Here is a 140,532-nt window from a genome sequence, read left to right on the forward strand (position 1 = left end):
GATGGCTGCGGTGCTCGTCGGCCAGCCCTGCCCGCGCGGCGGTGGTGCTCGCAGGTCCCACCGGTCCAGCTGCGGCGGAGATTGGCAGCCCCCAACTGCACGACCGAGCTCGCGGCTGTCACTTGGGGACGGCGGTGGTGCTTGAGTAAAGCACTCGAGGTTGCAGGCCATAGTACATCGTTTAAGTTTTTGGGTATTCATTGGGTCTACTGGTTTATTTAGCATGTTTGGTTGGGCCAACCCAGAACCCATAAATATAACAATGGGTTGTGTGGGTCTGCCACTGGTTGACCCAATTTCAACCCATTTGCATCATGAAGTATACCAGTATTTATTTCCTGGTCGGGAACTCGGGATAGTATAGATCAGTCGCGAAGCTAGTGCTGAGTGACAATTGAGAGGTTGTAGTCTGGACACCCCCGGCTAGGCAAAATTGTTGCCACGTGGCCACGCCCGGCGGTCTCGGGGCGGCTGGAGGAGAGGCCGTCGCGCGCGATGGTGGATACACCACACAGCCACAGCCACAACTCTACCAGCACTACTCCAATTCTCCAAAGCGTGTTCTGCGCGCGGCCAGCGGGCAAGTTGTTGCGTGCACACACGCGGCAGGTCCCGGCGCGGAGAGGCGCGCGACACGCTCTTTCCCCATCTGTACTCTCTGGAGCGGTTCCGTCTGCGCGGCACCGCACCGCACGTGTCGGTATCCGGCGGTTCAATGCGGTGATGAAAAATAGCCGTACCATTGGTTGATATGGAGTTAACGGTAGCAATAAATATGAAAACAACCCTCCTCCACGAACAGTCTAACGCGGCGTGCATAACCGGTTGCTTGCCAGCTCCATCAAATTTTGCCACCAAGCCTGCTACAGTACAGAGAGCGGCGGAAGGGCGAACTTCTTGGTCCGCCATCGATTCCGCCGGCTCCCTGCCACCGACGGCCGCTCCGGCGCCGGTGGAGGTGGGGATCCGGCGAATCAACGCGCGGATCCACCTGTATAGCTAGTTCCTAGGTTTAGGTTCTTAGTTCTTGCTCCACGGCGGCTTCATGGTGTCGGGTGGATCTTTTGGCCCTCAGCTTCATCTCCGGCGAGCTCGCCGTCGTTGGCGCGTTGGGCGGGGTTGCGAAGCTGAGGCGGTGTCAGGTTGTGCTTCCCCTCCTTTGTTCCGGTGAAACTACTATCTTCGCCGGCGATAGGTGGGTGAGCCCCTTTTCCCCCCAAATAATTTCTGGTGCATGTGTGCTTGTCGGAGTTGGTTCGGTGGGGTTTTCATGCTTCGTCTCTGCGAAGGGATGTGAGCTTCCACTTATACCCCTACTGGGAGGTGGATTACGGCCGTCGAGGTTGTTCCCGGCGGCGGCGGATGGTCCCGGCGAGTTCTTGGCGAGGAAGATGCCGATGCTCTTTCAGTGTTATACATGCGGCTCGACGGTGGCTTTGGGTCGTTGGCTTTTGCGGCTTTACATGTGATGGTCTTCTTCGTCGGCCTCGGCTGGGCACGGCGGCGGGCGGCAAGCGGCAGCTGCGGCGTGTCGTCGCGAGGATGGAAGATGAAGCTGGAAGAAGAGTTTTTTTACAGACAAGTCCTTCTGGTACCTTGTTGTAATTTTCTTTTCTTCCCAGGGGTTGGATGTAATTCGGGGATGTAATTTCACACTTCAATGAATCCATTGTTAAGAAACCTTGATTAAGGTTAATGGGCTTAATACCGAAGGTGCCCTCGAAGGGCCCAAGTCCATAAATAATACCCTATTGTACTCTATTGATAACTAATGAAAACATCTTTCATCTACCTACCTGTCTCTCGTGTGCTTGCCATTGTGATTTGGGGATGGGAGACTAAAAGTGCATCTAGGCCCCTAATGGGTTTTGGTGAATTGAATGACAACATGATTAAAGGACTAATGTTTTATTTGAGATATCATGAGTAGGGTTTCATTTGTATATCATTATGTGTATTGTCTCATGTATCAAGGAATCAAATAAAAGAGAGCCTATTATTGAAAGTCAAGCATGTTGTGATGAGAAATGAGAAACAAGTATTCATGCAATGACAATATATGCTTTCTATTCATAGCTTGACATATTTGAAGAATATGTGAGATAAAAAAATTAGTTGAAAGTATTATTGCAAGGTTTCATGGAGTTAAACAAAAAGAGAAGACATACACTTATGTGCTACATATTGGTCTTATATTTTGAAGCTTGCAATGCTTGGAATATTGTTATCAAATCATGGTTACAAAGCAAGACAAGCACATTATGAAGCAAAGATGGAAACAAGTGCTCATGCGTTATGTGATGGTTTCTAAATATGGCTTGTCCAAATAAAGTATGCTTTGTCTCAAAGGATCAAAAGTTCTTTATTACAATGCAGGACAAAGAAATGAACATACAAGAATGAATTATGTAATTCATTGTTGATGTGCAAAGTTTAGCTCAACATGGCAAGGGTAAGTGATGAAGAAACCAACCGAGATGACTAGTGTGAGGGACTAAGCAAGCTTTGGTGAAGCGACGGCTTACCATGTGTGCAAGTGCTAAGGTGAAGTGCTAGTATCCGTGGGGTGTTCGAAGTATCATATCCAAACCTTATTAGGAGAGGCAATGCAATGCATCAAATATTTTGTATTGGAGTGACTTGAGTATTCAAGGATAGTTTTGCAAGATGATTTGGAACTCTAAGTCACTAGCTAATGTATGGATTTGCTCAAAAGGATGTTATGCAATGTTGGAATCCCAAAGTTGAAGAAAATCAAAGTATGGCAAAGCTAAAGCAATTCAAGGCTCAAGTGGTTGAAATTTGGTTCATACTTAACCTTGAGTGTAGGTACGCCGTACTATTAAGAGGGATGCAGCATTGATTGATTGACACGGTCAAAAGTGCTCATAGGTCACCCCAAGTGAGAATCCTGAGAGAAAACCCCTGTGAACTAACTTTGTGCTACATGGATGATCAAGTGTTGACTTGGTGGACCAAGTGGAGCACTTAAACCTAAGTTTGGGCTTCACTATCCAGACTAGTCTGACCGGTCTGGGGAACTGGTCTGACCGGTCTGGGGTCTAACGACTAGTTGTACAAACAGACTGGTCTGCACTGACAGTTACAACGGCTAGTTTTTAGAAGTGGGGTATTTATACCCCCTCAGCCCCCTCTTGCGTGGGCTGCTGGTTCCCTGACCTTTTTTGAGCTCTTAGAAGCATTTTCTTGACCAGCTAGCTCTTCGCAACACTTTTTGTGAGTTAAACCATCTAGATTGCATATCTTTGGATTGGGTTGAGAAATTGAGCAAGTGTGAGATTGATGAGCATTGTGAGAGCTGCAATTTGAGCAACAAGTGAGCAACCATAGCTTGAGCACTCGAGATTTGTCAAAACTTTCAAAGTTCGTATTTGTTACTCTTGGAGGTTTGCCTCCTAGACGGCTAGGCGTCGCCGGCTAGCTCCCAACATTGTGGTGGGCAGCGGCAAGTCTGTGCGGGCGTGATCTTGCCCCCTCGGTGGAAAGGATCAAGATAGTGGAATCGGGAAAGTAGTTGAAAGAGACACAACTTAAGGGATCGAGTTGAAAGAGACTCACACCCAACGAGTTCTTCAACGGAGACGTAGGATTCACAGTGGTGAATCTGAACTTCGGGAAACAAATCCTTGTGTCTCCTTTGTGGTTTGTCTCACTACTTTGAGTTCTAGCATTTGTTTTATAATTCCGCATCGATCTACTTTGGTATGTTATTTCTGTGTATGCAGAGACTTGCAATACATTCATAATAACCTGCAGGAACACTACATCAAGTTGTATTAGTGCTAGAGCTCGAGGAGGAGAGAAACTCTGATATTTGTGCAGGTTCTGCGTAGGACCGGTCTGACCGGTCACTCCAACCGGTCTGACCGGTTGCCTGTTCTGCTCAGCATATAAGTGTTAGACCGGTTTAAGTGTTGTAATTTGCAGAATTTGTTGAAACGCCTATTTACCCCCTCTAGGCGACATCCAAGGTCCTTTCAATTGGTATCAGAGCTTTGGTCTCCAGATTGAAGCTTTACCGCTTGGAGAATCACGATGTCGACTACTTGTTAGGTACCGTTTGAGCCTCTATCTTTAGATGGCTCAAACTACTCTTCTTGGTCAGCTCATATACTTAATGTCTTAAGTGCCATGTGTCCTTCCTTTGAGCAGATTGTTGAGTCGAGCATTCTTCCCGATGACTTTGACAATTTGCTCGAATTGTCAATTGAGGAGTTGAAGCGCTCGATTTGCAATCGTCGTGTCGTTAACCTCTTGTTTAGGAATATTGACAGAGAGCTCTCAGATCTCATAAATAAGGAGGATAAGTTGAAAGAGACACGAATTGATGCTCATCGTCTTTGGAAGTTCATTGAATCAATATGTGAAGAAGATAGCGACGATGAGGATCAAGAAGAAGATGAGGAATCATTGGAGGAGTGCTCTACGACAACATCTACACACACTCATCCTCTTGTGACTCCTCCCGAAGATCAAGGAGCAGAATCGATTGAGTCTGCTGGTTCTCTGGTGGAACCGGTCAGACCGGTCACCCTAACTGGTCAGACCGGTCTGACCAAGAACTAGAGGAAAAAGAGCAAGAAGTGCTCCCGAAGGCGATCAAGACAAGCAAGAGCTTCCGCAAAGTCAACATCTTCCAGTGATGTTGATCACAAGTGCTTGATGGCCAGAACAGATGAAAAGACCAAGGAAGATGAAGTTCAAATTGAAGCTATCAAAGCTCTAACTCAAGAGCTTGAAAAGATCAAACAAGAACAAACTTCTTTGACACAAAGGTATCATGAATTGTCCAATGAGTATGCTAATGTCACTAACTCAGTTATTCATGTAGCATCATTGGAGAAAGAGAATCAAATGCTCAAGGCTCAGTTGAGAGTCTCACTAGTAAGTGTGTGACTCTGCAAGGAACTCATGAGGAACTTGAATGTTCCTATGAGAAGCTTGCGGATTCACATGCTATGCTAGAAGTTGCTCATGAGATTGTAATAACATCGGTAAAATCCTATCAACCTTTCTCACACACATGCACATGTTCACAAGCTTCAATTATGTTATCTTGTGATAAATTGTGTTGCTCCCAAGCAACAAATACTTGTGTTGAGCATGTGGTTGCAGAATCTTGTGATGACCTTATCGCGGAAGAAAATGATCAACTCAAGCGAGATGTTGAAGAGCTAAAAATGGAAATGACTAAGTTGAAGAGCAAGAGTCAAGTGCAACCTTCTCATGATAACCGTGATGACATGGTGAAGAAGCTCGAGAAGGGTTCAAATCTCACTACCTCTACTCCTCAATAAGGTCAATCAAAAAGAAAAAATCTTGTACAAGTCAAGAAGCCAAATATGGGACAAAAGGAGTTTACATGTCCCATGCAACCCAAGAACAAGACAAAGCCTTCAAGAAAGGAAAAGCAACGTGCAAGAACTAGGGCATGCTTCAAATGCAAAGGAAAAGGTCATCTCATTGTAGCATGTCCCATTTTAGAAAGTGAGGTCAGATCTGACCTGACTGGTCAGACCGGTCACTGTAGACCAGTCAGACCGGTTGGCGCCTAGACAGCTCAACCTCAACCCTCTAAGAGCAAGCAAGTCAAGAACACAAATGTGATGCCAAAAATGAAACAAGTGCTGAGCAATGGAGATAATGTTGAGTTAAAAAAAAAAGCAAAATATCGCACTTGCTACACATGTAGAGAAAAAAGGCATCTATGTAAGGATTGTCCAAAAGGTAACCCACAAACCTCAAATCTTGTCCAATATGATTTCACTAAGCTTAGGAATGACAAAGCAGGTACTTGTGCTATTATAGTGATTAAATCTCCTCGAACTAGCATAAGAGCTATTTGGGTTCCTAAGCATCTCTTAACTAACTTGGACGGACCCAACAAGATTTGGGTACCAAAAGGTACTTGCTGAGCTTGTAGGGCAATGGAGATGCATTGGAGACTTGGTTAAGGAAAGAAATGACTTGACTCAAGATACAACCAAGTGCAAAGCAAAATTGATAAAATCCTTCTCCAATGATATCTCGGTATCATGTGCTAACTGTCACACCTTTGTCACTATCTCCTTGGTAAACAAGTGTGTTTCACAATTTTAATAGTTGTGAGACATTTGAAAGTGAGTTAGGTTCATTTCCATGAGTGTTAAATCCCTATGTGCCATATGATGCTTTTAATGTCTCTCTAGTAGAGAATTTGTCTTGAATGTGCAGGAAATAAAGATCATATCATGAAATTCACCAAGACAAAACATTTGGAACAACACATTTTTGGAGATGATATTGTACAGGGTCGGATGATCTGATTCTAGGTCAGATGATCCGGTCCATGTGCCAGTTTGTCTCTGGAACATGTCGGATGATCTGGTCTCATGTCGAATAATCCGGCCTTGGGGACTTTGTATCTATCTATGACAGTCCGGTCTGACCAGTCTGGTCCAGGGCAGAGCTGTGGTGTTGCGGATGCGATGAAAATGCTTATCAAGAATCTATTCAAGTATATTTTCATCCTTGGCATATTTTTGGGTATATTAAAAGTGACAGTAAGCATCTCAAGCACAATTTTCATTGAATATTATTTGTGTGGGTGCTTTGACCAAAATTGTGAATAAGTCTTCTCATGTCCCTAATTGGATAAAAGTGCTTTGCATCTAAGATATTCAAAATTTTAAGCACTAATTAAGGGGGAGCTTGTTCTCAATTTGTGTCATTTTGGGACTAACAATTTCTTCTAGTGAATTTGAAGTCTCATGCAAGAGAGTCAAAAGCTCTCAACGTGGAGTATGCTATGATGTGCTCAAAAGAGAAAATGGTAACTTGTTCACATCAATTCAATTTATATGTTACTAACTCTTACATAGTTACTCTCCATAATATAGTTTAAATTCCTTGAGTTGGATTTAATTGACCAAATTGGTGCGTATGAACTTGCCTACCATATATTCATACATGTGCACTAAGAATTGAGGAATTTAGCCTATATTGTGAGGTTTCATCTTTTGTGACCCTAATTCTTCCTACATCAAAGGATCCCTAAAGTGAAATTAGGGTCTCGTGCAATTAATCTCGTTTGCTTTCTTGTGTTATGATAAACTTGAAAATTTATGAAAAAAAGTTGGATTTAATATTTAAAATTGCACATGACTCTTGGCTAAATGGTAAAGGTACGTTTTCTTGGACACATGTTTTACCTTTGTGCATCTAGGCCATACTATTTTGCTAGTGTGTGCATTTTCATGCTTTGGGTGGCATAGGATAGTTTCTTTCAAAATTCCACTAGCATGATAGGAAGTGTGAGTGTATAGGATAGAATTTGGATTTTGGTCTTTGTGACCCAATTGAGCCATTTGTGACTATTGTTATACTTGATTGTTTGTTGGCTAGTCACAATTGGTGCAATTTTCTCAAGTTCATAAAACTTCAAAATCTATTTCTCTCATTCGCATGGAAGTATCAAGAAAAGCCTAGAACAATAAAATTAAGATCAATATCTATCTAGTTTCCTAGCCTATATCTCATATCCAAATTCTTCTAAGAGAAACAACTTTTGGACCTCAACTCTTTGCTGCCAGGGGGGCGACCGGTCTGACCGGTCTGGCCCTCGCAGTTACCTTTTTACCCCCCCCCCTCTCACGGGTAAAACAGTAGAAACTCATCATTTCACTCCCCACCGACACCTCTTCACCGTGCCCTTCTCTCCTCCGCGCATAAGGCGTTCCTTTGGTGATTTCAAGTTTCAACCAAGAAAGAAGGTGTTCCTTTGGGGGATTTGGTGCACTTCACCGGCCTGACCGCTTTGCCAAACCGGTTTTTCATTTTCTCCATCAAAATCTTGGCCTAAAGGTACTCTACACCATGTTCTTCATCAATCTACTTATCTAGGCCGTAGATTTGAAATCCCTCTGGTAGAACAACTCCTGCTACATCCTAGAACCTGCTCCTAGAAGATTTTTCATTTTTTATTGGATATTTTGGAAGATTTCACAACTTAGGGTTAACTGGCCCGACCGGTCGATCCGACCGGTTTGACCGGTTTGACTAGTGAAACCCTATGTCGTGATTTTTGGACATTGTGTTCAACACATCCATGCTAGAATTGATCTAGATCTCCAGAGAAATTATTCACGATCAAATTCTGGCTCAGGGACTACCTTTGGAGCCATTGGCTCTGTTCTGGGTGAGGCCGGTCTGACCAGAACAGACCCAATTGCTGCAAATTGGTTCCTAAACTTTCGTCAATCTAATGCCAATCTATTCCTGTGGTCTCATATCGTTTTAATCCATCTTTTGGACCCAGGATCTGCAGCAAAATGGCAGGGGGACATGAGAGGAGAACAAAGCGCAAATTTGACAGTGGCGGTGCAAATCAAGATGAAAGTGACTCTAGTCATCCTAACGTGATCAGTGGCAGGGAGCTAAGGCCCAGGGAGAGAAAGAGAGTAGCAACAGCAAACACAATGGAAGAAAGTGAAAGTGGATTCTCCAGTGATGAGGATGATGTGGAGGACTCCCCTTATAGGGTTGAGCAAAGGAGTGGGAAGGCTCCAGCAGATGAGAACAACAGTGAGGAAGAAGAAGAAGCTGCTGGAGATGATGAGGAAGAAGAAGAAGATGAGGAAAGGGAAGAAAATCTCACTTATCCTATTTTACAGAGGCCTGTCAGACTTGGCTCAAGAAAATGTGTCAATTATTATGGTAAGGGAATGATAAGAGAAGTCAAAAGATGGAGAGCAATTGATCCCTATCATGAACCAAAAACATCAACTGATCCCAGATTTCACACTTTGTACCAGCAGGACTTTTATGAGTCTGTGATTCTGAGGGACAGGAAAATTGCTTTTGAGGTATAGTGTGTTGATTGGAGGGGTGTGAAAAAGACTAATAATCCTCTGTTCCAGAAAATTATAGATGCATGTGAGAGGAAACATGTCAAGGATCTTATGGAATTTCAGAAGGATTGGAATAATGAGCTCATTGCCCAATTTTATGCCGCTGTGCACTTTGGGTATTTAAAAGATGAAAGGGCTATATTCTGGATGACTGAGGAAAACTACTATAGAGCTACATTTGCTCAGTTCATTCGTGTGCTTGGACTTGACAGACATGATGCAAACAGGACCAAGATTCATAATAAGGTGGTTCTCCCAAATGAGGACATGAAATTCATGTATCCTAGGAGTGAGACAGGAAATGCCGGGAAGGTGACCGGGCTATACACCTATTATTCCATCATAAACCGGTTGCTTAGAAACACCATATCTCAGAGAGGTGGCAACCCATCGGATATATCACTTCATGCAAAGAACTTGCTGGCATGCTTTGGGCCAAATGAAGAGGATTTCAATGTGGCCGACTATATTTGGGAGGAAATCAAGTACATCTCAGAAAACCCATTGAAGATCTGTGCCTATGCGCCATACTTGATGGAATTAATTGAAAAGGCGACAAAGACTAAATATCAACCCGATGTAAAACATGAGTCTTTTCGTCCTACGATGCCCAAGCATAGGAGAGAGCCCTCACCTCACAGATATTTAGATATTGAGGATGAGGAGAAAGTTGAGGAAGAAGAGGATGGGCAGCAGCACCATCAACAACAGTCACCAGGTGCTCAGGCTGGGACCGGTCTGACCGGTTCCCAGGACCGGTCTGACCGGTCCAGGCAGGTAGGGCCGGGTATCTCGTCCTCTCAGCGTGAGAAGCCCACCTCTCCCATTAAGAAATTGTTTAACTTATTTGTGGGGATGTGCAAGAGCCAAAGAGATATTGAGGTAGAGCAGCAGAGGCAATGGAGGGCAAGCAAGAAAGAAAGGGATTCAGTGAAAATGATGCACAATGCAATGAATCTGCAGCCACCTTGCTCTCCTATCTCTCCTACACCACCAGAGCCAGTGATTCCTTCTGTGGAAGAAAGGATGCAGGGATATGCTGATTCCGGGTACTTTGAGCAGTATGGTCATATTTTTTGAAAATATGCCATAGAGGCAATCATATTTCTTTGTATTCATGGTTAATAAAGTGTACCTTGAATATTCATGGATGACAACTTGTATTGATTAATGCTTATGTGAAGTATTTGTGAAACTCTATACTTGTATGAATATTCTAAAATGTTTCTAGTCGGAGTTCATGTGAGGACACACATGAATATTAGACTAGCACATGTATTAGTTGATTGCCTACGTTTCACAAGTCATGGACATGAGGATGTCAAACTAATAATGTGGGCTCATGTGAGACATGAGACTGAACTGACCCAACACGAGATGATGACTTCTCATTACACAATATGTACGCTATGTCCTAAGACCTGAGATCGTCGTATGTACTCAAGATGTGAACCGACTTACTTAGGAGCCATCAAACGCTGCACCGTAACAGGGTAGTCATAAAGGTGGCTTTCGGGTCTGTCAAGAAGCATGTTATGAGACATAGTCGGTCAAGAAGAGATTTGCCCCTCTCTACAAGAGAGAGATATCTCTGGGCCCATCGAGTGATTCGGATCAGAAAATGCATGGCCATGCTGGGGTTAAGAGTTAACCAAGTATTCCGAATCACAGGATCGAGAAAGAGTGGTCGGCTTTAAACTAGACCAAATATCGTGAGGCAAAGGGAACAGCATGTATATGATATTGTGGCGGCTCGTCTGATATGATCTTTATGTGCGTATAGGAGTTGACATATCTTGCTAGAGGCCACTGTTTACTATTGGGCCGAGTAAGAGTACTCGGGCCATGTCTATTCGCATATGAGCCCATAGGGTCACACACTTATGGGAAAGAAGCCTGATAAGGATGAGATCCGAATTAGACTGGGCTTAGGTGCACTAATGGGCCTTTTCGGCCCAAAAGGGGGCGCCCAAGGTGGGGCCCAAGGCAGCCCACCTAAGGGGCTATATAAACAGAGGGAGGAGGGCGCCTAGACATTTTACTATTCATGGTACTGTAGCCACGGCGCGCTACATTGCCGCCCCTCTTCGCGCCCAAGCCCTAGGTCGCCTTCGCGGACCTAGCAGTCCAGATCGCGATGCTTCTTCCCGTACGTGTGGATACCTTGGAGGTGCCACATCTGCTGCACAAGGACGAGCCGCACGAGAGGAGGTTCTCGCAACTGCACTGCCGGCTTCCATCTGTACTACACCGACGCGCTACAGAAGTTCCGCAACCGCGCGTCTAGTGGTAATCCCGTTATCTATAACTGCAATAATCCTGGTTTATGCGGTAGAAAATTTTTATTTTTGCTACCCCATATTCCTACAATATTTTCTATCCAGATGCTGGTGGCTCTTCATATGATCCTCCGCCTCCACCGCCAAATTCTTATGGACCAGGAGCATCATCAGCAGTTGCACCATTCTATGCTCCACCTTCTCCACCATTATTTGGCAGTAGTAGCTTTGGATCAGCCTCCTCCTCGATGATGGCACCATTGCACAGTACTCAGGCTGCGCCTCATGGTCTTTCTGCAGGAGAGTTAACCGCTACACGTCTATGTGATGCACTATTTGCGCCACATTTTGGTCTGTCTAGTTCTATATCATCTCTCTCTAATCCTTCGCTAGACATAAGTTCAAATTCTCTTGAAGCCACTACTCTGCCTGAAAATGCTTATCTGGTTTCAAATCTTTGGTTAGACACTCATGTTTGGAACGGACAATCTCCTTTGGGTGGAAATAGAAATGGAGATGGACAGTAGAAGTCAAGGTGAAGCACTTCTCCCTGGCCCTTTCTGGTGATAGATGGCAAAGGGGGAGAAGAACATGGATTAAAGCTTCAAAGTGAGTGAAGAGGAGCAGATTTCAGAGTTGGAGCTTCACTTTTTAGCCTGACCGGTCTGACCAGTATATTAGACCGGTCTGACCGTTCTTCTTTTTGTAAACTCTGCAAGTCTGTAATAAATTGCTTTATCTATTGTTTGTGGACTTGAGAACTTGTAATGTGTGCTACTGTGTGTAATAGACTTATTTGTGCTATTTAAAGTGAACTCGTGTTAGTGTGATGCATATTTGGATGATGAAATGTGTTTTTGGCTAGCTGTCTGGAACAGACCGGTCTGACCGGTCGGCCCCAGACAGAGCCAATTTCTTTTCAGTTGTGATTAATTTGATCTATCTTGTCATATGCATCACGTGTGGTATTTTTGCAGGCATGCATACACTTTTTGCACCCTATGAATTCTGAGATAAAGGGGGAGCTCCTATTTGTTTTAAATATGTGCAAATGGCATTTGAGACCTTGTGTTATGAATTCAATTCAAAGCACATATTTAGGAGGAGCTCATGATTATATCTGAGAAATCGAAACCTTTATTTGATTCATTTGTAAGCTTTAATCAGGGTTGTCATCAATCACCAAAAAGAGGGAGATTGAAAGTGCATCTAGGCCCCTAATGGGTTTTGATGAATTGAATGACAACATGATTAAAGGACTAATGTTTTATTTGAGATATCATGAGCAGGGATTCATTTGTATATCATTATGTGTATTGTCTCATGTATCAAGGAATCAAATAAAAGAGAGCCTATTATTGAAAGTCAAGCATGTTGTGATGAGAAATGAGAAACAAGTATTCATGCAATGATAATATACAGTTTCTATTCATAGCTTGACATATTTGAAGAATATGTGAGATAAAAAAATTAGTTGAAAGTATTATTGCAAGGCTTCATGGAGTTAAACAAAAAGAGAAGACATGCACTTATGTGCTACATATTGGTCTTATATTTTGAAGCTTGCAATGCTTGGAATATTGTTATCAAATCATAATTACAAAGCAATACAAGCACATTATGAAGCAAAGATAGAAACAAGTGCTCATGCATTATGTGATGGTTTCTAAATATGGCTTGTCCAAATGAAGTATGCTTTGTCTCAAAGGATCAAAAGTTCTTTATTACAATGCAAGATAAAGAAATGAAGATACAAGAATGAATTATGGAATTCATTATTAATGTGTAAAGTTTATCTCAACATGGCAAGAGTAAGTGATGAAGAAACCAACCGAGATGACTAGTGCGAGGGACTAAGCAAGCTTTGGTGAAACGACGGCTTACCATGTGTGCAAGTGCTAAGGTGAAGTGCTAGTGTCCATGGGGTGTTCGAAGTATCATATCCAAACCTTGTTGGGAGAGGCAATGCAATGCATCAAATATTTTTTATTGGAGTGACTTGAGTATTCAAGGACAGTTTTGCAAGATGATTTTGAACTCTAAGTCACTAGCTCAAGTATGGATTTGTTCAAAAAGATGTTATGCAATGTTGGAATCCCAAAGTTGAAGAAAATCAAAGTATGACAAAGTTGAAGCAATTCAAGGCTCAAGTGGTTGAAATTTGCTTCATACTTAATCTTAAGTGTAGGTACGTCGTAGTATCAAAAGGGATACAACATTGATTGATTGACACCGTCAAAAGTGCTCATAGGTCACCCCAAGTGAGAATCCTGAGAGAAAACCCCTGTGAACTAACTTTGTGCTACATGGATGATCAAGTGTTGACTTGGTGGACCAAGTGGAGCACTTAAACCTGGGTTTGGGCTTCTCTGGCCAGACCGGTCTGACCAGTCTGGGGTCTAACGGCTAGTTGTTCAAACAGACCAGTCTGATTGGTCTGGGGGACCGGTCTGACTGGTCTGCACTGATAGTTACAACGGCTAGTTTTTAGAGTGGGGTATTTATACCCCTCAGCCTCCTCTTGCATGGGATGTTGGTTCCCTGACCTTTCTTGAGCTCTTAGAAGCATTTTTTTGACCAGCTAGCTCTCTCCAACACTCTTTGTGAGTTAAGCCATCTAGATATCATACCTTTGGATTGGGTTGAGAGATTGAGCAAGTGTGAGATTGATGAGCATTGTGAGAGCTGCAATTTGAGCAGCAAGTGAGCAACCATAGCTTGAGCATTCGAGATTTGTCAAAGCTTTCAAAGTTCGCATTTGTTACTCTTGGAGGTTTGCCTCCTAAACGGCTAGGCGTCGCCGGCTAGCTCCCAACGTTGTGGTGGGCAGTGGCAAGTCTGTGCGGGCATGATCTTGCCCCCTTGGTGGAAAGGATCAAGATAGTGGAATCGGGGAAGTGGTTGAAAGAGATCCAACTCAAGAGATCGAGTTGAAAGAGACTCACACCCAACGAGTTCCTCAACGGAGACGTAGGATTCATGGTGGTGAATCTGAACTTCAGAAAATAAATTCTTGTGTCTCCTTTGTGGTTTGCCTCACTACTTTGAGTTCTAGCATTTGTTTTATAATTCCGCATCGATTTACTTTGGTGTGTTATTTCTGTGTGTGCAGGGACTTGCAATATATTCATAATAACCTGCAGGAACACTACATCAAGTTGTATTAGTGCTAGAGTTCGAGGAGAGGAGAAACTCTGATATTGATGCAAGTTCTGCGTATGACCGGTCTGACCGGTCACTCCAACCGGTCTGACCGGTTGCCTGTTCTGCTCAGCATCTAAGTGTTAGACCGGTCTTACCGGTCTGCCTGACCGGTCTGATCTGTCAGTGTGCTGACAGTTTGGTTTAAGTGTTGTAATTTGCAGAATTTGTTGAAATGCCTATTCACCCTCCCTCTAGGCGACATCCAATGTCTTTGCAGAGATGAGATCCAATCTACAATTTCTCGACGCCTCTTCCTGGGATTGGGAATAGGGAAAACGGATCAGGCGATTACTCAACACGTTATCAGCAGCTCTGCCGCTGGGTGAGTAGTTTCAATTTGCTTGTAGATCAATCTGTTTTTAGTTTTTTGATACTAATGCAGAATTTTTTCTTCGTGGATGCGTCGGCGCCGCCATCGGTACGAGCACGCACGCCTCAACGCAAGGGCATGATAGCTCCTGGCGTGTGTCGCCGCCGGCCTCCTGCATGTCGATCGGCGCACGCATATCACAAATCCCATCGATGATCATCTTGCTGCCGCCGACCTTGGCGTCATCGTCGGGTCATCTCCAAGCCGCTGAATTCATGCACAACCTGGGATTGTGGTATGTCATGCTCATGCGCAAACTAATTGATCTTTTGTTTATCTTTGCTAGAATATTAGTAGATCGATGGCACGTGAACAAGTTTAGTTGTGTTTTGTCTTCCTATCTTGTTCCCGCTGGTTAATGGAGGGAGGCAAACATCTACACATGGGTGCAGTTCTCTCGAATTCAGAGAATGGACGCCGCGTTCAGGCCATTGCATGCAATCGTACGGCCTGATGCCGTGGGCAAATCGCACCCGCAGTCGCTAGCGCTAACACTCGCCACGGCCCACGCTTGTTGCGCCGCCTTGGCTCTCGCCAGTCACGCGATCGAGCAGTCGTGGGCTACAGTCGTTTGCCGTGACTGCCCGCGGCCGGCCATGCGCTCGTGTGTGCCGTCGCGGCTTTATCGATCCGTCTCGCACTTACCGCCCGTAGCGGCTGCATGCCCCTTATTAACATGTTCTGCAGATGTGACGGTTGCCCACACGCAATGCATATCCGCCGTCACTATCGATGCCCGACTGCCTCGCGCACCCGAAGTGCCACTCGAGGTTGCGCGCCTTAGCACGTAGTCAGCACCTCCGGGCTTCGGCCACCAGCCGCCACGAGTGTCACATGCGCGCCCGCTGTTTAGCTAGCGCTGCCTACCTGACTCATGCACGCACGCGCAACCAGCCCTGATAGCTGCTTGCACTCACACGTGTTGTCGCTGCCTCGTCGGCAGCCTCGCGCTAGCTGCTCGTGCAATCGCCCCGCTGGCCTGCCTCATGCTGTTCGGCCCCGAGTGTCCGCCTCAGGCCAGCCGCTTGCGTGTGCTGCTCGCGTTCGCAACGCTGACAGCTCGTGTCCCGCCATGGCCCCGTCGGCCACCTTGCACGCTACGCAAGCACTCCAACAACTACATGCGTTGTTAGGGCCTACACGACGTTTTCGCTCTGAGGCGGGCTTCAAATTGTGCAGTCCATTAGCTATCTATCCATTCTAACCCCTAAATACTAGGATTTTATGCATCTTTTTATTGTTCTGTTATGTATTTCACATTTTACCCTGAAGGTTTTTGTGGATTGGTCCTGTAGCACCACATAACACCTCTTTTTTTTATGGTTTTTATGCTTTTAGCATAATTAATGCAACTTTCATGATATAATTTAGGATCCGATTTTCTAAATTATGTGCTTCCATAAAATGTTATAATCTAGTCTTAGGTTCCCTTTGGAAGCTTCTTTTTATAGGGTTATTTATTTTCCTTGCATGTTTGTGTGTGATATGTTTTTCTAAGGGTTTATTCATCCTGAAGTATTGCCCAAAGACCATAGAAACATTAGAAAATCATACAAATGCTCGGAAAACTCTGGGAAAACAATAAATATCTATGGATATAGATAAGACCATCTCTTTTTTGCTCTTTGCGCTCTCCTTCATGCTTTAGGTTTATTTACCCGAATTAAAACCAGAAGTAAGAATAATGCATGAAATTTCTTTGGCCCATTAGACATCACATATCAGGATTCTTTGCAACCGCCCTGAGCGGCAAATATTATACCACCTTCCCTAGGGCATTACTGCACGACCCGAAATCGGCATATTCCCCTTTTTGCTGCTGAACAAGCATGGGTATAACACTAACCGAGGTTTTACCAAGGTTTTCTCTTTTTCTAAGAGACAATGCATCCCTCTTGCCAACATGAAGTTGCATTCACCAAGCTTAACAAAATATTTTTCTCAGATATTTGTGACCTTGTTGGTGCAAACGGCAGCGCGCCTTCCTTATGAAGCATCACGCTGCTTGCCCTTTTTTTTACCATTGTTGCTCCTGAAGAGCACATCACGACTCAGAATAAATTGTGCCTCTGTGGTCGCTGAAAAGACAAGGCATAATAGAGGAAAATTTACTGAATGTGTTGTTGAATATATGAATAAGCCACGTGGTAAAGGTTAAGTCCATGAAGGACGTGTGTAGGGGTTAAGGTGTGGATATTCTGGCCAGTAGACCTGTATTTTTCACACTCTTATCTCATAACTGAGAACTACCTGCCTACTACCAGAACTTGAAAGCAGAAAGTTGAATATGAATCCCACATCACAGCAGAGCTAGAAGCTTTTTCAGTGGTTGATCCAATTCTTGGTCATAGTAGTTGATCTAGGCTCTGAATGGCAATTTATGGATCTCGACCAAAATGTTGCTAGTGATGAAACCAATTAATAATTGAGTTTCTAATTAAGAAAGGGCCCTGAGGATCCTCTGGAGGACGGTTGAAATATCCTCGATTACTCCCAGTCTTAGATGTCAAACACCATATGAGAGCTGCACTACCTCTTTAGAGTTTATCCCAGAAGGATATTGGTCATTTACACTTTTGCCAATCAATTATCTTCTTTTGCTTAGTCTGAAACTTTGCATTGGACTATATTTCCCAGATAATAATAAAAATTGGTCTTTCCTGCTCTATTCCAAAGCTTCACTTCATGCAGAATAATGAATTGATTAACATAGTGCTTTGTATAGAACAATTAGTGTATGATCTAAAGGGAACCCTACCCTGTTGGTAGGTGTACTACCACTAATGTTAGCAAGGAGTTTATATATGTTGGCCCCATGCAAGTGATACATTGAGACTTGCACTTGGAGATGCTTGCCAGGTATTGCCATGTTGACAGTTGGCTTGAAGTCTAGCTGTACTATTGCCACACACATATGCACTCCCACCTATGTCCACACATTACGGCTTACTCTTGAAGATTACCTATTGAGGTACTATGTATCTCTCTTTGGCTATGCCTAATGGACACCAGTAGTATGTGTTGTTTTAATACTCCCTTGTCATAAAGATTATACACCAACATGTTGCGATAATCATAAAGATTCATGACCCAGATTTCAATATGGTATGAGTAATTGGGTCCATATTGGGCAAAAATAGAAATGAGCTGGACTATAAACTAACTCTGCATTCAATATTTCTGCTTGGCAGCCACAGCTTGATGCTGTGTATCATACTACCGTACTAGTGCACACACTGCTCCATGCGCCAGAATACGTAATGTCACTATTGATTGCCTCTGTAAGCATATGACTTGAAGGTCTACATGCATGTCGATCTGAAATTGGCTACTGGCTTCAATGGCGATTTGTGATATTAGCCCCTGAAGAATATTTTGGCTAAAAGAGTGTGTTGTAGTACATTTATACATATATGCAGTTTTCTAGAAATATGCATATTTGATAGCATATTAAATTGTAGACTTGCAATGAGTAACCCACCAGCAGTTGTGTATCCCAACCAGATGTTGAGAATATGCTCCGATAGAAGGAAGAAATGCAGTATTCATGCCCCTGTATTGTTAAAGTCTAAGCTCACTCCATATAATTGAAACCTCCCTCGTATTAAAGTGCATAAATTTCCCAAAAATATATCACCACCATAGCATATATTTATGGGCCACCACTCGAAGTTGGGTTGTGATGGACCTGAAGTTCATTCAATCTTGTGCTTGTAATAAGGGGATTACTTTTAGTATGCTATCAAGAAAATATCTCGGCATTAGGGGGAGATAAATGCCCATCTCTTGTGGAATGCCTTGATATTTCTGAATAAGAACTGAAATGTACAAAGTCAAACTGAACCTGTAGTTTCATTAATACTCCAACTTGGTATAAGTGGAGTCTTGCCAGAAATTTGTTATTCTTGAGGAGAAATTATATTGGTTTATTTGCATAAGTAAATGCCTCTACCTGAAGTAGATGTGGATATACCCGGGATTTAATATCATAACCACATATGACTTGGTTTGATCTAATTCTGCGGGGACGCCTGTGAATAAAAGATCCATCAGCCTTGGTCTAAGCATATGTTTATAAAGAATCCTCCTCTTGTACTCCTGAAGAGACTTCACCCTGAAGGTACCTCACGAAGAGGTTCGTCCTGGCACTAAGTGCGCACAAATTATGGTGCCAAGACTATGGAACAATGACGGATCTATCATTTTGGGAAATGAAGTGGGAAAGAAATATGTCGACACACTATGCCTCTATAATTGCTAGTGATTCTCTAAGCGAGAACCCGGATCAGGAACAAAGTCCATGGAAGAGTGCTTGAAGCTCTCATATTGGGTCAAAATTGGAATATGCAATTGAGGTTGAACCAAAATCGCTGAATGAAAGTCACGAACCTGGAGTTCGGATACTTATGGGTCATTACTAACAAGGTGGTGAAATGCGATGGTTCAAAAAGGTCTGGAATGAGACCAATCCCACGTATATGTTGAATATATGATGTTCCATTGTATATTGTATCTAGCAAATGGCATGTATTGAAATATGCAGTTGTAGAATTCAGAAAATCTGTGAAGAGGTCCCAGAATGACCTAAAATTACAAATAAGAAAAATGCAACATGTAAATCTCATACCAACATCACTTTCTTGAAGAAATTTGTTTTTCTTGAAGAAAGACTATCTCTCCCGAAGTGAGAATTTCCTAGAAGGAATTTTCCCGAAGAAACTGAATATTTATTATAGTCCGAATATACCAATAGTTAAATAATCCCCGTGAAGGGATATATGACCCATATAGAATCCGATATATTGAAATGAGGAACCTAAAGACCAGAAGTGCGCCATATGAGCACTTATGTATTTCACGAGTTATACTAGAAGTATATATAGACACTCATGTTATTCCTGTAGTGCATCTTCCACCAGAAGATTTGGAATGGCGGTATCCTCTAATACCTTGAAGGTATATTCGTTGTTACTGGCAGTTATATCCCAACTTGCCAGAATGTCGGACTAAATTATGCTAAGATGTAGCAAGCAACTAATTATTAGAGATCCTTGAAGGATTCTTAGTTGGTCCTTGATGGATAATTGGTTGTTGTTAGACCATCAAACTGTTGCAATGATATAAGAGCTTGATGCTTGATGAATCACACCCAGAAGATGCACAATATTGCAACTATATTACCCCTCAAAATCCTATAAGGATAAATAGCTTGTATTGTATAATTATATATATTGTGGTGTGTGATAGTGATAAAATATATAGCTCCCATATTCTTTACTCTCAATATTCCAGAAGAATGATGAGATAAATATCTCGAAGACTAATTGTTGAGGATTTAGTACTGTTATACTATCCTTATCTGTATGCATCTTAGAAGGATGTTTGTCTCTGAACAAAACTACAGATGTCGTCGCCAGGGGGAATGTATACTATATGTTCTATCACTAAACATATAAACATATAGATCCAGCAGATTGACACCACTAAAAGATTGGACTTACTCGTTTTGGTACCCTTATATCCTTGCCTCACCAATCCCAGAAGTAGATTGAGGTAAAGAACTTTGATATACTCTTTGCAAAGTTCATTTACTAAGTATCTATGCACTCCTAGTAGAAAGTGTTGCTTTAATGGGACAGTTTCGCAGTGTTCAGGGGGAGCATGTCCTTAATAGTGAGTCCTTGCTCAGGTTCTTGAAGAATCATATAAGACAATCCGAAAGATTGCAAATGTCTTGAAGACTGTGTTGTACTCTTTTTTTCTTGGTGAGTTTTCCTAAAGTTTCTCATGTAAGGTTTTTAACGAGGCAACAAGTGCAATACAACTTGCGGCAACAATGTATTCTTTTCTCCATTTTTTCCCCACTAAGTTTTTGGAAGGAGTTTTTGATGAGGCATGTGTTGGTCGCGGTATACGCCCAAGAGAGAGTGTTAAGAAACCTTGATTAGAGTTAATGGGCTTAATACCGAAGGTGCCCCCGAAGGGCCCAAGTCTATAAATAATACCCTATTGTACTCTATTGATAACTAATGAGAACATCTTTCATCTACCTACCTGTCTCTCGTGTGCTTGCCATTGTGATTTAGGGATGGGAGACGAGATCCAATCTACAATCTCTCGACGCTTTTTTCTAGGATTGGGAACACGAAAAACGAATCAGGCGATCCGTGAATAAGCCATTACTCAACGTCCATATCCCATCGCAAAAAAAACGGTAGCAATAAATATAGCATCTCTCTGTCGAGTTGCTTTCAGGAACGCCCGGGGTGAAACGGAACAGCACTGGTCACTCCCTCTCCGGTGTGACCCAATGTGAGGGGAGTACACGTGCATCGTGCGTGATCTATATTGGCCCGTTTACATTCATGAAACTAATCCATTGGCTAGTTAGCCCACTCCCGTTTACCTTCACCAATCAGCTAATTGGATAGTTGCTATTTTTACCTAATTAGAAGAATTTTAGCTATGTATTAATTAGCTGATCTTGTTTGAATAATCCACCCTAGGTAAAATTAGTTACAAATTAATTAGCCGTGTCCGTGGATCCAAACAGCCTATTGCCCTCGAGCATAGACGCGGTATACTTTTGACAGGTGTTGCGTATTTATTTTTTTCTTATAGTGTTATAAATGGCGGGCTATGGTCAAGCAATAGTGCCTGACGCCAACTGCTGCAACGGTGGGCATTATTATTTGTGCTAAATTTTCTTCGCTAAATGACTACCATTATTTAAAGAGAACGTATGTGGTGAAAACTAAACCTTCGTGAAAACTCGTGCAAACCACGACAAAAAAATCATCTAAATTTATAAAAAAACACACATGTAGATAATACGATGATATACAATCTTGTAAAATATCTTGTCCAAACTCGACTTCGTTTCTTGTGTATCATCATAACATCTACATGTGTGATTTTTTTAATGAATTTAGATGATTTTTTATTGTAGTTTGCACGAGTTTTCACGAAGGATATAGTTTTCATCAGATACGTTTCCTTATTTAAAACGTAAAATCAGAAACCGTGCCATGCATATCCCTTTCCGGGTTATGTCATTTCGATTCTCTTATGATACGGGGAGTTTATAAGATATGGATACTATTTGTAATCTAATCTTTGAATTTTTCGTATCCCATCTTTCTCCCCTGACGTGCATATCATATCGTGTCGGAAGCGGCAAATTGTAGGGAAAAAATGTATTTTGAAAACGTATTGACGATTGAGCCGTTGGAGTTTGCTACAGTTTGGAGATGTCCTACTTAAAAAATAAGCGCGCACGCTGACAACTGGCAAACTGTTGGAGTACTTGATTTGATGCGTTAGGATTTTATATGTCGTCTATTTTTTTTATTCACGTGTTTTTTTTTCCTCTAGTTGGAGCAGAAATTTGCAGCTTTTGCTACATGGCTCCGCGCTCGCTGGATCCTCAACATTCCTAGCTCGTTTTCTGGTTCCCGCACCAATCGTAACTTCGTAAGGACGCAATTTGCCGGGTAGCATCTCGTGCTACCTGGCGACTAGACTAAGCTTTTTAGAGGGCATGTACAATGGCCTGTCCACACCTGTCGACATGCACGGCAATTTTGCATGAAGCCCCACCGCAGCCCGTGACTACGACCGACCCGGCGTCTCGTTCGTCTATTGTGTCGGCGCGTCGTCCGATGCAAGACGATGAGTCCAGCGCGCGTTATACGACTGGCTCTCGAAGGTCGACGGCGATCTTATGCGCGCAGGCACTCGTGTCGGGGGGATTTTCCCCTTGGAGGCAACGCTGCGCGCCGCCTGTTCTGGCATGGCTTGCTTGCGGAGGCCAGCCGGCCATGACTTGCTTGCGGAGTCCTGTCCTCTTCCTCTCGTAGACTCGTGCTCACCGTTAGCTGCGGACCGCATCATGAAGATGGATGATGTAGGGATGTGAGGCACCCGCACGGCCGTGCTGCTTGCTTGGATGAGCTAGAGGGGAGAAGACACTCATGTTGTGCTTGGATTGAGCAGAGAGATTGGGAGATTAGCTTGCGGAAGGCTTGATTTGGAGAAGAAGAAGCAAGTGCAGGTCCCATTTGAATGTACTGTAATTTCTCTTACGTATGCAATAGAGTAGCTATAAAGATCAATTATGCATTAGATCACCATGAGTTTATATGTCAAAGGATAAATTAATCACCCTGCAGACAGTCAAACAGACAATCTATTGTACAAGCTATTTGTTCAGCTGTCTGTTTATGGTAAAAAGACAGCATCTGTCTGCACTATTGGACTTGCCTTACAAGGAAAAAAACAAAAGGTACTCCTCCGTTCACATAAGAAATAAAATCTCGTTTTTTGATAGATCAAACAGTTTGAATTCCGTGGGGAGGCTTCTTGGTGGCGGAGGCCAGGCCGGTGGGTGGGGCGGCAGATCTGCCCGCCCCTGGTCAGGGCCCTCTCATCGCCGGGCCCATATCTTCGTTGGGCTCCCTTCCTCGACGCTATTTGGAGGCGGCGAGGCGGAAGTCTCGCGGGCGCAGGGAAGATGGTGGCGGGGCTCTTCGGCTTCATCTGTTCTCCTTCTCCGGTTCTCTGGGGTGACGACGGCGGACGGTTAGTTTTTGGGCAGCATATGCGGCTCTGCTTGGCCAATTCCGGCGCCTGGTAAGTGGATTTGCCCGGCCGCAGTTATTGGTGCCTCCTGACGAGTGTAGCATGCCTCCATGGAGACGGCGGACGGTTTTGGAGCGGCTGTTCGGACCCACGGTGGAGCAGCGTTTGGGGCTCGTCAAGCAGTCCAGGTTGTCAGGTGAAAGCCATGCCCGGTCTTTACCGGTGCCGGCGACGCTGGTGCCATGTTGCATCGCCTTCTTGAAGTGTTGCTTCTAGGGACATTTTCAGGTGAAAATCGAAGAATCAATTTGTTGGTTCGGGCGGCGGTGGCGTCTTGACGTCACTCTCCTCTTGGGGCGTCGCTTAGGTGTCCTTGGTGACGGACCAGAGTAGCTTGGACAGGGATGATGGTGCATGAGTTGTTTTAGTGTACTTAAACGGGTTGCTAGAGTGTGTGTGGTAGAGATTGACTTAGTGCAGTCTTTATGCGATAAAAGATCACTCGGAAGCAAGTTGCCGTTAAGCAGTACGATCCTAACATTTGAAGCTTTTAATGAGTTAGCATATGTGGGGGATTAGTTGCTGCACAAAAGCACAAGGATCAAAACAAGATTGAATCAAGAGCATGGAAGGAATTTGAAGCTTAGTCTCTTTCTTTCTTATTATCTTAGTTCCTTGTATTGAGGAGTAGAGTCTAAGTACTCTTGTATCTTCTGGCTAGATGGCCGGATTTGTTTTTTATGGTCGTAGACATTTGTATGTGAATGTTCAAGACCAGATAATTTTCTTAATCTAAAAAAATATATAAAAATAATAACATTATTTATAATACGAAATAAGTATCATTAGATAAGTTATAGAATATATTTATATAGTAAATTTATTTGAAAATATAAGTATAAATATTATTTACTATAAATTTGGTCAAATTTGAACTATTTTGATCGACACGGATCCTATATAATTATATTTTTTTGTGGACAGAGGGCGATACTGTATGTAATTAAATTGCGCATCAGCAAAACCCAACCTCCGGTCGAGATCGATCTGAATGGACGTGCAGCCGCCACCGAAGAGCTATTATCGTTGACAGCGAGATAGCAACGTTCAGGCTTAATTACGGTCTCGCTGGATTTGAGAGTTTTGTGGCTTCCATGAAGAGGTCTGATCGTCACTGCAGGATCGCTCAGTGGACAGGACACCACGCACGGCGTCGTGTCAGCATTATTATCTGTTGCTATCCAAAACACTGCGTTCCCGACTTGTGACGTGTTGAATCATTTCTATCTTGGCTGTGTTTAGATGAGGGGTAAAAGGGGAGAAAAAGTCACATCAGTCACTGTAGCACACTGTAGCACTTTTCATTTGTTTGTGGTAAATATTGTCCTACCATGACCTAACTAGCCTCAAAAGATTCGTCTCGCAACGTACATCAAAACTATGCAATTAGATTTTTTATTTAACTACATTTAGTACTCCATGCATGGGTTATTTGATATATTTAATGTTTCGATGTGATATGAGATGTGATGGATGTGATGAAAAATTTGGAAATTTTGTGGGAACTAAACACACCCCTTGTGCTCCAGAACAGCGTTGCTGCTGCGAGCTAGACTGTGTATTGCCAACGCTAGCTGTAGGGCTCTTTAGCTTAGTAGCCTCTCTCTCATGACGACCTTTATTTGACCATGGACGCGGCAGGGAAGGTCCCCCTTCCTTGATTCTTTAAGCTCGCGTTCTCAAGTGCCAAGGCGAGTAGGCGACGAATGCCTCTGGTGGCCCTGGCGCTGGAACAGTGAGGACGGAATCACTGAAAGCGAGGAGCCCCAGCGGGAGCGAGGGTGGTTGAGCGCCGCAGCGCCCGGGCCGGCACCGGATCGATGTTGTATAGGCTGGCTGTGCAGATGGGCAGCAGGTACCAGTGGAAAGCTTCCTCTATTCTGCAGGCTCGTTTACAGACCGAATCACCTAAGGGCTAAGGCCCGGAGCGATTGAGATGTTAAAGTACATTATTATTAGGGAAATTTGTCCACAGAACACTGTGAAAGTATGATTTTGTGTAGAGCACACCGTCAAACTCGAATTTGTAACTAGCACACCGTGAAAGCGTCATTTGGCCTACCACACACTGCATCCAATAAACAATTCATTTTCACGTGAGAGGTCAAATAAAAAGACTGTTTTGTCCCTGCCCTCTTCCTCCTCGCCTCTCTTCTTCTCTCTTGCCCCTCCGTCTCCTCGCTGCCGCGCCCATCGCGGCCTCCCGCGGCCGCCCCACCTCGCACCCTACGGTGGCGGTCGGAGCGGGGCTGACGCCGCCGTGGCCCCTGCTCGCGCCCCTCACGCCTCCTGCTCGCGCCGAATCGAGCCGTGGAGGAGGGCCGCGCCGGCCACCGCCACCCCTGTGCCCCGCCGCGCTGTCGCCGGGCAGCTCCGCCCGCTGTGCGCGCGCCGACCGCCGCACTGCTTCCCCGTCCACCTTACCACCCACCTCACCTCCCTTCTCCTTCCCTCTGTTTCCAGTCAAAGCGGACGCTCGCCGCCGGGCCCCGCAGTGGCCCTCCTCGCTGGCTTTCCTCGCTCGCCAACGCCGCATCGACAAGGCTGTCCTCATCCTTTGCCCGAGCCGCCAGCGCCTTCCTCCTTTTCCCTCCTGGCCGCCACCCCCCCTCTTCTTCTTCCTCCTCTGCCTCGAGGCAGCCACTCGAACAGAGCCGGCCAAACTCGCCTCCCTCTCTCCACTATTCTCAAATCCCTCGCCACAGCAGCCCCACCAGCTCCCTACGCTCCGCTCAGAACCCTCCATGCCGAGCTCCGGCCACCGGCTGGCCGGGAAACAGAGATTCCCTAGCAGCCGGTGCGCCACCGGCCGCCATGGCCGCCTCCACGCCGCCGGTCATGTTCGGCTTGGCTTCTTCGTGCACATCACCCTCAGTTAGGTTCGCCTCGGCCCCCTGGAGCTCGTGCTCGCACTAACTCGGCGCGTTAGCCAAAGCCGTGCCGGGAACGCGGCTGCGCCGCCGTTGGCCGCTCGCCGCCGACACTCGCCCGCTGCGGACCGGCACCGCCCTGCCGCGCTGGCTGCCGTGCCGCGCCGCTCCGCCGCCGGCTGGCCTTGCCGCTGTGCCGCGGTGCCCCTTTCCCCTCGCCGCCGTGCCGTTGACAAGGCCGCTGCAGGGGCCCCTGCTCCGGGCAAACGCAGGGGACGAGGGAGACACGCGCGCGGGGGCTCTGCGTGCGGGCCGCCGCCGCAGTCCCGGCACGCAGGGGCCCAGGGGCGCGGCGTGCTGGCCGTCGCGGGCGCGCGCCCAGGGGCGGACGTGCTGGCCGTCGCCGGGTGGGGGGCGGAGGCGACGAGGCGCGTGGGTGGGGAACACGGTTAAGGGTATTTTGGTCTTTTCACATGATGTTCTCTCACCTCTCAGCAAGCAAAAGAGTTGTTTAATGGGGGTGGTGTGCTACACACAAAATGAGTCATTCAGAGTGTGCTACAGATTATTTCAACGAGTACAGTGTGCAGCACACAAAATATGTTTTCGGAGTGTCCCACACACAAATTTCTTTTATTATTAGAAAGCATTTGACCTGTGGTGTGCATTAAGGGACCGACTCGGACGTCCTCTCCTTTTGAGTCCTGCCTCTCTCACATCACTGCAGGTCTGCAGTCTCGTCGCTGCAAGTGACACCGATCCCCACATCACGCCAGCCACGGGTCTCTCTCTTTCTGTTGGGAGTCAGTTTGGTTTGAAGTAGTACAAAAATTTTGACCAATAATTAGAGGTACTAAATAAAGTCAATTTACAAAACTAACTCCACAACCCTGCGCTACTTCGCGAGACGAACCTAATGAGGCTTTTCACTGTAGCATCACTATAGCCAATCATCGATTAGTTACTATCATTAGATTCGCCGTGAAAAGGTTTTGTAAATAAACTTCGTGTAGTATTTCATGCATATGAAATTTTTTTCTCGGAAATTGTGTACGCTACCCGTGGTACGCAAACGCACCGAGAACGGCACCGGCACCGAGAACGGCAGCGTTGAAGGAGGACTCGGCTAGAGCTACGGACGGCCACCCGGGACCGCTCCACCTAGGCCACACGTTCGTTCCTGTCAGGCTGACTTCGGCTGTCTATCCAAGTATCTAGAATCTCGTTTCATGAAAAGCTCAAGCTATCGCATCGAATCACCCATGCATCGTTCCCTCGGCGTAACACCAGGCTCACTAGTTGTTCAAAAAACACCAGGCTCCTAGTCAAAAAAAAAAAAAACACCAGGCTCACTACTTGGAAGGCGGGTCCCAGAATTTATGAGTCCCTGAACCCACGAGGTTTAATTTCATCTGTCTGAACGAAACCAAATGGGTCGCGAACGGCGATTGTGCCGCCTAACTGCATTACTGCAGAGCTCGTCGCCGAACAGTGGCCGCAGCCGCCGTCGCCCGCTGCTATCGCGCCACCATGGCCGTTCTTCGAGTCTTGAGGACGGTTGGGTACTTGGGTGGCGGCACAGTGCCAGCAGTAACAGCGCCCGCGGCCTTGAGCAGTAACGCGAGTCGAGCTAGCGGGCGCGAGTCCAGCGCCCCAACCGACGACAGCCGCGCCCCCAGCGGGATGGTATACTCTCCTTTTTTATGGTCGCACAGTGACAGTCCTGGTCGACGGCTATGGTGCTATAGCAATGGATCAACCTTGGGATGGGCAACAGGCGAGGCGTGGCAGAACCGAGAGGGAGCTGGGCGTCAAGAGTCGAAGATCGAGAGAGAAAAGAGCACGTCTCTATCCACTATCCTCTCGGCGGGCGCACACATCACGTCATCACCTTGCTGTCCTGAACGGCGCCAGCTACCGGGCTGGGCCAGGCGGGCTTGTTCGGTGCCAACCGCGGCGCCTGCCGGCTCCAAACTTGTAATACGCATGCATAATGCTTGGCCCCGGAGGACGCTGCCGATAATGGTGTGCCGTCGTGGGCAGACCAGGCGACGTGATGCGTTATTTTTGTTGCGGCCGGGTTCGTTGGGTGGGGGCACACGGGGAAGGGAACCCGTCGTGTCCGACTCCAACCACGACGCGGCCGATTGAAGCTGATGCAACATTGCTGCTGGCAATCCCGTGGCGAGATTGATGTATTTGGTGCCTTCTCTGTCTTGCTTCCGTCACCGAACGCAGTGGCGGAGGGCAGCCAAAAAATTAGGTATGGCGGGATAGATAAACGCTAAGAAATTGAGAGAGAAACGCTATAAATATGACTTTGTTTAGAATGAAAACAAATTCGTATCCATTGAATTATTTTGACCAAGATATGACAGCTGCCACTCCTTACCACATGGGTCCTCCGCCACTGACCGAACTCATCAGCAACAGGGGTATGAGCGAGCCCGGGAATGTTCAGCTATCAGCGTCCACGCCGCGTGTTCACTTCTGGTCGAGCGATCTGCAGGGGCCACGCGGATCGTATCCGATCTCGTTCATGCATCTGCATGTTCCCGTGAGACTCGGGAGCGTTCGGAGGATCCGAGCTGGAAGACGAGCGCGCGATGCCCGTATAATCCAAGGGCACATGGAGAGAACCGCTGGTGTAGTATAATCATGTAGCGCGAGATCACATTTTACGGTGCATGATTTTGTTCCTGTTACACGCACTTGCTAGCTTGAACACATCGGAATACACCTTACCAGCTCTCGCTCATACCTGGTGCACACTACTTCCTCCGTCTCGGAAAGAACACGACTCTAGCATTCTTGACACAAATCAATAAACAGATAAATAGACGCACGTATCCTACCAGAGTATTCTCCAAATGATGACGGTGGGAGCATGTGCGCTTGTTACTGCGACGGTGGGAGTTTGAGAGAGCACCGTGTCTGCTAGTGGGTCCGGAGCCTTGTGGGACCCATGTAGCATCCTTTCTTCAGCTCATTGGGCTTTTTTTTTTTGAGCAATTCAGCTCATTGGGCTGAGTACCACCGATTTGTGCACAGAACTATTTGTACTCAGCTATATGTACCCCGTTAGCGTTTTTTTACTAAATCCATCATAATAATCCCTATAAAGCTGGGTTTCACGCTAGCTAGTGTATGCTAAAGTTGCATTTTTTAGAACAATATTTTAACACTAGAGTTGCATTATTTCTAGGACGAAAGGAGTACATTATTATTGCTCGTCTCGAAGTCGGTTGTCTGCAGTTAGGCTAATAAATTTGCTGTAGCTTGGGTTATACTCACTCTGTCATAAAATAAGTGCGCTTCTAAAATTTATGTGAAAAGATCAATGTTAATAAGAAATTACATATATGCCTATAGACATTAATCATTACATTTTGGAGAAGAGAAAGTAGAAAAGAACAACTAAAGTTAGATGGTTTCATTTCTAGATATGCACTTATTTTTAGACAAATTTTGAACTTTAGAACATCACTTATTATAGGACGGAGGGAGTAAGCCGCACGATGAAACGGTTTGTTCCAGAAACTCTACTGCCGCCGCCGCCGGTCGTGTAACGCACACCTCTGAGTCTCCGAGATACCTGCGCCGGCCTCGTTTACAAGAAAATCTAGGAAAACCAGAGAAGATTGAAAGGAAAAAAAACATCCTCCTGATTCCTGAACCTACTGTACTAGCCAACATTTGGGCCATATACGATCAAATTGACATACAAGGCCCATCTGGCCTTCATCCCCAACCCGCTCCCTGCAGAAACAACCAAGATCTGCAGCAAAAGCGACGGCCTAACCGCCTAAGCACTGCGCAAACGCCGTGCGCTACCTCGGAGACTGGTGGTGGCTGCTCCCCGGCCGGCCGGACCCGGACCTGGGGCGCGACGAGCGGTGGTGCCCGTGCGCCGCCGCCTCGTCCCGCTCCCGCCGCCGCTCCTCCCGCGGCCGCGCCCTGATCTGCTCGATCTCCTCGAGCGCCGCCACGACCTCGGCCATGGAGGGCCGGCTCCTGGGGTCCCCCTCGAGGCAGCGCAGCGTGAGCTGGGCCGCCTGCAGCGCGGCCTTGGACGGGTACTGGCCCTCGAGCCGCGGGTCGACCAGGCGGGCCAGCTTCCGCCGGTCGGCCAGGTACGGCTTGGCCCAGTCCACGAGGTTGTGCTGCTGCGCGGGCCGGCCCGTGTCCAGTGCGCGCAGGCCCGTCAGCAGCTCCAGCAGCACCACACCGAAGCCGTACACGTCGCTCTTCACGTACAGGTGCCCTGCAGAAGACATACGCCAGCGAGCACGTGCGTATAAGCTTCGGCTACATATACTGAATACGGAGGCAAGTACGGTCGATGGAGAAGTGAAGAAGCTTACCTGTGGCGACGTACTCCGGGGCAGCGTAGCCGTAGGTGCCCATCACGCGCGTGGTGACGTGGCTGTCGCCGCCGGTGGGGCCGTTCTTGGCGAGGCCGAAATCCGAGAGCTTGGCGTTGTAGTGCTGCATGCCAAGAGGATGGGTTTCAGGTCGGAAGTGCAAGTACAGAGAAGCACGTTTTGCAATTAATTTGGGGGCGTGAGGGTAGCGCGTACCGTGTCGAGGAGGATGTTTGAGGCCTTGAAGTCCCGGTAGATGATTTGCTTCTCCGACGTGTGGAGGAAGGCGAGGCCACGGGCCGCGCCGATGGCAATCCGGAGCCTGAGGTTCCAGGGAATCGGTTCGAAGGATCCACCCTCTGCAAAAGAACACTTTTGTTATTTCATTCTCACTTTTTTAACCTAAACATGGTCTACTTTAGGATATGCACATGCTAAACCCAGCTTCAAAAGATCAACTGATGGCGACGTGCATCTCCGGAACCGAAGAAAATGGAAAAGAGACAAGGAAAAAAAGAGGGAGAAGAAGCTGCCAATTGCCAAAAAGAATCTCCCTTTCCGAAAAGTCAGTCCAGTCTTTGTCAAATAGTTAAGTGTACTTGCAACGAAGCAGACGGAAGGAGAAAAATCCAAGAGGGAGGACTCACTTCTGAAGAGATGATTCTCCAGGCTGCCCTTGGGCATGAACTCGTAGACGAGCAGCAGCTCCCGATCCTCCACGCAGTAGCCCAGCAGCTTCACCAGGTTGGGATGCGACAGCCTCCCGAGAAAGTTCACCTCCGACTGCAAGCCATTCCGCCGGCGCGACAACGTCAGGGGTTAGATCAGCACGAGAGCAGAATTGCAGGGGGGGGGGGGGGGGGGGGGGGGGAAGAAACAGCAGCGTGAACGTGCCGTGCCGTGCCGACCAGCCGGGCGGCGACCACGGCATCAAAACGGGCACCCACGGTCCCACCCCAATCCCCCGTCGGCGCCAGCGCAGGGCAAGCGGGCGCAGCGTTTGGATCGCGTATGAGCATCTGAAAACGATGGCCGCCGGGGCACCGGCCACGTGAACACGCGGGGGGTGTGCCGCGGCCGTGGATGGGAATGGGATTGGAATCTGGTCGCGGCACGCGAGCGAGACGGATGGGCTGGCCGGACCCAATAATTTTTCCTTCCAGCTCGTCGAGCTATCCTGACCCTGACGGACGACTAGTGTACTGCAGAAAGTGAGTTCGGGCCGGTTGCTGAACCGCTCACGACGCTGTCCACCTCGCCGGCCGGCGACCGGCCGGTGAGCTAGTAGCAGCAGAACTACTAGTATAGTATTATTATTATTATTGGAAAGGTGCAGCGGTTAGTTTTTCGATGGGCGCGCGGCGGCGTGTACGCACCTGCCACTCCTGGAGGCCCTGCACGCTCTCGGGGTTGAGCTTCTTGACGGCGACGACCATGCCGATGCCGGAGCGCGTGGGGTTCATGGTCTTCTCGTCGACCCAGCCCTTGTACACGCGCCCGAACCCGCCCTCGCCGAGCACCGTGTCGAGCTTGAAGTTGCGCGTCGCGGCCCGCAGCTCCGCGAAGGTGAACACGCGGAGGTTGGGCGCCTCCAGGATGCGGCCCTCCGGGGACGCCGCCACCGCCGCCAGGCTGCTGCTGCTGCAGCTGCCGCTGCTGCCGCCGCCGCTCCGGGTGGTCGCGGCGCTGCTCATGGACGAGCCCGGGGACCTGCTGCTGGGGTGCCCCGACGAGCTCGTGCTCATGGAAGGGCCCGGCTGCTCTGGTGGCGCCATGGGGACCGCCCGCGCAGGTGCCGCTGGAGAAACGAGGAGAAAATTGCACGTCGATCGTGAGCAAAACTGAATCTGAGGAGTGCTTGGGTTAAACGAAATCGCGTCATGAACCAGTTGGGGAAATCAGCGCGAGATATACCGATGCCTGCTGCTAGCTAGCAAGAAGTAATGCAAGCCAGATCAGGAAGTGGTGGTACCGTGGGGCTGCCCATGGCGGCCGGCGCTCTTATCGAGCTCCAATTCGGCTTCCTCCGAGCCGAGGCAGTTCCCCATGGGAGCAGCAGCGGGGAGCCCGGTCGGTGGACGCCCTTCCTTCCTGCCTCTCTTCTCCCGGATTCCCCCTCCGCTTATCGCTCGCTCTGGATTCTCTGAAAGCTGCCACCACTCCTCCGCGCCTCGCCTTTCCTGTGGCGCCGGCGCCGTGATATAAAAGGGGGGCGGGGCCGCGCCGCGGCCGGCGGCCCGTGCCCGTGCGATCGCCTCGCCGAGGCCCACGCGTTATGGGAGACCTTTCTGATGGGGTTTGGTCTGGTGGCTGCTGCCGTCGTGGGGGGCCGCGAGCTGCATCGAGACGGGCAGTGTCAACACCCAGTTCGGCCTAATAAAGCGCGGGCGCGCTTACTTCCGGCAAGTCAAATGCTCCCGCAACTTGCAATCCTCTCCCTCCAGTCTCCACCCATGTCGCAGCCTCGCAGGCAGCAGAGGCACGGCTCCGGTGAATTTTCGAGGCTAGTTGCAGCATGATCACTCTGGAAGCAATTATTATTGGGCACGTGGTGGACTTGTCAGGTCATCAGGCCAGGCCGCCAGGCCACGGCCACGCAGGCGGAAGAAGAATTTTTAAAACCTGCTGGACAGATGAACACGGCCTGGTTGGGCAGTGCAGGGGTTGTCTCGAGTCGAGTGATGACAGAAACGGGTCTTGTGTGCGGAACGATCTCTCTGCTTCAAACAGACAATTTAAGAATACGCTTCCATCCAATCCAAAACGGAAAAGGAGGGCGGCCTGCTCCGACCCATTTGGTTAGGTAGAAATGAAAATCTTCTGTTCCCACCAGCGATTTCACACGCTGTGAATGAAGAAGGAAAAACCCAGCGCAAGTCCGCAACGGGATCTTCTGTTGCGGCGCAGCATGACGCGGCCCTGAACTCCACGTGCCACCGTTTTCTACCCATGCTCGGCTGCTGCCTGTTGCAGCGAGCCAGCGAGCATATCGCAACTTTTTTACTTTATCCCAGCAACTGGATACGGTATCTTTTCGCTTTGCCCTCGCCCCTCTGGGCCTCGTTTGAACGAAATTTCTCAGAACGGTTCGTCCTCGACCGGTCGATGACCGCTCACAGGGCAGCACAGGTCGAACTTTTCTCGGAAGATTTGTGGCTTTATTCGCAAAAAGTTTTATTTTAAGGTAAAACGCATCAGCGTGGCAGTGCAGATTTTGTTGTTGCAGTCAGCAACAGCAAGTAAGTCAACCCGACTTGCTTGGTAAAAAGGCCCTCAAGATTTGATGGATCGTGCCATCTTCTCGCAGCAGCAGTACTCCTAACATATCATTTCATATGCATTGACCTGGAGGCCCTTTCAAAAGCAGTCCTTAACTGCGGTGGTTTGACTTGCTAATAAGCTAATTTATACTAGTCGTGTTCGGACCTCAGGTAACGAAACGTCCCGTGTTGATAGTTTATTGCGGCGACGGCCGGCCGGACCGTATCACGCGTTGCGGCGACGGCGGCATACAGGGAATCTGCTCTAACTGATGCTGGTATGCTACCAGGACCATAAAGATATTACGATGGCGCGACTTCGACGACGCGGTTTAGTTGATCGTGCAAATAAGGCCTGACACACGTTTCTGTCAGGAGAAAAAAAATGCCCAACAGCTAAACACGTACTCAACCACTCCTGCTGCTCCAATTACGCTAACGGTCATCAGCGAGCCGTCGAGCTTGGCTTGTCTGCTAGTGTAAACAAATTTAGTAGTATGGCATTTACATGATGCTATTGTAGTGTATGGAAAAAAAATCATATATTTGGGTACCCTATTTTTTCCCGGTACATTGAAAGGCCCGGAACATTAGTCAGTACCACATGCTATGCGCCGTCCTGATCGCACCTGGCTTTATGTGTTTTGTGAAATGCTCTCCCTCTCTTCCCCTATAGTCTACCCGCATTAGCGGTGATGATGGGCCTCATTACTGAAAGCGACATCTGACAATCTGACCTTTGGCACGAGTCTTGCTGGTACATATCGTTTGTCCGGCCAAAAGCGTAAATTGACTTTCGCCATTCGGACACATGTCGTGGAACGGCGTTGCGTCGCCGCGTGAATTTGCAAACAAATTTCCTGCAGCGTGGCGTCTGTCAAACGAACTGATGCCCACCGACCGAATTCCGAGGCTCCAGGCCATCAGACACGCGAGATTTTTTTTCTTTCTTAAATGACGCTCATAAAGTTGCAAGAGTTTCACTTATCGATCTGATTAGAAATCCCAGAAAGGCACACGCACCACATATGATTCGCTTGTAGTAAAAAATTATGCTAAAATCACTTGATCTGTATAGCTTTTGCTCACACCGGCATCCAACCATGCTATTTCGTTCGATTCTTCAGGTAGTTCAGTTCGGTCACAGCAGAACGCAACAAAGTTTATGAAGAGCAGCTACAAGCTAGTATAGCCTAATAAACTGGTGGCACGCATAGGTCAGCAGCTATTATCTTTGCGCACCGGGTTGAGGCAGTCATATATTTTTACAACAGCAATCATCAGCTAAAGGGAGATGCTACTCCATGACTACACTCTTACTAGCCCTGTGTCTCCTCTTGAAAACATCTTCCCTGAACTGCTTGGTTTCAGTCATCAGGTCCAAGGCTGGCTTCTGCTGTATGATCTCCTTCTCGCTCTCCAGCATCTTCTTCCGCTTTGTGAGGGCCTTTATCGCAGCAGCCCGCTTCTCCTCCTCAATCTTTTGCAGCTCCTGTTGAGCATCCTCTCCTGGATCGTCGTCAAGCACATACTGCACGAGTGAAAGAATATGAGTTATGCAGGCGTCAACAAGTTAGCATATCACAATGGTGATAGGCATTCCCTGGCAAATTCACAGGTGAAGAGAAATAAAGAGCTCAGTCATATTTACCTCAAGATCGTTAATGAGGGACTCCAGAGACTTGATTTTGCGGTGTGGCCAACGAGGTATCCCATATTTCCGGCATTTTCTCTTCAGTATGCTTACTCCAATTTTGAGAGTCTTTGACGCTTCTCTGATTGGAAGATGGAAGTACTGCGCTATCTCAACCAAAGTAATGCTATCTATATGCTTCCGGTTGGCTCTGGGCTGCTTCTGAACTGGTGGTTCTGCATGCATCATATTGATAATATTAAACTTTACAAAGGTACTATACTTCTTGAGATTATGATTTTGTTCTTATAGTTTTAGATACGAGCAGACAAGAAAGAAGTAATTATGGAAAACAAACAGGTAATATCTATAAGACTGGGCTTTCAATATAAGTTCAGGAAAACCACTTTTTGACCCAAAAAACAGAACAAATAAGCACAAACTTCCATGAACAACCACAGCAAACCATTCCACAGTTCCTTTTTCAACTACTATTATTCAGAATTGATGAAACCCATGAATAGCACATTTTTTCTCTCGAACGCGCAGGAGAGCAGTGCACCAATATATTAAGAAGAAAGGGGGGGGGGAGCCCCCTGGTGTTACAGAGTTAAGAGCCTGTAACCCACCCTAAACAGCATTAAGATAGCTTACAAAAAGAAATGGAAAGAAACTAGACCAAATGACACAAGTCCAGGACCACCTAAGTGGCTGGAGCTGCTAGGGTGAGGAGGTGAGAAGCTCCTCGAACCCCAACAATAGACCACTGATGCATCTCTTATTTGATGGTTGCAACAGCACAGGCCAGGTTAGGAGAGATTCCATCAAACACGCAGCAATTGCGATGGTTCCAACTGGACCAGGCTCCTAGGATGATAATAGAGTTAAACCTTTTTTGTCCTTGACCAGCACAACTCGGTTGCTTGCAGCACCCTGCCCTAGTGAATAGTACATAAAAGTAACAAAAGCAAGTGCCACAACTAACTAATCTCAGGGACAGAAAATTTTTTCAGTTGACTTAATGTAAAGCCTTAGCCATATGTTCTATTACAACAATGCCATCTTAAATTAAATTGGAGACAGTTGTATGATATCCTGCTACATATATAGGTATAGAGTTCTCGTTGCACTCTTTATTTGTTTAAAGTGAAGAGAAGGCTGCAAAACAGATGTATGTCTCCGTCGATTTTGAACCATAAAGGGATGGTCAGACATAATACCATTTTCTAGGAACAGGTGCATTGCCTTCTCAGTTAAGATGGACAAGAGTAATTACAGGTTGTTACCATGAGGAGAAGCAACAAGGAGAAAACCTAAATAAAGAGGAACCATGAAAAACTGAATTTAGTAAAACACTACGTCAAACAACCAACCGAAGTTGCCTATCTATCAAGGAGCCACAGTTAGCTGCAACAAATTGATGTCCTCCTGAATCATCCAGAAAACTCTTTCTCTGTTTTCTTGTTTTTGAGCAAATTGACAGGCACACCACCTTTCAATTAGAAGGAAAATTCTTGTACAAAAGATCCCCTAACCAGGTTAAATTCTTGCTTATAAAAACCCTGACTGTTTTGCTCTTTACATAGATTCCAACTAGTATATGTAGCCAGCTAAATTGCTTTTTTCTGACAGGTGTTGCCACTCACTGCCATACCACCTGGGAGGGCACATTTACAATTAAGGTGACCTTTTTATCGATTCAATGCTTCGTTAATTAACTGTAATGTTCAAGGCCTATCAAATAAAATGAATCAACTAGGAACCCTGACTCCCCTCTACATGTCAGGATTTTCTTCGCATCATTGTCATACAATTAGTGTCCATATCAGGAGGATACATTGGACTGAAAAAAACTGAAACCACTTTCAAACTAACAACAATGCTCAATTCCTCGGAAGGGACAGCTAACTTGCCGAGTCTCCAGTGGCTGTAAGTATCAACCCACCACCTGCCTCTTCCCCCAACTATCAAGTTATACAACATAGGGTGGCTTTTTTAGCAATTACGAATCTAGTCAGGTCAATTAAACAGAAAATCCATTGACTAATCATGCCAATTGTCACAGCTAGTAATCCAAACCATTCTAGATCAATACAGGCAAGATGCTTTATTTTCGTTAATTCTACATGGGAAATTCAAAGTTAGCAAGAAATTTCCCTAAAAAAAGAAAATGCTAGGAACAAAAGTGACCACAAAGGAATGTGTGAATTGATCAGTAGCAATTTAAAAAAATAAACACAGGCACAAACTGCAGTTGCTAGAAGTCATGGACTCAGTGGACTTGGTGCGAGTGCCCAATTTGGCAAGGAGAAATTGCATACACTAAATATGAATTGGAATCTAACAAAACTGTCAGAATGTAATGTATGCCAAATATGGCTCGGAATTTGTCAAAAACGACTTGAAATCTGATGATTGTCATAAACAGACGGCTTGAAATCCACAAAGGCCATAGAATCTGATCTGGGGTGCAGGGTCTGACACAGTAAAGAAAGGGGGCTATCTATTTATCTGTTGATAGATTCCATGAGTAAAATCTGTCACTTTTCTAACCATTGGGTCAAAATTCAAGTAAATGATTGGAACATTTTATATACTTGGAACATTTTATTTCACAGCTCGAAAAAAAAATTTAGACTGGGGCATTGTAAATTCGACAGATTTTTGTATCGCCTATTTCGAACATTCTACTTCACTTGCTGGATCATTTTTATCATGATGCTAGAATATTGCAAATCTGACAGAATTTGCCAAGAAATCTGTCAACAGATGGATAGCGTTTTTCTAGAGAAATTTAGAACTGCTTACAAACAAATTTCCAAATAAAGGAATAGAAACAATCACCTTTATCAGATTGAGGATCCCCATCAGAATCAGACCCCGATGAATCAGCTTCATCAGAAGTTTTCTCCTGCTCACCAGAACGGATTGGTTGCTCTTTTGCATTACGGTGAACCATCTGTGGGACCTTTTCCACCTTCTGAAACCGAAATACCTTTTGCAGGTCTCTGTACAGATTAGGTAGACACTCCAGCTGTGGATTCCTGAAAGGAAAAGATATCGAGGATTTCAGAATCAATTATCAGTTCTTCTTCAAAAACAGAAATGGTGTGGAAACCCCAAAAAATCGAAGCTTTTGGCAATCAGTTTCGAGCTCATGTGATCTGATAATACATACACTAAGGGGGAGAGCACAGGCGGCGGCGGGGAGGACGGCGCGACGGCGGCGACAGAATCGAATGCCACAATGCAACGCCAGGGGCCCACGGTCTGCCCCTCGCGGAACACCGGCCGGCCGTGCCACCCCGCCAGCAGTATCCGCGGCGAGGCGGCGGGGACGGCGACCTCGCGGCACGGCGGGACGGAGAGGGAGAGGACGAACTGCCGCTCCACCCACCTCTCCCATCGCAACCACTTCCCATCTTTCCTCCCGATCACCTTGTACCCGTGCACGCTCCTGAAGGCGCCTGCGCGGAGAGGGAAAGGGGAAAAAACGCGTCAGTCAGTGCGCCGGGAGGGAAACGATCGAAAGAGCGGTGGCGGAGGCGGGCACCGACCGTGTTCGACGGTGCTGGCGAAGACGGAGAGCGCGGTGAGGGTGGAGACGGCGGCGTCCATGTCCATGGGGAGAGGGGCCCGGTGGGGGCAAGGATGGAGACCGGAGAGAGATTGACTGGAGAATTGAGGAATCGCTAATTGCTACTGCTGTCAAAATGGAAGGAAGGGGACGCCGCCGCCTTGCAATTGCATCCGGCGGCTGGCGGCGAGCGAAGAAGGAAGCAGAATTCGATCGCGTCGGGTTCTTTCTGAGGGCCGGCGGGGAGAGAAGGACAAATTGGGAGGTGGGCTTGACGTGGAGCAGTAATGTCACCACACCAGTTGGTATCTGGGGCATTGGGGCATTTGGAGGCTTGCGAAAATGCAAATCCTGCGACACTGCAATGAACTGGTTCATGCCCCTTCGACAAATGTGCAGCACAGCAGGCCTGCAGATTTTGGACTCTTCGGATGTGTATCGATCCTGCAGGTCACGCAGTCACACGCTCACACCGCCGAGGCCGCGAGGCGCCGAGCAGCCGCGACGTGAGCACGTCATAACAAACCCCCAGACTCAGAGGCGTGCAGCACTCACGCGGTCCCGCCGCGCTCTGGAGCCTTTTCCGGGTTATTGGCTGTGTTTAGTTCAAAAAACTCCACCCTAATTCCAAACTTTCCATCACATCGAAACATTAAATATAGCAAATGACGCATGCATGAAGCATTAAATGTAGGTAAATAAAAAAACTAATTGTATAGTTTTGATGTACACGAAGAGACGAATCTTTTGAATCTAGTTAGGTCATGATAGGACAACAATTATCACAAACAAACAAAAAGTACTACATTGTCCGAGGTGACTTTTCGCATCTCCTTCTCCCTCCATCTAAACACAGCCAATATCTCGCCGCGTTCCCATTTGCCACGATGGCACGGCAACAAACTCTGAGCCAGAGGCCAACAAACGCAGTGGTTTTCATGGATGTTTTTAGATAAAAAAAAAGAGATAGGGAGAGGGTCCTCGTAGATCAGAGGCAATAAAGAGTCTTTTTTTATACTTACTTTGTTCTTCTCGAGTCCAGTCTCCCGCGAAAACCTGAAGGCGTACACCTGAACAAGCATGACAATGCGCATGTCATCTGTGTAGTCGGGAAAGAGAACTCGGGAAGACGGTACAAATGAAATGTCACTCACCAGGCACCGGCACTCTCGAAGCCTGGCATGGTGAGAGGCCAAACGGCGTGATGAGCGAGGAGAGGTGGAGAGCCACAGCCAGGAGCGAGGAAAGTAGGAGCCTAGACTGGACGAAGTTAGTTGCATCGGCTTTGTTGTCTTGCTTCACAGCTTCTGCGTGCCTTTGCTGCGGGCGATGAGCAGCAGTAGCAAACTTGCAGCCAGGCAGCCTGGGCAGTCTTGCGGCAGTGACGCAACCCCGCCGAAAGGCCGCAAAAAGGTATATATGGAACGGGACGAGCCCGAGACCCTTTCCCAGCTTCTTCAAGTTTGCTTGATGCCTAGTACAAAATAAATGCAATATCAACATGGAAATCAAGAGCTTGTGTTAAATATGACTAAAATTGTTAAATTTCTCACGTAGCATTGTCAGAGATTTGAAAATCTTTGCAAGCTAACAAGAGAAGAAGATATTGAAGAACGCGGAGCATCATTCTAGGTGTCCTGTTTTAGCTAATACGGTACTGGCAGAGAGCACCAGAAAATGAACAGGACGCTGATACTTGTAGTACTGCATTTGTAATGTGATTCGTACAGCAGGAAATGTAGCTCGTAGTTAGTCACAAAGTTCTTGGGTCGACCGGGTCGAGGAACGGGGTCGAGGGTCGTCACTTTATAAAATTGTGGTACGAATGGGGTATACTTCTATGGAACAATAAATTATTATGTGGAACGCGACTCTGATTCATCCGGGTCGATATCTTCGGGTCGATGCATCTTTAAAAAGACAAAAACTATATACATATACGCTACTAATGAAGAAACTAATCTGCACAAGCATATAAGAAACATACAAAATAGTACATCTAGATCATACTACACGTACTCAGCTTATTATCTAACAAAACCCACATCAATCCGCTATCAATAACCTTCTTATCCCAATTAAATCTGCTAGCAATGGGGTTACGACCCCTCTCAAACCGGGACGCGATCCAACCTGGAATGGGACACTGACCCTCTTTGACCCCGACCCTCGAATCGGAACGGCGTTCCCGGGTCGTGGGATGAGGCATCGACCCCGAATTCTGTGACTATGTCGTACTATAAATCTAGAAAGGCGTTTGTATGGGGTGAGCTTACCGAAGGTAACTTGTTAGATTTCCCTGAAAACTTGAAGCAACATACATTCCTTGATAGCCGTAGGAGTTTTTCATATGTATTGCATCACTGCAATCACCAATAGCAAAAGCATTGCATTTGGAAACTATCTCATTGAGACCCTGAAAACATACAACTTGGTTAAATTAAAAGCAAACTACCCATTCAAAGCCAAAAAAAACAACAACAAAAACAAAAACCAAGTTAACAAGAGAGCAGCTATTTTGCTCATCTCCTAACAATAGAAGATGATTTGTATGCACTTCCACATCTATGATTTGTACCTTTATGAACTGCTTGTGTTCCAATGGCAGGACCTCCATTTGTAATACATGATGATTATGACCCACAATAATCAAATCTGACACTTTCTTGAATTAATTTGGTACTCTAGATCCTGTGACAACACTTTTCAGCCTTGAACTATAGCCGTTACATCATTTTGTCGAACAATTTGCGCGCGTGGGCGACGACCCAGGCTCCAGGTCCAAATCAACACTCGGCATCCAGCTCGCCATCTCGACGGTCAACACAGAGAGCTGTAGCCCATTGCTGAGCATATACAACTGTAACATCCCAAAAATTTACCGAAACAAATCACTCGCCAAAAATCGTTTTCAAAATCTTTTTCGTCGCTGAGCTCAAATCATTCCAAATTCTTTCTTGTCCGAGCTCCTGATTCTCCGAAATCCTTTTCCGATGATCCGCCGTTCCGACACACGAATTCAATCCCCGTCCTTGTGTTCCCATTTTCCTCGTTCCACATGCGAGTCGCTTCCGACTGAAGCCGCCGTGCGCGTGCATCGACCGCCGCCGCAAATCCCGCCGGCAGCCCTCTCTCTTTCTCTCTCTCTCTCTCCATTTTTCTTTTTCATATTTTCCTTTTTTCTTTTTTTTCCTTTTCTTTTCCCCTTCCTTTCCATTCTCCTTCTTCCTTCTCCTCCTTTCCCACGCGCAGCACGCAGAGCAAAGCATGGCGTAGCACCAAGGTGCCCCTCCCCTCCCCTCCCCTATGCAGCGCCCCCCTCCCCCAATTGCGCGACCTCCCCTGCACGCACCGGGCCCTTGCCGCCTCGACGCTCGCGCTAGCCGTGAACCAAGCTCGCGCAGCCGCCGCACGTCGACCCGCCATTGGCCGCCGCCCCTCCACTTGCGCCGCCCCCTCCCCACTTGCCTGTCCTTCTCTGCACGGTCGTCCTCTCGCCGTCGCCTCCGAGCGCCACCGCGTCGCTCCACGACGCCAAAACGGCCCCCACCGCCATTAATCGCCTGCCAAGCTTGCCGGCCGCCAGCCATCGCGCGGCCTCCTCCTCCCGCCCTCGCCAGCCTATAAATAGGCCTCTCCCCGCGCCGCTCTCCATCACCGCAAGCACCACCGCCGCCCCTAGCCCCCTCCCCGGCCCTGCAGTGCCGCCGCCACGCGCAGCTCCACCCGCCTCCGCCGACCGCTGTCACCCCGCCTCCTCGCGTCGCCCTCCCCCTTTTCCCCCTCTTCCCTGGCCGCCGCCGAGTCCCAGGGCCACCGGAATCGCTGGTGCCCAGGGCGCCACCGCCTCCTTGCCACCTCCTCTGTTTCCCGTGGAGGGAGGAGGAAGAAGGTGGCATTTTTGCCAAAACCCCCTGACCTTTCCCTTTTATATTAAGAACCCCCCCTCTCTATGTCCTTTTCTAAAAGAAACCCCCTCCTATTTTCCTTTTCGAAAATGAACCCTTCCACCACATAAAAGTAATTTCAACTAGGCCCCTGCACTTTTCTAAGGTGATCCTAATATTTTTAGAAATTCTAATCGGGCCCTTGCCATCTCAAAAATATTTACAAAGAAGCCCTTGAACCCCCGTTTAACCCCTAACCACTCCTTCGACTCATCATTTCATGCGCCAAAAATCCTCCATTTGCCCCGAAACTTTACCACGCCATTTCAAACATAAATCCGGCCGTGCCATTAGAAAACCACCCAAAAATATTACTCCTATCTCCATATCTTAATTTCTTCCGATTCGAGCTCAACGATAAAGCCTTTATTTCTTTTTCTTTATTGTGTGTTTGTTTGTGTGCGCCATAGATCACGGTGTGAACGAGGGAGAACCCGTCGACGAGCAGTACCGCGAGCAGGTGTGCGAGGACCAGTACCGCGAGCCCGAACCCGAAAGACAGTACCTCGATCAGGACTTCCCGGAAGACCGTGTGAACGGCAAGTTCAATCTCATCATTTGATGCATATTTTATCCCAATTTTATAAACACAACCTACTGGCCTGTTTTATAAAACTGCATATGTTTTTACTGCTAAAACATGGTTGGATAGCCACCCCTTGATTTGTTATAACCATTCCTTGACCACCTAGATTGATGTCTACATATGATTCGTTCCGTGTGGATGTTAATCACTGCTAGAATTGCTTAGGACCTTATATTCATTCTACTACACATCAAATGTGATTATTTATAAAAGAAAATGTGTGAGTGTGTGGGAAGGGAAAAAGGTGGATTTGTTGAAAATAAATGAAGGACGTGTCTCGATGAGATGGATGGCATTTCTGTGTGAATTGCCAGAAGGTGTGCTCGTAGTTGTGTGATTAAGCAAGGTTGGGAGATATCCATCTTGTCACTATTAAAGACTGAGTTGATGTGTCATCTCACCTAACTCAACTTATCGTACAACCACACGACCGTTGTGTGTGGCAACGGCTTAGCATAAATCTCACTAGTTAGTCTGTTAGTCATCAGGAGAACTGGTGAGCAGCGGGTGATCAAGGAGACGGGATAAGATCTTTGTGAATTATACCCCGGTTGGGCCTCGTTGGTAGGTCAACGACCCCTTGGTGGATCCCATGTTGGCTACTCAGGCCTAGCTAAGGTGGGTAATGGCTTCGATGGGATCTGCACCGACACTAAGGTGATCGTGTTGTGGTACCCCGCTTGTGGGTAAAGTATACACCTCTGCAGAGATAAAAACTATTCGAATAGCCGTGCTCACGGTATTGAGCGGGTTACGGTTTGGTCACATAACTAGTGTTTCTCCTGGGAATGGTTGTGATGGCGTGTGTTGTTTTGGTAAAGTGTCCGGCAGCTGTGCCGTGTGCTACGGCGGATGAGGAGTCCGGTAGCAATTTAAAACTTGGATCTTGTGTGAATCAACCCTACGTGTCAAGATAATTGCTTTGAAAACCCTGTTCTTTCAAATAAACCCGTGCATAAAAATTAGCTTTACCGCAAATTAACCGATAGCCTTATCCTTGATTAATCTTGTGCATATACTCTGTTTATACCCCCCTCCGTGGGTGCGGTTGGACTTGCTGAGTACGTTTGTACTCATCCCGATATTTGTTGTTGCTTCAGAGGAAGATTCGGACTTCGTGGTTGAAGACGTTGAGTAGAGGTTGCGTCTGCACCCAACTCTGCCTGTGGTGTTGGCCCTGTTCAGGATGCTTTCGCTGGCGCGATACTCTGAGCCCGAGCTGGATCTCATGTGGGTCGTACTTTGGTGTATCACCGTAGCCTTTTTACTTCTTGTTATTGTCTGTCTCGAGTGTCCACCTCCTCGGAGGATTGTACAGTGATGTACCATCTAATGTAATAAATGTGTATCAGCCTCCTGGGACTGCTATTTGTATCACATTTGAGTATCTCTTCTGAGGGGACGCTTCAACAACATATCGAAATGGTTAAAATCTGGTGCTATGTGCTCTCCTCTCCGCATCCCACGCACAAAAGGGGACGCGTGTCACGACCAAGCGAGCTCTGGATGTTTTGCAAAAAAACCCTTCAAATTTTTAAAATTTTTAACTCAGTGGAGCACATCCAAAAGGAATAGAAACAACATTCATATATTTTTCACATACGTCCTCATGTTAAAATTTAATTCAACACGAAGAAGAAAAAATCAATAATATTGTTGTTTTTACAAATATCCCCCCGCGGACACTTTTGCAAAGGAACCCTCCCGCAGCCCCGAACTCTAACCCGTCGCTCTCCTTCCCTCCCCGCCACCTTTTCGCCCCCTCTCCAGCTCCCCACCGCCGCCATCTCTCGTCCTCTCTGCTCTCTGACTCCCCGCCGTCATCTCCGGTCCCCTTCTCCCTCTCCGCCTACCTCCGTCGCTCCTCTGCCGCCGCTCCTCCTGCTCTCCGCCAGTTCCGGCGGGATCTGGATCCGGCACGGGGCGCGGGTCGGAGGGCATGGGGCGCGTGCCGGCCGGCCACGATGATGGGGGCCAGGAGCCCCTCCGCCCGCTGCACCACCAAACGCACGCGCCCCAGCTGGTTCCTGTCCATCCCCTGGTCGGAGCTAAGGGACTGGCCACTGCCGGCCGGATCCGCACGATGGTGGGATGGCGCCCTCGCAGTAGGCGTGGGTTGGCGTGGGTCGCCGTCGGCCTCAACGCGCGGCTGCTGTTGGCCGGCTTCCTGGCCGCCTTCGTGCTCCGTAAGTACACCGACACGGCGCCAGTGACAGGGAGCCCCTTCGAGCTCCAGAGCTACGCGTACTCGGTCCTGGTGGCGGCCTAGGCGGCGCTAGGCGGGATGCTGCTGCAGGCGCCCGTCGCCGTGGTCTACTGGGGCGGACGTCGGAGGCTGCCCAGCATAGCGGCGCTCGATGCCAGCATGTGCCCACTGCCACCGTCAGGGGCGGAAGGAACGGTGGGTCAGGGGGGGCTTGAGCCTCCCCTACCGCCACCGGAGCCATGAAGCCCCCCTAGAGCCCCTCCATGAATTTTTGAGGCTGGATGCAATGTGAAGGGGGGGCTGGAGGTGGAAGACAAGCTGCAGTCGCGCTGCTCACGAATTGGACGGAGAAACACACTATGGCGGCCCACTAAAATGTTAAGCCCAACTGCCCAAGGCCCAGCGAGAGAGAGCAAAAAATATAAACCACATCGTGCATCCACCAGGCTGTCCAGGCAGCCGGCGGCTCGTTGCTCGACAGGCAGAGGCGACGCAGATCCAGGCGGAGCCGCGGAGAGGCGGACGGCGGGCAACTGCACAGGGCGCCCGTGCCGTGCGGCAGCGGCCACAGGCCATAGCGGCGAGCGGCAGGCCACCCGGCGGCCAGTAGCCCAGCGCCCAGCGCCCAGCGGCAGGGGGGCCACGGGCACGGCCGCACGGGGCCCGAGCCCGCGCGCGGCACGCGGCACCCGGCGCCAGGACTGCCCTGCGCGGCACGCGGCGCTCCGTCAGCGGCGGCCGGTAGGGGCGGCGCCAGAGCCCGCGCGGCAAGTCTGCCTGCGCGCAGCTGCGCCGGGACCTGCGCCCAGGCGCCCAGCGGCAGGCAGGGGCGGCGCCACCGCGCCAGGTAAGAGGCAGGTATGATTTAGTTTCTATTCTCAATTTCTTTGATTCAGTAGATCTATGATTCAATTTTCATTTTCAATGATTCAAAATTTGATTGGTATAACAAATTTCAGAATGTCGAAAAGAACTATACAATCATATTTTCAAGTTCAAGTGCTTCAACTCCACACACTAATGAGAGCACATCTGAACCAAAGAAATCTAGAGCAGAGTTTAGTCATTCAGATTTAATTGGGGATCCTGGAAAACGCAAACCTATTGATGATTATCAACCTGAAATTAGAGATCAAGTAAGGAGGGCATATGCTTTGAATGGTCCAACTCAACCTCGTGATCTTGTATTTCCTCGTAAATGGATGAGTGGTGAATTTAGATCTTTTCAGAAGACTTGGTTTGATGAATTTGATTGGCTAGAGTATAGTGAGTACAAAGGTGCAGCTTATTGCTTGTATTGCTATCTCTTCTTTAATTCGTCAAAGCCTGAAAAATTTGGTAGTTCGGTCTTTGCACATCAAGGTTATGTGAATTGGAAGAAAGCTAAGGGTACTTTTAATAAGCACAATATTTGCAAGACTCATGTAGAAGCTAGGCAAAAGTGTGAAGACTTTATGAACCAAAGGACAAATGTGGGTAGAAAATTAGTTCAAGTGGGTAAGGAGGAAGAAAAACGCTATGAGATTCGTTTGACAACTTCTTTAGATGTTGCAAGATTTCTCATAATGCAAGGGGATGCTTTCCGTGGACATGATGAGTCTTCTACTTCGCTTAACAAGGGTACATTTAGAGAAATGGTTGATTGGTACAAAGATAAGGTTGAGATAGTGAAGGCGGCATATGAAAAAGGTTACAAAAATTGCCAAATGTTATCTCCTTATGTGCAGAAAGATCTTACAAAAGCTTGTGCAGAGGAAGTCATGAGTGTCATTATGGATGAGATTCGTGGTAGAAAATTCTCAATGCTTATTGATGAGTCTCGAGATGTATCAATAAAGGAGCAAATGACAGTGATTCTAAGGTTAGTAGTTGTATTTTCTTGCTTACGTTATTACCTCTATTTCTATAGTTTTACTAACACACGATGAAATATGGCATGCAGGTTTGTGAATGATGAAGGGAAAGTGATGGAGAGATTTCTTGGACTTCAGCATGTTGAGAGTTGTACAGCTATTGCATTGAAAGAAGCTTTGGTCCGTATGCTTTCAAGTCGTAAGTTATGAATCTCTATGCTTCGTGGGCAAGGGTATGATGGAGCTTCTAATATGAGAGGTGAATTTAATGGGGTGCAGAAATTGATTCGCGATGAGAATCCTTATGCTTTCTATGTGCATTGTTTTGCCCATCAATTGCAACTAGTGGTTGTTTCTGTCTCAACTTCTAGTGCATATATTGCAGATTTCTTTAACTATGTTCCTTTAATAGTCAACACTGTGGATGCATCTTATATGAGAAAGGATGTTTGCTTGCAAAGCATCATGATGTGTTGCTAGAAAAGATTGAGAATGGTGAGATTATGACCGGAAGAGGTTTAAACCAGGAAAGTAGTCTAGCTAGACCTGGAGACACCAGATGGGGTTCACATCTTAAAACTTTGCTTCGCATTTTGGTGATGTGGGAGGCTATCATAGATGTCCTTGAGATAGTCAAGAAAGATTCTGTTAAACCAGCATGTACTGGAGGAGCTTTAGGTTTAATTGGAAAAATGGAGAGCTTTGATTTTGTGTTCATCATGCATTTGATGATAGAATTGTTGGGCATGACAGATATTTTGTCACGTGCTTTGCAAAGGAAAGACCATGACATAGTTGAAGCTATGCATTTGATAACGGATGTGAAAGATAGTTTGCATGATTTAAGAGAAAATGGATGGGAGCCATTACTTAAAAAAGTGAAAACTTTCTGTGAGAAGAATGAGATTGAAGTGCCAGATATGGATGAGGAAATAAATATCAGAGGGACATCTAGACGTAGGAAGCAAAATGTAACAAACATGCATTACTATCATGTTGAGATTTTTCTTGTCGCCATTGATGCCATCTTGACTGAGTTGAACCATCGATTTAGTGAAATCAGTTCAGAGTTATTAGTATGTATGGCTTGTTTTAACCCAAGGAACTCTTTCTCTAATTTCAATGTGGATAAACTTATGAGACTTGCTGAAATTTATGCTGAGGATTTTGATATTGGTGAGCTTACTCTTTTGCCAAATCAACTTAAATCCTTCGTCAACCGTGCTAGAAGAACTCAAGAGTTCCTTGGATGTTCTGAACATGGAAAAGTTGCTGAAATTATGGTCAAAACTACGATGAACACATCTTATGAATTGGTTTATCGTCTCATTGAGCTAACATTGATACTACCAGTGGCAACTGCTTCAGTAGAGAGGATATTTTCAGCCATGTCCCTTATAAAGACAGATTTGCGTAGTAAAATGGGTGATGAATGGTTCAATGACTTGATGATATGCTATAATGAGAAGGAGATATTTAGAAAGATTGAAAATGAAAAGATCAAAAAGAGGTTTGAAGAGATGAAAAACCGTCGTATGTTAATGCCTAAAAAATTGATGGTACGCTCTGTCCTATTCTAAATTCATAATTTGAAGGTTCAGTATATGTTTGACTAATCAATTGTATCTATTTCTGTAGATTGCTTCTTCGGATGAATAATGGGTGTCACCGTCACGCCCGTCGTCTATTAGTCTCGTACTTTGGCTTTTCGGTATGGATAAACTGCATTTTTATTTTTTCATGATGTATTTTTAAATTTCCATCAGTCATTGATGTTTCAATATCATATTGCTTCAAACTATTATATTTCTCTTTTGTGGGGTGTCTTAACGGAGCTACAAGTTGGTGTAGCGTGTTTTTCAGCCCCTCCTAAATTTTTTTTCTGGATCCGCCACTGGCCACCGTCCCTGTCGCCCCGCTCTCTTCTCGCCGCTGCTGCGCCCCTGCTCGCTGCTCCCTCGTCGTCCCTCAATCCCAATCTCTCCCTGTCACCTCTCTCATCAGATCTGGCGAGGCAGTGAGGAAGCACGACGAGATGTCCATGCCGCTCACTCGTTGCTGTCGAAGCTTGGCAGGGGTTTCGCCCTATTCATCAACGTCAGGGACGACCACAGCACCACGCTGCTGCATCTCGCGGCCAAGCAGGGGCGTGCAGATGTTGCTGGAGAACAACGGCATTGTATCCGCTTTGACAGGCTCATACAGGTAATCTCACTAATCTTGCCGCTGCCTCCATTAGCCAGGGGATCAGCTCAATTGGCTCCTCTTCCTCAGTCAGATTGCGGATGCAGATTCCTTATTGCTTTCTGCTGCAGGTTCCCTGGTAGCACGTCGTTGCATCTTGCTGCTCGTAGTGGGAACCTGGATTGCATCTAGAAACTGCTTGCCTGGGGAGCATATCGTCTCCAAAGGGACTCGGCAGGGTGAGCACCTCATCCCTGACATGCAATTAATTTATTGCTCAAGGCCTGAAACCTTTGTATATAGTTGTTGTTCCGATTGCCAAGTTATTTGTAGTTGTGATTAAGAAACAAAAACCGCTGGCCCCTGTGTCCCTTGTTCAACTCAACTTGCCTACTATGAGTGGAATTCAAAATAGTGTTGCATTGAGATATCAGGGTTCAGGGTGTCCTTGTAGCTTTTTGTCGTTGAGTAGTCATGCTTGTACTCACTCAGTTTGAGCACTCATTTTTGCAAACAAATTGTCCTTATCCCAGAGATTAGCTATGTCTAACATGGGCTACTTTTTTTTTTGAATTTCTAACATGGGCTACTTGAAAAGTAAGAAACAAATAACTGGTTAAGTTGCACAAAAAAAAACTCAAGAGGAAGAGAGAAATAACTGGTTGAGTTGCACAAAAAAAAAATCTTTGTAGTTACCCTTTGGCATCTGAAACATCATTTCATTGGCATGTTGCTTCCATGTATGGGATTACATTTTTTTTTGGGGGGATTGGAACATAATGTGGCAATTATGATACCTGAACCTTCGCTCTCTAATGCAATTGTCTATCTGTAACTCTGAATATACCCTTTATTGCATATGCATCCCTACAAATTTGAGCTTTTTTGATGCACTTGGTATTTTGTTTGAGATTCAGAAAACTCCTGAAAGCATTGCCATGACCATTTTCCATCTGAAGGTTTCTTGAAATTAAGCATTACGAATGTTTTCGTTGCACTCTACTACTGTGTCACTACTCTAAAGCTTGACATGAACATTTTATGCTCCTTCATTTCTGTTGTTCCAAAATTAAAGTTCACTTGCAAAGAATGATTTTTTCCTTGCAATGGCAGCATTCACATCTCATGAAGTTGCTGCCAGTGACCATGTTCATGGGGATTGGACTGATGGACCGCTTCTTGTCACAAGGATACATGAAGGGTCTGAGAAATCTGCAGTTGCTGGGTATTGCCTACATCACCCTGGCCACCCACATACAAGAGAACCAGCAGTACAATTGGTAATGTTCTCCTCTGTGTTGCATGCTTTAATTTTTATGTCTGGTTTTTAAGATACGCTATTATGCATAATTGGTGAATCCTAACTAGACCACTAGCTCCCTTCCATGCTCTCTGTATTGGTTAGCTTCTTGACCATGGCATCTACCTTATTCAGCATCTGATGGATCTCATCTTTGCTCTCAACATCATACTCTTTGTTGTCTATCACAAAAGTAATGCCATGTGTGTTCTATGCTCTGAATTTTAGTGTATGTTCTCATCTGAAAGTGGTGTGCAGTGTCAACTCAACTGTCAAAAGTGAACGAACATGCTTTTTTAAGTTTCAAAAATGAAAATATTACAGGAAAGTTCCTCATCCTTTTTTACGAAAAGATAATTATTAATCTTACATGCGTCCTCTAAAAATATGATTTTAGATTGACTATAACATACTATGCCATTTAAGTTATAAATTGTAGACTCACACTTCAGTTTATTGTATGGTCAATACCTCTGTGCCATGACAATTCCATATAAAATTGCTCAATATTGCAGATGCACCAGTACAATTGTCGGAGTTAGCGACTATGATCCAATGTGATGGCCGAACTCAAAATGGAACAACTTGCAGGTATAATGGGATGAGCATAGGTATGGAGAAAGACACGAAAGAGTTAGCCTATGGGATATTTGGAACCCCAGAAAACTCTCTGGTTTTCTCTTGTCCATTGAATTTGAATTGGCAATGCATTCCCAGTTATGGAGGTACATCGCTTCTCTACAATTATCGAGGTTTTCATTCTTTAGGATCAAGCAGTAAGCTGAACCAATCTTCCTTTTTCATTCGCAGTTCCTGGGCTACAAATTGAATCTGTAAACAAGTCATCAATTCCAAGGCACAAGCAAATCCATTTGGTAACTTGATCATCTCAGAGTTGGCTTCGATGCTTAATCAATCTGGCCAGAACCTCGGAAGTCCGCTTGCTTCGAAACTCTTTTTTTGCAGATAGACATCTATGTTAACATGTTGATGATGTGTTTGCTACCGGATGTGGTGGTTTCGTATTGAATTCATCTTCTTCCATATATATAGTTTGATTTTCACATTTTATTACTTTATGTTTACTTATATTCGATTGTTCAAACGGTAGGGCGCGCATCGCGCACCGAATGTTCTAGTTAAGAAACAGCCTGCAGCCTACACTATGCCCTCAGCCCTCCAAGCTCCAGCCAGGATAGCGCCTCCCTTCCCAGCCGGCCAGCCGAGTCACAAGCCCACAACCGGCGTGGCGCCACCCATCCTTCCCCAATTCAAAAACCGGCACAAGGTGTCTCCCAGAGGCTTTAGCATTGCTGCGATGCTCAGGCAGGCGAGCAGCGCCACCGGCGGTTTCACCCCTGCCGGTGCAAGTTCGGTGAGAGTCTTGTCTTGTGGGACGCGATCTGGGCCGTGCAATTGCTAGAGCACCGATTACGATGGTCCGTTAAAATTGGAGCCCATGTTTTGGACTGCAAGGCCCATCCAAATCGGTACTAGTAATCCGGCCTTCCCAAAGGCAAAGGGATCAGTCCTGCTACGTACACACGCACTTCTGCAGGGGGGTTTATGCAAATACACCAGCTCGCCATCTCCGCCCGTCGGCCCTGGTGGTGGTGGGTGGGCCTGATCGAGCCTAATCACCGGCGAGGTGCCGCGGCCGCTTAGCACGCAGCAGCTCCGGCGAGCTACCGATCCTTCTCGGCCCCCCTTGCCACCGCCCTGAACCCTAGTCAAACTCAGTCCTCAGCCATGTGCATCGCGGCGTGGGCGTGGGATTGCCACCCGGCGCATCGCCTACTCTTGCTCTTCAACCGCGACGAGTATCTCTCCAGGTGCGCGCCCCGCCCCGTCCAGCTCTACCGCCGCTTCCTATGTCCGATGCATCTATATCCCTAAGCCTACGTACCCGCAAATTGGCGCAGGCCGACGCAGCCGGCGCAGTGGTGGGCGGCGGGGGAGGACGGCAAGGAGATCCTCGGAGGCAGGGACGAGCTCGGCGGGGGCACGTGGATGGGGTGCACGAGGGACGGGAAGCTCGCCTTTCTTACCAACGTGCGGGAGCCCGACTCGATCATCGGCGCCAAGACCAGAGGACAGCTCCCCGTCAGGTTTCTCCAGGTTCGACCTTGTCAATTTTGTGATTGTTTTTTCTTATTTCAAATTCAAATGATGGCATGATGATGGAGGATTAAGATAGATTACCGTGAGACGTGCTCTGCATATGCTGCGAGGAAATGAACTCTTCTTAAGATGTTATATGCCGGTAGGCGACCATGGTGCCAATCTGTTTGTGTAGATAAGATCATCTGCAAAAGAAAAATGTAGAGGCATGGCTGTCTCTGTCTTGAATGTTAATTGGTTTGCAGTCAAGTTTCAGCATTCGTTTTTGGCACTCAAACAAACTAGTCTCTGTCTTGAATGTTAATATTTTTGAAGAAAACCTTGCGTCATAATTGCTTTATGTTGTATGTAGGGCAGCCACAGTCCACTGGAGTACGCAACAGAAATTGCAAAGGAAGCAGATCGGTACAATGGTTTTAACCTTATATTGGCTGATGTGAACTCCGGAACCATGGTTTACATCTCTAATAGACCTGGAGGTGATCCTGTGATTCAAACAATTGCTCCTGGACTTCATGTGCTTTCAAATGGTGCAATTGATTCCCCTTGGCCAAAGGTAAGACGCACATTCATTCTCTATGGATATTATGATTAGGAATGTGATTATTTTTTTTGAAGTTATAAAACATTTGAGAGATGAGATTCTTCTGTGCACAAGCTAATGCGGTCATGCTTGTCCGGGTGCGTTGTAATTTCAATTGCTACAGGTCTACTTGATCCCCCATCAGTTTATTATGGAAACTGCCCATTAATTTTGCATGTTGCAGTGAAACGCAGGATGCTCATTCATCTTGCAATTTCCTTTGACATGCTAGCTGGTTGGGCTTGTTTTTGCCATTCAACTGTTTCCTTCTAGAATTCCCTTTGGTTATTTTATCAACAAATTCCTATATGCAATTTTTGTGATGTTACAAGTGCATGATTATCTGCTTAATTTACAATTACAAGAATATATAAGGAAATCACTAGTTATTAACGGAACTTGTACTGTTATGCCGAATGATTGGTCTATGTGTGTTATTTTCGCTTTCTCTGAAGCTGATTGACTAAATAATTTGGACAATTTAGTTGCAGAGGATTCGCTAAGTTGGTTTAGTAGCCGTAGAGTTCATAAGTACTGACTATGCTAGTTTCATCGTGTTCATCTCATTTGTGCTACGAAAAGAAGAGATGAGCTAGTACAAATAATTCACAATTTCACACAAAAGCATACCCTTTTTTCTGCTCCTTACTATTATTAGCTGTTAACCTAAGGATGCCATTTTTTTCTCGCTCTTCGAAGTAAGTTTCAAACTAAACTTCTTCCAATAATTCAAAGGCAAACAATTCTTGGACATACTTGTAGAATTCATTTCCCACCTTGCAGGCACTGCGTTTAGGACAGAGTTTCAAAAAATATCTGGAAACAAATGATGATTCGGAAGCCTCTTTAAAACAAATGGTAGAAGAGTCGATGATGGATACAATCAAGCCTGATAGATCTATGGTGCCTGATACCGGCGTTGATCCTGAATGGGAGTACAAGTTAAGCTCTATTTTCATTGACACTGCAAAAGGACAGGTAATACGTATGACATTCAGTATTTGAATAGCTATGCAGGTGTCTTTTCATAATTCTTTAGGAAACAGACTGTAGCCATTTTTCTGTTTGGTTTCAGGCACGATATGGAACACGAAGCATGGTGGCGCTAGCAGCAAAATTAGATGGTGAGGTAACATTCTTCGAGAGGTATTTGGAGAACAGCTCGTGGAAGGAGAATATCATTCAGTTTCAGATGGAGAAGGCACAACATGACTTGAGAGGAACTTCAGAATAACGGCAAAGACTGATCGGTTGCTTATTCTTTTGCTATTGCTTCTTTAAGAGTATAGCTAGGCCAACAAGATCATAGGCATAAAGTGGCTACTATTGATGGCCCTCTTTGTCCAGATGTATAGCGATGTTTATACGAACGCAACAAGAATTGAGCTGTGCATTTGTTATGGCCCGCTGCCATTGTATACTGAAGGATATCGATTCCACTATGTAAAAAATGGCCTAAAGTGATGTGCACAAAGGTGACATGTTGTTGTTGTACGTCACCCTTGTTATCTAGGTGACGTGCAAAGATGATACACGTCACCTTTTATCTTTTGGTGGCCTCTCTAAAACGTTGTCCGTCACTTTTATTATGACATAGGTGACGTGCAACATTAAAACACGTCACCTTTGTTATAGATGACGGGCCCGTCACCTATAAGTTTGATACAGGTGACGGGCAATATTAAAGCACGCCACTTATAATGTTAGTATAGGTGACGGACTTTGATAAGTAAAATTAAAGCACGCCACTTATAATGTTAGTATAGGTGACGGACTTTGATAAGTAAAAGGTGACGGGCAACATCAACGCATGTCACCTTTGTGATGACATAGGTGACGTGCAACATCAAAGTGCGTCACCTTTGTGATTTTTATTAATATTTGAACATACAATTTTAAAAAAATTAAATTGTCTTAAATCAAAAATTGGTCTATACAAAAGTTGTAGGCCTCAACCAGATACAACTTTGTAGTTCAAAATTTTTTCAATTGAGGTTGTTTTGGTATCCAAATATATGATTTAGATTTTGAATTTTAATTTTTCAAAATTTTCAAATGACCTCAGATGGGAAAAAATATATACGAAAGTTGTAGCTCGCCACCAGATCTGTAACTTTGTAGTTGAAATTTTTTTCATTTGAGATCGTTACACCTCTGAAAAAGGTTATATAAGACATTAGAAAGTAATGATAAAAAAATATTTCATTGTTGGTTACATGTGATGGTGTAGCCCAGTGGTAGGGGAGGGTACACGCGAGGCTGAGGTTGTGGGTTCGAATCCTAGTAATGCCAGAAAAAATCGCGCGACTTGCGACTTCAGACGCGAGCGCGGTGGGAAAAATATTTTTTCGATTTTTATTCAAGCTGCAAATATTTATTTTAGCATGCAAAAGAATGATACCCGTCACCTATGTGTTGACATAGGTGACGAGCTAAGAATATCATATGTGACGGCTAATACTGATGCCCGTCACCTTTTATGTAAATAGGTGATGGACTTTTGCCCGTTATTTTTCTATTTTAATCAGTGACGATGTACAAGTGACGGACGCGATGCCCATCACCTTAGAAAAATGACGCCCATCACCATTGGCCTTTTCTTACATAGTGTTCTTTGCTTGCTCCGAAAATTGCTGAAATTACAATGTCACCGTGGAGGACGGTTAAAGTCTTTTTTCCCATGGAATCCGTGGCAACAATTAATTGGAAGTGAGCATACCTTTTATGGTTGTAGAGTTTTTTTTTCGAAATATGGTTGTATAGCTTTTCTGGCCGGCATCAAACGTGAGCGAGAAGCCGAGAACCAAAATGTTCCTGTCACACGACCGACTCACCTAGTGGTGCTCAATTTTGTGGTCACATCAAGCCTTCTAAATAAATTGTTAGAATGATAGAATCTAGAAATTAGCCTAACTATTTTTATTAATCAGTTGTCAGTGTGCGGGTAACCTGCTAGCGGTTTATAAGGGACCGGGATAAATGCATTTTAAGTAGAAAACACATGGTGACATGGATCATCACGATTCAACTCAACGTGGATGCATTTTCTTTGGGTGTGTTGGTATTTATTTTTTTTCTTGATGGGGTGTGTTTGGTGTTTTTGAAAGAGAGAGAGGACGAAGAGACAGTGACTGCAGCTGGGCCGACAGAGGGTGCAGGCAGCAAAAGTGGGCCGTACCGGGCCTCGTGATCCACTTTTCACCAACAGAGCCCAAGTCCCCATCCATTCTCACGCAGCCACGCGGCCCACGCCTCCTGTCCGCCGCGCGCATCATCGGTCTCCCTCGCTAGCACCACATTTCCCCAACCAGACCAAGCCTTCATCCCCGCTCCCACAACCCCTTCCTCACCGTCACCGGCGTCCTAGCCCTCCGCAAACCCTAACCGCACGCCGCCATGAAGGCCAAGGCTGGCACCGACACCTCGTAAGTTCGCCTACCTCCTGCCCTCTCTCGTCCCGTGCGCGATTCGTATGTGGCTTGCAGCGGGTAGCGACTGATTCCTGCGCGTCACGGCGCGTGTGGTTTGTTGCGTCGATGCAGGTTCAAGGCCGCCGGCGCCAAGCGCAAGAAGGCCGGCGGTCCCAAGCGCGGTCTCACCCCCTTCTTCGCGTTTCTGTAAGCCCTACCCTCCCTCCCTTATCCTCCCGCGTCTCCAGATCTACGCGCATCCTATTTCAGAACTTCAGGGATTTTTTTGTCGAATTTTATGCATGGTGGTGTTTGTAGGGCTGAGTTCAGGCCGCAGTACCTGGAGAAGCACCCTGAGCTCAAGGGCGTAAAGGAGGTGAGTTGCTTCTCCTAACCCTAGTCGTGTAGCTCGTTGCTAGGGTTTCGCTTGGGTGACTCATATGTGTCCGTGTTGGTTGGTGGGTTTGCTTGCAGGTTTCCAAGGCGGCTGGGGAGAAGTGGCGCTCTATGTCCGATGAGGTATACGAATGCCTGCAATGCTTATATAGTTTCTCATATTAGTTACTAGTTAGCGTGTCTCTGTGCAGTAAAAGGAAAGATAAATACTTCTCGTGTTAACTGTTTAATGATTACTTGTGTAGGAGAAAGCGAAGTATGGCGGGGGCAAGAAGCAGCAGGAAGACAAGGCAAGCAAGCCCACAAACAAGAAAAAGGTGATATTACTAGGTTTTTGCTATCTGTTATCTTGTGAGTATACTGTTAGATTTTCATGATGGAATATGAGTAGTTAGATGAAGCCAGGACTCATGCGCTTGCTCTCTGCTGCTTGACTATGCGCATCGTGATACATTAGGATTCCGTGGAGTCACTTTCCTTTTTGTCCCTCACTCAGTCACCGGAGGTTTATAGCAATAACTGCATGCTCTATTCAGTGCTATTGCGCGTTGATTCCCTTTAGGCTATCACTCTGTCACTGGGGGTTTATAGCCATGACTGCACACTCTTTATTGCTGATGCACCTTGATTTGGCTCCACTGGCATGGTAACTAATTAAGGGCCATCTGTTGTTTCTCTTGTGAGCGGTTAACCTCCCGCATCATTCTCTCCTGGAATCTTAGTAGTTGGATGAATCAAGGACTACACGAATGATAAAAGTTTTTTTGCCACCCTGTCCATTGTCATATGTTATTGTCTACAGAGTCACTTCCCCTCCATGTCATTTAGGTTCTCACCGCCAATCTGGCAAATCTAGTCAGTGCTGCTGCACCTGGATTCAGCTCCAATAACATGGGAAGTAATTAATGTGCGTTGTCGGTTTCTTGTGAGTGGTTACCCTCCTACACCGTTATATCCTCCCATGATGGAATTTGAGCTGTTGGCTGAAGCAACAACTCATGCACGTGTTTTATGCTACTTTCCACCCTGTAAATTGTGATACACTACAATTCTAGGTTACTTTTCCCTTACCATTTGGATTTTCACGTCCCAATCGTGCAAATCATCACGAGTGTTATAGCCTTGACTGCACACTCCATTAAGTGCTACTGCACCTGGATTTAAGTTCCTATAGCATGGGAACTAATTAATGTGCATCAGTTGGTTTTCTTTTGTGCAGTTACCCTCACCGTATCCTCCCATGATGGCACGTGCTTTATACTAGTTTTCACCCTGTCATGTTACCCTTCCTTTCCATTTGGACTCCTCTCAAACTTCTAATCCATGTGTCTGGATTGTTATAGCCATTCTGTGCGCTTCGGAGCTGCTTCACCTTGAATCGGCTCTAATGGCATGGGGACTTGGTGCTGACTGCTTAAACCTAGCTTCACCCCTTCCTGCCTAGCACTATCACAGCAGAAAATTGTCTTGTTGGAAACCCAATCTTGCAACCTGTTCCTTCTCTGGAATCTTTGGTTTCAACCTCAAAATTTCCTATTTGGATGTTCTCCAGATTTTAATTCGGAAATTATCCAGCCTTGTTGAAAGTCATCTTTCAATTACATTGGAAGCTGCCTACTTAGAATGTTGTCTAGAAGTGAGAAATTCAGGAGAAGATAGTATGAAGATCTCTGCTGGTGTCTGAATAGGAATGCTGCTTCTGCTGGTTGCGTAATTTATACATCCAATGATAGGCACTTACCCATATTACTGTTTTCTCGAATTCCATGAAATTGATGTTGTACTTCCTGTACTTTATGCTTCTGTTTTAGTGATGACGTGCTGCATTATTTTTATCAGGAGAGCACTAGCTCCAAGAAGGCCAAGACTGATGGTGGGGAGGGAGAGGAAGTGGAAGGTTCTGACAAGTCCAAGTCGGAGGTTGAGGATGATGATGAGCAGGATGGCAACGAGGTATATAAAATCCATGTGTCATAGTTCTGATGGGATTTGCCTATTGTTGCTAACATCTGCTTAATTTGTTCCTTGCAGGATGAAGATGAGGAGTAAATATTAGGATGGGGAACAGCAGCTATCCAATTGGGTGTTTGCTTCTTTTGTATACCTAGCTTCCTATGCTGCTGTTCCTTTTGATGTTATATGCTGTAAGGAGAATCTGTAGATGGAAGGTACCCTAGGGCTATGACATGCTGGAGTACCCGTTTAACTATTAGCAGGGAAAGAGCTGGATACTGTTGCCAGCCTCATCCGCATGTGTAAACAGTTGTTTTGCTTGTTTTATCGACCGATTGGGTGACTACCCTTCAGTCTTGAGATGTTTTATCATTTATACTGTGATTGTTAGGACCATCTACAATTTCACATTTTTCATGCATTCTCATTTTAAGCTGCAAGTTCAGCCCAGATTTTCAGCACTGAATTACGGCAAAGAAACGTTGCTACGTGCCATGCTAAGCTAAGCAGGATGGGGTTGCATTTGAGGCGCTGCCCATGAGAGCACCTTCTATACACGAAAATTTTTTGGTACAGTATCATCCTCATTAGCTTATAGCGTAATGGTCCTGTGGTGATTCATTTATTTACAATAATCTACTCCCTCCGTTTCAAAATGTAGTTCGTTTTGACATTTTTAGATTTATATATTTTGCTATCAATCTAGATATATGTTATATCTAGATGCATAACAAACACTACGAATCTAAAAAAGTAAAAATGACCTATATAAAAGTAAAAATGACCTATATTTTAGAACGGAGGGAGTATTTGTCTGTAGTTAAAGCGAATTTGACAACAGCGGTATCTGCAGTCGCCATATCTGCAGCCCGAAGGTTAATGCGCTGCAGAAACATTTGTTGCATCAGCCACGTTTGTCTCCTGTAGGACTTTTGTGAAATAACGTACTACGTTTTGTAATTGAAGAAAAGGCCAGATATGGGGGTTCAAGGGATTGGCAAATGGTAATTAAACGCAGCTACTAATTGTATTTTGCATTATTCTATTAATATTAATACAATAAGCGTAAGTGAGAAGCAGCCACGTCATCTGTTGCATTTGCTGCATATCCATAGTTCATCTTTATCTGGTCAACTTGACTTGCTGTATGTTTCATCTTCAGGATTTTTGTTTCACGAACTTGTCCTTTATTCAGTCTCGAGCTTTGACTTTCCTACATGCACATAATTGACATAACACAGTACCCGCAAAAAAAAATTGCTAGCACCCGGATGTCCGCTGGCAACTTTTTCATCGGACGCTCCGTTGCAACACTGAAATAAGACATCCGCAACATCGAAAATATATAGAAATATGCAGAAAAACTAATTAACTCGTTTGACTCTCGGATACGAAAATTCCCACCGCAATATGAACACCATGTTTCATTAGTGTACAAAATAGCTGGTTATGAAAATTAACGGAGAGCTTTTCTCAGCCACTATAGCGCCGGCTCCGCTATTTACTACAACGGGGTTATAGCTGCAGTGATCGAAAAACGCTATAGTACCACTAAAGCGCCGCTATAGCTTGCTATTTTGTACATTGTGTTTCATGCAACATTCACCATGAAATATGCGAAAATAATAGTTGCAACATTAAAAATTAACTATTGAAATATATGTCGGAACATCTGATTTTTTTTTCGTATGGAGGTCACATTTATTTTTTTTAAGAATCCGACTCGATCTCCTTAAACCCTCGCTTGTCGGCTGTCCCCTCTCGCTAGTTTCACTTTACCCCCAACTTCTCCCACTTTTGCCACACCAATGGACGCGCCGCCGCCGATTCCCCGGGAGGCGTGGGAGGGCTGCAGCGTCCTCCTCGACATCAACGACGGCGACCGCCTCGCCTTCTTCCGCCTCACCCCCGCAGCGTCAGTACTACCCTCCCCGCCCCATCCTCCCTAACTTCTCCACGGACCCGAAACCAACTCTTGCGGTGTGGGCGCAGGACGGTGAAGATCGGGAACAAGACCTGCTCGCTGCAGCCGCTCGTGGGGCGCCCTTTTGGCACCCTCTTCCGCGTCGGAGCTGACGGGCTCGTCCCCTGCGCCGCCGCAGATGCCCCATCCCGTGGTAAGGATTCTGATTCGAAGTCCCTACCATGTACCACGCCGCAGTTCACCTGTCAACTCGAATCAGTTAGACTCTCAACGTGAATTACTAACTCACCTGTTTCAAACCTTTCAGCCAAACAATTCAAGTTTCAAGGATTCTGACTGGAAATCCCTATGACATGAGTCACATGACCCATTAACAAACTAGTAGTACTTGTCTAATTGAATTTAGCGAGATTCTCAACTTGAATTGTTAAATACAGTTTTGATCTTTTCTACTAAAAAGGGTAGAGTTTTAAATTGAAGAGCTTCTCAATTTGAAATTTGTAATATTGTACTGAAAAATAATAGAAGCACGTCACTATTCAATGTAAGTTAGCTATTGAACCTTCGCTAGGTGCCTAGGTCTAAAGTGCCATAATCTTACTCTTCGTTATCATTGTGCCAAATGAGCGATAGTTTGGTATTTATTCCTACAGACAAATCACTTTGTGTTTTTAATTTTTTTCCCATAAAGATAAACACCATGCTGCAATGGTTTGTACTGTCTAGATTCAGCCAAACATATGCTTTTACAACATTTGATTTTTGTAACAATGACTCGTTTATCCAGATGATAGCATGCAAGATGGTGCCGACGGCCAAGTGCAGGATGAAACCAGGGACAATAGGTCCCTGGTTGATAATAATACAGCCCAGAATTTATCTAGTGATGACATAGAGGCAATGAAGAGGTGAGATCTTGATCATAATCGACTTATATTTAATAATCTATGCTTCTTTCTCTGTTCTCTTGGATTCAACACCCAATTTTTTTTTTGCAAATTTATTTCTGCAAAATAGGGATGGTGCAACTGGTGATGAGATTGTGGAAGCTTTGATAGCGAATAGTTCAACATTTGGGAAGAAAACTGTATTCTCACAAGTTAGTATAATATTTTGGTAACATTATTTTCTTTGATATTCTCTGATGTTTGAAGAGTGTTGTTGATTGATTTAGTTAAATCATCCTGCAGGAGAAATACAAGTTAAAGAAACAAAAGAAATATGCGCCTAAAGTTCTTTTACGACGCCCTTCTACCCGAAGGTACATTTCTATCATTTTTTGTACATTTTAAAAATATGCCAAATTTTTTATCTAAAAAAATACTGTCTCATGCACCCAACCAGATATATTAACCTTTATGCTTTCGTGGTACTAATGTTCTCAATGCTCTCTCCAAGAGACGAGAACATGATATTTTTTATACTACCATTAACAAAGCCAATTCCGTTGCATTGAATAAAAAAAATGCCATGGAACATATCAAATTGGGAGATAGGGTGCATAGAGACCATAGTGGGTGTGGGCGATGAATAATGCAAATGAAACTAGTTCTAGTTTCTAGTCTTTGGCATGTGAGGTCAGCAACTTTGCATATATTTCGTAATGTTCTACTATAACTCATGTCTTATAAGGTGTATCTCTTTAAAATTTTGATTTCCAGATATTTGTCAAGTGTAAATTTATTTTGAATCATATGTGCAGCAGCATAATTTTGTGACCCTTTTCATCTGCAGCATTTGCGAGACATACTTCAAGAAAAATCCAGCTCGAATAGGGTAATCTTTTTTCTTGAAGTGGTTCAGTCCTCATATTCAATTTCAGTTTTTTTTCTTGTTTAACGTGTACAACTCTCAGTTGCTTTATGCTGTGGTTTCTAGGTTTATGCGAGTTGACACGCTATCTCTCTTATTGTCTATGGCAAACATCGGTCCATATTCAGATGTGCTTGTGGTTGATATGGTTGGAGGTTTAATTGTTGGAGCTGTTGCTGAACGTTTAGGAGGTAAACTATGTTTTACTTAACTATGATTCAACCTAATAGGTTGAATTGAATACAATCCAGCTGTATCAACTATGTGCAGATGCTAAATGTTGCACTTTATACCTTTTTATGCAAAATGAACATTCTTTACCTAGTTATCATGGACATGAACTCAGCAACCTATAACGGAATTTGCTATACAACTGTTTGATTTATGCTTGTTGGTTTGAGCAATGAGCCTTATAAATGCTCTGTATTTGATTTGATCTCTAAAGTGTGCAAACTGCACTGCTTGCCACAAAGTGGAAGCTATATTTTACTAAATGTATAAGTTACATGTACCTGCCATAGTGCGAAGTGCCAATGTCCGGTATTCATCAACATTTTTTTTTCTGAAATTAGAATTAGTTTTTGGTTTTTTCTTGGCATACCCATTATAATTGTTATGTATGCTGTTCATCAAATTAACAGGTACAGGATATGTTTGCAGCGCATATCTTGGTACAGTACCCAGCTCCATAGACATTATAAGAATGTACAATCTGAGCAGTGATATGGTCAGCAGGTAATTTTCTCTTGGCACCATGTAGTTTTCAATTAGAGAATGCTTGGATAACACTGTTATGGTAAAGTAAACTTTTAATCAAGTCAGTAGCACATTTTCCATCCAAAGTCCAAGCATGAGTTAGAGCACATTAAATAATTAAATATGCAATTCTACATTGTAAAATTGTAAAGTCGGACCTTTAGGCTTTAGTCTATGAAGAAATTTGAAGCACAAATTATTTCCCATTGAGTTTGAGACCTTGTTAGGTCGTTTTGAGATTAATGCAATATACAGCACATTTGCCAGTCAAACTGGATTTGATAATGTTTTACCATCCAATTTAATACAAGCACTCACTCGTTGATTATTGATCAATACTGCCGTATAAAAATATTATTTATATTATTATTTGAAGCTAATAGATATATGAACGGAGCAGTTAAAGTTATAAAAGTGGGCAGCAACCAAGTTTAGTTCAAGTTATACCATGTCTGAAAATGTTGTGATAAACTGTACATTCAGGATTGTTCAGGTGCCACTTATTGAACTATGCTCTATGCAAAGTTCTGGGAATACCCCTTATGTTCCCAGTGGTAACACTGAAAGGGAGGTGGTCAAGCCTGGTGTAGTACAAGATGAGGATGCACAGGCATCTCTAGCACAGGCAGTTGACACAGCAGATGAGAAGGCGCAGTTGTCAACAGAACAAACAACTGATATGGAGATCTCGAAGCCTTCTTTGGATGTTCAAGATGAAAACTCTTCATTAGGTAAGCAGTTAATGAAGCTAAAAAGTTTCTGGTGAAATTAAGTTTTGATCTCTGGATGCTATGTGAATCTATAGAATGCAAAGGTGGTGATGGTGATTCAATTGCCTCCAAATTTAAACCTGGAAAAGCACCATCACCAGAGAAGATGAAATATTGGAATGAACATGGCTTTAGCAGGTAATACTAGTTATAGATGAAAGCTCTTATGCTATTGTGGTATATGTTATGATCGATATGATGGTTTCTTCTTAATGCAGTTTAATTGTTGCTGCCCCGGGCCATGAGGTGGAGAATTTTGTTGCTGATCTGCTTCCGTTATTGTCTTATTCAGCACCGTTTGCTATCTACCATCAATATCTTGAGGTAAATATTCCTAGACACATCCATATAGAAGCGTGGCCAATTGTGAACTTCTTTGGTTTATTTCATTTATTCTAGAGTTTGTGCTCTCTAGAATTTTTTATTAAACTTGAAAAACATCATAGATCATCCTTTTCATGCCTTAAATTATTAACACATGTTTGTGGGGGGAAAATGATGTTAATTTATTTTATGCTTCCTTTGTTTGCTCTTTGTAAAATGTGACTTTCATTGTTGCTTATATTTTCTTGTCCTATATATCTACATGCAGCCTCTTGCAAAGTGCATGCACACCTTGCAGGTATCAAAAAGGGCTATTGGATTGCAGCTTTCTGAACCCTGGCTACGTGAATACCAGGTCAGTACATGAACAACAGCAACAAGCAGAAATATCTTTCCTTCTGAGTACTCGAGAATTTTTCTTATCCAAATGTTCAAATGTGTGAAGATATAACTGTCTTTACACTGTTTTAATGTAATTGCCAGAAGTATCATACAACGCAACAAATTTTATGTGCTATTATGACATGCATAGTTGCATGGGTTAATTGGATCCATGCCATTACAATTATCCGAGTTCACTGATCTACCATTACTATTCATCATATTTGAATCATGCCATTACAATTTTACAACTCTTAACAATATGCCACTACTTACCCCTTCGTTGTATTTTTTAAAATTTACGGACCAAAATATCCTCAAGCTTCTTCCTCCTCCTCTCTCTCCACTCTCTCCATGGCGTCCAGCTCTCTAATGGTCACCCGATCGCTAGCTCTCACGGAGGGAAGGTCTCGCTCTCGCTCGGCAGCTGATCACCAGCTGCTTCACTCCTCCCCGCCCGCTCCTATTATATTGCTAGCCAGAGGCAGGGAGAATGGAGCGCAGATATTTTTTTTTGAAAGAAAGGGAGCGCAGATGTCAATTGGGGAGAGGCTCTTGGCCCCGTTCGAGCTGCCCTGTTGCCTCTAGAAGGGCGCAGCTCCGCCCAGCAGTTCTTGGTTGGATTCTGCCGCCGCCTCCTTCTTGAGAGGTAAAGGGGCTCGAGTGCTGCAAGAAATTTTTTTATCTCCCCTCTGCTGTGCTGGTTGCTTGCTTCGATGTGTTCGTTCTGAGCTATGTCTCACGATTCCAGCCTTGTAGAGCACGGGCATGGATCCAACGGCGGCACGGGCACCGGATCCTGGTCCTGGTCCTGGTCTCATCGCCGGCGTGGGAGGGCGCCGTAAGGAGCGCGGAGAGCAGCTCATCCCGCTCGGCGGAGTGCTCAATGCGGGTGCGCAGCGCTGCGGCGCCGGCCTCCGCGTCGGTGAGGCGCGCGCTGAGCGAGGCGGCCTCGTCCCTGGCTGCTACGACGCGGGCTAGGAGGCGTGGCGGGGGCTCGGGAGTGGGCGCGGCGCCAGAGAGAGAGAGAGAGGAAGGAGAGGGGACGTGAGAAAGAAGAGCATAGGGGTATTTTGGTCCATAAATTTTACAAAACACATCAAAAGGGTAAGTAGTGGTATGCTTTGAAGAGATGTAAAATTGTAATGGCACGGTTCCAAATAGACGAATTGTAATGGCAGATTAGTGAACTTGAAAAATTATAATGACACAGATCCAATTAACCCAAAATATACCCCCCCCCCCAAAAAAAAAAGAAGCATATACAGACGTGCATGTCCTTGTTTTAAGTTGCAACAGATACTAAGGATGCCATACCACTTCTGATTTTATGTGCCCCTAGCACTGTCCCTTGTAAGTAGTGATATGTGAACTTACAAAATTCTGGTCTTCTGTCCAACATAGGTGCTTCCATCACGGACTCACCCTCACATGCAAATGAATGCATTTGGCGGTTATATCTTGAGTGGCATAAGGATTCAAAGTGAACAAGTGGGTCATCAATAAGCCATGCTTCCGTCCCTTAAGGAGGAGCATGCAATTGTGTGATTTTTGTGCTACCTGAAAAAGTGCCAAAATTTTTGTAGCCCAGAGAGGAGCTAATGTGCTATGTGCATGTTAAAAGGAATGTGTTATCAGACAGAAATTTCCATGCTTAATATGGCCTATGGATAGCATTGAGTAGAAGGAAATGAGCATTGCTGCCTAGATGTGCTCACGTCCTTGTAGCCTGTAATATGATAATTGTTGTACTTTTAAAATTTTGGAGGATTCAAACTGATCTTGTAACATTTGATGCGTCCAGTTGTAGTATTTGCTGGAAATATCGTTGGGTTTGGCCTTATATTACATCATAGTTTTGTGGTGAAGAAACACTAGTATGGAGCATTGAACTGATAAGGTCCTCAATTTTATCAAGGGGCGCATTGCGGTTTGCTGTGACATATTGATGTGCTTTATATTTGCGTTATGTGTATTCAATTCAATTTCTCGGTGGTGTGAAAGTGTTCTTTTTCTGTTCAATTTGAGAAGGGAAAGCTATATACCATGGATCTGGTCATTGTACTCCCAAGTATGAAATACATGTAAGATTTTGATTGCTCATCCATGAAAAATGTTGGTATTATCCTCATTAGGTGTACGAACGAAAAACTGTCACAGAGAAAGCACCTCGCAATGTAATGTTCATGCGGTGACCCTCAAATTCATTATTTACAACAACATGGCTATATGTAGTGGAACTGAATTTGACAACAGCGGTATTCTAAAGAACTTTACAACAGGAGGGGAAAATTGTTATGGGTCCACATTGTTACGAGGACCCCTTCTCGTTCTTGGTAGTCCGGAGCAGCTCTTTTGCCATTGCGGAGAATGACTGAGCACCAGTGACCATATCTGCAGCCCGAAGGTTAATGCCCTGCAGAAAGCACGTTGGTCCATAGTTAACTGTCTGCCTGTTGCATGTCGAGTATGCTAAATTTCTGCAGGTTTTTTTTGTATGGGGTGTTTTTTGTTGAAAGAAATATGGAACTGGCAGTAACAAGAAGAAGTTCAGACTGAGAGCCTGTTTGACAGAGCTCCGGTTCCACCAAAAACAGCTCCGGCTCCGGTTTCTTTGGTGGAGCAGCTTCTCTAGTGGAATTGGAGCCGTTTTAGAAAATATTTAGCAAAACAGTTTCAGCATATTTTTTGAATGGGATGAAGAGATGAAATGTCCAATATGCCCTTAGCAAATTTTTATTTTTTCCTCCATTCTTTTTCTTTTTTATTTTATTCCTTCCATTCTCCTTATCCGTTTCCTCCGTGCTCCCGTGAGCTTTCTTCCTCCTCTGGCCAGCGCGGCCTTCGTCTGCGCCCCCTCCCAGGCCAGCGGCGCCTCCTCTTCCTGCGCCTGCGCGCCCGCGGCTTCTCCCGCCGGCAGCTCCCTCTTCCTCCCCACGGGCCGCGCGCCCCTGCGTGCGAGCGCCGGCGGCCGGCCACCTCCTCCCGGGCCTCGCAGGCCGCGCCGCGCCACTGCAAGCACCGGCGGCCGGCCACCTCCTCCCGGGCCTCGCAGGCCGCGCCGCGCCCCTGCAAGCACCGGCGGCCGGCCACCTCCCCCTCACCCCCACCACAGGCCGCGGGCCCTGCGACCGTCGGCGGCCGGCCACCTCCTCCCCGTGGACAGCGCCTCGGCGGGCCCCACCCGGGGGCACGGATGGCAAACACCAAGGAGGAGCCGGACGGAGCCACGAAATCGTGGCTCCTCTTCGCCCAATCTGCTCCAGAGAGCGCCATTTCGGGGGCTCCAAGGTGCTTTAAAGTTGAAGCTATTGCCAAAAATGCCGTTTGGGAGGGCTCCAGCAGGAGCCGGTCTTGGAGCCGGAGCTGAAGCCCTCCCAAACAGGGCCTGAAGTTCAGCACGAACGATAGCAATAGTATACTTAGGGTGGAAGTCTAGTTTCCATAGTGTGTGAAGTGTGTGATGCATGGTTAGATTACAAGTGTAAGCATCTTACCTCCAGCTTTTTCATGTTCTCCTGCAGCTTGTTCCCAATCATTTTTGGAACACTGGTTGAGTCCTGTTCATACAAACATGAAAAGGGATAGGCAAACGGTAATCAAACGTGGCTACTAAATTATACTTTGCATTATTCTATAACTACACTTTGCATAAATGAGTTATAAGCACTCACATCATTTGCTGCGTTTGCATATCCATATTTCATCTTTATCTGGTCAACTTGACTCAGTAGTGCTTCATCTTCTGTTTTTTTAGTTCCCGAACTTGTCTTTTCTTCAGTCTTGGGCTTCAGCTTTCCTGCACGTACATAAATGATATGACAGAAATTCTTTCTGAATCAGAATCCAATTTTAAAAAGCCTCAGTGCACTACAATCTTATGAGCATCTGATAATTGTGCTTTACTGACCTCTAAGGGTTTGGAGTCCCTTGCTGATTGTCTCTTTGCTCAAACCAGGGAAATGTGGTCCTCTCTGCTTCTGTGGGATGTCGTCGATGTCGATATCATCTTCAGGGGTAAACATATAAAGTAATGTTTAAAATCGCGAGCTATAGAATTTAGCGGGAGTTTGGCCAAAACGCTATTTTACCGATATAGCGGCACTATTTGGCGCTATAGCGCGCTAATGAGCATTGCGACAGCTACTTCTGGCCGCTATAGCGACGCTATTTTGGCGCTATAGCGCGCTATTTTTTACAATTATAAACATAAGTATATCTAGGCTGCTGCACAAGTTAAAGCAAATCGATAGCATATACCTATGTGCAGCTCGACATTTTCCTCATCTTTTAGTGAACTGTTCCTTCTCTCAGTTGGTGGAGCAAAGTTAGCTGATGAAAATATTGAAGCCAGCTCTTCAGAAGTTGTTGCAATACATTGCTCGCTGCCATTTGCATCACTCTCTTTTGATTTGCTTCCTTTGTTATCTTTCATGATCATTCCAAAAAGGCCCTGTTCCATATTTCCATTGTCAGAAAAAAATATGTAGATGGCTTCCAGTTTTTCTATGATCAATTAATACCTTTTTCTTTTCTTTAGGAGATTTCACCATTAAAGAAGATTCTTCCCTGGGTGAGGTATCTTTTCTGTATACTGTACTAATGCTGTCAACGTGCCTGTGCACAAACATTAGCAGTCAGATACTATAAGCCGAACTCAAAAATAACTAAAAGGAGCTACATCTAGGTATTCAGCACTAGAATTTAAAAGAAATTTTGAATTATTAGGTTAGACATTGGCAACTATGGCAGCAGCTTAATCATGAACCCATGGATCTCTGCCAAGGCATGAAATTGCAACACCCTAATGACAGAACATTCAAACACCCTAATGACACAACTTTCAGGACAGCACATGAACTTCTTTACATGGTAATAACTATCAAAATCACATACTGACCATGATAAGCACTGCTAAAGATAACATACCTGTAGATGTCATTTTGGCAGAGTGTAGAGAAAAAATAGGTTTCCTCTCCATTAATCTGTAAAATTGATCTGGTTATTTTTTTTATAGAAGGCAATGCATTATTTTACAATCGAAATCTACATTTTATTTAGTAGAATATCTTTCAAAAGCGGAAATAGTTTGAGGAAAGCATGGTGCACTACATACCAAGATGGTTTCTCCATCAGATGAACAAGCTATGGAACTTGTTGAATTCAGGTTTCTTGAGTACACAAAACCTCGTAAACAGGCATCCTTCAATAAGGATAAATCTGGCAGAGATCTGGAGTTTCACAAAAGAAACTAGATATGTACATTAACGTCATTTTAATATCCACAGAGACATTGAGGTCTACAACTGAACTGTTGTCTTACCTTATTTCAATTTTTCCATTGGAGAAGACAAGAATAAGTCCAATTTCATCAGAAGAGCTATGAATAAGAGAGGCGAAGCAACAATTACTGCTAAATTTCTTCTTATTAATTATCTTCTTTGTTCCCTGAATGGAGTGCAACACCATAAGAACAACATCAACTAACGTAAAAGGAAAAAATACAGATAAGTAGAAATAGAAATACCTGAATTGCATGGCTCAAGGAAAATAAGCGGATTGCATTTTCAGTGCAAAGCAACAACAATGATTCCTTCGACACTGCATCGTGGTTATCTGAAACTGATGCGTCATTGGGAGATAACTCTGTCATGCGCAAATTGTTGAGGGCTTTAGAATGATATAGCGGCATGATGATACAATAAATTTATCTAACAAAAAGATTTGATTTATATGCAAGGCCATAAAGCTCACCCAACATCTGCAGAAGAAGGGCTTTAGAGGGTTTGTCTGTCTGGACTGGGTTGGGGTTCAAAAGTTTCCCAGTTTCTTCCTCAAGAATAAAAATAGATGAATCTTCCATCGCTATTATCAGAATGTCCTTGTCATATCCATTATGGCCATATATTTCAAAATGCAAAGAGGCGATTCCACCAGATAGCCGGCATTCAAACCGTTTTTGATATAAGATTGTAGCATCTTCTATGTTGATAACTGATACCTGAAAGACAGATTTGGTGACATTATAGCACTTTGTTGGCTAAGACCGCTGCGGCCAGATATTGATCTTAACAAATCTGAGGTACATATATGCTTAAAGACATAATGTTAGCTCTATGAAATAACGAAGCACTAACTGATATCATAGCATTAGCCATTGTAAGCCAGGAATGTCAAAATTTTTATGGACATCATGAGACTCCACAGTTTCTCTTGTTCTTTTTTTTAAAAAAAAATGAAAGTAGTATGCTAATATTATCTGTAACCATTTAGTTTTGCTACTTTCCAGTAAGGTAGCATAGCAACCACATACTGGTATTTGATAGTTCTGGCTCTTGTAGATAAACAACTGTCATCTTCTGAAACTAGGACACAAACATGTTGGTGAGACTAAGGAAGCTGCCTTATCTATGTACATTAAAAACAACATGTGATATTCAAGGAATAAATTCTTAAATTGTAAAAATATATAAAAAATAAAATCTTAAAAAATATCTTATTAATCAAATGGTAAAAATATATGAAGACAGCTCTACCTCAAACCTAGCTGCACAATTACATGGGCTATTAAGCTTGTTGACTAAACAGTGCCTAGGGATTGACAGACAGAAAGAAAACAACGGAGTATGTTTTGTACAAACAACAGATTACTTACTATCCCCTTTTCTGTTCCAGCAGCAAAATGCTTTGATTTCGAGATACAAGACGTTGTGGTTACAGCTCCTTTGAGTTTTATACTTCTGACATTGTAGTTATCTCCTTGCTTTGCTGTCAAGTTATTTGATCACGTAAGATAGAGCATGAATAATCATATATTTGAAGATTTCATGAAGAAAGATGCATCATTCAGATGATAAGACCAAGAAATACCAATCACTAACAGCGTCTTTATACCTTCTTCTACGAATACTTGACACTTGTAGACTATATATCATCTAACCAACCAAACTTACCCATTTTTGAGCAACATCATATCATATTCCTTTTCTTTTGAGGAACAAATTTGTACTTTAGCAGGAAACCCCCAAACATCTCTTCTATACTAATATCAATTAGCTTAAAAGGATATTTGTCACGTTATTCTTTACCATTAACATAAGGCACAAGATATTGGCAACCTATAATTAAATTTGATGATGATTGTTTAGAACACTATTATCACAAGCCGAAAAATTATGTTATGAAGAAAAAGAACACATAGATTTTAGACCTGAACAGCTGCCCCTTAGAAAATACTAAAACTATGCTGGCTATTTATTAGTTTCATGATCCATTGAGCAAGTACACATCTTACTGGTAAAGGTCAACATTTTCCAGTGATAAAACAGGTATTGTTGTAGACTTGTAGTGTAAACTTTCAGACGAGCAAGACATAAGTATATATCAAGATAGAAACACCAAATAATGGGTTTAGGGACATAATGAGAACAGTACCGTTTAAAAAGGAGAATATATTATCAGCGGAGTCCTTTTTAAATGTAATAATACGGACCTAGAAATAAGAGGAAAGAAGCTTCATTGCACTGCAAGAGTATCAGATATGCAAGCTAGGAACCATGTTTTATTGATGTGGAATGACTCACCGTTCCACTCGTATCTCCAGATATCAGAATGCTGGAGGGCATGTCGAACTGTAATGATGTGATAGGGTTGCCACTAGATGTATTGTCTTCATTCTGCATAGTTATCAAGGAGTCGACATGTTAATTCGTATGCAAATCAGTAAATGCATAACTATTAAACGGCCATCAAATAACTGAGGATTAGAAGGAACCTGCTGCTTTATCATAAAAATCTGCAGCAAAAGGGGGCATGATGCATCCCAGAAGCTTATGGTTCCATCTAGATGTCCAGTTATGTAAAGGTTCCGGGTCTTATGAATGTTGGTAAAACTTGTTAAAGTTTGGCCTTTATCCTTCATTGAGAACAGCGATGGATATTTCGATGCTAACGAAAAATAATCCTGCCCATCATTAGAAGATGAAACTGTCAGATCAAAGAGTTCAAAGTTTCTGCAAGAAAATTACAAATCTATACATGCCTCATCCACAGAAGCTAATGCTGCAGGGTTACTTGTATAAATCTTGGCAACACTGATTCCCGAATCACCATAAGGAAGCTTCACAGATGAATAGTTTGGAAGTGTTGATGGTGATCTAGACTGAGAGTGAAGGAGATATCGCTCAATTTCTGAATCATCATATAAACACATCTGACCAGATTTCAACAGGAGAACAAGAGCACTTTGTCTGTGCTTATTTGGGTCACTAAGCCCTGTAATAAGTTCCATTCCTTGGCAAGATTCAGTGAGAGGCAACACCATCTTTACAATTCGCGATTCACTCTCTTCATTCAGAATCAGAACCTATTCATTAACACCAGAACAAAGATGCAGTTCTTAGTGAACAGAAGCAATCATGACACATTATCCATGTAAGCCATCAAACTATTTTTATACAGAAAAAATACTGGCTCCAACAATGTACAGAAGTGGGCAACTTTCAAATGTTTCTGGACACTGATAAGTAAAAATATTTTTGATCTGCCTAGCTTACTATTTACTTTAAGTGGTATTTCTATTTCCAGACCATCCAATCATAGAATCAGTTGATTATCGAGTCTAAATTAGCCTGTCATACGAACAAACAAAATCTTAAAAGTAACAAGGCACATTGTAATTTTAAAATAACTTCACATGATAAATTAAGTTTGTATCTTCTTGGCTCCTTTACTGATATTACGTACTGAAACTAAAAATTCATCACTTAACCATGATGTAAGTCCCAAACTCCCAACTATCTGGATGTAATATAGGAAAACAATCGCTTCAAATTTATGGCAGTAGACAAATCTACAAACTAGTATTTGAGAAACAGATAAATATGTGTTTTGGTAAAAGAAGGTCAGTGTTTCCACCTGAAACAGGTGCCCATGATCATTGAACCCATTGATATACAAACGACCAGCCTTTCCATCACCAGAGATCCATTTCAAAGAGACTATTGGTAACTTGTCTAGCTTGTATCCTAGGTTAAGCCTCTGAATAGGTAGATTCTGGTTGCCCATAGATGAGGAATTTTGTGCATTTATAATAACTTCAGGAATGGCCCAAATGTACAGATCACCATTGTCATATCCAATAGCAATTTTGCTTCCCTTGGCACAAACCCAGCACGCAGATGCTACAGTTTTAGCCTCCTGGTGTGATTGTTGCTGCATATTTTTACCAGATATGGATACTGCTTTGCTTGCTTTGATATCCCACAAACTCATAACCCCGTCTCTGAAGATAATAAGCACCCTGAGGAGAAAGAGTGTACCTGCATGAGACTTCTTTTCTATGTCTGGTATGTAAGATCAAACACGAATACTAGATGGAGTAGAAAGATGCAGTTGCTAATCCTAAATCAGGATCTATGGCCCGTGTCTTAGGAAGAGATCAACCTGTTAGATTCTGCCATAGGCTGTGGTGATACAAATATTACTTCAACATCATTACCAACACTGGCAGCAGAACCTTCAGCAGGAAAAAAGATTCAAATTTCAGCAACCACTTCGTTTTACGGACTCTCTTATAGAAAGAATTATCTGAAAATTAAACCAACATCCGAAGAGTGCTCTCTTCTTAATATAACCACAAATTGCAAAAAACAAAAATTGAAACACAGATTGATAAAGTTGAGTTTGGACATGGCAGGCAGATATTTCAGTGCAGCAATAGCATACCATAAGATTCAGCAAAAGGAATCCAGTACGGCATGTCAGCTAGGCATCTCTGAGCCAGATCAAGTTTCAACAGAAACACGTTTCCAGAACTATCTCCTACGTATCTGTCAGGCACAAAATTGCCATTAGAGCACGAAATACACTAGACTTTATACACTCGGCAAGCACTATAACTCACGTGTAGAAGCTCTTCTGTAGCACAGAAAAGGCAGTGATCCCCTTTTCAAACGGGTGCACATAGCACAGTTTTTTCGTGTCAATGTCCCAAACCTGCACACAAGATGCCTTACCGATTACCAAGGCATGGAAAAAACGACAGAGTCAAATATGCTCAGCGGGTAGACCTACTCACCTCGATCTGGTTCTGGGTGTTGACATTGAGCAGAACCCCTTGGCCCTCGGCAAACTGAAACGGAACATCGAAGAGTGAGCGACTGAATTGCTTCCAGGTCTCCCCATGCAACATTGGATTGGACACTCAAAATTAAGCAGAGGGGTTGGAGGCGGGAAGACGGTGCGGTACCTGCAAGAACCTGGAAGGGAGTGGGGAGGGGGACTGGAGCAGAGCCTGCGTGTTGTCGCGGCCGAACAGCTTGATCTGCCCATTCCTGAAAGCAAATGTGCATCGGCCTTGTCAGAACTCGGAAGAACTGAGACCGGGAGTCCGGAAGCGAAAACTTGAAGCAGAAGCGGAAGTGGAAGGGGGCCAGCAGGCGGTGGCCGTGCTGTTACCTGGTGGCGACGGCGAGGACGTGGAGGACGGGGTCGTAGGCGAGGAGGGCGGCGTCGGCGGGGACGCCGTAGTGGAAGGCCAGCCGCGGGCTCACGTCCTCGGCGCGCAGGCTGCTGATGCTTCCGAAATTTTGCTATGAATAAGAACGTGTCATTTTGCCAGCATCAACTGCTTCCGTAGCATAGTGGTAGTGCGTTCGCTTCGTAAGCGAAAGGTCGCGAGTTCGATCCTCGCCGGGAGCTAAACTAACTGGAATTTTTTTAGTTAAATTTTTCCCCCTTTGCTTAGAGCGAGGAGTATTGTATTCTCTGTCCAAACGAAATGTTTTTTTTCTACTATCGCATTGGAATCGATCTTCCAGCCGTATGGTGCCCACAAGAAATTGGGCAAGAGTCGCGCGAACTTTTAGTGCAATGATTAGCAAAGAAGATGAACGAAACAACGGCTACGTGGCACCAATTGATGGTCTCCTGGTCCAGCTACTCACCGGCCTTGCACTATTGCACATGGCCGGTCACCTCAGTCTCGCACACCTCACACCTTATTTTGTGCCATTCTTTTTTTCCTAACAAAATGCGGTGCCATTCCGAACTGCCATGTGTCCCGGATCTAGCTTGCTCTGAAAATCAAGCTGCCAGGTGACAGCCGTACACGTACGATGGTTTGAAAAGTTCTACGCCAAACAACGTGTAGGTTATCCTAACTCTCACAATGACCAGCTTATTTCTATCCCTAGTGCTACCGGCTCTCCGCTCGCCGTGTCACTGTCACTGCACGACCTGCTCTCGTTTCTCGTTAACTACTCTAGTTCGCACGCAGCTTGCTCCACTCTGAATTTGATTGCGGCTGCATCATTCTTTGACCTCTGCATCCATCGCCATCTCCATCCTGGGCGCAAGTGCTCATGCTACGCTACTGTCCCTACAGGTTCCGGACAAAATACTTGCAGCGCAGCAGAGCCAGGAAAACAGCTGGGTTATGGGTAAACAAACATGCTTAGACTGACAGCCGAATGGCCAGGTGCGACTCGATGCCAAGCAGACGCCGGCCGGCCCGCGACTGCGATACGTTGAACCAGCATTGGGGTAAGCGAATCTATCGTCCGTTGATCTCGAAGCACCGACCAAATAATGTTTTGTATAAGCGCTCCGGAGTATACTAACTAAACCCATGTGCTACTAGCATCTGACCTCGTCAATGCAAATTCTTATCCGCCTCGATCGCCTTTAACAAAGATCATGCTTGCACTGAACGCTCTATATATTTTTTTTTACTTTCACTTTTACCACCGGTAACAATTTTCTGCAGGGAATAAACAGTGTGTTCCTTCGCAAAAAAAAGAAGAAAAAAACAATGTGTTGGAAAACAATATTCTAGTGGCTGGGCATTTATGAGATCACATGGCCTGCGCGTGCCGTGCCTTGATCTCCTGGGGTGTCCTACATTTCGAAAACGTTTGAATTTCTGAAGATACTAGTTTCGAATGGAACCGTGTCTCTGTCAGAGTCGAACGAACCATACGCCTACGAGGCAACATTCTTTTCTTGCTTCCACGGGAAAACAATGCTCCAACAAGAAAAATGGACGACAGTGACGTTCTAAAGAAGCAGTTTTTGTGACTGACAATTCGAGGAATTTAATCAGTGCGGAGGCTGGGCAAAACAAGAAAAGCCCCTAAGCGGCAAGAAAGACACGCCGATCCCCAAATTTCAAGTGCGTGTTCTGCAGCGTTGTCATCGACAGACACCAAAGAAGCACGCTGCGTCAGCCAAGAACAGACACAGGAAGGAGAAGGCAAAGTGGAAACTGAGAGTCTGAGACGCAGACACGGAGGGGGAGAGGGGAAGGAGGGGACGCAGCCACCGTACCTTCTTGGAGGCCTTCTCGACGAGCTTCTTGACGAACATGGCTGGCCGATCGATCCGTCCGCGGTGCAGACGAGGCACGATGCCCAAGCGCAGCAGGGCAACCCCCCCGACGAAGGGATCACAACCGGCCAAGATCAGAGCCTCCTTTCTTCGCCCGAGGAGGAAGCAGGCCTGCGCGCTGTCGCAAGCTTCCTGTTCAGGAGCGGGATCGGCGGCGACTGAGGCCCGGGCCGGAACGAAACCGACGACGAAGGCAAGGCCGGGGGGAGAGATGGCCTGGCGTTGGGGTGGCAGGGGATGGGGGAGGGAGTTCGCGTCTGGAGGGCAGTTGAGGATTAGGTTGGTGGCCTCTGCCTTGTCTGCTGTGTCGTGTTCGTGTACACCCGCTACCAGGCTCTGAAACATCTGAAGAGCGAGCGAGCGAAGAAGAGGGGGTTTATAAAAGGAAGATCGGCGAGGACCCGAGGGCGCCCGGGACAGAGCCCACCACAACCGACAGAATCACTCGCGCCCGGTGCCCAAACGTGAGAGGAGCCATCGTCCCCGCGCAATCAGGTGCCGGCACTTGGCGTCGCATCTGACGCGACCAGTCCCCAGTGGGGGAAAAATCTTTTGGATTATTGTCGTGGTGTGCAAATCCACAGCCCGGTGGCGTAGTGCACCCGCCTAAACCCAGAGGGTGAGTACTCGGGGGTTAGTTAGGATTAGTCCAATCAAGATATAAGAATGTGATGAACACAGAGGTTTTAGAGTGGTTCGGGCCGCCGGAGCGTAATACCCTACGTCCACTGTGTGTTGTATTGTTTGTGCTCTCAAGAGGTTGAGAACGGGATTGTTCGGAGTGAATCCGAGCTTGTGTTATGTCTGCCATTTGACTGGCCCTCGAGAGTCTTGGCCTGTGTGTATATGTGTTCTAGCGGGCGTGCTCTCCCTTTTATATGTCCAAGGGGAGCACGTACACTGAGCGGGGCCCCGACATGTGGACCTGGCGATGTATTATAAACTACACTTATTTAGAGCTAAGTATGATTCTTTTAAAATGCTAGCTCATGAAAATTGCAATGATATGTATTCTCGCTTGAATGTCATTGTCAAGGACATTAATGCACTTGAAATATCTAAAATTGATAGTGGCTCCATCAACCGCAAGATACTCATGCTCCTTTTGAAGCCCAAGTACAACATCATCAATGATATGCTTCAAAAGAAGAATCTTGATACGATGGTAGTAGGAGAGCTTGTGGGCGAAATTCGCGCTCATGAAATGGGTATTCTTGGTATGTCCGAAGAGCCAACTTCAAGCAAATCAATCGCTCTCAAAACCAAGGTCAACAAGCACCGCAAGCTCAAGATGATCAAGCAAGAATCAAGCTCAAATAATGAAGAAGATAATCGTCATGAAATCTCATGCGATGATGAAGATGATGGAGAGCTTGCTCTCATGATGAGAAAGTTCACACGCTTGAGTGACAAGATCAACAAGAAGGATTACAACTTTGACCCTAAAAGAAGAATGTTCCGGCCAAGGGAAGATGTTAAGAACAAAACATGCTACAATTGTGGAGAAAAAAGTCACATCTCTCCAGATTGCCACAAGTCGGACAAAAGAAAAGGATAACAAGAGCAAGCATCGCCATGATTCAAGCGATGATGATGAAGATGAAAGGAAGAACAAAAACAAGAAACTTGGGAAGAAGAAGAGCCATGACAAGAAGACCAAGTTCTTCCCAAAGAAGAAAGGCAACACCAAGAGAAGCTTCTTGGTGAAAAAACAAGAATGAGTGACCGATGTCTCATCAAGTGAAGAATCAAGTGATGAAGAAGACATCGTCACCATTGCTCTCACCAATGAAGAACCATTGCTACCTCCACCTCCTATGTGCCTCATGGCAAAAGGTAACACAAAGGTATGTGAGGAGGATAGTGATAGTGATAGTGATAGTGATGATGATCTTGATCCTAATGAATTTGCTAACCTCATCAATGATTATACATCCGTCATCAAGAGGGAAAAGGGAAAGGTCAAGCTTCTTGAGAGCACTCATGCTAAGCTAGAGCTAGCTCACTCCGATTTGCTTGGCAAGTACAATGACTTGCTCAAAAAGTATCATGAGTCACTTGCACTTGCTAAGCAAGTTGAAGAGAATCACAAAAAGCTCAAACAAGAGCATAGGGAGTTAGCTCACAAATATCAAGAGCTTGAGTTTGCCTATGAAGCAATTGACCCGAGTCTTGAGAACTCTATCAATGAAAATATTGAAAAGGTCAATGCTTCTACTTTATGTGATGACCTACTCAATTATGCAAATGCTACTAATATTTTGCCCGAGCTTGCTCCCTCTAGGGAAAAGGAATTGATGGATCAAGTGGCAAGCCTCAAGAGTAGTGTGGAGAAACTCTCACGAGGAGAATACATCCAGAAGGAAATTCTCTTCAACAATGCTCGTGACTATGGCAAGAGATGTCTTGGTTCATTTCCGGAGCCAAACCAAGGCACGACTCCTTCTCCGGAGATCAAGACTAGCTTCATTAAAGAAGTTGGATCATATTGTCAATATTACCAAGTCACCGGACACCACACTAGGGAGTGTCCTTTGCCATCACGTCCTTTCCCTACTTTACCTAAAAATTACTCATCTATGCATCAAAATAACCATTTTCTTTTGAGTAAGGTGAAGGGCAAGGTGAAGGCCAAATTCATTGGCAAGATTACAAAGGAAGTAAAGAAGAAGCTCCCCAAGCAACTTTGGGTTCCCAAAGCTCTTGTCACACATGTGCAAGGCCCAAAGCTCGTTTGGGTTTCAAAAACTCAAAAATGATTCTCATTTGTGTAGGTGAACTACAAAGCCGGTGGAAAACATTGGGTACTTGATAGCGGTTGCTCTCAACACTTGACCGGCAATGATAGCATGTTCACCTCTCTTGAAAACCCCGGCAATCATGAACATGTCACCTATGGTGATAACTCAAGGGGGAAAGTTTTAGATTTGGGTAGAATAACAATTTCTAAAGATTTATCCATTTCTAATGTTTTGTTTGTAGAATCACTTAGTTTTAATCTTATTTCAATTGCTCAATTATGTGATCTTGGACTAACGTGTACCTTTGATAAGAATGGTGTTGTAGTAACCCTTGAAGAAGATAAGTCATTGGTATTCACGAGGTTTAGGCATGGCAACATTTACTTGGTGGATTTCTCTTCAAAGCAAACAAGGTCCATGACATGCCTCTTCACCAAATCGTCTCTTGGGTGGCTTTGGCATAGAAAAATTGCTCATATTGGCATGAGCAACCTCAAAAAAGCCCACAAGAGAGGGATGATCACCGTCTCGAAGGATGTCACCTTTGACAAGAACAAACTATGTAGTGCATGTCAAGCCGGAAAGCAAGTTGCAACACATCATCCCATCAAGACGATGTTGTCTACCTCCAAGCCGCTCGAGCTACTTCACATGGATCTTTTTGTCCAACCACATACAAGAGCATTGGTGGTAACCTCTATTGCCTAGTAATCATTGATGATTTTTCACGTTATACTTGGGTCATGTTTCTAGGCGATAAGAGTGAAACTCCGGAAGTCTTCAAGACATTTGCAAGAAGAGCTCAAAGGGAGTACAACTCCCCAATTGTGAAGATCTGGAGTGACAACGGCACCGAGTTCAAGAATATGAAGATTGAAGAATGGTGCGATGAAGAGGGTATCAAGCATGAGTTTTCCGCCACCTACACGCCTCAACAAAATGGAGTGGTGGAAAGAAAGAATAAAACACTAATCACTCTAGCAAGTGCAATGTTGGATGATTATTGCACGTCCGAGAGGTTTTGGGCGGAAGCAATCAATACGGCTTGCCATGCATCCAACCGGTGTATCTCCACCAACTCCTCAAGAAAACGCCATATGAACTCATCACCGGGAAGAAACCAAACATCTCCTACTTTCGAGTCTTTGGTTGCAAATGCTTCATTTATAAGAAGAAACGACTCGGTAAGTTTGAGAGTAGATGTGATGAAGGATTCTTTCTTGGTTATGCATCAAACTCCAAAGCATATAGAGTATTCAATGAAACCTCCGGGTTAGTTGAAGAAACATGTGATGTGGAGTTTGATGAATCTAATGACTCCCAAGAGGAGGTTAATGGCTATGACAATGTAGGTGATGAGGAGATTGAAGAAGCTTTGAAGAAGATGTACATTGGGGATATCAAGCCGGAAGAGGTGCATGAAGGCAATAATCAAAGGGGAGGACCTTCCTCGTCTACACATTACTCGTTTGTTTCTTGTATTGAACCCACTAGCATAGAGGAAGCACTTGAGGACTCGGATTGGGTGATGGCCATGCAAGAAGAATTGAACAACTTCACCTACAATGAAGTTTGGGTCCTCGAAACTCCTCAAAAAAACAAGAACATCATCGGCACTAAGTGGGTCTTCCGAAACAAGTAAGATGAACATGGGGTGGTGGTACGCAATAAATCAAGACTTGTGGCAAAAGGGTTTTCTCAAATCGAGGGTTTGGGTTTTGGTGAAACTTTTGCTCCGGTTGCAAGACTTGAAGCTATCCGCCTTCTTCTTGCTTATTCTTTTCATCATAATATCAAATTATATCAAATAGATGTGAAAATTACATTCTTAAATGGCTTTATTAACGAACTTGTTTATGTTGAGCAACTTCCCGGGTTTAAAGATCCGAGAAATTCTAACCATGTTTATAGATTGCACAAGGCACTCTATGGGCTCAAACAAGCTCCAAGGACTTGATATGAGAGGCTTCGTGACATTCTAATCATGCAAGGCTTCAAGATCGGGAGGGTGGACACCACATTGTTCACAAAAGACGTCAACAGGGACCTTTTCATTTGTCAAATCTATGTTGACGATATTATCTTTGGCTCAACTAATGATTTACTAAGCCATGAGTTTGCTACCATGATGTCTAGGGAATTCGAGATGTCCATGATCGGCGAATTGACCTTCTTTCTTGGTTTTCAAGTCAAATAATTGAAGGAACGAACATTCATCCATCAAAAAAAAAAATATACTAAAGATATCTTGAAGAAGTTCAAGATGGATGAATGCAAACCGATCAAGACACCCATGGCAACCAATGGGCATCTCGACTTGGATGTGGACGGTAAACCGGTTGATCAATCCCTCTATCGTTCTATGATAGGGTCTTTGCTTTACCTTACCGCATCTAGGCCCGATATAATATTTAGTGTGTGCTTGTGTGCCCGCTTTCAAGCAAACCCAAAGGAGTCACACCTCTCGGCTGTGAACAGGATCCTTCGGTATCTCAAGTACACCCCAAGCATAGGCTTGTGGTACCCCAAGGGCGCTAGCTTAGATCTCTTGGGATACTCGGACTCAGATTTTGCCGGAAGCCGTGTGGATCGCAAGAGTACCTCCGGGGGTTGCCACTTGCTTGGGCGTTTTCTAGTTTCTTGGTCAAGTAAGAAGCAAAATTCCGTGGCTTTGTCCACCGCGGAAGCAGAATATATAGCGGCCGGTGCATGTTGTGCCCAAATCCTATATATGAAGCAAACCGTTTTGAACTTTGGTGTGAAACTAGATAGAATTCCACTCCTTTGTGACACTGAAAGTGCCGTAAAAATTGCCAAAAATCCGGTTCAACACTCTCGCACAAAGTACATTGATATTCGCCATCACTTCTTGCATGATCACGAAGCTAAAGAAGACATATCTCTTCAAGGTGTGAGATCTGAGGAGCAATTGGCGGATATATTCACAAAACCCTTAGAGGAGAGTATATTTATTAGGCTAGGGAATGAGCTTAATGTATTAGACGCGGCAAACGTCATGTAAGTTGCCATGTCATATAGAAAAATACATACATATAAGACACTTGTCTAACCATGATAAGATAGTGATGAGCATGGGTTTAGCTAGAGGTGGTGGTCCACCTGTTTTCCTCTAGGCTTGTAGAAAGGCTCATCATGAAGAAGCTTCCCATGGGTTCAAACTTGATAAGTAGAACTTAAATTCTTGTTATGCATTTTTTGTCATATAGATGTGCACTTCATGTTTACCCTTCTCTCGCATGTGGTTATAGCTTGCACCATCATTGCATGCGTAAGGGTCACAAAGGAGATCACTTGATGAAAATGAGACTTGTTTCATATGCAAGGTCTCAATTCATGAGAAGTGAATAGAGCAAAGTGTTAGGTGCGTTATTGCCTAGTGAGTCATGTCATGATGAGTTTGAAACTCTCTACCTTCAATATTCCTATGACATGGCTCATACATTTTATTTGGCGCTTTATCTCGCTTTGCGGCTTTTCCTTGTGTTTGAAAAGAAAACTATTAAGCTAGTATGCTATCCTAAATATTTTGAGGGGTAAAGTCGCCGATGCAAGTCCATTAACTTGAGTTTAGTTGAATTTTATAAGTTTATTGGACTTAGCATAGAAGAGTGAGCTGAGTGAAGGTTTTTTGGGTTCACCGGTTAAACCGACGTTTAATGGATCTACACCATCGGTTTAACCAGCATTACTAAGTTCTGTCTCAGCTCTGTCAAATCCAGGCGTTCAACCGGCGTATGCAAATGTCACAGCATCGGATCAACCGGTGAACATAACACAGTTCTGACCTAGCAATCAACCGATGATTTCAGTGTTCAACTGACGAGTTCAAACTTCACATCATCGGTTCAACCGGTGTTCAGATGCAGATTTGCTGGAGTCTCGGGTGAACTGAACCGATGCATTTAACCGGCGTTCTAAACCTAAGCATCAGATCAACCGGTGTTAAGAAAAATCGCAAGGCCCACATGTCATATATGTCTCTTGCTTGCGCCGCCGGCCTCTCTTCCTCATTCGGTTTCCCAACTTCACGCCGCCGCCGCTCTCTCCGCGCCCACGCTCGCCGTTCCACGCCGCCACTACCGCTAGTCCGCGCCGCCGCCATGCGTCCACGCCACCGCCGCACACCGCGCCACCTCCACGCGCCCGTGCTCGCCACTCCGCGCCGCCCGTGTGCCCGCTCTGCGTCGCCCGCGCGCTTGACCGCTGCCGCCGCCTTCATCCTCGCCGGAGCTCGTCCACGCAAGTACACCCACGCTTTCCACGCAGCGCACGCCACCACAGCTCCTCGTAATCGAACGCCGCGCTCCATTTCCATCCACACCACGCACGCAAGCTGCTCGACAAATTGTCTGAGCCGTTTTTGCATCGCCTCACGCTTGCCTTAGCACACCCGTAGCCGCGTTCTCACCACTACTCACCGAGATGGCCCGTGAGAAGAGGAAGGGCAAGGAGATCGTGGTTGAGAAGTCGGTCCGCAAGCGGACCCGTGCAGAGAGGGAGGACGAGAGGGCCGAGGTGGTGGCCAAGGCCGCCGAGGAGCAGGCATCAGGCCGTGCCCGTCCGTTCGGGATCCGGGAGCAGCCAGCCAGAGGCAGAGGCAGGGGCAGAGTCAGAGGGGGCAGGGCCATCAGGGCCGCTTCTGAGGCAGCTACAGGGTCAGATAGCTCAGATTCAGATGCAGCGCAGTCAGAGCAGTCTCAGGGACAGAGTACTTAGAGGTCACCGACTCCACGATGTTCTGGCCGCACTCAGCAGATATCCGCAGCAGCAGAGTCTCCACCAGCGACCGAGCGTCGCACCGGGCCCAGGACGCGAGGTGCTCACCAGCTACAGGTGCCTCGCAGGTCCACAGCTGCTGCAGCAGCAGCTCGCAGAGCCGAGGCCCTAGAGGCCGAGCGCGCAGTGTTCCGTATGGACACGGTCGTGCATCTGGAGCCAGGGTTCCTGCTCCAGAATTTGACCAGAGCCAATGCGGCTAAGGTCAAGAGGCTCAGATGGAGCGTTGAGGAGGAAGACTGGTTCCCCATGACCCATGACAGTAGGGTTGACCGTAAGTTCTGGATGCTTCTTCAGGCCAGTTTCTACGAGACCTATCAGAGGCGGGGACATCGGATCTTTTTGCACAGAGTGCTCGACTGGGTTTCTCTGAGGACTGCAGCAGGAGGGGCAGATGTCAGAGAACACTTTTCTCACTTCAGAGGGCTGCCTAGACTGCTTGAGATGGAGCAGAACAGGTACATTGAGGACTGGGTAAGAGTGTTCTATGCCACAGCTTGGATTGCTCCCGAGCGCAGAGCCGTGCATTTCATGTTTGGAGGCCAGGTCTTTGGTTTGATGAGGGCGACGATTGCAGGAATCCTTGGAGTCGACTTGGTCGATGTCTCCCTGCACGAGAGAGTCTACGGGGACGCAGATCCACCTCGCAGGGCGTTGATTGGCGGGATAGCACCTTCTCACGAGGCGATCTCTCGGTGCTTCCGCCAGCCTTTCCCAGCCTTGTATGCCAGAGTCCATAGCTTGCTGACCCCAGAGGCGTACACAGTTCACATGGCCCTCCGGAGGGCCTTGTTACTGAGGAGTGGCTACCCGGAGGGGTTCACAGGACTGCAGCAGCTACTACTACTCCACATCCTCACTCATGAGCCATTCAACATTGTGGACTTTATTTTGGCTGAGATCGAGGATGTGATCACTGACGGGATGGGTGTTGTGCGCCAATTTCCATATGCCCACTGGATCAGTTTCATCTGCTCCATGATTATGCCAGCTGAGTCACCCATCAGTGATGTCTACCGTCAGGATGAGGCTCCTTGGTTCCCAGTGTACCGTCCGACTGCTCCCCAGGACCGGAGAAGGGGCAGACAGGCCGAGAGAGCTGGCATGGCACAACTATCAGCAGAGGTTCAGGCCCGAGTGGCCGAGGAGGACGAGACACTACTTGAGGCAGAGGCACAGCTTCCCGGAGGAGACGACGAGATCCACTGATCAGACATCGAGACTGACTCCTCTGAGGACGACGAGTACTTCCCTCCTGCACCAGCTGCTCACGATCACAAGGCAGGAGGATCCAGAGAGCCAGCAGTCACTACTGTCTCCGAGTCTCAGGTGACTCAGCCGTCCGAGCTCACCTCTCTACTCCAGTAGCTAGTCAGTCAGCAGAGAGAGGACCGGCTCGCGACAGAGGCCCGACTCACTGCCATCCAGAGGGAGGCTGCTCTAGCGTGTGCTGCATCTGAGGAGCGGTTTGTTGGCCTACTTGACAGAGTCACTCAGAGGACAGACGCTCAGTTTCAGCAGATGCAACAGGGCATGATAGCTATGTTCGGCATGATCACACAGCTATACTCTCACTCCGGACTAGCCCTGCAGCAGCCAGGTCTTCAGGGTATGGGAGCACCTACACTTACAGTCACTCCAGCTCCAGCCTCTACAGCAGCTCCAGCTTCTTCGATGACACTGGAGACCACATTCTCGTTGTCCGCACTTCTTGGGTCTACCAGTCGTCATATCTTCTCGCCACTACCAGCGACTACGCTTTTCCAGGACTCACCGTCAGCGGTTCATTCAGTCGCCCTCCCCATCGTACCACATGCACCACGTTCAGGGGGAGGAGCAGGAGAGGAGTCCCTACCACCGCAGTTGACGCAGCCAGCAGCCTAAGTAGTCACGACTTCAGATGCTGACACCTCTTCTGCTGACCCGATTACGACTTCTACGGATCCTCTCCTAGGCAGTGCCAGCACGAGAGCCTCCACGACAGCTACACCTCCAGTCAACTCGGACCCGCAGCTCCCGTCTGTCACCGAGGGTTCTCCGTCCGACGACGACGACGATGACCTGGACCGCTTCCTCGCCGTGCCGCGACAGCAGGACCCGTAGCTCGCCTTTTTGGTGCTTTGATGCCAAAGGGGGAGAGAGTTAGGGGGAGTCACAGAGGAGTTAGAGTCAGGGGGAGGGTAGAGCTAGCAGAGTGCTCATAGATGCCAGGACTTGATTGTTGTATCTTTATTGGCTTCTAGTTCATGGACATGTATATTTGACTCTTGTGCGTGTTGCTCTTTTATGACATGTCTACGGATTCTGTTTGAGCCTTCGTGCTCTTTGTGATTCTCTTTTCGCGCGTTAATCTTTCTTGCTTTACTCGTTTAAGTTATTGTTTGTGTTGTCATCAATCACCAAAAAGGGGGAGATTGAAAGCATCTAGGCCCTCAAGGTATGTTTCGGTGATTAATGACAACCATTATTGTGACTAATGAGTTTGTGCAGCTTAATGAAATCTTATCGCTCATTGGATCATATGTTAAAGAGGCCCCTAAATTTCATCATTCAAAAAGGCGATCTCGGTATTCAACTCAAGTATATAACAAGACTAAGGATCTTTCTAGTCCTAAGTGTCGCAAGGTTGAGAAGGACACTTAGGTTAGTATAGGTTTTATAGTTTTCTACAAATCGCACTATTAAGAGGGGTTAACGCCAAGTAACTTGAGCATGGACATGGTCAATCAAAAAATGGATGCACACATTGGTCACTCAGGTTCTTGGAAGCTCAAACAAGTGCTATTCAACTCATATCTCAAGAATATTTGGATTTCATTCAAGACTCAAATCAAAACAGACAAAATCAGGAAAAAGTCTTATCACCGGTTTAACCGACGACATCAATTTTCTATACGTCGGTTAAACGTTGTCACTGAAGCATGGACACTGAGTACACCGTTTAAACCGACGATATTTGAAAATTAACGTCGGTACAGTTGTCCAGAACGTTGGTTTTCCAGGGGTTTCTAAGCTTATACTCACTGGTTAAATCGACTATGGATTTGAGTTAGCGTCGGTGCAGTTGTCCAGAGAGTTGGTTTTTCAGTTGATCAGTGGAAAACTACACTCACCGGATAAACCAATGATACGTCGGTTAAATTGCCCGAGCTGTAACGACTAGTTTTTCAAATGGACAGTTTACATTCATCGGTTAAACCGACGATGACTTTTGGAGGGCCGTCGGATTAACCGGCGTTGCGTACTTTTCTGGTAGCTTTTCTCTAATGGCTCTATCTGCGTGAGCTGCCTATATATACCCCTCCAATGGGTCATTTTACAGTCTCTTGACACCAGGTAACACTCGTACACTCATTCTATTGTTGAGAGCCACTTTGAACTTCACATTCCACTCATTTGATCTTTCAATCATCCAAGAAGCAAGGCTAAGGACTTGAGTAGAGATAAGCTTGTGTGCATCCGTTCTTGGTGATCGGTTCTTGCTCAAGTGAAGGCCCTACCTTGTTACTCTTGGTGATTGGCATTACCTAGTCGATCTTGGTGATTGAGGTGTTTCTGGCGGAGCTTGCCAAGTTGATTATGGGAGCCCGAAGAAGATTGTACGTGGCTTGAGCTCCACCACGCCGGGATGGTGAATGGGGACTCTTAGTGAGCACCCTCGTCTCGGTGACTTGGGAGGTGACAAGACTCTTAGTGAGTGTCACAACGTGGATTAGGGGTGTGTGCCAACACATCGACACCACGGGAAAAAATCCGGTCGTCTCTTGCCCACTCTTTACATTCAAGCACTTACTTTCATGCAATTTATTCATGTGTTTGACCCTAGAGATCATAACTTAGCTCTAGCTTGCTTAGCTTTATATCATGTTGTATCTTTTATAGCTTGTGTAGATTTCTTAGTTAGCCGGTTGGTGAATTGAGCCTTACTAGTATTGCATAGGTTAAGGTTGTTTTATTTTGTTTTAGAAATTTGAAAAAGGCCCAATTCACCCCCCTCTTGGTCCATCGATCCATACAGCCGCGCGTCGAGGTCATGATGAAACGCCGAACTACTGACTCAGTCCACTGTAGCAGCGTAAACTGTTGCTCCAGTCAGTAGCTGGTCATCATGACTCGTCGCCCATGCGCGCGGCGCTGAGTCTTTAATGCTTGCCTTGATAACTGACGAGCCGCCTCGGTAACTGGCGATCCACAGTGTGGAATGACAAAAGCTGCCCCGTGCCCAGCGGCAGCAGAGCCCGCCTCAACCACTCGCACATAATGCGGGTGGGTGAGGGAGCTTCCAGCGGAAGGTTTGCGCCTGCGCCCGCGTCAGCGTGACACGTGGCGGCTCCGGACCCCTCTAGAGCAGCTAGCTGAGCCGAGAGCTCACAGGGTCCGGATAGACACGTGGAGGTCCCGGACCCATCTGCGGGAGTCCGGATGGCACGTGGAGGTCCCGGACCCACCTGCGGGGGTCCGGATCCGCGGCCACAGGTGCTGAGCATTTCCACCTCTGGGAGACGTGGTGCGGACCCGTCCCCGAGCGGGAAGCGGGTCCGGGACCGTTGGTCTGGTGAGATGGAGTCGGACCCCAGGGGTCCGGCTGCTCAGCTCCTTAGGGCGTAGTTACGGATAACTACGCGTGTCTTGTCACAGTTAAAGTGGGTACCCCAGTTGCAGGGTACCGACAATTATGATGTACCGGTGCTGCCTTTGGTCGAGAGGTCCCTCATGTCAGCTCGCCTCACAAAGGGTTAACGTGAGGCCGAAGCAATTACAGCAGCGGATTATGGGAGGTGCTGAACTTTGGTAGGAGTACGAGGTGCCACAAGCAGGGAGCCGAGACCGTAAAGCTGGGGGGCTCTGGTTCTTTTTCTTGCAGGCCATGCGGATTCAGTGGTTGCTGGTTTTGCAGCGCCTGACGCGGCAGTCTCTGAATACCATTTGGTGCTGTGCATATCGGCCGGGGCCAGATTTGCCAAGCACCAACTTCGGTGCCAGCGGCCGGCACAGCTCCAGGTATGGTTATGGCTTCACAGCTCTAAAAGGCTACTAATACATGTCATTTAAAAGATATTATTAAAGCAAATTTTGAGAGATATGACTAGAGAGAATTTTGAATTGTCTTTAAATTTTATCTTTTATTGCTTTTAATTAACGGTTACATGTCCAATATAAAATGGTGAGGGGGGGGGGGGGGGGTAGAAGAGAGTCAGCAAATGATAATTAGGTTGGCTTTTGCAACCTCGTTTTTAAGCGAGATTAGCGTGGTAGATGTCTTGGTCTATATAGGAGATACGTATATGTATATGTTGAGATGTATATCTTGGTTGGCCGGCGTAGGGCTGCGGAGATCAGCTGCGGATATGGTGGCGAAGAAAAAACAGTAGGATGGGTCGCTGTGGCCTGCGGGGCAGAGCACCGGCCACGGATGGTCGGTCGGCCGTCAGTCTGTCAGTCTACCAGAATTCCTTCCTCTCCATCTCTCCTCCACGCGGGTGCCCGGCATCTTGGATCTGAGGGAACCGGACAGCAGGGCACAGTACTTGGCCCATAGGTGATTTGTACTAGTCTACTAGATTGCCATGCTCTCCATTGGATTACACAAGGACGGAATCAACAGCGGGTTGGGCTGCAAAAGGTCGGCTCTGTTGGCTACTTGATCTTTCAGGGCCGATCAGGCATACCTAGTAACCTACTACTAGTATGCTGTATGCATGCCTCAGTTCACATCTCAATCTTCTGATGGTGTTCGAACGTTTTTACTAGGCTCAAAGCCTCAAACGAGGGAGAAGAAAGAGACGTGTACGCGCGTGTACGTGTGTGTAGGGGGGACTGGACTTCGGCTTAGGAAAAAAAAAACTAGAATGAGCGTTGAGTTCAACTGAATTATGTACGTTGTCTCATTCATTCCCGCTATCCTGTAAAGCAGATAAGTGGTTAGTTTGAAATAATCCATATTTGATCGACAAAGGAATGCCTGGATGCCCGCAATCAGGGACCCCTCCAGCCTTGCTTTGGAGACTCCAAAATGTTAGTATCTCCCCAAACTGCATTTGCTTGATGACTCATCTAATCTGTTGATAGAAGGATATAATTTTTTTTTGAAGTAAACAGCATGAGCACTGCTATATCATTTAAGAGAGAAAGCAAGTAGCGTTTAGTACAGATTTATTACATGAAGGGACAAATAAACTCAAATAACACAAGAACTAGACTTAACATAGAAACTAAAAAGGCTCCTCTTCTCCCCTTGCTCTCTTCCGAAGAGCGATCTCCTTCTTGATTTGGGCAAATGTTGATAGGAGGATATAATTAACTATTTGCCATCCTTACGAAGTGAGTGATCTGTAATTTACCAGTTCAGACTGTTTGGCAAATGTTAGGAGTCAAATCATCACACAAGATGGAATTTTTTTTTGTTACTAGAAGAATAACAATGGTTTCAGCAACAAAAAAAATGTTCCAGCAACAAATCCAACTAGATCACATGTGTGGGTCAGTTTGTTGGGCCGGATTTAGGTCCAAAATGTAGAATCCTATGGGCGGGACTTCACGGCTCCACTCAAGGTCACGCGTGATTTTAACAGCGCCCATTTGTTTTTTTAGATTAACAGCGCCTGTTTGTTTGTGACAAGTACTTTATAGTCGCAAATATTAAGAGTCATAAGTGTGACTGACAGTCAAATCATCACACAAGGCCTAATAATTATCTTTTATTCCGAAACATTTTTTTGTTTCGAAATAATTTTTTTATTGCTGGAACAATTAAAAAATTATTCTGAAACAAAAAAGAATTTGTTATGAAATAAATTGAACTGAATTACGCATATTAATAGATTTGTTGGACTAATTTAGGCTCAAAATATAAAAATTTAGAGTGGGAGAGGCTATGCCCCCAACAGCGCCCCTTCCCGCCTGTTCTGAAAGACGGTGGGCGTAGACACGAGTTTGACGGTGGGCTTTCGTGGCCAGATTTGTATGAAAGGCCGGGCTACCATGGGCTGGCCCATCTCCATGGCTCAACTTTGGAGGAGTCCATCCGTTTGGGCCTTGGAGAGAATACTTATGTAGCGGAAATCTTATATATCTTTCGAAATATTTTTTCTTCTACACCTTCTAGTATTTGAGATTCGTGTAAACCATCTCATCTGTTAGATCTACCAAATCCTAACCTTATTCCTCCTTCCTCCCGTGCGCCGCCGCCGCCGCAACTGCTGCGCGCTGCTGCGGCCGCCCCTGCGCTGCGCCGCTGCTGCCGCGCCCTGCGCAGCGCACGGCTGCTGCTAGCCTGTGCGCCGCTGCGTGCTGCTGCTGTGCTGTCGCTGCGCCGCGTGCGGCCGCCCCCTCTCCGCGCCGGCGTCGGAGAAGAAGATGGGTTGGGAAAAAAATGTTAATTTAGATTTTAGTTTGTTGAATCTATTGTTTTGATATGTTGAAATAGTATGTAAAAAATGTTGAACCTATTATTTTGAAATGTTGAATTTTTTTTCAAAATATTGAAATTAATTTGGGCCTAATGGGCTTTATATATGGATAGTTTATACATCTTCCACAAGTTATATAGGAGCCCCCTTCTGCAGTCCCCTGTTCTGAACGATCTCTCACTCCTGTAGTGCTCCAATTCGATATTTCGATCCATCTCCCAGTTCAGTCAGGTACTAATAACGATGCTCTGTTCTGAACTTTGCTGATTTTTTTTTTGAAGAATTAACTTTGCTGATTTATACACAGTACCGGCTTTGCTAGCTGAAGAGTGAAGGCAGTTACGAATCCAAGGAATCAGGCCAATCTACCGAAGAATCTGGACCAAGGGATAACAGATAACACGGCTGCCATCAATTCAGAGGTGGATAATGGGGCTGTTCAGCTGATTTAAAAGCCGGCTGATTTCGGCTGATTTAATAGTACCATGTGAGAAGAAATAGGTCAAAACAAGCCGAAATAAGCCGGGAAAAGAGAAGCGAACAGGGCAAAAACCCATGGGAGAAATGCAGCATCAGAACAGAAGGTGCTGGCCATACATCCTCGTCACGGGGCCCAGGCCAACGAGCTCCATAACCATAAGAGAAACAGCCGTCCAGAGGTCTACGCAACTCGCTCCATTGGGATTGGGTGGACATCTAACTGCATCACATGATGGTCATTTGTTCAAACATGTCACTGTCCTGCTGCTTGGGGGAAGATGCTAGATTGCTACTAGCCCAAGGGTTAGGACCGTAGAGCTTGCAAGGAGCCAAGGACTCTAGGAGGCCGCCGAAAACCTGCCCTTCAGTTTTGCCTTGGAGAAACACAGAGCAAACAGTAAAAACGAAGCAGTTTCAGTTTGTACGTTGATGGCAAAGAAGGGAAGGATAGGAGCTGCTGTTTTCCTTTTTTTTCTCATTCTCCAGTGAAGTGAACGACTCGTTTGACACAATAATTTATTCATTCCCTACAGGGAAAAAAACGAAGTTCTTCTTTTGACATGAGCAAATTCTCCAAGTTTTCTTTCTTCGAGAAGTGCACGGAAACATTTCCATTAAACATAAGCCCAGGATTGTAATACCACTCTTACTTGTCAACCTCTAGTCCTCTAAGAATCATTCAAAATCAGGGCCAAGAAACCAAAACCATGCACAAGGTCAGAGATCAATAGTACACAACTAGTTTCAGGGCTAAGGAATTGACAGAACACGAGACAATAGAGATCCTGAAACACACTATTACAACTCTTTTTAATAAAGTCATAACATGCTACTCGTGCATTTTTACATGCATCCATTTGATTCCTCTTTCTTTCTTTTTTCTCTTTCAAGGTCACATAGGATATACACACATGGACATGCTACAGAGTTACAATTGGAACCTATACCTGAACAAAAGCTTATATAGATTTCAATTGCGTATGCCATCGCATATTTTGAAGCACTGCAAGTATGCCCAGATCAACATGGCAGCTGAATTGGGCCTCAATCTTCTCGAATCAATGTACAATTGAGCGTTCCCCATGCAGTAGCAAGGCATGATCCATTTTACAAGATGAGAAGCTGTCAATGCTTACACATTGGAAGAAGAACCGAAGATTTGAACGAGCGATGTCCATGTCCCAGACACCGCAAGCGCAACCCCGATGACGATGACGGCAACGTCGGCAACGAGCGCCGCCCACCCGATCTCGGAGCCGAACACCTTGAGGTGGAACACGGCGGGCAGCACGAACCCGAGCACGACGCAGACGCTGCTCCCGACGAGCGAGAGGAAGTCGGCGAAATTGGGCACTAGCATCGCCAGGAGCCCGACGACCACGACGAGGATCCAGCGCAGCCACCAGGCGTAGCGCTTGCCGCAGAGCAGGCGCTCGGCGACCTCGTACACCGGGTTCATCATCACGGGCATGGTGAAGAAGAGGTTGATGCAGAGGCCGAGCTGCACCAGGACGGAGAGCCACCCTGTGCCGAGGTTGGTGGTGATGATGTCCCGCGTGGCGGCGCCGAACGCGAGGTAGCCCATCGCTCCGAACAGCCCGTACATGACGGCGATGAACGCCATGGACAGCGAGAGCGTGGCGCCGAACCTGCGCTTGTCCGCGGCCTCCGCCTCCAGCGGCAGGACCATGCCGATCCCCTCGAAGGCGTAGACGGCGACGCCGAGCCCGTAGAGGATCTCGGCGGGGCCGGCGAAGGCGAACACGGGGGGCTTGTTGGCGAGCCAGATGGAGGCGTCCTGGCCCAGGACGACGCCCATGGCGCCGAGGTCGACGACGTCGGCGAAGATGCTGAGCGGCGCGAGGAGCGTGAGCGTCTTGATGGAGTTGAGGCCGAGCTGGAACGGCAGCATGGCCCAGATGAAGAGCGCCTTGGCGGTGAGGAGCGGGGAGTCCGGGGAGCCAGCCCCGATGGGGTAGAGGTGCGCCATGGTGTTGGAGATGAAGATGAGGTAGCCGACGCAGAAGCTGGCCTGGCTGAGCACGAGCATGGCGTCGACGGCGTGCCTCCCGGGCGCGCCGTAGACGGCGTGGCCCAGGTCCCCGAAAGAGGCGATCTTGGGGTGCTCGTCGGCGATCCGGCGGCGCGCGGCGACGAGCAGCATCATGCAGTGGAAGGTGAGCGCGGCGACGGCGAGGAGGAGCAGCGTCCCCGCCGCCCAGCCCGTGCGGGAGAAGGTGTAGGGGAGGCCCAGCACGCCCGAGCCGACCACCGCGATGAAGACGTTGGCGAACGTCTTGGGCTGCGACGACAGGTGCCCGCCCGCGCCGCCGTGCTGCGGGAGCAGCGGCGCCGCCGCGTCGAGCCGCGAGGACGAGGAGCTCGCCTCCTTGTCGAATCCCATGGCCGCCGCCCGCTGGATAGGACGGATCGGGCGGCTGCCGGCTGGGGGGAGCGGAGCGTAGCGGCGTGGCCTGCTGGCGTCCGGGGAATTGGGGGAGCTCGCGCCGTGCGCTTTCTCGCTTTGTAGCAGAGGCGCAGCAGGGCCGGTGGTAGCTAGTGGCCGAGGTGGGTGCGGGATCGGGCGTCGGAGCAGGACACGCCGTGGACATGGTTCACGGACTGGTGTGTTCGCCAATCATCAATCAAGTGTATGGCGTGCCGTACTCGCACTGCCCGTGTGGCGGCGCACGGGAGGCGAGGGTGTCGGCGCGCGCACGGGCATGTCTCTCTGGCCTCCGTGCTCCGTAGCGGCGGCGAGGAACGGAATGGTGAAGTTGTTAGGCTTGCTCGCCATGGCTGGGAGTGCCCGGCATCGAGTTTTGAGGCCTCGCCGCGCTACTGGGTTCTGGCCAACTTCCTCAACTTGTTCTCGGCAGTGCTAGACTGCTAGCTGCCCCGCCGGCGCGGGTTGGCAATCAGGCCACCATTGAGCAAACCTGCCGGAAACTAAATGTTCCTCGGCCAAATCTGTCAGATCAGGTGCCGAGAGGGCGGATCGGAACGCCGCATCCGGAAGGATCAAACTTTTCCTTCTCTTCTTCTGGTATGAAACACGCGTGTTTCGTCATGTGCTCGTGCCAACTTCTGTGAGCCTGAGCCTGACAAGGAAAGCGACGTTGATGCTTTTCTCTCTATTTTTGGGGGAATTTTTTCGGTGACGTTGATGCTTTTCTCTCTATTTTTGGGGGAATTTTTTCGGTGACGTTGATGTAGGCTGCCGGTTCACGCACTTGCTACATGCGGTTAACCTGACACTTGAGTATAGTAGTTTTATTTTCCCGGGAAGATACCGACATCCTTGACTCTGCCGATGCCTTGCTGAATTTATAATTGGACCTCCTGATCTTTTTTTTTGCGAGGAATTAGATAATTTCATTATATCTAGTTAGTGTTACAGTCTTCCAGTACAAGATGACCAATACAATCAGGAACCGTAGCTAGCCAAACAGCTGAACTACAGACACGCCTAGCATATTGTGCTAGCTCATGTGCTACTTTATTTTGCTCTCTATTAGCCTTCAAAAGCTTAACCCCTCCCAACAAATTCATGAGTGCCTTGCATTCTGCAATCCAGCTTGCATGTATTGAGCGATCAATTCCTTGCTTGGAAAGAGCTGCGAGACAAGTACAACAATCAGACTCTAATATTGCTGGGCTTTGTATCCATCGTACAACGAGTGACAAGCCTTCTTTGCACGCAGCGAGTTCTGCTTCTTCTGCTGAAGAACATCGGAACAAATACCTCTAGGAAGAGAGTAACACCTGTCCTAATTGGTCCCGGATGACAATACCAGCTGAAGCTTGTCCTGTGGACTCGATAAAGCTTCCATCAATATTGATTTTAACCCAACCATCCCCTGGAGGCTGCCACCTAAGTTTTTGCGCCAGATTCATCGGTGTTGCTTCTTTCTTCTGTTCCCTAGCAAATATGTTCATGGTCGCCTTCCCTTTAATGTCATCAGAAGTATGATTTGTGGTCTTATATAGTGTGTTTTGCAAGGACTTTAAAGCTCTAGCTGATTCCTCAATAGATAGTCTTGCTCCTCCATGTGTTACTGCATTGCGATCATTCCAATTGCGCCAAAGGATTAGCAACAAGGGAGCTTGATATGCAGCCGGCAGGCGGTCAAGCAAGAGCAATAACCAGTCTGGACCTGAAAGATGGAGTTGTTTGGTGTCCGGAACAGGCCACTCGGTGCGCATTGCTTCAAAGAGATCACGAGCATGAGGACAAGATACCACAGCATGAAAAGCAGTTTCAGCTTCGAACCCACATATTGCACATGTACTCGTTTCCAAAATATGTCTTGCCTTCTTATTTTCATTTGTTGGTAAGGCATTTTTTGCAAGACGCCATGCGAAAATTCTAACCTTCGGTGGCACATCAGCTTTCCAAATATAATTCCATAATCTTGAACGATTTTGAAATTTACTGCCAGAGGTATTGGCACCTAAAGTTCTCAGGTTCAGCGCAAGCTTGTATGCACTTTTAACAGAAAACACACCTGTTCTTTCAAAGTGCCAGGCAATAATATCCTCTGTTCTTTCAATTGATAATTTGATTTTCAATATTTCTTCAACATCTACTGGATCAAAGTGTTCATGCAATACTTCTGTTTTCCATTCAGCACACTCTTCATCAATGAGATCAGATACCCATTTGAGTCTGGACCGTCGCCGCCTAGTAACTGGTTTCAAATAATAATCTCTAGGCACCCAATTATCACGCCAAATACGTATGTTCTTCCCATTCCCAACTCTCCAATTTATACCTTTTTTCAGCAGCGCCAAACCATATTCAATTGCCCGCCAAGTATTTGAAGCATTTCTTGGGAAGGCGGTATCCAGCAGCCTACTATTTGGGTAATATTTCGCTTTCAACAATTTGGCACATAAGCTGTCAGGAAAAATTAGCAATCTCCAAGCCTGTCGGGCTAACATGGCTTGGTTAAAAAGATGAAGATCTCTGAAACCCATACCCCCTTGGCATTTTGGCTGCACCAAATTTTTCAATGATACCTGTAACACCTCATGTGTTAATTACATATAATTAAGATTAATCACAGGCTTAACTAGTTAATTAGAGACCTAATCTTTTGGGTACAAATCGAGTCACCAAAAATCGACTCAAGTTCAGTCCAATTTTCTGGAGCCTGGGAAAACCCGGATACTCCGGGTTTGCACCCGGATATTCCAGAATTACCCGGATACTCCGGATTTGTTTCCGGATAGTCCGGACCTGGAGTTTCTATATCACGTGTCTTAGCTCTTGCACTGTTTCCAAACGTTAAAACATCAGCCCTTCTCTATTCCTCACTCCATCACGCTCACCCTCACTCTCTCACGTCACTCTCTCCCTCTCTCACGTCCACTCCCTCCCTCACTCTCTCCCTCAAGTGCTCTCCCTCTCCCTAGAGACCTAAACCCCCAAATCCTCCACCCCAACTTGAGCTCAAGGCCAAGAAGGCTTCAAGATGGTGAGGAGCACCTTCTTCTCCACATGTTCCTCCCCGGGAAGTCTTGGGTTTCAAGTTCTTCGCGCGGGGAAAAGCTCGTTCAAGGTACTCCAACTTGAGCCGGCCCGATCTATCTTTCTAGGAGGTTCTAAGTGATTTCCTTTGGTCAATCATCTCCTTATGCATCCTTGAACTAGGATTCAAAAGGGTTTCAATTTTGGTGGGCTAGTTTTTCCACCATGAGGATTTCTGTTCTTGGTAGAAAAAAAATGCTGTCGGACCCGGAGACTCCGGGTATAAGCCCGGATACTCCGGATTTGGAACACTCCAGGGAAAACTCCGGGTATAAGCCCGGATACTCTGGATTTTTAACATTCCGGGGACAACTCCGGGTATAGACCCGGAAACTCCGGATGTATCCGGATACTCCGGATTTTCACCCGGATAGTCCGGACCTAAAAGTATATATCATGTGTTTTGGGTCTTGTGACTAATCCCAAACGTTATTACACTGTTTTCTCTCCTTTCCTCTCTCCCTCACGAGCTCTCCCTTTCCCCTTGGCCCTAAACCCTAAATCCTTCCTTCCAAATCCATTCCAAGGCCTAAGGGAGCTCCAATCGGCATGGGGGATCCTCTCCTCCCAGTATCCCACCTTGGGGTGGTTTAATTTTCGAGTTTTCTTGCAAGGGAAGCTTACTCAAGGTACCAAAAGCTAGGGCTAAATGGATTGGTTGTTCTAGGGTGTTTTAAGCGATTTCTTTTTGGTCAATCGTCTCCATACGAGTCACTCTACTAGGGTTTAGAAGAGTTTCGATTTTCGCGGGTTAGTTTTGTCGTAACAAGAATTTCAGTTTTTGGGGCGAAAATGTTGTGAAACCCGGATACTCCGGGTAATACGGAGATTCCGAATAGGAATCCGAATATTCCGGGTTGCATTAGGAATGTTAAGTATAAATGGTACAAATTAGTAGTATTTATACTCGGTACTTGTTAAGTTGTTGTTGTATGTCATATTTGCATTCTCATGTCATATGCATCTCATGTAGATGCGCTAGATGTACAGTGCGTGAGCGTGAAGCGCGCGATGATTGGAACCGAACCCCAAGACAGTGTTTGATGGATGTATCCTAAAGAGAGAAGGACCAGCTGGCGCAACTGAAGACCCGGCCCAAGGTCGGAAGGGCCCAAGGCCTTGATAGCATTAACACTGACTTAGTGTTACCCTCAGGCAAGCCCCGGTGCATATCCTACTATTTAAAATTATGTCACCTATATATGTATCTAATAATTGTGCATTATGTTTAGAAATTGTTTGAAACTTTAGCTGCATGATCCCTAGGTTTTCCTGGGCCTTATACTAGTATGAATAGGTCATTAGCACTGCTATACTTAATAGGGCTCGATAGAAGTCGAGTGATAATTCTGTCACTCGCGAGATATAGGATGTCTCTATATTGCAGTATATGAATTATTATATTCAAGATGGAAGGTATGGTATGAGAGACCGGATGGGGGAAGGTGTAGCCCCATCTGTGTTGATTAAGGACCGTTCTGTTGTCGGCTGTGCTGATCAGGGATTGAATTGTACTAACCGCATGCCGGGAGTAGGAGGTAGTCGAAACCGGTAAGCCGAGTACTGCTTTGCTTCGAAAGTACAAGAACCCGCACCCAACTCCTGGGGCGAGTCGAGTAGTCGCGGAGAATTGGGATGCATATGTTTACTTTTGGTGGTCTCACGTTGAGCTCGGCTGACCATATGTCGTTGGGCTGGTTCCTGTAGTTCGAGGCGGGGAGGGGAAAGATTGGTGCGTGGGGTCCGACGAGGCTTTTGCGTGCCGTGTTGGTTAGGTCCACCTTGCAAGGTTAAATCGGATCGATTCACCGTGTCTCGCGGTCATGAGAGTCTTGATCTCTTGGTCACATCGTAGTAAGGAAATGAATTAAAAGAGATGAGATGCGGGCTGATATTATCTAATTATTGAATTGTTCACCATGATTGTTATAGATTTGCAAATCATAGAGAATTAGTAAATTGATTACTTTATATTGAAGCTAAAACATAGAAAAATAAGGACTCACCTGTAATTGCTTCTTTTCCGCAAAACCAACCACTAGCCAAAAAGCTTGCATGTCTAGAATATGTGGGCTAAGTATACCCAATAGACGGGTAAGACTTGCTGAGTATTAGTTGCTCAGGGTTTATTGTTTATTCTGTTTCAGGTATAGGAGCTAACTAGGTTTCCCATCGGTGGGCTCGATGTGGCATCGTGTCTTCCCGTCTCGGTAGTCCTCGGCTTATTTAGTTTGTTTTATTTATTCTCTAGTAAAAATACTTTGTAAGTTAGATTATCTTCTGTGCTGTCATTTTTTTTGTAAATTTTAAATTTAAAGCTGTTTGTAAAAGTCTTAATATATTTTGCTATTTTTGTAAGATTGTATTGTGCTGGTACCTTCTGCGCTCGCCTTCGTGCGAGACTTCTGGTGTGTTTCGGTCGGCCTGTGGGTTGAAAGCAACCTGTCAAGTTACACTTAATTAAGCTAATGCGACTGATGCGTTCAGATGATGACGGTTACGCTTAATTAAGCATTTTAACTCGGCGGGTCTGTCACAATACCCAGCGAGTTTTCCTCTTTCCTTCTTCAGCACCCCACCAATATTTTCTTATTAGCAGCATCAATTCCTCACATAAACCCATCGGCATCTTGAAAACACCCATTGTATAAGTGGCTAGTGCTTGTGCTACTGATTTTATTAAAACTTCCTTCCCAGCCATAGACAAATTTTTATCGCTCCAATCTGCCATCCTTTTCCCAAAGCGTGCTAAAATCGGTTGGAATTGATCCTTTTTCATACGACCCTCTAGAGTGGGCAATCCAAGGTATTTCTCCACAAAAGCCTCTTTTTTCAATTTGTAGCTCACCTCGAACACTATTCTTATCCTTTTTCAGAGCATAAGGTTCCAAACATAATGGAGCACTTGTGAGGATTAATTTGCTGACCAGTACATCTTGAGTACGATTGGAGGATATCCTTAATACGATGAGCTTATTCTACATTCCCCCTAAAAAACAATAAACTGTCATCTGCAAATAATAAGTGTGATATTGTAGGCGCTCTTCTGCAAATTCCCAAGGCTTGCACATGTTGGGACTCGACTGCCTTTCTCAGCAAAGTTGACAACCCATCTGCCACAAATAAGAAGAGATAAGGAGACAGTGGGTCTCCTTGTCTGAAGTCCACGTGTTGGTTTGAATGGACTTTGCAAGACACCATTCAAGCTCACTTGATAAGTCACAGAAGTAACACATTGCATAGTCCAATTTATCCATTTATCATTGAAACCCAGTTTACGCATAACCCCGTCCAAATAATTCCACTCCACCCTATCATATGCCTTAGACAAATCAAGTTTGTAAGCGCAAAATTTACGGGCATTTTCATTACCTGATTGTATAGCATGAAGACATTCAAAAGCAATAATGGCATTATCAGTTATCATTCTTCCTGGAATAAAGGCACTCTGATTTGGCGCAATGATATCATGCAAAAGTGGTCAGATTCTATTTGCCAAACATTTTGAGATGATCTTATATACTACATTACATAAGCTTATTGGCCGAAAGTCCTTCAGGTCATCTGCTGCTTCTTTCTTCGGAATCAGAACAATAATGGTTGTGTTGACCCCCTCTGGCATTACACCTTCTTCAAAAAACTTACGGACCGCAAGAGTCACGTCTTCCCTTAAAACATCCCAATTTCTTTGAAAGAAACGAGCTGGAAAGCCATCTGGCCCTGGCGCATTTAGAGGCCCAATCTGAAAAAGAGCATCACTTGGACCTCCTGATCTTGACCAGGATGTTTCTCGCATTTGTTTCGACTTTCTTTTTTTTTTGTTGATGAAGTGAAAGACTCGTGATCGTGTAGCCCAAGATACGGGACGGAGTGCAGAAATGAACTCCATATACGGTGGGTATGGGGAAGTAGCACTCTGGCAATGCGATATTCAGACGTAGTGCTTCATGAAGCGACAGGCCGGTGATTAGTTGCAGCCGGAATTTTCAGATTCAGAAGTGCGAGTTACTTATTTTTTATCTGAGCAAACGGACAAAAGCGCACGTTGTAGCCTGCTGGATGTTGCGTCGTCCAGTAGCCTGGACGCATATTCACCAGCAACTAGGCGTATAGCACACGCATTTGTGCGGCTAGTCGTTATATTTTTACTTAAAGATTATACTATTTTTTACCATATATTATTATGTTGATTATCGTAAATTATGTCTTACTGTTGATTAAAAAAATTCAACTTGATCTACCTATAATAATAATTTGATTTGTTGAGCTTTAATAATATTATGGAGATAATTATTCTTATTTTCATTTTATTTTGATTGATTGTTGTTAGCTTTAGTTCTTATTAATAGTACATATTTGTAAATGATACATAGCTAAATGATATTTTATATTTAACTTTTCATAATGGCATTGGTGGGTGATTTTTAATTAGGCACAGGGGTATTTTAGGCTAATTTCTATTGTAATGGCAGTGGTGGGTAATTTTTATTTTTTTATTTTCTCCGATTAACGTGATAATTTATAGGTCTTGAGAGCGAACGTGGAGACTCCGTTTGTTGGCCAAATAATAAGATAACTAGGAAGGCCACCGGCGCATTTGCGCGGCTAGATAATACCATCTCTAATGTTATATTTTAAATTATTTAATTATTTATATTTATTATTTATGCGGCTAGGTGTAAATATATTTAAGGTTGCACTTTTTTAATCGGCTTTCATAAAGTATTTTTTGTTGACGAAAATCAAGATCTATTAAAACTATTTTGAAGATCAATAATTTGATTATATTTTCATACTCCTTCTAGGTTTGAATTAGATAACATTTTGAGATAGTTCTAAGTTTGTTGTTGTATACATTGATTAAAAATATTTAGTTTCACTAAAGTGTAAATTTTTTAATAGTACACAAAGTTGTGTTTTGAGGATCACGTCAATAGCAAATAAATTCATTTGGAGGTAGTATTATTTTTTATATAAGAAATTTTTTGAGCATTTTTTAGGTTTATGTGTTACAGTTAATGTTGCAGCGTAATGATTTTATTTGTTTAATCTGGATTCTAAGTCAATGATTTGCGGCAGCTTCTTGCCATCTTCCTGGTACTCACCTGCTGGTGTTGCTGCTTCTTGTTTGCTGTTATCTTGATTGCTCAAGGGGAGAGACAAAAAGGAGAGGTTTACTCTCTCATTCCCAACTTAATTCGTAGAACCAATAGAGCGTGTGAATCCTATTCACCCCCAACCAATTATTTTTTTGTTGTAGCCCCTAATCCAATAATAGTTCCTCACACTCCACATTCCACTCTTCTGCGTGTCCACTCCATATCCGCGCTGGCTTATGGCCTTTCCTTTTTCTCATTTTTATTTTTCTTTTTTCTTATTTTTTCTCATCCCCTTATATTTTTCCGATAGAATATGGATTTAGTGCAGCTATTTTGTTCCTCTCTTAGCCTTGGGTACTCATTTAATCAATTCAAATATGCTGCAACTGATTTGACTAAGACAATGAGATAAACAATGGTTGACATAAGGTTTGTTTCTGGTTTTTTTAGCGCCATTTATTAGTTTCAACATGATTTTTGACCGAAATGTTAGTAAATAGAACACATATTAACTTTGTTTGTATATATTTCAATTGTATGCTAAAAATAATATTACAATTATTGAACTAAAATGATAGTATTTCTCAGTAAACTGTGAGGCTACAACTTTTCTACTTTTTTCAGCATGGTGTTGTGGTATGCAAATATTTTTTTGAAGCTTGTTTGAATTTTTTTTATCAATGTCTATGCCTGTAGAAAAAATGAATTAATAATGATGATAGTAATTTTTAAGAATATCCTAGCTTACCCAAAGTTAGTTGTTTGGAGTCTTATTACTATGTTACATATTAGATTAGTTTCTTTATAATGGCATAGTGGGCTATATTTAGTCGAACACAATGGTATTTTGGTCTAATTTTTATCGTAATGGCAGTGGTGGGTGATTTCAATTTCTCTTATTTTATTCGATTAACGTGGGCATTTTTAGGCCTTGAGATCGAACGTGGAGCCTCTGTTTGTTGGCCAAATAATAAGATATCTCAGAACACCGTGAGGCTACAACTTTTCTATTTTTTTCAGTGTGGTGCTATGGTGTGAAAATATTTTTCTGAAGCTTGTCTGGAATTTTTTTATCAATGTTTATGCCCATAGAAAAAATGAATTAAAAATTATGATCATAATTTTTTAGAATCTCCTAGCTTAGCCAACGCTAGTTGTTTGGAGTCTCATTACTATATTAAATATTGGATTATTTTTTTTATAATGGCGTGGTGGGCTATATTTAGTTAGACACATGGGTATTTTGGGTCGATTTTATCATAATAACAGTGGTTGGATTAATTTCTTTATAATGACGTGGTGGGCTATATTTAGTCAGACACAGGGGTATTTTGGGTCGATTTTTATCATAATGGCAGTGGTGGGTAATTTTAATTTCTCTTATTTTCTCCGATTAACATGAGAATTTTTAGACCTTGAGAGGGAACGTGGAGGCTCCGTTTATTGGTCAAATAATAAAATAATAGAAGATGTGGTACGGTACGTCAAAGTACAATTTCATTCCAATAATATTAAAATTATTTTTAAATAACCTATCACGTATCACGTTCCTCGATTCATCGATTCGAAAACTTTTGTGACTGTGCTGGACGACGCCGCGGGTGAAGTGAAACGCCAGTCACCAGCGGGGAGTCCAGGTACAGCCTTTCAACCGCGTGCCGCCCGTGCCGTGCGCGCCCCCACCGGCGGCTAGCTCGTTGACGGCGAGCGGAGGAGCGCGCAGATAGCAGGGGACGGCATGCTGGTCTAGTTTTGTGCAACGAGGTTTGCCGTGCCCCGTGCAGGCGCGTCGCCTTGCAGCCTTCTTGGCTCTGCGGCTTCGCAAAGAAAAGAAAAAAGAAGAGCGCCAAAATAGCAATGGCATCTACGGTGTGTGACAACATCTGGGCTAATTATAATTAATTGAACTTATTAGATACGCCTCACGAGTTATACAATTAGTTTTATCATTAATCTATATTTAATACTCCTAATTAATCTAAGTTGCTTATGAACGCCTCCTACAAGGCAAAGGCATGCTGCATGCACAATGGCCGGCAAAGGGTGCATTGCATGCAGATGCCACTGGCTGCTAACAATCGCTTCGAACAACATTTGGAATCATGGGCACTAGGAGCTTGTATGTAGTACTGTCCACTGACCGCCGGACCTCTTCTAGCTGCTGGCTTTTGCGAAAGGCAATGTCTGGAAACTGGGATGCCTAAAGCCTTCTCCAGTGACCGCACCCTGGAATGAGCTGTCAGATGAAAATCGCACCCTCACTATTGGAGCAAACCGCACCCCTAACCTTGAAACAAGAATCGAAGCCCAAATGAAATTCAATGCCTACCAATTGAACCCACCGCTAGAAAAGGCGTAAGGGCAACTCCAACCAACCCCTTATTCACACCCCTATCCTGTTTTTGAGAGTCCAAACGTCAAAAACCATCTCCAACCAATCCCTCACCCAAACCCCGACTCTCATCTAAACTCTCATCCACCCACCCGAACTCCTAGATGTAGGAGCTCCTACTCGAGCTCTCATCCGGCCGCGCCACCAACTGCCGCTACTCGCGCCATGGATCGGAAACCTCCCAATCGAGGCAGCCACTGCGTTGCCGACAATATTCCACAGAGCCCAGCAGCAACAGCACCCGCGTCGTTGCTCCCCAGGCGGACAAGCGCTTCCTCCTGCCCCCAGCAGCTGCTTGCGCCTCTGCAGGGGCTCCGCCCCAGTCTCTCCTACCCAAGCTAGCTTGGCGTCGGTGGATGCTTGCCGGAGTGTGAGAGAGAGACAAAGAGGGAGAGAAAATACTAGAAGACGAGACGAGAGAGATCAGTTGGATGCGAGCTTGCCGCTAGCTGTTGTTATTTTTATATACAATTCATCTCATCAATAAATTACTTTTGTGTTTTCTTATTATATATTTTTTAAAATCATGCTCATTTAATTCGTGCAACTATGTATGAACAACTTATCACAAATAATACCATTTACATATAAAATAGCTATCTTGTTAGTTACAAGATATAGATAAAATAAAAGTGTGTGAGAGAAGTAGGGAGGCAAATGAGAGATTGGTTGGAGTGCACGGGGAAATAGAGAGTTAAAATGTGGATGAGAGACTCTTATATGGTAAAGTAGGGGATTAGATTTGAGAGTTTGGTTGGAGTTGCCCTAAGGCCTTCTCCAACGGTGCACTGTAACCCATCTCATAGAATTTTTTAATAGATGAACGGTCCACGCTAGCGCGGGGCAGAGTGCTAGCTCGCTCAGTTCCCAATGCCGCCTCCCCTCAGCACCTATTCTCATACTACTACACTGATATTTTTTTACTATGCGCAAGAGCAGTAGCGGAGCTACATGCAGTTATTGGGTCAGCGGACCCTGATAAATTTATTAAAAATCAAAGTAAATCACTGTTTATTATTGTTTTCTATAGGCAAAGACTCCAGTGTGGGATAGGAAAGACCCCGGTTCCATTTTGAACTGGCTTCGCCCCTGCGCAAGAGCTAACTTGTCTCACCATTGGAGGTGGCCTAAGTTTGTTATTAGCCTGAACTAGACTGGAAATAATCTTTGTGGATCCTACTGCTGTCGCCTCCCTGAGCTCATCTACCGGTACAAGCAGCCCGGGTACGCCGGCGTCCAGCAGTCCGGCAGGGTGTCGTCGTGGTACACCTGCGAGGTCAGCGAGACAGGGACCAGGCAGAGCCCTCTGCCCCTCAAGCCACGCTCATGCCCCGTCCCCGTCTTCTCCTCTTTCTCTTCGCCTCCAAACGGGACACGGCCCTGGAACCAAAAAATATAATCGGCAACGACTCGTGAGTTCGTGACCCCGCATCGTTGCCAATAGTTTAGTGAAAACAAACTGAAGATTTATAGTACCAGAGTACCTCGGTAGGGGTTATCTGGACCCTTAATATGTACTTCGAGATCAGTGCAAGATTCAGGGGTGTCAGGTAGAGGTGGAATCGAGTCAGATCGTGTACACGGCTGGATGCAGATACGTATTGTATACGATAAGACATAAACTTAATAAATTATCAGATTCTGTACCAGACACACCCTTTATAAGCTACCTACTACTTTTGTTCTGGTTCAAAATCATTTGAACCACCTCTCTCGTCTCGGCCATCCCCTTCCCTTCCCCACCGAGAGTACAGCTCCGCCTCGCCGATACTGCTCGTCGGAGCAACGATGGTTGGCCCCTGTGGTCAACCGACGGCGCAAAGGCAAGATCCAATGGTCCCGGGGTCAGATCCGGCATCGGCAGAGAGGCATCAGGCAGCGCACGATAGATCCGGCGATTAGCAACACGGCCCAGATCCGGCGACCTGCGCCCTGCTCCGCCGCCTACGGGCCCGCTCCTGCAGTGCCACGGGGCTTCTGCAGTTTGCCATCGCCCACTACTCCTTCGCAGCTTCACTGCCCACATACCGCCCACCTTTCCGTGGGCGGCGGCGCTGGCCTCGATCCCGCCGCGGACACTGTCTTCCCCACCGACTCCAGCGGATGCGGGTGAGATGCCGGCGGGGCGATCCCAATCATCCCAGATCCGGCCAGCGACTCGCCCAGCTCTACCCCACTCCCACGGCAGAGGCTCCCAGGTGACTCCCTCGATCAGCCCTCCCCCGCCGGCACCGCCTCGCGCGGCTCAACAGGAGTAGCGGCGCCCCCCTCCCCCTGGTTGCGGGTTGAGGGCTCGGCTGTCGAGGATGAGCGGGAGGAAGAATGCCGGCAGGACCTCCCCCTGGCAGCTCATCCTCATCTCCGCGGGGTGCTTCTTCGCGACCTACAACTTCCTGACGATGCACGGCCGGGGCCGGGATGGGCCGTGCAAGCTCCTCGACGGCGGGGGCTCGTACGGGTCGCGCTCCGGCTCCGACCCGGTGAAGCGGTTCCACGTCGCGCTGACGGCGATGGACACGCTCTACAGCCAGTGGAAGTCCAGGATCATGCACTACTGGTACAAGGAGATGAGCGACCGCCCCGGCTCTGACATGGGCGGCTTCACCCGGATCCTTCACTCGGGGAAGCCTGATGGGTTGATGGATGAGATACCCACCATGGTGGTGGGCCCTCTTCCTGAAGGCAAGGATCTGGAGTAGGTGGGACCAGATCTGGCGGTGCAGAGTGCGGCGGCCGGCGATACCGCAGCCGGCGGTGCTGCGCGCCATGGAGGAGCACGACCGCCGCCCGCTGCGCGCGGCGGCGGGGCGCGACCGCGGCCGGCTGTAGCGAAAATGGCCTCTCATGCCATATTTCAATATAATGTTTTGGCGATTGATGACACACACAACACTTGGACTAATATATGTGTTAAGATGATCATTATCAGGCTTATAGGTCCAAGGGATGAAAAGATACAAAACCCCGAAGAAATCAGGTCGAAAGGACCAAGACAGAGATAATTTGCACTCACTGATTAAACCGACGTGAGGTAAATTACATACACTGGTGCAATGAGTTCAGAGAAGACTCAGTCAGCAGGGTGCACCGGATGAACCGACAATGAGAAAAATGAATACGTCGGTGCAATGGATCTAGAAGCTAAGGCAAGGTCTATACACCGGATGAACCGACGATTGGATCTTGGTGAACGTCGGTGCAGTTGTCCAGAGAGTTGGTTTTTCAGAGTTCACAGGACAACTACACTCACCGGTTAAATCGACGCTGCATCGGTTGATTGCCCGTACATGTAACGGCAAGTTTTTGAGGCGGACAGTTTAGTATCACCGGTTGAACCGACGATGACTATTGGAGGAGCGTCGGATTAACCGGCATTAGGGGCTTTTCAGGCAGCTTTTCTCCAACGGCTATATTTGCTTGTGCTACCTATATATACCCCCATGGCCGGTTGTCACATATGGTTGGAAGCCTTAAGAGCTGAAGAAAGTGCTGCCCAAGCAAAGATCCATCACCAACCATCCTAGAAGTGCTTAGTGCTATATCTAGCTTGTGAGAAGCTTTGAGAGAGTGCTTTGTGCACTTGTATAGGCTTAGTTCTTGAGAGAGCTAGCTTAAGAGAAGTATTGCCGAGGCAAGCAAAGTATTCCCGTCGACGACCCTCCGACTTGGTGTGGAGCGGTGCCGACACTTTGTACGGGGGAAGAGGAGACCCCCTCCTTGGTGGAGAAGCTCTGTAGTGGATTTCGGCCGAGTGACCGAGAGTGACGGTGGCGGTGCACGAGACTCGGTGTCTGTGGGCACTTGCCTTTGCTTGCCGGTGCGCCTTGGTGGTCTATGTAGGATCAAGAACACCGACTAGAGGGGGGTGAATAGGCGGTTTAAAATCTAAAACCAATAACACTAGAGAAATTTAATTAGTAACAAAGGAAAGCCCTATGTCATGCTATTACTATTTCTAGATGCGTTTGCAACCTAGGGTGACAAGACACAAATCAAGCTCTAGTAAAGTAAATTGCTCAAAGTAAAAGCAAGTATTAAAGAGAGCAAGAGAAGTAACCAAGCTTGACACAAGAAATTATCCCGTGGTGTCGATGACTTGCCGGTCACCCCTAATCCACGTTGAGGTGGATTCCAAGAATCAACCGCTCCTCTATCAAGAACCTCTTGATCTTGAGCCGGCTTGAAACAAGGAACCGCTCCACACCTCGATTCCACTAGAGTTGCTCTTCACCACTCCGGTGAGGTGAGCACAAAACCTCTCACAACCGAAATCGGGGCTCCTCAACAATCTCCTTGGAGGTGCTCCACGAAATCCACTTCTCCAAGCCGTCTAGGGAGCGGCAACTCCCAAGAGTAATAAGTTGATGACGCTTGCTTGAAGTTTCCCTAATGCCACAAAGCTCAAACTCTTGATGCAATGCACTAGGAAGCTCTCACACTCTCAAAAATGCAATCTCTAAGCAAGTGTGTGTGAGAGAGGGATGCCTTAGCTCTAATGTGTCAAGAATGCTATCCAAATGGCCAAGAGAGCCTCCCAATGGCCGGGCATTGGGTATATATAGACACCCCTCAAAAAACTAGCCGTTACACTCTTTTCTGCGAAGTCGCGGACCGTCCGCGTTTCAAAAACCGGACTGTCCGCCGTTATAAATCAGTGAGTCAGAGTGCAATAAATGCATGTCAGAACTAGCCGTTAAGCCCTGGCGGACCGTCCGCGCCCCAGTGGCGGACCGTCCGCAGTTAAGAGTTCCAACCCACCAGAGACTAACATCGTCTCTGGAACAAACTTGAGTTTAGCCTGCGGACCGTCCGCGCCTCAGGAGCGGACCGTCCGCAGTTTAACATTTGACCCCAAACCAGAGAAACATTCTCTCTGGTACATATTTGAAAAATAGTGGCGGACTGTCCGCCCACCTGGGCCGGACCGTCCGCGAGCCCACCAGAGACACTGCAAGCTCTCTGGAACGGTCGCGGACTATCCGCCGCTATGGGCCGGACTGTCCGCCAGCCCACCAGAGTCTCTGCAAGCTCTCTGGAACGGGCGCGGACTGTCCGCCCCACAGGTGCGGACTGTCCGCCGTTACTCAGTAAGCTCTCGAACTTAGTCTATTTCAAAACTTTTCAAAACGCCGTTAGCCCTCATGCATGCAACTAGACATTTTGAGCAAAATGGCACTAAAGACCCGTCAAGCATGAGTACATAACCCCTCTTGATAGTACGGCTAACTATCCAATAAATCCGGTCACTTTTCATCCACTAAACGCCCTGTGACCGGTAAAATGCAAAAGCCCTATTTTATACCTTTGCCTTGAGCCCGAGCTTTGCTCATCATCTCCAAAACTCTATACGTTCACAACCAAATATCTTTCATCCGTGAATCAACCTATACTCATCTTCTCAAATGAAATCGTTAATCCACAAACCGTTGTCATTAATTACCAAAACTCGAATTAGGGGCCTAGATGCTTTCAATCTCCCCCTTTTTGGTAATTGATGACAACACTAAATTTTGGAGTGATAAAAGTTTTCAAGTCAACTTTATACACTAGGCATAAGGTGGACTTGGAATTGAACTTTGGAAGAACTTACTCATTTTCTTGAAGATTTCAGAATATGGTATGAATAAATTCACCAAGTTCGATGAGTAGAGAGAACTCCGCCTTGATATGTGCATATAAATTTTCATGAATACCAAGAGCACATATATATATATTTGAGAATTTTGACAGAGTTTTCCCTACAAGTGGAAATCGAGGCATACAAGATACAATAGATATATGATATGAAAATTTAGCATGGTTAGCACAACCTCACAACCACAAGATGAACATAAATAGATAAGAGTAGCACAAACTAACATAGTTCATCACACATTACAAACCAAGGTTCAAATCCAAACACAAGTCTCAAATAGAGTTCATGAAAGACACAAATAAAACATGAGAGGCAAGCGGAAGCCGAAAACGAATGATCTCCATAAGAAGTCCATGAGCTCCCCCTAGATCCAAGCACTCCAAAGCTCCTTCTCCCCCTTTGGCATCAATTGCCAAGAAAGTCAAACGGCTGGCGGAGGAGGTGGCGGTGGGTAGAACGGCTGGTGCGGATAGAACTCTGGAGGCGGCACTGGAGCTGGAAACACTGAGTAGAAGTGGTCAGTAAACCCTGTGAAAGCTGTGCTGAAGACATCAAAGCGCTGCTCTAGCTGCTCCTGTCTCTGCTCAAGCTGCTCAAACTGCTCAGAAGAGGGCAAATCCTCAAAACGTGAGTCAAGAGCTGCTATATCCGAGTGTAAACTCTCATGAAACCCCTGCATCTGAGCCATCATAGGCTGGAACATTTGCTGCTGCATGTTCTGAAAGTTGAGGTTCATCTGATTCTGCATCTGACTAGCCAACCCCGCAATCTGAGAGGACATGCTCTCCTGCATTGATGCAAAGTATGGGTCAAAATAGCCAGCTGGAGGAGCCCACTGCTGCTGTGCTGGATGATGCGGTGGTGGCATGGCATGCTGAGGTGCAGCTGCTCCCATATGAGCATCATCATCACTATCATCTTGCCCCTGTGCTTCATCATCCATATCATCTCCAGGGAAAGGAGTCAGAGGCCTCAAGAGAAAAGCATTGTCATTCTTGAATGGCCTGAAAGGTGTGTGTTTGCTTTCGCATAACCCTCTGAAACTAGTCTTAACCTTGATGATGGACATAATATATGGAGCAAAATATAAGTTCATTTCCATGTTTAGCCTCAAATCTGCAAGCTGATCCATGATAAGAGCAATGACATTGATTCTATTTCCATTCATGACATGAGATATCACATTCCAATAGTGTCCTCTAATCTTGTCCTTGTTGCCACTCTTAGGCATGAATGTGACTCTAGCAATCTTATTGATCACTGCAGGATGATGCCTCAGACCCTGAGTGCCCCCAAAAGTTCTAGCAATTCCAAGATGTGCAGGCTCATAGAACATGGGATAGTCATTCTCATCTAGAGGGTTTTCTAACACAATATTCATACTTTGCTCACTAGTGATGAGATTATAATCCAATTCATTTGCCTCAGCAAACTGTGCAAATGTAGCACCATAGGTTCTTTTGCTAGTTGTCCACCTAAATGTTTCCTCAACCATATTGATCTCTAGAGTGGCATAGAATTGGCGTATCACAGTTTCATTCCAATCACACCTATGCTGCAGAAAATTAGCTAACCCCATTTGCTGAAATCTATCTACTAGATCAGTCATGACTTGTTGTTGTCTCATGTAGCCTATGTCAATGGTCTGATGTTTGAATACATTTTTCTTAACTAGATGACCAAAGTAAACATCTTTTTGTACCTCGGTTTTGAAGAAAAGAATGTTGGTGTCACGAGGTAAGCTGAATTGATCCACTGCTCTTGCATTGGCATAGCTCTCTGCAGTCCACTGACGGCTAGGTAGATCTAGCCCCATTAAATCTGTAATATCATCATCAACCCCTTCAGTCTCTTCCTCTGAAGACTCATCACCTGCATCTCCTACTGAAGAAGCTGCAGCCATCTCACTGACATTTGGAGCATAGTCCACATCATCCGAGTCATCACTGTCTCTTTGTCTTTTGGAAGACATAGCCTTCTTGATTTTAGAAGCTACCTTGATGATCTTCCGGGGTGGCCTGAGATCAAGATTTAACCATAAAAACAATTACTAAAGCAATAGAATGAATCCTTAATGATATAACTCAATTCAGCACTGATCTGAAAAATCTGATACTAGCGGACCGTCCGCACTTCTGAACGCGGACCGTCCGCGGTTCATGAACTACCACGGCGGACCGTCCGCGTCCAGCAGGCGGACTGTCCGCGACCCATCTGTTCTGCGCAGGAACACAAAATCGCCCTCATCTTTGATTCATCCACATTTTGAGTTTCGATTCAAATCCACCAACCAAAATTAAACTATAGCATCTCCTCATCACTAGGAATAAGATCCCCCAAGAATTTTCAAGAATCCATGGCCAAAAAATAGATCGGAGCATCTAACCCTAACTCTTTCCAATAAAGAAAACCAAAAACAAGAGTTAGGGATTCATCGAAATACCGAGAGGACATGATGCACAATCTTGAGAAGAGTCCGGGGATGTGCTCGGACCGTCCGGGAACCACTCCAAAAAGGCTTGACCTTGTTGTCTCCCCCACGTGCTTGAGAGAGAAAGAGAGAGACCTTTTTGATGTTTGTGTGCGGTTTGGTGGAGGGGAGTGAGAGGGACATCCAATATAAGTCAAGTCTGGCCGACCCCGCCTTTCTGTCCAGTCGCGGACTGTCCGCGATATCCCGGCGGACCGTCCGCCTTTGAAATTTTTACACTGCAACCCAACTGAAACTGCCTCTGGTAAAAACTGCCCAGCACAGGCGGACCGTCCGCGGTCCTTTGGCGGACTGTCCGCCACTTACACGCGGACTGTCCGCAGTACCAAATTTCAGACTGTCCAGAATTGTGCCAATTTTCTCAATTTCAACTCCGATTTGGGATCATTGCTCATATAAAAATCCAAAAAACTCAAATATTGCATAAAAACCTTCAAAAGACTCATATGAGCAAGTTTCAACAAGAATTCAAAAATAAATCGAGTAGAATCATGAAAACTCATAAATGGCTCAAAAATACCTCAAAAAATAAGAAAAATGAAACAAGGAGAGCTTGAAAGAACCATATACCACATGTGCTGGTTTTCAAGCCACATTTGAGAAGTCAATGATATTTAACTCATTTCTCAACTTGCAAAACCGAGATTCATCCAAGGGCTTGGTAAATATATCGGCTAATTGATCATCCGTGCCAATACCATCAATCTTGATATCACCCTTGTTCACATGATCTCTAAGAAAATGATGGCGGATATCGATATGCTTGGTTCTTGAATGTTGAACCGGATTAGAGGCAATCTTCACGGCACTTTCATTATCACACAACAAGAGAATTTCATCAAATTTCACACCATAATCTAGAAGAGTTTGCTTCATCCATAACAATTGTGCACAACAACTTCCGGCCGAGATATATTCCGCTTCGGCGGTTGAAAGAGCCACAGAATTTTGCTTCTTTGAAGACCATGATACAAGAGATCTTCCAAGAAATTGACAACCACCGGAGGTGCTTTTCCTATCAACCTTGCACCCCGCATAATCCGAATCCGAGAATCCAACCAAATCAAAATGAGCACCCTTGGGATACCACAAACTAATATTAGGAGAATATTTCAAGTATCTCAAGATCCTTTTGACGGCGGTCAAATGACATTCTCTAGGTGCGGCTTGAAATCGTGCACACATGCAAACACTAAACATGATGTCGGGCCTAGATGCGGTCAAATAAAGCAAACTACCAATCATAGAACGGTAAAGCTTTTGGTCAACCGGGTTACCTCCCTCATCTAGGTCGAGATGCCCATTTGTGGCCATAGGAGTCTTGATTGGTTTTGCATCTTCCATACCAAATTTCTTCAAGATATCCTTCACATATTTTGATTGACACACAAAGGTGCCTTCCTTGAGTTGCTTGATTTGAAGTCCAAGAAAGAAACTCAATTCACCAATCATGGACATCTCAAATTCCCTAGACATCATTTCACCAAATTCCTCACAAAAACTTGGGTTAGTTGAACCAAAGATAATATCATCAACATAAATTTGACAAACAAACAAATCTTTACCAATATCTTTAGTGAACAAAGTAGTATCAACCTTACCAATTTTGAAGCCCTTAGAAATAAGAAAATCCCTCAATCTTTCATACCAAGCTCGTGGAGCTTGCTTAAGACCATAAAGAGCTTTAGAGAGCTTGTATACATGATTTGGCTTCTTGGGATCTTCAAAACCGGGAGGTTGCTCAACAAAAACAAGTTCACTAATCTTGCCATTTAAAAAAGCACTTTTCACATCCATTTGAAAAAGTTTTATGTTGTGAGAGCAAGCATAAGCTAATAAAATTCTAATAGCTTCTAATCTAGCAACGGGAGCAAAAGTTTCACCGAAATCCAAACCTTCGACTTGAGTGAAGCCTTGAGCGACCAATCTTGCCTTGTTTTTCACAACCATTCCATCTTCATTTTGCTTGTTTCTAAAGACCCATTTAGTGCCAATAACATTATAATTCTTGGGCCTTTCAACTAAATCCCAAACTTGATTCCGGGTGAAATTATTTAATTCTTCATGCATAGCATTCACCCAATCCGGATCTCTCAATGCTTCATCTACACGGTTAGGTTCAAGAAAAGATACAAAAGAATAATGTTCACAAAATGAAGCAATGCGAGATCGAGTTTGGACACCCTTACTAATATCACCCATGATTTGATCCACCGGATGATCCTTTGCAAGAACATGATGAATTCTTTGAGGAACAATGGGTTCTTGAGTTGATGAAGAAGGTGCACTAGATGAACCAACTTGATCTTGTACTTGAGAATCATCATTACTTGAATCTTGTACAATTTGTTGTGCTTGATCATTTGAGATTGAAGTTGAAGGATTAACTCTAATAGAGATAGAAGAACCATCTTCATCTTCATCTTCTTCTCTTGGTCTAACATCACCAATTGACATGTTTTTCATTGCATTTCTCAAACCATCACTTCTCACATCATCAAGATTTTCTTGTTCATTGTGTGACCCATTGGTTTCATCAAACTCAACATCATATGCTTCTTCAACAATGCCATGTGTTTTGTTGTAGACCCGATAAGCCTTGCTATTAGATGAATATCCAAGAAGAAAACCCTCATCACATTTGCTTTGAAACTTTGATAACCGAGTTCCCTTCTTGAGAATATAGCATTTGCAACCAAACACTCTAAAATATGATATATTTGGCTTCCTTCCAATGAGCAACTCATATGGGGTCTTGTTATGAAATCTATGGCAATACAATCTATTAGAGGCATGACAAGCCGTGTTGATTGCTTCGGCCCAAAAGCTATCCGAAACATTATACTCGGAGAGCATTGATCTTGCCATATCAATCAAGGTTCTATTTTTCCTTTCAACAAGACCATTTTGTTCCGGAGTGTACTTGGTTGAGAATTCATGCTTAATTCCTTTCACATCACACCATTCCTCAACTCTTGTGTTTCTAAACTCACTTCCATTGTCACTCCTCACTTTCTTCACCTTGAGCTCAAATTCATTTTCGGCCCTTGTAAAGAATTTCTTGAAAGTGTCATATGTATCGGCCTTGTCATGAAGAAAGAAAACCCATGTATATCTTGAGTAATCATCTACTACCACAAGACAATAGCAATTTCCACCAATACTTCTATATGTTGTAGGACCAAATAAATCCATATGCAATAATTCCAATGGTCTCTCGGTTGACATGACACTCTTAGTGGGATGAGTATTTGCAACTTGCTTTCCGGCTTGACATGCACTACAAAGTTTATCTTTATCAAACTTCACATTCTTCAAGCCAACTACTAAATCATGCTTCAAAAGTCGGTTGAGTTGCTTCATGCCAACATGACCAAGCCTTCTATGCCATAACCAACCCAAGGATGATTGAGTGAACAAGCAAGTGGACAAATTTGCCTCTTTAGTAGCAAAATCCACAAGATATACATCCTCATGTCTAAATCCCGTAAAGATGTGATCTTTTCCATCCAAGCTAGTCACTACAACATCATCTTTAGTGAAACTACACTTATATCCAAAATCACAAAGTTGAGTGACTGCTAAGAGATTAAACTTGAGAGAATCAACCAACAATACATTTGAAAGAGAATGATTGCTTGAGATAGGAATTGTACCAACTCCTTTGACTTTGCCCCGGCTATTGTCACCAAAGATGATGTCACTATAGCCACCCACATTCTCATCTAGAGAGGAAAACATCATTTGATCTCCGGTCATATGTTGAGTGCATCCACTATCAAGCACCCAATGTCTTCCTCCGGACTTGTAATTCACCTACAAAGAGGAAGTAACTCTTTTAGGTACCCAAACTTTCTTGGGTCCTTGAGCGTTAGTGACCACATTAGTGACCAAGACTTTTGGCACCCAAATGGCATTCTTTTTAGCACCATTTATAGGTATCCCAACAAATTTTGCACTAACATTGCCATTTGAATTTTTCATAAGCATGTAACTTGAATCAAAGGATATGACTTTCTTGTTGGTGCAATTCTTCTCAACATGGCCAACCTTCTTGCATTTTTCACAATATGGCTTGCCACTACTCTTCACAAAGGTAGTTTTGGTTTGCACAAAAGCCTTCTTCCCTTTCTTAGGAATATATCCAAACCCTTGCTTGTTCAAGGTGAACTTTTGGCTTGCCCAACAATGATTAAATTTTGCTCTACTATCATAGCATTTTCTCAAATCATTAGTCAAGCAAGTAACCTCTTTCTTTAACAAATCATTTTCCATAATGAGAGATTTATTGCAATATGAGTTGTCTAGTTTGGTGCACAAAGAACTAGTAGAGCTAGAGCCACAAGATTTATCATCAATTAAATCACAACTAACACCAATGCTCAATGTTGCTTTTCTTTCATGACTAAGCAAGGTATTGTGAGCTTCCTCAAGCTTCTCATGAGTTTCTTTGAGATTCTCATGAGAAGTCTTTAGCTCCTCATAGGAATCTTGAAGAGAAGTAAACTTCAACTTCAAGTCCCTCAACCTAGCCTTTTCCTTTGTCATGAATTCATCGGCATCATTAAGCATTTCAACAAGATCATCATATGAAAGTTCATCAAGTTCACCATCTTGTTGTACCTTTGCACCACCCTTTGCCATAAGACAATGTGGTGTAGAGAAGAGTGATGGAGCCTCCTTGATGGCGATCCCGGCAACTCCCTTAGATGGCTTATCATCATCATCATCATCATCATCATCATCGGAGCTTGCATCGGAATCCCATTCAACAAAATATGCTTGGCCATTCTTTTTCTTCTTGATGAACTTCTTCTTCTTCTTTTCATCATTTTTCTTGTCCTTTTTCTTGTTTGGACAATTTACAATGATATGACCTACTTCACCACAATTGAAGCCAGTCTTGTCCACAAAAGGATTTTTTCTTGATGATTGACCTCTCTTGCCAAAGTTCTTCTTGCTCATCATTCTATTGAATCTCTTGACAAAGAGAGCCATCTCCTCATCCGATTCTTCTTCTTGGCACCCACTTTCTTCTTCATTTTTACTATCTTGAGCTTTGAATGCCACACTTTTCTTTTTCACATCAATTTCTCCACCATGAGCTTCATCTTGAGACTTCTTGAACATGTCATGGGTGAGAATTTCTCCCAATATTTGTGTGGGAGTTGCGGTCTTCACATTTGACCTTACAAGTAAGGTCACAATTGTGTCATATCTTTCCGGAAGACATCTAAGAAACTTGTGGTTGAAATCCCCATCCGGTACCTCAAATCCAAGTCCCTTGAGGTCATTCACAATGTCATTTAGCCGGTTGAACATCTCGGCTATACTCTCATCCTTCTTCATGGTGAATTCACTAAAATTCCCTTTGAGCAAATACAACTTGGCCTCCTTTACAGTTGATGTCCCCTCATGAATTTCCATGAGCTTCTTCCATATGTCATTTGCATTTGTGAGGCTCTTGACTCTATTAAATTCATTCACATCAAGAGCACTAAAGAGCACATTAACCCCTTGATCATTTAGTGTCTCATTTTCCTCATCTAGGGGTGTCAAACTCTTTGGGTCCAAAATGACATATCCATCACTTACTACTCTCCATAGCTTTCTACTCATGGCTTTGAGATGAGCCGACATCCTAGTCTTCCAATAATCATAATAATTCCCATCAAAGAACGGTGGCTTCCCAACATGAATCCCATGATCACTAGTCATTGTTCTACTCCAAGATGGTTAAATCCGCAATTAATGGAGTACTTAGCTCTGGTACCACTTGTAGGATCAAGAACACCGACTAGAGGGGGGGTGAATAGGCGGTTTAAAATCTAAAACCAATAACACTAGAGAAATTTAATTAGTAACAAAGGAAAGCCCTATGTCATGCTATTACTATTTCTAGATGGGTTTGCAACCTAGGGTGACAAGACACAAATCAAGCTCTAGTAAAGTAAATTGCTCAAAGTAAAAGCAAGTATTAAAGAGAGCAAGAGAAGTAACCAAGCTTGACACAAAAAATTATCCCATGGTGTCGATGACTTGCCGGTCACCCCTAATCCACGTTGAGGTGGATTCCAAGAATCAACCGCTCCTCTATCAAGAACCTCTTGATCTTGAGCCGGCTTGAAACAAGGAACCGCTCCACACCTCGATTCCACTAGAGTTGCTCTTCACCACTCCGGTGAGGTGAGCACAAAACCTCTCACAACCGAAATCGGGGCTCCTCAACAATCTCCTTGGAGGTGCTCCACGAAATCCACTTCTCCAAGCCGTCTAGGGAGCGGCAACTCCCAAGAGTAACAAGTTGATGACGCTTGCTTGAAGTTTCCCTAATGCCACAAAGCTCAAACTCTTGATGCAATGCACTAGGAAGCTCTCACACTCTCAAAAATGCAATCTCTAAGCAAGTGTGTGTGAGAGAGGGATGCCTTAGCTCTAATGTGTCAAGAATGCTATCCAAATGGCCAAGAGAGCCTCCCAATGGCCGGGCATTGGGTATATATAGACACCCCTCAAAAAACTAGCCGTTACACTCTTTTCTGCGAAGTCGCGGACCGTCCGCGTTTCAAAAACCGGACTGTCCGCCGTTATAAATCAGTGAGTCAGAGTGCAATAAATGCATGTCAGAACTAGCCGTTAAGCCCTGGCGGACCGTCCGCGCCCCAGTGGCGGACCGTCCGCAGTTAAGAGTTCCAACCCACCAGAGACTAACATCGTCTCTGGAACAAACTTGAGTTTAGCCTGCGGACCGTCCGCGCCTCAGGAGCGGACCGTCCGCAGTTTAACATTTGACCCCAAACCAGAGAAACATTCTCTTTGGTACATATTTGAAAAATAGTGGCGGACCGTCCGCCCACCTGGGCCGGACCGTCCGCGAGCCCACTAGAGACACTGCAAGCTCTCTGGAACGGTCGCGGACTGTCCGCCGCTATGGGCCGGACTGTCCGCCAGCCCACCAGAGTCTCTGCAAGCTCTCTGGAACGGGCGCGGACTGTCCGCCCCACAGGTGCGGACTGTCCGCCGTTACTCAGTAAGCTCTCGAACTTAGTCTATTTTAAAACTTTTCAAAACGCCGTTAGCCCTCATGCATGCAACTAGACATTTTGAGCAAAATGGCACTAAAGACCCGTCAAGCATGAGTACATAACCCCTCTTGATAGTACGGCTAACTATCCAATAAATCCGGTCACTTTTCATCCACTAAACGCCCTGTGACCGGTAAAATGCAAAAGCCCTATTTTATACCTTTGCCTTAAGCCCGAGCTTTGCTCATCATCTCCAAAACTCTATACGTTCACAACCAAATATCTTTCATCCGTGAATCAACCTATACTCATCTTCTCAAATGAAATCGTTAATCCACAAACCGTTGTCATTAATTACCAAAACTCAAATTAGGGGCCTAGATGCTTTCAGTCTAGTGCAAGACGGTGATTGGAAGAGCCTCGGTGTCCCGTGGACGTAGGCGTTTGAGACGAACCAAGTTACATGACCGTGTCTACTTTGGAGTTTGCATCCCTCTTGCCCTTACCTCTTTACTTACCGTATTACGTTTCCGCATTTACTCTATCTTGCGTGCCTTCACTTTCCTAGTTAGTTTGATTAGGATTGGCTATAGGCTGCAAGTCTTTTCGGGTAAGTAGAGAGTAGTATAGATAAACCTTAGTCATAACTAGCATGTGTAGGACATGTTAGGTTTATCTTATGCAAGTAGTTTGAGCCCTAGGTTAGAAAGTGAATTAGCGACCTTATTCACCCCATCCCCCTCTAGGGTCGGACACCCCGGTGATCCTTACACCGGCGCTTCCTCCCGGGCTGACGGCGCTTGCTTCCCGAGCTTGGATCCGGCGCTGGCAAGGCCAGATCCGACGGCGGTGAGCTCGGCGCCTAAGCCTCCACGCCGAGCTTGATGCACCTCTCCGCGCGTTGGACTGGCGGCAGTGAGCTTGGTACCTGCGCTTCCACGTCGAGCTTGGCACGCCCCTCCACGTCGGGGCTGGTGGGCGACGCCGGCGGCGCGTTCAGGCGGGACGCCGTCGGGTGGGTCGCGGCGGCAGTGGCTAGGGGGGCTTGAGCCTCCATGCCGTCCCACTCCCCACAGCAGGCCTCGGCGGCATCCGCTCGCTCTTCCTCAACACGGACCACAACAACAAGGATGACGCCGGCTCCATGCGAGCGACTGCGTGCTGGACCGGTCCATTCCCGATGCCTCCTCGCCTCCGCCTCGCGGCGGCGCGGCATTCCATCGAGCACCTCGCCGGCGCGGACGCCCACCACCTCCCACGTGCCACCTGGCCTCCCCGCAGGGACGCCATGGGCTCCAGGTCAGTACCCGATTGGCCTCCCTCTCTCCGCCCTCTCCACCTTCCTTTTCTCTTGCCTCTATTTGGGACTGAAGCAACGTTTTCGCACCAATTAATTATGTGTTGAACTGTTAATTATGTCCTTCCATGCGAGTGTTTGAGTGGAATAAGATGCAGGTCGAGTTTAGTTCCTCGTGATCTTGGATTTGTCTCAGGTGCCAGTGACTTAGCTTTAGCTCCTCACAACAAACGATATATAATATGCTGGAGCTGACCAATGGACTCTCCCTAGTTGTAGTTTCTGTTGTCTATTATTGCTCCTCTCAATTTTATTTGACCTCATAGTATAGCCCTGTACTTGTTGCTAGTAACTGAAAACAACTGAAGGTAACGACTAGGATGCTTGGAATTGGAATTGTAGTGAAATGGGACTATGATTTTTGTGTGCTACATTACGTATGATCTTTCTGTTGTCTGTCATGCATGGACTGTGATTTTTGTGTGCTGCATTCCGTATGATCTTCTTGATTTCATTCCAAATGTTCAAACTTGTAATGTCTTTTATTGTCAGAGATATGCTTGCTTAGCTGATACTTGCAATGATCGATGCATGATTATTGTGAGAGATATGCTTGCTTAGTTGGGGCAGTGGTTTTTTCTTTTATTTTGTACAGTATATGGCTAGCTAAATTAATACTTGGTATAGCTGATAGCAAGACTGCACCTTTTGTTATTCTTCCTTGCCTGTGCAATATGTTGATCCACTTTTTTCTTGCCAGCTGCTTTTATTGAGTGGAGATCCTATTTTTTGTTCTGATGTGTGTACAGCTTGGCAACACCTATCAAATTTTGACTCTATGCTCCGCCTCACGCCGTCCTCACTTCTTTGATGTCTGGCGGTTCCTTAGATTCTTGAGATCTCAGCACCGTTGCAAACGGCAGCGTTCCGCTCGTGGAGGAGGACAATCCACACGGCTGCGGGCCGAGGAGGACGCGCACGATGGCGCGTGGCGGCGGGCGGAGGAGCGCGCGGCAGCGGGCAGTAGGGCAACGAGCCGGCGGTTCACAGCACAGGGCGACGGTGCGGGGGATCGTAGAGGCAAGAGTGCGAGGAAGACAGGTACCTGTACCACTACGAGCGGTACTGACTTTAATGCGAGTTCATGGTAATTTTATGTGAGTTCTTGGTACAGTCACTCAATATATCAAGATATCCACCACCGTAGCATGTTGCACACAATATGTCACATTTCTATTTTCTTGTGTATATTTAGTTCAGATAAAAGCTGTTTGGCATAGTACAAAAATTCAGAGATGGTGGTTAGTAACTGTTGTAGTATAACAGGCCTCTTTTTTTTGGGGAAGAATCAGTTCAGATGAATCTGTTGGCATAGAAAAAATTGGACCTGGCATAAAGTTTTCGTTTTCTAAATCTATTTGACATGCTTATTCAGAGTCTTGTTCAGGTGCCCTCCATTTGCTTGGCCATCGGTTGGTGCTCTCCATATGCTTTCAGAGTCATGTTCAAATACTCTCCATTTGTCTTGTAATATATATAGGACTGTCGGTTGGAGAGTCAGGACTAATAGCTAGTCTGTCGTAGGGTATGCGAGTTCTTGGTAATTTGGGTGATGAGCAAAGCTCCGCGCAGCACTTTTAGTTTTTGAGATGTATTGTTAAGTTTTTTTTTTGTACTGGAACAATCAGGTTGGTACCATCCCGTCCCCTGCCCTTCTCCATTTCCATGTTGTAGATAAATCATGTATTTTGGGTATTGGATGGTACCGGGTAATATCTTTTAAACAGAAATCTATATAGGGGGTCGTATTTGTAATGCATTTTATTGTAATAGATACACTTGCTTAAGCTCACATATTGGATGGTACCGAATAAATTGGTTAATGTGTGGCATCTACTTCATGGTACATAAAATATCATGCACACATGGTATGGAGGATAAGCTCAACGGATATTAAATTTTTTTATATAAGTTGGTTAATGCGGACCATCTACTTCATGGTACCAGCACACATATGAAAATAAGAAAAAAAATGAGTACTTATACAAATGGCACTAGTGTATTCGGTACCATCAGGCACATGAAAATAAGAAAAAATGGTGTAAATATGACACTACCATCTACAAGTGAGTTCTTATAGGTAAGGTACCAGCATGTATTCAGTGACTACAGTAAAAAATAAAAAATATCATTCTAGGTAGGAGTGGAGTTTAAAAATAATTAAACTACAAAATATCTCACTGTTAGCAATGGGTAATCACAAGCACACCTTAATGGTTAACTACAACCACACATTAGGAGCTAGCAGGAGTGGCGGTTCAAAAATTGAACACATTAACAGCTGGCAGGAGCGGCGTTTAAAAAAAATTGAACTAACCCAACCACACATTAACAGCTAGCAACAGATGCAGCAGGCAGGGGGGCATCACCTGACACCTTTCTATCACATCGCAGCAGACCCACTGCAAACAGATGCAGAGATACAGCCCAACAAAAATGAAATACATGGTAATACACTTATATGGGACAAAATAGCACAGATCTCGATACAGAATTCATGGTCACGATAACGTCTACCCGGGTTGCCGGGTCCAAAGAATGAAGATTTATAGGAGCAGGGTACTCGGGTACCCGTTATCTGTACTCTTGATATGTACTTGGAGATTTGTGCAGACTCTGCTGGGGGTTGTCATATCATGTGTATTATATGTGTACAGCTACAGTCGGTGTACATAATATAACACCAATCCCCATCTCACGCTGCGATTCAAAATCATTTGAACATGTCACCTCTCTCTCTTCGCTCTCCTTTCTCTCTCCACTCACCACTGATTCGCTGCCGGAGCCCGCAACGGCCATGGCGGTGCCGCCGGGGGCCAGATCCACTACCACCCGAGCCGGATCCGGCGATGGCAGGTCCCGATCCGGCATTGGCGGAGCCCAGATCTGGCGGTGTTGCGTGCGTCCGCGTCGCCACGCCACGGGCTGCAGTCCTTTCACGCCGTGGCGGCGGGGGTGCTCGCCTACCTCCGCGCGGCCGGGGTGGCCGTCCTCCCGGACCTCTCCGACGCAGAGCTCGCCCGCGCGGAGGCCGAGTTTGGGTTTGCGTTCCCGCATGACCTCCACGCCGTCCTCGCCCTCGGCGTGCCCTCGGGGCTCAGGTTCCAGATTGGCGGGGCCGCGAGGGCCTCTGTGCCGCGTTCGACCTGACCGCCGCCGCAGATCCGCATGAGGCCGCCGCGACTCCTCATCCTCGAGGTCGGCCGAGCTCTGCCGCCACAGATCCACACGAGGCCGGCCGAGCTCGAGGCTAGCCGAGCTCCGGCGCCGCAGATCCGCACGAGGCCGGCCGAGCTCCGCCGCCGCAGACCCGCACGAGGCCGGCGAGCTCGAGGCCGGCCAAGCTCCGCCGCCGCAGATCCGCACGAGGCCGACGAGCTCAAGGCCGACCGAGCTCCGCCGACGCAGATCCGCAGGAGCTCGGCATGCTCGCGCGCGGCGGAGGACGACGCGCGCGACGACAGGCAGAGGACGACACGCGCGGCGGCGCGTGGAGGAGGACGATGCGCACGACGGCAGGCAGAGGAGGACGCGCGCGGCGGCGCGTGAAGGAGGAGGACGGCGCGGCCGCGTGGGCGCACGAGCGACGACGAGCCGCGGCGGCACGGGCGGGCGAGCAGGCCGCCACGCGGCTTAGGCGTCCCGCCGACACGAAGGCCGCGGGCGAGGGCGAGCAGACGGCGGCGAGCCGCGGCGGCACGGGCGAGCAGCGGCGAGGCGCGGCCGCGCAGGCGGGCAGGCAGACGGCGGCGAGCCGCGGCGGCATGGGCAGGCGAAGGGAAGGCGGCTGCGTCCAGGACGGGGTCGGCGACGAGACTCTCCAGCTCGGCGACAAGACGCTCGCCTTCAACCACCACCAGAAGTCTGTCGTCGTCGATGTCATCAGCGAAGGCGAGCGCCGCCGAGTCGCCTGCTTCATCGGCGGGCTCGACCTCACCAACGGGCGTTACGACACGCCGGAGCAGCGGTGCGGCGCCGAGCTTGCCAAGTCCGGCTCCAACCTCCGCAAGCTCGGCGAGCGGGCGGTACGGTGGTGCATGCCAGGCAGCATGCCGGGGCCGCGCACCAGGACGACGAGGATCTATCCGGCGCATGCGCTCGGGCGCTACTCGCCGTCGGCGGCGCTGGCGTTTCGGCCGCGCCGCGCTGTCTCCGGCGTGGCCTACCGCGCCGGCGGCTGCAAGACCGTAGCGCAATGGGAGCTGGCGCTCCGGGGCCACCGCGGACAGCAGGACCCCTGCGTTGCAGCAGGTACAACGCCGCCCTCGCGATGCCCTGAGAATGGGTTGCCGCAGTGCCGTGAACATCATGCTGCCCTGCTTTGCTTCTTCTTCCTCCTTGGCTAGAGCAACGAAGCTGATATTTTTTTTCTGTTCTTTCTTTCTTGATATCTAGATCCAGTTTGTATATACCTTGATATGCGCATCTTTCTTGTAGAAGCATGTTGTTGACAAGCTAATATGTTCTTGTAGAAGCATGTTCTTGAAAAGCTAATATGTTCTTGAGAAGCTTAACTCGGGCAGAGATTTTTCTTTTATTTTGTAGAGATATGCTTGCTTATGATTTATATTGATTCTAAATAAATATTATTTAGAATCTTGCTATCGAAATACAATATTTACCGGTACATGTGTGGCATGTTGATATTCTTTGACCATGTTTTAGAAGTTTCAGGCAATTGTTTATCTCTTTCATCCATATAAAATCAATGTGCTTAGGCTTACTGGTACTGTAAAATATTAAATGTTCTTAGATTTAGGTACCGGATAGTACCAACGAGCACATGGAGATAGAAAAAATGATATATATATATGATACAACAATTGATTTATATGCAAGGTACCAGCATGTACCGGTACCATGTACGGTTATATTTAAATAAAGTTTAGAATCTAAAAAAAATGGCACCAAGTTTAGCACTTTAGCTGGCTTCGTACATGTATCAACTGGATTAAGATCGCCATCTTCTACACAATCTTACTTCTACACACATCTGTGATTAATTGTACATGTATCAACTGGAGCAAGATCGCCATCTCCTACAAATGGTATTGGTTATTCAAAAAGATTTATCTACATGTGTGAGCAAACGGTAAAAAAATAAACATGGAGAGATAACGGTAAACAAAATGAGTGGTGCAGAGGTTGTGTGGCGGCTAAATAAAAAATATATAAGTCACCGTTCAACGTTCACTAGTACCTGCCAACTCACTTCTTTATGTCAGATTGATATAATGGCTTACTGCATGTACCTGACATGATTCAAGAAAGAAAATAAAGTACAAATGAAATACATGAGGAAGAGACAAAAAAAACGCGCATCTCGGTACAGAGCGCACGGACACGATAACATCTACACGAGTAGCCGGGCACAAAACAGAGTTTTCGCTGTGACAGTGATTAGGTGCTCCGTTTTCTTTTAAGTTCATTATATTAGTGTCTGCACTCTGGAAAGAGACAGCGTGACCATTCTTTACATAGGACTTGGGCATGACTTGGAAGTCCACTGATAAAAGGGCCTTGTTTGGCAACGCTAGGATTCTAGCGCGCACAAATCCCGAAAAAAGAATCTCGCATGCATGAAACACTAAATGAAGTCTATTTGCAAAACCTTTTTAGGGATTGGTGTAACTTTTCGCGACGAATCTAATGACGGTAATTAATCGATGATTTGCTACATTGGTGCTACAGTAATCATCCTCTAATCGCGCGGTCAAAGGCCTCATTAGATTCTTCAGGGTCACTATCGCGGGGTTCTGAAGTTGGTTTTGTAAACTGACTTTATTTGACACTGTAATTAACAGTCAAAGCGGCACTATTCACTAGCGCTAGAATCCTAGCGCGCATCCAAACAAGGCCAAGGTGAGTATAGGCTCACCGAAGCCAGGGCAAAAAGCTGAAGCACTCAGTACAACGGTTCAGTGTATATACTATATGATATTGCATCTTTATTGGGCCTACTTACAATTCTCAGCCCAAGTTTTAATACTACTTAAGGATATTAGAATTTTGCCATACAACGTTGAAAGTTATGCGAGACAAACATATGGCACGCTGCGCGCGCACTTACCCGTAGTTGCTCATGAAGAAATTTGATGTACCCGATCGTCTCAAACAGCACCGACGATGTATCAGTCTGGCAAGAAAGCAATGTTCAGAGTGAGTTCACAGCGAATAAGAATGAACAGAGAGAATCCAGCTTGCATTTGAAGGGAAACTTTTGCAGTAATAAGAATCTTGTACCTTCCCGAAAGGTGACACGATCTGCTGCAGTGCTGTGATCTTCTCTCCCAGCTTCACTTTGGGTGCCTGAGCCTGCGTTTGAAACAAATTTGTCAAATTTTCTTGCTCAAAAACCCCGGGCTTTTTACTTGATTTTCGCGGGATTATTTACTTGATTTTCGCGGGATTACTATACCTTGGGTGGCGACGCCTTGCGGGAAGCCTCCTGCTTCGATTTCTTCGCGTTTCCTCCGCCCCTCTCCTCTGATCTCCTCCTCGTGGCTACTCTGGCTGCTCCACTTCCACTGCTGCTACTGCCCATCCCCTGCAAGAATCAAGAGCTGAATTCAACAGATTTCACCTACTCACATCCTTAAACATCGTAGACGATCGATAAGCCACTCTGCCATTAGCAAGTAAACCTTACCGGCCTAATATCCTGCTCCTGTGTACTGCTGTTCGTAGACATGAATTCTGCAGCTGGCCTGTAACCACCAAAAGAACCGGCATCCGGCAAGCTCCCCACGCCAAAAGAAGAAGACTCCGTCGGTCTCCCAGATCCCATGCCGGGATAACCCAGAGCAGTCTGAATCTCCACCCGTGTAGGGATCATTTGCTGCAGAAATGATGAAGCCGTGGGAGCTCCAAACCCCTGCTGCAAGCTGCAGTCTGCTGGTTTCACCTCGTGGTCGTAGCGTGGCGCGCAGCCCACGCTGCTCCCGTGCGCCACACGGTCGACGCTGCCGAGGCCGTAGGCAGCTGCGCCGCCGGCCGTGTTGCCAGCCGCCGCCGCCGCCGTGGCACCCACCGGCCCTGCGAGGTAGTCGCACGCCGCGGGGACGTCCTGGAATATCTCCGGCGCCACGTTCGTCGTCGCCCCGAGCAGAGAAAGGAAGTTCTCCCTGTAGCCGCTGCCCCCATGCGCTGCCACGCTACTGACAAAAATGCACGACGTCAGATTGTCAGTCGGTATGCACCGATCGAACAAGAACATCGATCAAGCATTCAAGCCAGCAACCATGTTTTGTTAGACGTGTGCATATATATGCCAGTATACTTACTGGGCGCTCTGGTTCCAGGCGTGGCCGTGGACGTGCTCGCTCGGCAGGTGCGACGAGTCGGCCGCCGCCGGCGAGAGCTGCGCGCCGCCGGCTGTGACCGCCCCGCCGACGAACGCGCCGGTGTAGGGGCTACTGGAGGGGAAGGGTGCGTGCGTTGGCATCTGGCTAGGAGGAGACTCCCACATCATGCCGGTGCTTGGTGGAGCGGAGGAGCGGCCGCGACCAGCTGGGGCTTCGCGTGCGTCTTGGGCCATGAAATATACTGGCGAGCTACTGAGCTAGCTGGGCCTGCTGCGCTGCAAGCCTGCAGTGCGGCGTGCATGTGTCACTGTGTGTGGGCGTGTGGTGCGGAAGACCCCAGAGTGGACAAGGACACACAAGGTTGACGACGGATGAGGGCCATTTTTTGTTGGTGCGCGCCGCATAGATAGCTTTTCTTTCTCCTCTTGAGGTGGGAGCTTTCGAGGATGATATGCTAGCTGCCGTCGGCATGACGTGATCGTTTCGATAGTCACAGCTTCTTGTGTGATCACTGATTTGTAATCAGCAGTTGGCAGAAACTACAAGAAATTATGCCGATTCCATCGAGCAAAAATTAGAATTTCTGGCCTCCTCGTTTCAAAGGATTAAGGGATTAAGGTGATTTCTTTCTAAAACCACCTTAGGTCGCGAATTTGTAGCTGTGTAATCTTTTTTGTTTGAACTCTTTTATGTGGCCGGTTTCTATACTTCAAAATCCGGCCTTTTGTAACTTTTTTCTTCTCTCCTCTTAATCAAACACGTGCTCAGGCGCGGTCGCGAAAAAAATTTCTTTCTAAAACCAGCACAAATACACACACTTCTCTACTTGATCTCCCAGCCTCCCTCGTTTTTACTCACTGCTCACGCTTGTCTTGTAATAGGCCACCTCCTTCCTCTCCAGCGACCCTTACCACCTCGCTAACCCCTCTATGGCTCTATCCATAGCTAGTTTTCTGCCACCCTCCACCTCTCTGGTCTCTTCTACTCCCAGGAGACCAGATAAACCACACCCCTCAAACACCAAGCCTTGATCGAACTCGTCGCAGAATGTGAGAAACCCGAGCGCTCCAACTGTCCAACACTCTCATGTTGTTGTATTCGTGTGACAAAATGATTCGCTCACGGAATGTTCAAAGTCAGAACTTTTCCTTAATCTAAAAGAATGCAATTGGTACGGCCTGGGGCACGAACATACTTTGATAAAATAGAACAACTTATCGAAGGAGGAAGAAGAAGATTCGAAGGAATGTTTCGATGGCAAATGATTAGGTGATGAATGATCATAAGCTGATGGTCCACGAAAAGTACCTGAACAATGCAACCACTGAGATCACTCGCGGTCCGGTCCCGTTCTCCATCACCCCTCGCGCATGTTCCGCAGCAAGCACGCGCGTGCTCACGCCAACCGCGTAGCCAAAGTATGTTCAGCCACGAAGGGAAACAAGTCACCACAGCCTCTCACTTGAAGACAGTTTCTGTAGTAGGACATCATTATTCCGCTACAATGAACGGACAACAATGATGATATGGTTACTACTAATAGTATAGAGAGTTGACGAGAGTCCTTTAGTAAAGAAAAGAACGCATATATGTACCAAAAGGGCAAAATGATCTTTCTTTCTGAGGGAACCGCATTTACCTGTACAAGTGCAAGACTGAGCTGAACCGGGGCAACGCAATGCCGAGTCATGCGTCACACCGCCTTAAGTTCAATTACAACAAAAATTGATCAAGTTATAACAAACTGGACTCTTATTCCCTCACAAGCATAGGTTGGATGCCATCATAAGTAGCATGATGGTCATTACTTAATGACGATTGACGATACTGGCAATTAAACTCTGGTCCAGGATATTCTTGGACAAGACTGCAGAGTGCAGCTTCAGTGGGTCGGTGGCAAAGGGATGGTACCATCACATATTCGCCTGGACAAATTTCATGCATATGCATATGCATCTTTGTGTCATAGGGTAGGAAGGCACTGGCCTGCACAGGTAGAAAGACCTTACCATTGTGGTCGTGTTGGTGCGCCAGGGAGATTTCAAGGCTGCAATCAAGTACTTCTAGCCTCTAGCGTGTACCGTGTGGATGCAAGGAAAGAAATGTCTGAACATGCCATGCAACTGGAGAAGCTTTTAACTTGGAGCTCTGCAGCAGAAATCAGAACACACAAATTACCATTCTGATGAAGAAAAAGGAGAAATAACACGGAAAGATGCCTCCAGCAGACCAACTGCAAAAGAACAACAAATGGCTGTGATGTCAACTTACAACAAACAGAAATGTAAAACACATGCAGCAGAAAATAGCTTTCACTAGTTATTGCTACCCACTGATAGTTAGTAACCTGAAATCAAATACGTAGGTTCAGTAAATTTCACTCCACCTCCTCTAATGTTCCACGCGACCTCCCCCAACCATGAGTTTGAAGTCTAAACTCTGGTGTCAGGTTGTCATACTCTGAAGTGAGCTAACTTAGAAATTACATAAACTTATCGTGAACCATGCAGTACAAAGGCCATAAGAAGCTAAAACGACTATATAGCGGGTGGCAAGCCTGTAACTTTAACTTGTGTGTCTGAAAGTGATCGGGTGCTCTAGCCTAAGAGGGGGAGGGGGTGAATTAGACACTAATAAAACTTAGATCTATGGCTCCAACTAGTTTGCACAAAACTTAAACTAAAACATGCTTTCTAGATGTGCAACTAGGTTGTTCTAGTGTGAAACCCCTATCCCAAAAGAGTTTAACAACCTATAGCCTTTCCTATCAAGAAGCTATTCTATGAAAGTAAAGGCACACAAATTGCTAGTAAGAAATGTGAAAGCTTAAAGAGCGGGATAGGAGATAGCAAACTCTTGACGCGGGTGTTTATCCCGTGGTTCGGTTAGCCACAAAGGCACACCTACATCCACGTTGTTGTAGCACTCACTAAGAGTATTGCTACTCGGCCACCAAGTCTCTTCCGTGAACACAATCACAGTCACCTTGGCCCCGGGTTCCACTAAGGAGCTTCTCCACAAAGGATGGGGGTCTCCACGTCCCCCGCACAAAGATGTCGTCGCCGCTCCACACCAAGTCAGAGGGTCGATGACGTTGCCGGCGAGCTTCACGCTCCAAGGTGCCGGCGCACCAAGCTTTTGTTTTGGTTCACTAAAGAACCACAGCACAAAGGCTCAAGGCCTTGCAATCACACTCACTAAGAGCTAATCCTTTACACAACACTCTCAAAGTGTGCTAAGGGCTAAAGATATGATCTTGATGCTCTTGTATGGCTTGGAGATGTTCTTAGGTGTATGTGGGATGTTTAGCAACTCCAACAATCTTCAAATGGCCGGGGTGAGGCGTATATATAGGCCACCAAGTCTTGTAGCCATTGCTCCAACGGTCAGCAGAAAATCTGCGTATCATCGGATGAACCGATGCCTTTGGCTGAGGTAGCGTCGGTTCTTCCGGTCACTCATAACCCGAAGTAGCCATTGAACTTCTGACAGCTGACGTGGTGATCACCGGTTGAACCGATGCTTTGTACCGATGCATCACCGGTTCATCCGGTGCTCAAGGATCTTCTCCTGGGTGCTGACGTCATTACACCGATGTAATACTCCGATGCACCGTCGGTTGAACCGGTGCTGAAGAAACTTCTCCTGGGCACTTAACATCGTCTCTGGTACACAGTACGCCCAATGCACCGATGCCCTTTCTTGGACCGTCGGTTCAACCGGTGCCTATAGGCTGACTTGGCTTCGATTCCCTTCTGCACCAGAATTTCATAGCGTCGGTTCTTCCGACTACCAGCGGATGCACCGATGCCCTTGGTGTCGGTTCTTCCGGTGCTACTGACTGAAGAGCTCTTTGGGGCCCTTTGGGCCTCACTTTGCCTATCTTTTCTTTCTCTTTGTCATCACTTGAACCTAAAAGCCTGAGAATGGTCATCTTAACAATCATATTAGTCCAAGTATTGTGTTGTCATTCGATCACCAAAATCACTCGAAATGACATAAATGGTGCCATGTTCGTTTCAGTGTCCCATTATTTGAAGCGCCCTGACCCAAGGATCGAGGCTAAACCATGTATTAATAACCAAAGCAAATCTCCGGTACAATACATGTTACATCAAGTGGAGTCCAGAGTCATACAGAGCTTTATTCAACCCGTATACGAGGAGTAAAGTGACAACACAAAACTACCGCAAATAACCACAGGATAACAATTAGCATAACGACATGCAAGACTAGCTCTTCGTCCATCACGGCTCCACTCGATCAGCTTGGGTGCGGACACGATCTACTCGTAATCTTCAGGCACAAAGTCAGGATCCTCTGAAAAAAATAATCAACAAGGGTTGAGTACGAAAGTACTCAGCAAGTCCCACCTCACCCTTACGGGGAGGGATTTACAGATTAATATGCAAAGGTCCATTAATCAACTGGAATAAATAACAAATGTAGTATTAAAGGTAACGCAAACAGTCATCCATCTCAGGGGCTAGGTGGCTCAACTAGTTGAGATGTCCACACCGTAACCTGTCCAAACCGAGGACACTGACCATTCGAATGGATTGTACACTCTGCAGAGGTTGTACGCTTTACCCACACGCACTTCACCATCCAAAGATGGCTCCGTCATAGCCGACACCCAGCCGTGGCTCAACCCCGACTAGTCAACCACAAACCCCCGGGTCTAGACCAATCCATGTCTCTCCCCAAAACATATCCACCTCGGACGACTACCAGGTTAGCCAATGGGATTGGACTAAGGCTTACCCATACAAGCTCATGTGGTCGTACTGAAGGTAGGTTAGGTGAGATGGCACCACAACACTCGGTCCTTAAGACTCATCAGGGCAGCCAACAACCATAACCAACCAAACCCGAGATGTCACCACGACAGAGCTCGGTCGCAAGTCTACCACCACGGTAGCGCATGCACCAACACATTCCACGCTGCCCTGGTCTCATTCACATTCCAGTTTCATCAATTAACAAGGTCTAATAATATGCCAGTCTGACAGTAAATCAATATGCAACATGGCTTCAATAAATGGTTTCTCTCATACCCTCAGTGTATCATCTCATGCAATCCCTAAGTCTAGCAAATTTTATATTTACCTTACTTATGATCAATCATGGTCAACGTAAGGGATCGATGAGACTTGACTTCGCTTACGTACGCGGCGGCGGCGGCGGCTTCCTGGTCTCCCGGCTTCTCTGGGTTCTCCTCTGGAATCGGTTCTACTTCGTCATACGTGGCGGAAACAGCACAACCGGCGAACAACATAAGCAAGCATAAACATAAAATAAAATGAGCTCGAAGGGAGATGAAAATTAGAGGAATAAATAGTATATATTTTTAGAAGAATTTAGGAAAAAGAATAAACGGAATCGGAGCTTGGATGGATGAGATATTGTAGATATAAGATAGAGTACTTAATTAATTCCGAAAATGAATTAATGTAAATGGAGGGAGCTGGTTGTGGTGCTTTGCTGGGCCGTTGGTTTTTGTTTTGGGTTGCTCAGACCAGCACATGGGCTACCGTTTCCAGACTTTCGGTTTATTTTGTGGCCCACGCAGGGAATGGAGGGGGAGGGCACGAGACAGACGCCAAACACGAGTGGCGGCGGCTGCCACGGTGGCTGCTCACCGGAGGATCGCCGGAATTGAGCTGCGGTCAATGGTTTCCCGATCCGAGGGCATGGGGAGAGAGAGGAGAGCGAGGGGGTTCCGTTCCGGTGACTCCGGGCATGGGTGACGGAGTGGAAGGAGGTCCGCCCCGAGCAGCCATGGCTACAGCCATGGGAGCTCGTGGGGAGCTCGGCTCAGGCAGGGGTAGGGAACGCCACGGGTTGGGTGAGGTAGATGAGGTTATGGAGATGCTCACCTCGAAGGGAATTCCACCGAGATGGACTGGTGGGGGAGATCGATCGGAGGCTTGCTGTTGGGGGAGAGAAGCGGGAAATTGGAGCAGCGAGGAAGACAAGCGGTGGAGCTGCGCAGCTTGGCGTGCTTGGTGGTGGTGAGGCGAGCTCGTGGAGGCCTATTTATAGGCGCTGGAAGGCGGTGGAGAGGGGGGGCGCTGGTGGCCGGCCGGCGAGCTTCTCGGCGGCCATTAATGGCGCCCGGTGTTGTGGAGCGGCGGCGCGAGCGGCGAGGCGGCTCAGGGACGAGTGCTGTGCCAACGCTCGCCTGGTCGCCTTCAATGGCATTGCGACGGCGTTCGCGACGAGGCGGCAGGGGCGGCAGGCAGTGAAGGGACGGGTCGGGCAGGCGCTGTGGCGCACGGCGGCGGTCGCGGCGTCCGGCACGGCTTTGGCCCGGCTAGCAGCTCGGTGTGGTGATGGGACGATACGGCAGCTCGGCGGCAGCGGCTTGGCACTACGCGAGGAAGGGCGGCAAGGACAACGGCGTGGGCTGCGGCAGCTCGGCGTCAACATGCACAGCGGCGAGCTTGTAGCTGAGGCGATGGCAGCGTTGAAGCGTGCGCGACGAGGCGGGCTTGGCCGGCGAGAAGGCTGCAGTGAGGTGGGGACTCAGCGGTGGGCGGCACGGCGTGATGCTGGGTGCAGCGCGCGGTCCCGTCGCGGGGCCAGCTTGTCGCGCATGCATCGCGAGCGCGAGCGGGGGGGAGGCCACAGGGGCGTGGACGTAGCAGCAGCAGCTCGAGCATATGCGTACTGCAAGGATTGCTTAGCAGTTTAATTATGTAACACCTCATATAAAGATAGTATTATTATATTATTTTATGTTGCCTGTTTAATCGCAAAATAAGTTTTATTTTGGTAATAAAAATAGGGATGTTACATTATTACAGGAGGATACAGGCGCATATAGCCTGTATTCTAAAGAGTAAAATACATCGTGGGCACCTAAACTTGCAGCGCTGTGTCAAATAGGTCCATAAACTTAGAAATCAGACATATAGCCTCTCGAACTTGCGAACCCGTTCATCCCAGGTCCAGTCCGGTTTTGCATGGCTCGCATGACACTTTGCTACAGTAACCCCGGATTTGCTACAGTACCGCGGTTTGATTTTTCCCTAATTTATTTCGGCCGAATCTTCGAAAAATTATAACTCTTCGATACGACATCGGATGAAGATGATTTTTATATAAAAAATATAGCCCTCGACGAGATCTACAACTTTTTAGTTTTAAATTTTTTCATTTGATAAAGTTAAGGTGCTCAAAAAAATTATATAAAATTACAGCACCATAATAATAGCATACTTTTTCTTGTCGCATTAGAAAATTAATATATTTTTTATTTGTTGTCAAATGAAGACACTTTGTATACCAAAATTTTAACACTTTTAACGATTTAGATTCTTATAGTTTTGAGTTTTTACATTTGAAGTTGTTAAGATGTTGATAAAACAGTATAAATATGCTGCTTTATACTGTTTTATCAATGTCTTTCGCGTACTTAATATGCTGCTTTATACTGTTTTATCAACATCTTAACAACTTCAAATGTAAAAACTCAAAACTACAAGAATCTTGATCGTTAAAAGTGTTAAAATTCTGGTATACAAAGTGTCTTCATTTGGTAACAAACAAAAAATATATTAATTTTCTAATGTGACAAGCAAAAATATGCTATTATTGTCGGGTACCACAATTAGGGACACCCTAATTGGGGTACTCAGACCGCTTCAAAACGCAAACACATGTTAAGGCAACTGGTCCCACGAAGCCCCACGGCCTCCTACCAAATCTGGAAGAAAGGAAAGGACTCAAAGAAGCCCAGCATGTGGACCATTCGCACCCCTCTTAGGCCCGTCGGACAATCTCCGCCTCGCTCGAGGGTAGCGGATCTACCCTCGAGCGGGTCACTCATCTCCACCTCGCTCAAGGGCTCCCCTCGGGACCCTCGACCGCGCAACGCATCTCCGCCTCGCTCGAGGGTAGCGAATCTACCCTCGAGCGGGTAAGTCATCTCCGCCTCGCTCGAGGCCACCCCTCGGCACAAGGGACGAACGGCCCCGCCGCCCAACCGCTTGCCGTATGGAGGCATTGAATGCCCATCACTCTTCCACAGTGCTCAGGACAGGCAGCGTCATGCCGCCATTCCCACAGTAGCTGTGACAGGAGTCCCATCCATCACCTCCGATCACTGCTCCGCCATCCCGGACGCTGTGGCATCACTGTGGAACCTGCGACGCGGGACAAGACGCGCTTAGCGCAGTCCCCGTTACTATTCTGCCAACTCCGGTTGACCGGACTCCACCTCATCATATGTATGGCCCCGGGCCCACCTTCCGCTGGGGAGGAGGTCCGGTGTCGCCACGGACCCCTCGAAGAGGGATGCCCGTCACCCACAGCTGGAGCCCCGGACCCCCCTCGAGGGGTCCGGGACTTCCACGTGCCTCTCGGATCTCCTAATGTGCACGCCAGTACTCCGACCAGGGGGTCCGGGACCGCCGCGTGCCCCGCTACTGCCGGTGCACACAAGACTTTGACCTGCGGGGCCCGCAGAATGCCACCGCTGGAGCACGCCGGACCCTGACCTGCAGGGCCCACGAAACGCCGTCACGCCACTTGCAGGGGCTGGCAGAACGCCGGCGCGATCTCCGCAAGACCAAGGACGATATCTAGGACGACTGCCGCGCCTGACGCCATGCCCCACAGTGTACTTCCTACAGTATTCGGCCACTGTACCCCGCGATTCGGGGGAAAACGACGACTTCCACGCCCCACTCATGTGCGCCACCCCTCCTTGTGACTATAAAAGGAGGAGGCTGGCTTCCTCTCGCCTCTCTCGTTCTCTCTCTGAGGACGCTCAGACGCTTCTGGGCCTCAGCTACTGCGGTCACCTACGTTCACGATCATCGCCATACCCGACTCCTCTTCTAGCAGAGACCTGGGAGCTTCCCTCCCTCTCTCGCCTCGCTTGTACCCCCTACTACAAGCACATCGGGTGCAAGATAATACAATGCCCTCGCACACCCCCTTTGCTGGATGTACGGTCCCGCGGCCGGAACCAGAATAAACCGTGCGTTACTGTGTTGTCTCTTGCATCATCATCTGGGACGAGGAAACAAGCGGCATTTACTAGTATCAAATTCCGGGGTTACTGTATCAAATTCCGGCCGCACAGTGCCATGCAAGCCATGCAAAACCGGACTGGACCTGGGGTGAACGGGTTCACAAGTTCGAGAGGCTAGATGTCTGGTTTCTAAGTTCATGGACCTATTTGACACAGCGCTGCAAGTTCAGGTGCCCACGGTGTATTTTACTTTATTCTAAATTTCCAAGCTACACCAGTCAATTGAACGGCATGAATTCTATTCTAGAGCTGAAAAAAGTACAGATTTGTTTGGAGCTAATATTTAAGTACATTTGCAAAGGCGATAACCTCCAGTAGAAATTCAATAAAACGGTATCTTGTTTCTCAACTCTCAGCATTCAGAAAGTAAACAGAAGTTGGAACACTGGAGGCTCCCCACCTAATTAATGTAACATGAACCCCCACCATTATTCTTTACAAAAGCATTCCTCTACCCTACCAGTCTGATCCACAAATACTGGTGCCCTGATTCAATCAACAGGTGGGACAGGAAGCATCTCAAATAATGATCCATAAACTATCACCATTAGCCGCCAGAGACAGTACATCTTTACTGGCTTTGGATGTAATCTTCATCAAAAGTGAACATTAAGAAAGGGACAGCAGGCCCTTTTCATAAGGTATTTGTCCAATAGCTTATTAAAAAAAAGACCCATCTTGGATGATAACAAACGGTCACTATGATGCCATTTGTATTCAAAGATGATTACATGATCAAATGTCAACTCAGATGTGGAACCAAAGTTGTCAGTATGAACTTGATGAGAGATCCAAAGAATTCATCATGACTTAGCGGAAATATGGTCTAGGAACCAAAACCAGTTACTAGAAGCTATCACAACTACCAATGGAGCACTTTCAAGCGATGTACATAAGAGTCCTCCAACTTTCAGAAAGAGACAAGAGACAAACTGACAAAGCATGGATATCCAGCACTAAGCATGCGCACCATTTATTCTAATTGAGGTGAATAAGAGATAAAGTGCATCAAGAACTCACAGAACAGTTGTATGACCAGCAAGTGGAATGCACCTTTATTTACACTATGTTGACCCCCTTCTGTGTCAAACACTAGGGGACAAAGATCATCTAGAAAGATGACGAACGCAAAGGTGTGAAGTGGCACCTCAGGAAGGTGGGAACCGACAATGACAAATGAAAGCAGTATGTTCCAGCAGGGGAGATCTGACACTCGGTTGAATTTTC

General features: G+C 46.1%; 11 protein-coding genes and 1 non-coding gene across 15 annotated transcripts; 7 read left to right on the forward strand and 5 right to left on the reverse strand.

Annotated features, from left to right (window-relative positions):
- Nucleotides 1-29,736: 29,736 nt before the first annotated feature.
- On the reverse strand, nt 29,737-32,940 carry LOC120641449 (probable serine/threonine-protein kinase PIX13). The gene is made up of 6 exons (XM_039917592.1): nt 32,609-32,940; nt 32,013-32,434; nt 31,284-31,419; nt 30,853-30,995; nt 30,637-30,760; nt 29,737-30,536 (listed from the first exon to the last, which is right to left on the reverse strand). Exons 1-6 carry the CDS (start codon nt 32,682-32,684, stop codon nt 30,103-30,105), a joined length of 1,335 nt encoding a protein of 444 aa, XP_039773526.1. The 5' UTR covers nt 32,685-32,940; the 3' UTR covers nt 29,737-30,102.
- Nucleotides 32,941-34,946: 2,006 nt separating this feature from the next.
- LOC120641450 (protein RKD5-like) lies at nt 34,947-39,482 on the reverse strand. Its single transcript, XM_039917593.1, has 5 exons — nt 39,087-39,482; nt 38,708-38,996; nt 38,374-38,573; nt 35,548-35,765; nt 34,947-35,427 (listed from the first exon to the last, which is right to left on the reverse strand). Exons 1-5 carry the CDS (start codon nt 39,151-39,153, stop codon nt 35,194-35,196), a joined length of 1,008 nt encoding a protein of 335 aa, XP_039773527.1. The 5' UTR covers nt 39,154-39,482; the 3' UTR covers nt 34,947-35,193.
- Nucleotides 39,483-45,923: 6,441 nt separating this feature from the next.
- Nucleotides 45,924-48,092, forward strand: LOC120640279 (zinc finger MYM-type protein 1-like). The gene is made up of 3 exons (XM_039916132.1): nt 45,924-46,040; nt 46,805-47,706; nt 47,788-48,092. The coding sequence occupies exons 1-3, from the start codon at nt 45,924-45,926 to the stop codon at nt 47,906-47,908; spliced, it is 1,140 nt and encodes a 379-aa protein (XP_039772066.1). The 3' UTR covers nt 47,909-48,092.
- Nucleotides 48,093-48,102: 10 nt separating this feature from the next.
- On the forward strand, nt 48,103-52,253 carry LOC120640280 (the record flags this gene model as incomplete). The annotated part of the gene is made up of 6 exons (XM_039916134.1): nt 48,103-49,257; nt 49,337-49,903; nt 50,014-50,121; nt 50,996-51,162; nt 51,774-51,907; nt 51,993-52,253. Coding segments are annotated over 2 exons (1,176 nt in total), but the record flags the coding sequence as incomplete, so codon positions are not given.
- Nucleotides 52,254-52,733: 480 nt separating this feature from the next.
- Nucleotides 52,734-55,380, forward strand: LOC120641451 (transport and Golgi organization protein 2 homolog). Its single transcript, XM_039917594.1, has 5 exons — nt 52,734-53,014; nt 53,105-53,300; nt 53,656-53,859; nt 54,670-54,864; nt 54,962-55,380. Exons 1-5 carry the CDS (start codon nt 52,932-52,934, stop codon nt 55,118-55,120), a joined length of 837 nt encoding a protein of 278 aa, XP_039773528.1. The 5' UTR covers nt 52,734-52,931; the 3' UTR covers nt 55,121-55,380.
- A 1,764-nt stretch (nt 55,381-57,144) lies between these two features.
- On the forward strand, nt 57,145-60,053 carry LOC120641452 (DNA-binding protein MNB1B-like). Its single transcript, XM_039917595.1, has 7 exons — nt 57,145-57,311; nt 57,429-57,503; nt 57,615-57,672; nt 57,771-57,815; nt 57,938-58,009; nt 59,532-59,645; nt 59,724-60,053. The coding sequence occupies exons 1-7, from the start codon at nt 57,283-57,285 to the stop codon at nt 59,739-59,741; spliced, it is 411 nt and encodes a 136-aa protein (XP_039773529.1). The 5' UTR covers nt 57,145-57,282; the 3' UTR covers nt 59,742-60,053.
- A 1,343-nt stretch (nt 60,054-61,396) lies between these two features.
- On the forward strand, nt 61,397-67,555 carry LOC120641455 (tRNA (adenine(58)-N(1))-methyltransferase non-catalytic subunit TRM6-like). 2 transcript variants are annotated; one of them, XM_039917598.1, is made up of 13 exons: nt 61,397-61,560; nt 61,638-61,762; nt 62,357-62,477; nt 62,587-62,668; nt 62,760-62,830; nt 63,304-63,345; nt 63,448-63,572; nt 64,023-64,116; nt 64,621-64,868; nt 64,943-65,045; nt 65,126-65,231; nt 65,500-65,586; nt 67,017-67,555. In XM_039917598.1, the coding sequence occupies exons 1-13, from the start codon at nt 61,454-61,456 to the stop codon at nt 67,116-67,118; spliced, it is 1,413 nt and encodes a 470-aa protein (XP_039773532.1). In that variant the 5' UTR covers nt 61,397-61,453; the 3' UTR covers nt 67,119-67,555. The 2 variants fall into 2 exon arrangements, with proteins under 2 accessions (XP_039773532.1, XP_039773533.1); XM_039917599.1 differs by lacking the exon at nt 67,017-67,555 and adding an exon at nt 65,978-66,849.
- Nucleotides 67,556-67,715: 160 nt separating this feature from the next.
- On the reverse strand, nt 67,716-78,341 carry LOC120641453. 2 transcript variants are annotated; one of them, XM_039917596.1, is made up of 24 exons: nt 77,940-78,341; nt 76,071-76,204; nt 75,862-75,946; nt 75,691-75,744; nt 75,517-75,608; nt 75,339-75,442; nt 75,057-75,129; nt 74,529-74,913; nt 73,654-73,977; nt 73,387-73,575; nt 73,196-73,288; nt 73,047-73,104; nt 72,268-72,380; nt 71,367-71,613; nt 71,140-71,258; nt 70,936-71,060; nt 70,729-70,843; nt 70,542-70,597; nt 70,136-70,229; nt 69,873-70,065; nt 69,523-69,621; nt 69,287-69,411; nt 69,110-69,172; nt 67,716-68,028 (listed from the first exon to the last, which is right to left on the reverse strand). In XM_039917596.1, exons 1-24 carry the CDS (start codon nt 77,976-77,978, stop codon nt 67,924-67,926), a joined length of 3,084 nt encoding a protein of 1,027 aa, XP_039773530.1. In that variant the 5' UTR covers nt 77,979-78,341; the 3' UTR covers nt 67,716-67,923. The 2 variants fall into 2 exon arrangements, with proteins under 2 accessions (XP_039773530.1, XP_039773531.1); XM_039917597.1 differs by lacking the exon at nt 75,057-75,129 and having other exon boundaries at nt 74,529-74,593.
- TRNAT-CGU lies at nt 76,242-76,313 on the forward strand. Its single transcript has one exon. It is a non-coding gene; the product is annotated as a tRNA-Thr (tRNA).
- Nucleotides 78,342-94,146: 15,805 nt separating the features above from the next.
- On the reverse strand, nt 94,147-96,217 carry LOC120641456 (amino acid transporter AVT3C-like). The gene has a single exon (XM_039917600.1). It carries the CDS (start codon nt 95,828-95,830, stop codon nt 94,559-94,561), a length of 1,272 nt encoding a protein of 423 aa, XP_039773534.1. The 5' UTR covers nt 95,831-96,217; the 3' UTR covers nt 94,147-94,558.
- Nucleotides 96,218-108,756: 12,539 nt separating this feature from the next.
- LOC120640281 (hydroxyproline O-arabinosyltransferase PLENTY-like) lies at nt 108,757-109,149 on the forward strand. The gene has a single exon (XM_039916135.1). It carries the CDS (start codon nt 108,757-108,759, stop codon nt 109,147-109,149), a length of 393 nt encoding a protein of 130 aa, XP_039772069.1.
- An 18,599-nt stretch (nt 109,150-127,748) lies between these two features.
- Nucleotides 127,749-130,586, reverse strand: LOC120641457. 2 transcript variants are annotated; one of them, XM_039917603.1, is made up of 7 exons: nt 130,242-130,585; nt 129,608-130,115; nt 129,377-129,505; nt 129,202-129,273; nt 129,029-129,094; nt 128,159-128,210; nt 127,749-127,997 (listed from the first exon to the last, which is right to left on the reverse strand). In XM_039917603.1, exons 1-6 carry the CDS (start codon nt 130,493-130,495, stop codon nt 128,175-128,177), a joined length of 1,065 nt encoding a protein of 354 aa, XP_039773537.1. In that variant the 5' UTR covers nt 130,496-130,585; the 3' UTR covers nt 127,749-127,997; nt 128,159-128,174. The 2 variants fall into 2 exon arrangements, with proteins under 2 accessions (XP_039773537.1, XP_039773536.1); XM_039917602.1 differs by lacking the exon at nt 128,159-128,210 and having other exon boundaries at nt 130,242-130,586.
- Between the last annotated feature and the right edge of the window lie 9,946 nt (nt 130,587-140,532).

Source organism: Panicum virgatum, chromosome 7K, assembly GCF_016808335.1.
Source record: "Panicum virgatum strain AP13 chromosome 7K, P.virgatum_v5, whole genome shotgun sequence".
NCBI lineage: Eukaryota > Viridiplantae > Streptophyta > Magnoliopsida > Poales > Poaceae > Panicum > Panicum virgatum.

What these genes read in the sequence shown, in the direction of transcription:
- LOC120641449 (XM_039917592.1), bottom strand. Translation starts at nt 32,684, where the DNA reads ATGGGGAACTGCCTCGGCTCGGAGGAAGCCGAATTGGAGCTCGATAAG. An exon ending in CCGCCATGGGCAGCCCCACG is followed by an intron (nt 32,435 to 32,608) that starts GTACCACCACTT and finishes TCGTTTCTCCAG; the next exon opens with CGGCACCTGCGCGGGCGGTC. An exon ending in CAAACATCCTCCTCGACACG is followed by an intron (nt 30,761 to 30,852) that starts GTACGCGCTACC and finishes CTTGGCATGCAG; the next exon opens with CACTACAACGCCAAGCTCTC.
- LOC120641450 (XM_039917593.1), bottom strand. Translation starts at nt 39,153, where the DNA reads ATGGACATGGACGCCGCCGTCTCCACCCTCACCGCGCTCTCCGTCTTC. An exon ending in GGATCCTCAATCTGATAAAG is followed by an intron (nt 35,766 to 38,373) that starts GTGATTGTTTCT and finishes TGATGCATGCAG; the next exon opens with AACCACCAGTTCAGAAGCAG. An exon ending in CCCTCATTAACGATCTTGAG is followed by an intron (nt 35,428 to 35,547) that starts GTAAATATGACT and finishes TCACTCGTGCAG; the next exon opens with TATGTGCTTGACGACGATCC.
- LOC120640279 (XM_039916132.1), top strand. Translation starts at nt 45,924, where the DNA reads ATGCTGCTGCAGGCGCCCGTCGCCGTGGTCTACTGGGGCGGACGTCGG. An exon ending in CGTCAGGGGCGGAAGGAACG is followed by an intron (nt 46,041 to 46,804) that starts GTGGGTCAGGGG and finishes AACAAATTTCAG; the next exon opens with AATGTCGAAAAGAACTATAC. An exon ending in CAAATGACAGTGATTCTAAG is followed by an intron (nt 47,707 to 47,787) that starts GTTAGTAGTTGT and finishes TATGGCATGCAG; the next exon opens with GTTTGTGAATGATGAAGGGA.
- LOC120641451 (XM_039917594.1), top strand. Translation starts at nt 52,932, where the DNA reads ATGTGCATCGCGGCGTGGGCGTGGGATTGCCACCCGGCGCATCGCCTA. An exon ending in TTGATTCCCCTTGGCCAAAG is followed by an intron (nt 53,860 to 54,669) that starts GTAAGACGCACA and finishes CCCACCTTGCAG; the next exon opens with GCACTGCGTTTAGGACAGAG. An exon ending in TTGACACTGCAAAAGGACAG is followed by an intron (nt 54,865 to 54,961) that starts GTAATACGTATG and finishes GTTTGGTTTCAG; the next exon opens with GCACGATATGGAACACGAAG.
- LOC120641452 (XM_039917595.1), top strand. Translation starts at nt 57,283, where the DNA reads ATGAAGGCCAAGGCTGGCACCGACACCTC. An exon ending in ACCCCCTTCTTCGCGTTTCT is followed by an intron (nt 57,504 to 57,614) that starts GTAAGCCCTACC and finishes TGGTGTTTGTAG; the next exon opens with GGCTGAGTTCAGGCCGCAGT. An exon ending in AGCCCACAAACAAGAAAAAG is followed by an intron (nt 58,010 to 59,531) that starts GTGATATTACTA and finishes TATTTTTATCAG; the next exon opens with GAGAGCACTAGCTCCAAGAA.
- LOC120641455 (XM_039917598.1), top strand. Translation starts at nt 61,454, where the DNA reads ATGGACGCGCCGCCGCCGATTCCCCGGGAGGCGTGGGAGGGCTGCAGC. An exon ending in CGCAGATGCCCCATCCCGTG is followed by an intron (nt 61,763 to 62,356) that starts GTAAGGATTCTG and finishes TCGTTTATCCAG; the next exon opens with ATGATAGCATGCAAGATGGT. An exon ending in CGACGCCCTTCTACCCGAAG is followed by an intron (nt 62,831 to 63,303) that starts GTACATTTCTAT and finishes TTTCATCTGCAG; the next exon opens with CATTTGCGAGACATACTTCA.
- LOC120641453 (XM_039917596.1), bottom strand. Translation starts at nt 77,978, where the DNA reads ATGTTCGTCAAGAAGCTCGTCGAGAAGGCCTCCAAGAAG. An exon ending in TCCCTTCCAGGTTCTTGCAG is followed by an intron (nt 75,745 to 75,861) that starts GTACCGCACCGT and finishes GTTCCGTTTCAG; the next exon opens with TTTGCCGAGGGCCAAGGGGT. An exon ending in GGGACTCCAAACCCTTAGAG is followed by an intron (nt 69,412 to 69,522) that starts GTCAGTAAAGCA and finishes ATGTACGTGCAG; the next exon opens with GAAAGCTGAAGCCCAAGACT.
- LOC120641456 (XM_039917600.1), bottom strand. Translation starts at nt 95,830, where the DNA reads ATGGGATTCGACAAGGAGGCGAGCTCCTCGTCCTCGCGGCTCGACGCG.
- LOC120640281 (XM_039916135.1), top strand. Translation starts at nt 108,757, where the DNA reads ATGAGCGGGAGGAAGAATGCCGGCAGGACCTCCCCCTGGCAGCTCATC.
- LOC120641457 (XM_039917602.1), bottom strand. Translation starts at nt 130,495, where the DNA reads ATGGCCCAAGACGCACGCGAAGCCCCAGCTGGTCGCGGCCGCTCCTCC. An exon ending in GCCTGGAACCAGAGCGCCCA is followed by an intron (nt 130,116 to 130,241) that starts GTAAGTATACTG and finishes CATTTTTGTCAG; the next exon opens with TAGCGTGGCAGCGCATGGGG. An exon ending in AGGAGCAGGATATTAGGCCG is followed by an intron (nt 129,506 to 129,607) that starts GTAAGGTTTACT and finishes TGATTCTTGCAG; the next exon opens with GGGATGGGCAGTAGCAGCAG.